This window comes from Genypterus blacodes, unplaced genomic scaffold (genome assembly GCF_046128005.1).
Source record: "Genypterus blacodes isolate CSIRO-AG114 ecotype Tasmania unplaced genomic scaffold, CSIRO-AGI_Gbla_v1 ptg000090l_1, whole genome shotgun sequence".
Classification (NCBI taxonomy): domain Eukaryota; kingdom Metazoa; phylum Chordata; class Actinopteri; order Ophidiiformes; family Ophidiidae; genus Genypterus; species Genypterus blacodes.
The window spans coordinates 2,152,524-2,255,000 of record NW_027466895.1 but is presented as its reverse complement, the minus strand read 5'-3'; the positions used below and the strand labels follow the sequence as shown (position 1 = coordinate 2,255,000).

Below are 102,477 nucleotides of genomic sequence, written 5' to 3'. Positions count from 1 at the left end.
CTCTTTCCAGCTGACCTCAGACTTACATCTCACATGTAAAGCTCCTCTTCGTGTTCCCCAGAAGAGGTGCCCTTCTTTTTGAAGAAGAGTTATGCGCCTTGATCGTGAGTGTGCGGCATGCTAATATTCCAGTAAGTGAGGGAAAATGGGAGCTTCAGCAGACAGAACAGAGGATAGGAGACACAGTCAAAGCATGAAAAACAGAGAGACACACAGAGAGATGTGGAGGTATAAGAGGAGACCGCTGTTATAAAGCTGGAATCACAAGAGGCACAATTCCACCCAGACATCTCATCTCCACCTCAGCACTGATCTGAGAAAAACGGGGCCTGAATATTAGATTCTGTCAACAAATCATAACTTAGTGTTGATGAACACAAATCCAATATCTGTCAGCTTTAAATACAAAATCTGGACCTCTTTTTCAAATAATCCTATCAAAAAGTGAAGTGCGCGTGTGATATATTGGTAATTGACAGCAGGAATCTGACAGCAGTGCAGGACACATTAAGCCTACAGTGGTCTCTCTCTCTCTCTCTCTCTCTCTCTCTCTCTCTCTCTCTCTCTCGAGCACTACAGAGGATTAAGAAGAAGAAAGACTTTTCTTTTACACTATTTTATCACAGTTTGAAATATTTAGCATATTGTCATCAGTCCACTTATGTTTCACTGTGATGCTGTGTTTCTCTCCACTCAAAATGATTTTCACAAACAGTTCTTGAAATCCATTTTCCTGTGAGCCTTCAGAAGGCACGCAGACCTTCTCTTGGTTTCCATGTAACACTACCGCACAGGAAGTGATGTGTGAGGAGGCCATGGCGAGGTCCAGGTGAGAGGTGCACACTGCTGTCTAAGTAGGTTAGACCCCAGGGGCCCCAAAGACACTGCTGCTAGCGGAACAGTCGTGCTCCAAACTACAAAGAATTATGACAGGGTTGCAACATCTGCTGCAGCGAGAAGGAGAGAGACAGTGATGGATGGCCAGGTGTGTGTGTGTGTGCGTGTGTGTGCGTGTATGTGTGTGTAGTATAGACTAGGAAACGGACATGCATACTGACACATCGACAAGAAACACAAGCACACGTAGGAAAGTCACACGCGCTCGCCGTTGTTTACCAGAGCTGATTGTTTAATACCTGTCAACAGCTTTCACATGAATGTTTCCAGTTGAATGAATGATCTCATCAGAAGAGATCAAGATTAATGATGTATTTATCTTCCAATGACAAGAGCTGTACGCTGCACATAAAAGATGTCAACTGCATATCTAATTTGATGAAATGTAATTCAATCCATCGCCAGGGGAGTTAACGCTATAAAACTCGCTACATGAATTATTTAGCTCGTAGACACGAACATGACGTAACCAAGGTGAACACGTATTTTGTGCATATACGTCAAACGCAACACTTTATCCAGCACACATTGTATCAGGAGTGTGTGTGAATCTATGTGTCTACATGCAAGGACAGACACTCAACGCTGCCTTCAGCATTTCACACCTTCAGGTCAATATGAGGTACACACACACACACACACAGTGCTCGGAAACGCTCGTAAGTCACCCACATATTATAGACGGAGCATAAACAGAGCTTTGTCTTTGATTATAGTGTAATCATCTTTATTTATAGCCTTTAATGTCATCACTTTTAATGTCTGTATAATACAGCATGTGTAAAGGATCCCAACGTGTTGCGGCTTGAGCTGCAGATCACAGCGAAGGGCAAGTGCTGACAGTGAAGCTCGGCGGATCACATCACACTGTTCGCTTGGGTTTGCGGTGAGTTAGTGGCTAATGTGTGGGTTTGTGGTTGAGTGTGTGTGTGTGTCGGCAATTTCTTTGTTTGTTTCTTCATCATTAAATCAATGCTAGATGTGTGCCTTTCTATCTTTGTTAGTGTCACATGCCCCTAATGTTTAGGTTTGTTTGTTAGACCTTAGGCTGTTGATTTGGGGCCCTGTGGTGCCGGGGTCTTCCGTCCAGTGGGGATGGGGGACAGGATGGGCTTCATGTTGGATCCAGGGCGCTCAGAGGATGGACTCTTGGTGGTCTTTAGCTGCTCTGTGCCTGGAGGGAGGGCGGGGTCGGGGGTGACGCTGGATGGCTCTGAAATGAAAGGGGGATGTTACTAAGATACAAAAAGGAATTTGACAAATTTGAAGAGTTGTGCACATTTCTTATAACTGTCAATAACCAAACGACACTAGACATGCCCAAAAGGAGATCTGCTTTGCAGTACAAAAACAAAACTACTAAACTTACTGAACTTGCTCAGGGATTTTAGTGACTCAAAAGTTGAAGATGCATACTAGCACCTGTGTTAAATGTCATCCAATCTGCACTGTCCTCTCTGTATAACCTCTCTATAAAACAGAGAAAAAATATCCTAAAATGCTAATAGAAATGTATTTTGACCTTTGAGTGGTTCCAGTGTGTGTCCCTGGACAGAGCTATCAGGCGGCTCCACTAATGCAGAACAGGCCCCCGCCGAGCTGGGCACAGACAGCACAGAGCTGGCACCAGACCCATCTGAGCTGCTTAGGGAAAGATAGGATGAATTGGAAAAGGGATGGAAGGTTGACAGTGGCGGTAAATAAGGATGCTGAAGCCACTAAAGAGACGAGAAGAGAGGAAAATGAACCACCAGAGCTCCAGTGCATCCCAAGAAAAGTGAACTTTACTTGGTTTTGCTATAAAATCCATTTTCATGATAAATGAAATTGGTCTTTTCAACTAATTGACCTGCATTTCGACGTTTATCTTTTTACAAATGGCCTGTGTAGCTGCCCTTGTAACTGTGTTTTAAGTGCCTCAGTATTGGACTCTCTCTCTCATTGTCATGTCGTCTGTTATTTTATCCAAACCATCAACTTTGGTTCTGTCTCTAGACATCAGATGGGATCAGGAAACAGATCTGCTGAATTGTCTTAAGCTGCTAAAGTGGGACAGATAGTGAAACTAGAGAAAAGGGAAGCTTTGTTAAAGGTCTGTAGAAAGATGGCAGCCATAGCACACACACACACACACAAACACACACACACACACACACCAAAGCAAAAATCCAATCTGTGTTACAATATGTCAGGTGGATACACACAAGTAAGGACACATCTCGTATAAGAGGGGCCAACAAGTAGGAAGACGTTTGGAATCCTCAGTCGACATACTGAAGGACTGAGTTATGTAAACTTTACATACGTCGCACATGTATGACTCACTGACAGATCATGTAGATGATCAATGTTTGATGAAACCTTCCTTCTTAGTAAAGACAGCAGGAATGAAAACACAACACGCAGCTTCCCTTGACTGCATCAGCGTCAGAGTGATTAAATTCATATTTGCATCCAACTTGTGTGGTAAACTGGTTTATTGAGCTCAAGCATACACACTGGGCAATCAAAACGCAGCAAAAGCTCTATAAACACAATTTACGAGTCTGTGCACTTGTAACACTGTGTGTGTTTGTTTGTGTTTGCAGTGTGATGTGTGTTTGGATTTGTCCCCAGCTGGCTTGTACTGGTGAAATGAGCTCCATAAATGTGAATGTGCTGTTAAACAAGCACAGGAAGATAAGAACCCTACGACAAAAGCCCTTTGCCTCTCCAGGATTCCCAGCCTGGAATTGTTTTTATTAAAACCTCTGGACTTCTTTTGAATTCTCCTGCCTCATTTTAGCCCCGAATACTGTTTATACTGAGGGTGCCAACCGCATACAGAGTGTATGTTGTGTACTGTTGTGTACTGTTGTGTACAACTGTTGTACAACTTCAAAGTACATGATTAAATCTGTCATTACCACTCGCTGGGAAAAAACGGGGTGGCAAAGATTTTGTATTCTTGGCAGCATTAATGAGATTTGGAGTGTATTTGCATGTGTGTACGTGTTTGTGTGTTAGTGTACATACCTGCTGTCCTCATACACATCTGTCTGGGGCTCCTGGTTCTGAGAGAGTAGTGATGATGTTGCCGTTTGAGCAGAGCTGAGGTACACAAAATATAGGACAAAATTCAATAATTCTTCCTCTCTTGAGATAAATGATGTGGAAAAGCAATTTCACAAGTACATTAACTTACATAAACACACAGACACACACAGTCCTCTCAGGAATACAAACTTATGAGGACGAATATTCTTCCTTGGTCATTCATCTATTCACAAATTTACATTTAATGCAGTGCAACTCCTGCCAAGTATACGCCAGAAAGACCAATAAACTCCCGTTATTAAACACAAATAATCTGGACATCTGCCACTTCACCCGCAAGGTCAAACAATAAACAAAAATAAGCAATCAAAATTCACTTAGGAGAAGAGCTCTGATTAAAGCTATTTGGCCCAGCTCAGTGTGCCCACTTGAAATTAAGGAGTGAAGTGCAATGAAGTGGATACTACTTCTAATGAACCTTTTGAAGAGCTGGCTGTAGGCCCCTGGACTCTTCCCCACGATCGCCTCTCTCACCAGCTGCTCGCGCCTTCTGATGGAGGCTAACTCCTACAGATGGGACAGGCAGAGAGCAGGAGGAGGAGGAGGGGGAGGAGTGGGCAGAGGAAGATAAAATGTCCGTCGGGATTTAAGGGTAGAAGGCAAGAAAGCAAAAAGGGTCAGGGAAGTATTATAGGAGGATGAGGAGGAGAAAGAGAGTTGAGGAAGAAACAACAAAGAATATTTTGAAGATGTCTCGACGGTTTATTCCCAAACTACCGATACGTTTTCACGGGGTGCCATGTAACTCACAGCAGGGCTCTTCTGAGGGCTGAGCTCTGTCTGGATCTTGTTTAAGTAGTTTCTGTAGGAGGGGTCTGAGGGGTCAAGGGTTGTTCCTGAGAGTGATTTAGCACCGGATTCTGACTGAGACAGAGCCGTGTCTGGCTTCTCCTCTAGCAGAGACACAGATACCATATATCACTACAGTAAGGGCACAAATAGAGAAAACACATACTGTAACTCATTACACACCTGCATTGTTTAGGTCTGAAGAGGCTTTGTTGTCCAGATCCCCTTCTCCCTGGTCCTCCAGCAACAGGTAGCCCTTCACTACCTGACTCAGAGACTGGTAGGCTTCTTCAAAGTCATCTAAACACACAAACACACACGCACACACACATCACCACACCCTCCAAATCTAAGGGTAGTGGGTGCCCTTGCATGTAAAATTGGAGGTACACACACAAACACGACCTCACAATAAATATGGCGGTGAACAGAGTCAATCCATGTCCCATCAAGTGTTAATGAATCAAAGATATGGGGATGATGACCTCAGTGTAATGAGGTGCTGCCTAGCAGTGCGTAAAAGTGATGAGTGAGCTCTGTGCCCTCTACGTTCAGCTCATTAAGAAAACAGCTAACATGTCTGAGAGTGTGATATACAGAGACATCTCAAGCTATGTGTCCTCCATACATGAGGTAATTAAAAGAAAAGTGGAGTGTATGGCTTTCAGTTGACTGATTACATCTGCGGCTGAACCAGTGGCTGTGTAGTGTAACCCTGATGCCGGCTAAAATGACAAAATCTGTGAGTACAACAGTCTGAGTGTTTCAATTAAATCCAAATCTCTTTTCTCTTAATAACATCTAGAGATCAAATGGCCTCGTTGGAATACCGCAGGTGATGACATCATCAAAGAAGCCCGGCTGATGCCTGTTGGTGCTCTTGTAGAGCTCTAGACGTGCCACTGCCGTGTCCATTTGGTCCTGGGTGTAGAGGCCGCGGCTTCTCAGGTGACCCATGTACTCTTCGACCTGCATGGGGATGAGGAGGATGTAGCGAGGCTCAAAGTAGCTGTTCTTCAGACTCATCACGCCCTGCAAGGAGAGGAAGAGCACACAAGGGAGTCAAATGTTCTGCATATTTCACTATCTTTATCCATTTCTGTGTGAAGGTACTTTCCATACACACCTCTAACTCCATATGCACACAGCAAGCTAGGCCTTCTCTGGCCACGCCCTCTATAGCGTCCCTGGTCAGTCCGTAGCTGTGGCCTCCATACTGCATGGTCTGGACAAATTTACCCTAAAACGCAATCTCCAGTTATGAGGGGAAGGAATGAGACGACCTTCCAGTGACCCCTCTCTCCTGAACACTTTATTGCCCCAGTACTCATCATGTGCTACATTTGTCTCCTCAAGTGGACATGATATGTGACACAGGTCCACAACCCCAGCATTTACCCACCTGTGAGCTGAACCTTTGACCTACTGGTTAGGGCAGAATCTCTGTGTTACTTCTCACACATGACCCTTGACCTTTTTTATCTACCTTCTTCTTAGGGCTGTTTTGTTACATAGTGTCTTGCCTTAAGCAAATGCCTGGCCAGACCTAATACAACTGGCAATTTTACTAAAACACCTATTAAAAAGGAAAGACCTTCCTATGGGTCTGAATCTCTGAAATGTTTATAAATGGTTACAGACAAAAATTCAAACCCTTGATCGTTGTGATTCTATATTAGCAGACCATAACACAGCACAGCCTCCCTGTGGTAATGACCCAGCAAAACGGTCTAATAGAGACCATTTCTGCTGATTGGGGTTAAATCTTGTCTAAAAATAGCCACAAAAAGATACAAGGGGGTTATGATTACTTAGCTCCAGGAAAATACAACTGAGTGAGCAAGGGAGCGAGATGGAGAGGAGGAGAAGAGAAGAGAAGAGAGGACATGTCTGATGAAAAAGGAGAGGAGGTGAGAAAAGAGTGGATGGACAATCAAAGTAGTTGAAGACATGGATGAATCAAGCAGCGGGGGGAACAGACAGTGAAGTTCATCCACTTCCTTGATAGCAGAAGACAAGAGCGGCATCAAAGCACCGGCTCTGTAAATCACCATAAGACCCTGACCTCCAGATCCATTATCCCGGTCAGACTTACATAACAGACAGCTTCCAATGAGTCAAACTGGGACATAAATGTGTTCCAGACCGCCGTCCTCTTCTGAAGACGTCATTCAATTGATTTAATGCTTTCTGTTATCTTTAAACCATATGTCCACATGGGTTGCATAATGAATGAGTGTTCATTACTACCAAGACACACAAATGAAACTATACCTGATGATATGAAATATACAGCTCCTGGCAGAATTTGACCTAAAAGTGCATTTTGAGGCATGTAAACATGAGTAGGAGTGCCCTGGAAAGTGTGAGCAGAGCCCATTAACTATGGCCTTTCATGGATATCTGTGTGTTAGAATAATAGGAATCACTTTGAAGTTTAGGTTAGGTTTAGAAATCCCCCATAGAGATGAAAAAGCCCAATTTAATCACCAGGCTGTGTGATGTACAAAAAGCTTAAAGACAAACTAACAAACCATTTGAATCATGTTCTGAAAATCTTCCTCGCTGACAAAGTGGTAGTCGGTTTCATCCTCTTCTCCAAAATAGGGCTCTCTGGTGGTGTGACACGTTCTGTGGGAGCATACACAGACACACACACATACACACACACACACACATCTAGTCTTTTCATGTAACACATCTAGCTATATTGTTTATGCGGACAATGTACATGAACTATCTGGACCTGCAACCACTGAAGAGGGGTTGGTAGAGAGGCAATAAGGCAGAAGAAGACCTCTGAGTTCCTGGAATGTTACAGACAGTAAGACCGACCACCAGATATGAGCCAGGACGACGTCATTAGCTCAAGATGTAGGATTAACTTGCATACTGCCTGGTGTGTGTTTCAAAGACATGTGCAGTAATACATAGGCTTTGATGGTTACTTTAGATTGAGTAGATAGATTTAGTCATTACAATTCTTGAAGTAACCCAAGTAGCATTAATTGACGTGATCTTTGCATAGAAAATGTAATACTGACCCGTAGCCAAAGTATTCGCTGAACTCCTGACAGAATCTGTGAGCCAGCTCTCTCTTCCCACAGCCCTGAGGACCAGTCAGCACCAGCATCGGGTAGGGAGAGTCTGCATTGGGCAACGTGCTGCACGGATGGACACACACAATCCAGTTACCAAGTGAGACTTATGTGTAATAAAACATGAAGCTAGAAGCCTACAGACCTCGACAGCCACTCCAACAGTCAATACAAATGGCGGCATTATGGGCAATATGGATGTGCTTTTTTTTCCGAGGAAGCAAAGTGGAGGATGGTGAATTGATTGTAGCTGCAGCAATTTATTTGCTGATGATGGATGTTTTTGGAAAAGTGCTGATGTGAAACACATTTCTGCTTTTATTTCTTTAAGGGGTAGATAATATGAGCAATATAAAAAGACTGCAGATAAAATGTTGCTAATGTTCTTAAACAACATTCTTGTTTAGGATCAATCCGGACAGTCTGATTGTTTCCATTTCACCATTTCACTTCATCTATGTCAATATGCTTGTTTTTCCTTTGATGTGTTATTATGTGTTCTGTTTCTAGCAGGGACAATTTAAGTAAAATCCCAAGAGATACGAGTCTGTATTATAAACATACAACTTCAGTGGAAGAAATGACATTTTACCACTAACCCTGTTTTATGAAATACAGATAACCAAAGCAGGAGAGAACTGAGCAATATCTTTGAACCAACCTTTCATAGAGGACCTGGGGCTGCATTAGATGATACACCAGGTGGGACAAGTAATCCATCGCTGCTACCACATCCATAGGAGGGTCATACTTGTTTACTGCTGCCACCTAGGATTGAAGTTAGTAACCATGCATAAGCAAACCTCACACCCACAGATTTCATAGCATCAAAATAATGTGTTCTCCAGTGAACTGCTCTGGTGTGTATGCATACCTTGTCTTCAGTTGTGACCTTCTCTTGATCGAGCCTCGTCAGGTGTTGAAGAAGGAAGATGATTGACTGTCTGTAATCTGGTTGCTCCTACAAATCAGCATATATGAAATAAACATTAGTTTATGGATAACCCAGAGATGAACCTATGTCTTCCTACTAATATTTCAATATTATCAAACTGAATACAGTACACAAGAGTAGCTGAATCTTCAAATTCAACAAGAAGCAATATGCAGATGAGACACTGTAGAATCCCTAGTGTGTACAGGCTACAGAATGTACGAATGCAGAGGAGATACACACATATGCACACATCCAAACATTGCTCACTAGGAAGTTATCTGCGGTCAGAACGTTCAGTTACCTGCACAGGGTTTCCCTGTAGATTGAGATCTCTCAACAAGGACAGATCATGAATGTGTTTGGCCTCTTGGATTTCAGAAATCTAAAACAACGTAAAAAATAAACTCATGCAAACATCATATATCTAATATCTGAATGCAAAATACTAATCTGTACTATTCTGTGACTAAACAGTAATATAGGTTTTTTATCTATACAAATGACGAGGTTTATCTAGATTAATGTTAACATACAACATACAGGACACTTGCTAACGGTAGTTTCAGATCAGTACCAGGTTGTTCTCCAGATTGATGGAGCCCAGCAGAGGGAGGTTCTGGAGGCCAGACAGACTGGTGATACGGTTTAGTGACAAGTCCAGAAACTGTAGACACTTCAGACCCTCCAACCCTTCAATTTTTTTCAGCTGGTTCCCCCGCTGGACAGAGACAAGATGGAAGACATAACTATATATGAATAAAGATATTGTAAATTATTTGTGCATCCAGACACACACATACACAGCTGACTTTCTAACAAAGTTCTACTTTACATACTGTCAGTTATTCCAACTAATTAACATTTGCTGTGTGCTCTGGTCATTGGTATGGTGTCAACCCTGTTTCCCCTCAGTACTAAACAGATTGGCAGGTCTGCCTCTCTGCTAAATCCTGACAGGTAAACAGTGACAGGTGAACAGCTGGCAGGGTGCTAGCGCTGCACGCTAACCACCTGAAGACCCAGACCAGGGCACTCCTCCCTTGTCGGGGTTCCTCCTCCTCATTCCATTCTACCGACTAAGGTTGCAAATCTAGCCTTTTGGCTGCACCTCGCCCGCTCTCGCCGAGCATGCTGCCTGGCAGAGGGTTGCTGTCGGTGGGGGTGTGTGACCGCAGAAATCCCTTGAAGCTCTGGGTCTGTGCTATGATGGGCTGGGAAAGAGGCTGGCTGACAGGGCCATGCTGTTTAGGGAGGCAGCATGTGAGAGAGAGGGGTCAGGGATTTAATAAGATGGATGCTGAATGGACAAGGTGTGTGTGTGTGTGTGCGCTTAACTACCTCCAGTCTTGCTCAAACAGCAGCAGCTGGTCCCAAAGCAAAGCTACAGACAGCAGAGACAGCCTGAATGATGGCTTGTGACTATGAGGAAACACTGATAAAGGACACGACACCCGTGCACACAAACACACAAGCAGAAATAAAGCAAGAGAGTGAGTAAGCGAAGGAAAGAGAGAGAGGGAAGGCCTGCTGTTGGGCCATATGGTGATTCTGGAACAGGAGGCTGGGGTTTTACTGATTGCAAAAACGCCGCCAAAAAAGAAACATAAACAGCAAGACAGAGAGGAGAGAATAGAGAGAAAAATGCTCCTGAGACAGGTGAAATTGAGCAAGAAAAGACAAGGAACAAGACAGAACAATTCCAAAATAACTCCTACTGCGTGCCTGTGTGTGTGTGTGTGTGTGTGTGCGTGTGTGTGTGTGTGTGGCTGTGTGTCTGTGTGTGTGTGTAGATACCAGACCCAATCCCCTGAAATGGAGTGAAGTATGTCAGTTGCCAAGTAAGAATGGATGCAAATGTGCTGCGAGTGACTGTTTGCAGCCAGACAAAATCACAACTAATGTGAGAAGTTACAGGGAATTCTACAATGTTTATCACATTTTTGGCATACCAGGCAGAGTTTGACGAGGGGCAGATTGTCCAAGCTGCTGACACTGGAGATCTTGTTGTGTGCCAGACTGAGGTGGGTGAGCCTGCAACACTGCTCAAGACCACTGACCTCAGTGAAGCTGTTGTCTGATGACGTGTAAAGGACTTCATAAGAATAATACGCAAAGAAAAAGGATTTAACAAGCTTGAATTCTGGACATGACAAGGAAAAGGAAAGGAACTATGTGTGTGCGTGTGACGTGTGTGCGTGTGTTCGTGTGTGTGTGTGTGTGTGCGTGTGTGTATAGATGAATGTTTCTCAGTAAGGATACAGTCCAGTTCCAGTTTACAAAGCGAAGTATGGGCTGACAAATCCTTCATTTTTGTCATGCAATTGTGGGAGAAATTGACCTCCTGAAAAAGAGCAGCACATTATCATGAAAACACTATTAACAAAAATCCTGAAACCTGCACAATCAAACATAAAAATTACAAGGGAATTCATCAACTCAATGCGTAGAGAAAGGTAAATGTTCATATCGGCTTTCACATCATTCAAGGGCAGCTAATGCCTGGTAAGCATATTCACAGGGACTACAGATGGGTTATGGAAATCCACGGCTATCTTGAGGGAATAGCACTAGAGAGTGAAGCCCAAGCCACCAATCAAATGTTGTCTTATCCTGTCAACTCAAGGTCCTGCACTACCTTTAGGTTCTTAGGTGGCTGGAATCCAAAGAAATCACAGACTTCGTTGTGGGAAGCATCCAGGATGGTGAGCAAGGTCATGTGGCTCACGCAGGACAAATCTACGAGTTAGAAGACGATTAGGAAGCGCAATTCATCAGAGAGTAAAGACGGCAACAGTGCAGTTAAATCATATTCCCATTTGAATTAATCATCCAAATGGAAATAACTTTTTAATTGCACAACACGAGAGCACATGTTGTCGTGTCGTTTTGCAATATGGTTCCAAGCTGAGCTAAACAACAAGCCTGTTAGTGATGTAATGAGATGCTGTCAGAGCGTTACAAACTCATACCTTTGATTTTGTTGTAGGTTAGCTCAAGTTTCTGAAGATAGACATAATTGCATAAAATGGAGACGTCTCTCAGATTGTGACGCTAAAGTAGAAATGAGACTTATTTCAACATGAATGCAATGGAAATCAACCTGACAGGAGGTAAATTAGCAAATAAACATTATACTTATAAGGCCATATATAATGTCATGTGTGTGTCTTACAGGCAGTGACAGGGAGTCGTAGACATACTGGAGTCCAGTGCCATAGCGTCCAAGGTTAGTGAGATGGCTGGACACCACCTCTGCAGTTAGAACACCTTCCTTCTGTTTCCACGCAAGGAAAAGAGTGTCTTTTACAACCGGGTTACAACTTTCCAGGAATAAACATGAACCTATGCAAGTCTACTACTGTACGTGTTGAAGCCATAAGAAACCAGGTCACTACAAGCATGGGATTGTGCTCACAGCCTCCTGCGCCCTAAAGGCGCAGACACACACACACACACACATAGTCATGCAAGTACATTCACACAGATAAAGCAGAGGAAGGAAGCACAGCACTGTCTTTTCTCTTATGGTGTCTAAGCTGCTGGTGCAAATTGCAGATTACTAGCGACAACGGCAATGTGACCTTGTAGTGCTGCTTTACATCCACAGACCTCTTGAACAAGGTTGCCTGCTTTACCTGTTACATAATGGAATAAATATGCTGGTTTATTCAAAATGTGGCATCAATGACTAGACACACAGGGCCAGATTTGCATGACTCCATTTACTGTCCAGGCAGCAAATGAACTGAAAAGCACCTTATGCAAACGCAGGAACCCCAAACTCATTCTACACCGACGCTCAGTTCAAAAGTCAGTCAGTTTGAAATTAAGCCCCCATAGCCATTTTAGGCCATGTTTGATTGAAGTAGCGTTATCCTCAGCAAAGTCACGTGAGTCAATTCTTACCGGACTTTCCTGGACATTCGTTTGCTCGAGTCCATCTGTTGTGCTTTGCATCGCGGCTTCTTGCCGGCGGTGATGCTCGCTTCTTCTTCTCCTTCTTCTTCTGCATAGTTTAAATGGTTTCTCTTTAAATTGGAATAATTTTTCGCTTCATTCATGATGTCATTATGGGAAGGTTGCCAGGGTTTTGATTATTCATGTCAACTGTGACATCATTCATGACGTCATTATGGGGGTGGGGGGGGGGGCAAACTAAACTGAACTAAGCTTGAACTGAAGTATTTATTATAATACAACGGCAATGAAAGGATCCTTTGCAAATGTCAGACCGCTGAATTAGGAAAGAAGAGCACAGCCGCAGTGAGTTGATTTGAACCGTCAGCATTTAAGCCGCTGCTTGCATCTGTCAGGAAAGCAAAGTTCTCCCCCATGAAGCTAGAAATCCTGGCTGATGAAACGAATAAACATCTCACAGAACTGCAATCTAGAGGCGTCATTCCTGCCACAAGATGAGCCCTATGGCAGGAAATAGCATAGTTTTGGGAATATGTTATAGCATTCGACGCAGCATAGCTTTCAGCACCACGGACAGCGCCTGTGACATCCTGGGTGATGCAGCTGCAATTGAGCGCTGGAGGAATGAGCTGGACGACAGGAATTGCAGCGATGAAAAAAGTTTGGTCATTGCAGGCTTGGTTTCGCTTTGTTGTTTGGACCTAAGAACGACGCCAGTTATGCCTACAATCTAGGCCGCAAAGAAATGAACACCGAGCCATTACATTGAATCATAGACGCAGTTATCTTTGTCTCATCACACCAGCACAAACCAGCTTGAGTCACGTAAGTAAATATGGACACCGTTACAGTCTGGAGAAGTCTGTAAACCCTTTAATAAATCTGGCCCATACATTCAGACTGACTGCGTTTACTGAGCATTCCATTCTGTTAAAACTAAACCTATTTATCCTCCTGAGACCCAGCCCATTGACTTGTGTCCTCTGTAGTAGACATTTTGTTCACATGCATCGCTACTCTATCAATCCCTGCTGCATTGTACAGAGGACAGCCTGGGCTTTAAAATGGTCATCAGTTCAACTACAGTGGATGTGCTGTGGAATAATAAAAAAGTCTAAATTGCAAGATGTTTTTTTAAAACCCTAAATAGGTGGGAAATCATACAAAAAAAGGAAATTGGAAGACACTCTTTCTCCTCGGTTCCTAGGAGGATATATACTGAATAGCTTGGTAGAGTGACTGATGTGTAGATAAGATGATATACTATTACCAGCTGAAATGTGCACATCAGAAAAATGCGTTATTTTTACACCCTCGATTCTTTTGTCTCTTTGTTTGATAATTTAATGTACACTTCACATCATATTCATCATTATCTATCATCTTTGAGAGTGTACCTCTAAAATATCATACTTCAGTATTGCTTGTTATCAGATATGAGTGTATGTAACATTGAGTACATATAGATATATTTCAGCAGCAGTATGGTAGTTATTTTTCAAGATAAAGTCTAAAAATGATTGATGAGTCTAAAAATACGACTCATCAAATTCTACATGAAACCACATTCAAACAACAAAGAATTCAAAAAGTTTTTAACACAATAAATAGTAGGAGAAAAGTTAATTTAACTGTCTGTGACGCACAAAGAAAACGTAAGTATGTTAATTTAGCCACTTTTTAAATTTCCGAAATGTGTTTTAGGGTTATGAATTAAACTCAAAATGTGTCCCGTATTGAGACATTAGACTGAACGTTTAGAATTCAAATAAATTGCGTTTTACGTTTATTTTAGTACTAAGTTGTCTCGCTCCTTACCTCCATGTTCCTGCTTTTAGCTCCCGGTAGGTTGAAGCTATGCGAGTATCATTGCAGTCACGGACTCTGGCTGATAACTTGATATTTCTCCATTATTTAATTCTGACGACGTGAAGGTGAAGCAAGTAAGAGCAAAATACAAAATGTGCCTTGAAAGAGGGGGGAAAACAAACCAGAGCAGAGTTTAGCAACGGGTTTGGTTAATTAGCTTTGTGTTGCGTCGTCCTGGTGCCATGGCAACGCCGTGACGAGGTGAATTATGGGAGTTGTGGTTTAGTAGGTGGCTTGCGCAGCCTAGTGGTGTTTTTAACGATGATTGAGGTTCCTAAGGACATGGTATGGCGCTTTGTTTCACCACTTTTCAACTAGTTTTATCTTTAGGCTTCAAAGCAAAACAATAACAGCAACATTTATTAAAAATAGAGTAAAATCCATGGATTTGGGCACGCAAGCATGCAGGCCTTTTGGATGGTATGCTGTCTGTGTTTATGTTTCTAATTCCAGCGTGTAGTTTTATCGTGTCACACTTGACACACACATCCACAACACATCACACACCTGTCAGGCTAAGCACATCCTGACGCCGTGTTGGTTTTGGATCAGTCTTATTGCTATGATATGACCGGAGGCCTCAGTCTAAAAACACAGATAACATCTATATTTATGGTGCATCTACAACTACAACGTCCTAGGCTGTCATGTGCAAGAATCCTTGTCAGCTTCACTTGGAAAATATGACTGTATGTACAAGACAATAACAGAGATGTACGCTGGCGCTGTGATTGTGCAAGAGATGACAAGAGGAAGCTTTGGATTTGGATAGTTTATTCAGATTAGTGTGTGTTCATCTGCAAATTTCCAGTGCTCTGAGCTCATTTATGAGGCATTTTGGAGGATTTATGAGAAGCTTTTCCACAATCAAAGGAATAATTTTGAAGCTTCTTCAACAGAGACTAACTTTTTACAACATCAATAATACACTCATCATACAGAGGGTAAAAAAGACATGTCTACAGCAGAGAAAAAAGAAAATGTAATAAAAAAAGCATTGAGCTTTCATCCATGACTAAAAGGCATCGACAGTGGGCATGGGACTCGTATACACACATGGAGTGTGCCCCGTATTTAGAATGAGAGGCCATATGGAGTTTCATTGATCGCACACTGTTCAAACTTTGACACATAGAGGAGTATCTGTGCATGACGTCTTTGTAGTTACCGTCGTATTAAAGTTCCCCATGTATAACGTTACAAAAGTAGCTCTGAAGTGAACAGCTGAACGAGCAGATTTCAGACTTTACACTAAGTGCACATTTCAGAGTGGTAGGCGAACCCCTCAGCAGCTTCACGGTTGTTTTCCCATCGATCCCAGCCTATGTGTCATTATGATGGATTGCGCCGTGGGCTTCAGGGAGACCAGCGCTCGAGCCTGGTGTATTGACAAGGCTCTCGTCCCCCGCCCCACACCCCCTCTCTCCTCCTCTCGTTAAGTACTTCTTTCCAAAGTTAATGAACTAAAAACATGGAAGGAGTGCTGGGAGAGGAATGATTTGTGACCGGGTCAGATTGGATGACCTCGCATTTACGTTTGGCGCACATGTGAACAGGGACGATGAAGAATGAAGAATTCACAATGGCATCAATTTTGGTTTCTGGAGAATGTATGACTAACAGAATCCTCACTCACGTCTTGCAATATGAGCATATTCATTCCACTGTAGTGTGGCAAACTTTGAAGCATTATATATTCAAAATGGATTCATTAATGAGTGTTTTGTGCAAGTAAGAAGACAGAACTTACCCATAGCCCGCAGCAAAAACTATAGAGAAAATAACAGATGAACAGCCTTATATTTGAGACGTTTCTAAGCAATGACATTCTTTGGGGACCGACCCAAATTGGCAGCAGGCTGGAAGATGTGGCCTCATTCAGACAGTCTAATCTGGCATCTGTTATTGCAGACAGAATCAGTGGGCCCAGGGGGCTGCCAGGAGAGGACAGATAGAGGTGTAATTGAGAGCAGCAGTTTAGATCTAATAGGAAAATGAGATGAGATGGGGACTAAGTTCTGGTGGGTGTCCAAGACAATCGCCTTTTATCTGAAGTTGAAGTCATGGCGAGAGAAGGATCGGCAGGCGTGATGCATTTGTGGGTCTGAAAGTCTGGAAAGTGAAAGACTATCAAAGTTGCTATGTGACAAACACTCAGAGGCAACTTGGCTTGTAACTATGTTTGCGGTTAAGTTGGTTAGAGATGTTCTTATACCACTTTGCCTCCTACTTAGAGTAAATGATGCACACGTTGATATATAATCTACAAGCCCAGAGCTGGAAGAAAGTATATTTGTCTTATCATTGAGCCAAAATGCAAATTATGACATCAGGCAAGAAGAAATACACATCACAAACTCTCCAGCCAACATGATCCATTTGTTTTCTTACTCTAGTTCTCGAATATCTCCTGTCCTGCAGCTCCTCCTCCGTCCTCACCCCATATACATGATTTAATTAACTGTTGTTACCAGTGTTTGTTCCATTTAGAGGAGCTGAAATAAAGAGATGCTAGACAGAGGTGACATAATTTAGAAACACATCTCTGCTGCCTGTGCTGATCTATCATTAAACAGTGGTGATCTTCTTGTCCTTGGTGGCCTGTTTAATGGCAGCCTGCTCACAGATGATCTCCTTCAGCCTCTGAAGGCGAGTGTTTTGGGTGCCCAGGTCGCCCACGCCGGTCTGACTGCGATGGAGCAAGGACAGCGCATTGATGTACTCCAGCTCTGTGTAGCGGACGCCCTGGTCCACTACCAGGTTCAGTAGCTCATCTGCAGTGTTGTACAGCATCTCGTAATATTGCCTGGATGGAGGCATAGGTGGGTAGAAGTGAGAGGGGGAGAGAGAGAGACAGGTTGAATAAAACACAGAGGCAGCAGGTGAGAGAAACAAAGGGAAATTATGTGTGAGTTAACAACACTTAATATCCCACTGCTTTGCATTATAACAGCACATTTGTTACTTGAAATGGGCAACAACAAAAGGAATTGCAAAAGGCAAACTAACTGCTGTGGCTGTCAAGCCTAATTTTCTTGGTAAAGGACTTCAAGGACCTCAACCTGGCACCGTGGAGAGCTGGTGGCAGAGAGAAAACATCCGCCGCCTACAAACTACGGGACACTTTAAATGAAACACTGCTGACGGAGCCAGAAAAGAGGAAAATGCTGCATGCAGAATGAAACTAGGAGCGGATGCCACAAAGCTCCTAACATACTGTACATGCTAATAAAGACAGAGGACGCAGTGAGAGTGAGAGAGCACCGGTGAATCCTGCACACTGACTGCTGACATTACATGTAAAGGTCACACACAGCAGACAGATGTGAGATTTGTGAGCCTGTGTGTGTGTTTATTGTTTAATGAAATGTTGAATGTGAGCAGGAGATGCATGAATCCTAAACTGGCAGGATTATGCTATACGTAAATGCACATATGGACTCTAGCAGGGAGGAAAACTGTCATGCAAACACTTTACACACAACCTGCTGGAGTTTAGAGTCCTAAAACCAAAAATACCAGGGAGTGGAGCATATTATTTTTCTTTACACAGGGGCTTAACGGGTCAAATACTCTGGAGTGTATGTGTCTTGTGTATTCCCGCACAAAGGCAGATTACACCACCTGCCCCTGGCTACAGGAGAGATCCCATCAGACCCACTGAATGTGACACATCCATACTGTAACTGTAGACAGATGAGAGTAAGCCGGCCACAGGTAGGGGGGCGCACACACACAAATATGCAGGCACGTACATGCGGCATGATGGGATGTGTTTTACAACTCCACAGATGTTCGTGTGTGGACATGCAGGCATGAAAAATAAAAGTTAAAGAGGAAGAAGCTGATGAAACTGATATTATTGCCTTTTTTCTTAAGTCTCAAGTTAAAACTGACTGAGGTGAGGACGTGTTTATAGGCGAAAGTTCTTAACAGATAGAAAGCAACTTCCTTTTTCTAACTGTGACTGGTCAAGGGCAGATGTCAGTCCCTCCACACTTCCTGCAGCTTTGTGAGTGATAAGAGATAAGCTGTGACATTATTACGACTGAAGAATGGCTTCAGAGCGGAGGAGCTGCTAAAGAAAGAACTCTTGGATCTCAGAGGCAGCTTCTTCCTCTTTATGAAAGAGCCGGAGCAGAATGGGGATTCAAGTAAGCAAGATGAACAAACAGATAAACAACAAATATATTCCTTTCGACTGGAGATGATCAGTTAAGATGCTAACGAGGCATTAACGAGCACTCAGCGGGCTTCTGTCCCGACGTGCTTTATGCGGTATCATTTTCGAGGATTCAACGGCAGAAAATGACTCGGGGAAGAGTAATGGAGGAAGAGAGCGCTGCGACAGGAGGAAGGAGAGTGATGACTCGTCAGACACGAGTGAGGAAGAGAGGTGCACCATATCAGTTTTCATATTTTTTTGTCATACCCGGACAAGTTCACATCCTTGGTCGTGGATGCATTTGCATTCTCTCTAAAACTCCAACCATCTCTCAATTCCTCTCCAAGGTCTTGTTCTGTCTTTCCATCTCAGACATCATTTTGTGGAGAGAAAGAAGCCAATCAATATGGATGAGAGGTCACACCGGTTCACTCTTTCGCTACGGGCAAGAAGACTCATACCTGGTACCTAGCAGGAGTGTGTATCTCTGCACGGTGTGTGTGTTGAACACTTAGCACCTTTACATAACAGCACAATAAAATACCAGCTCGCAAGCATTCTCGTTTGGTTCCCCAGATCGGGGGATTAACTGCAAGCCCCGAGCAAATTCACCTAGTTATGTGATCTAACCGGAGAAATCACACATTAGCAAAACAACACACTCATTGCCTTTAGTGAGGGCGAGAGCATTGAAAAGGAGGCTCCTCTTGCTCTCTGACTCACACACGTATCCACCAGAAAGCAGGAGAAGAGAAGTAAACAAAAGTAGAGAGTGCACCTGAATGTTCCATTAGTGCTTTCTACAGCAGGAAAGTAGCACTCACTCTGATCTGCTCTATGGCTCATCACAAAACCCCCCAAAAAGAGACGGGAAAAATAACTGAAGAGTTCAAATGATCTCAGACTTTGCTGGTGAAATTGAGTAGTCAGTCTGCTGAGTGTTAAGTTCAGTTTGCAATTAAGAGAAACCTTCCGGCAGACTGTTAAGTTATGCACAGAGGGGGAAATGAACAACAAATACGCCTGCTGATGGATGAAATTATGACCGTAGCCACTTTGACAGGCATCAGCTGCTGTTTGTGGAGATTTTTCTCTGGTTTAAAACAAACAATTTATCTGATAAAACACTGAGAGGAGCTGAAAGGGGCGACTCCATCTGCTGATGCAGCAGCCGGCAGGAGGAGATAAAAACAACTCACACATCAGTGCCATAAAGAGTGAATACAGTAGAGAAGCAGAATTCACAGGCATTTACAGGATGTTTAAAGCTGATTCACCAATGCACCATCACTGGTTACTGATCAGGATCCAACCAGATCATCACCATCCATTATTACTATGATGATCCATCAATCTACTGACTATTTTGATTTGGACTTGAGTAATTGATATTTGAATGTGCATATGTTTAGAGTGTATCGAGTTGAAATGAGCTTACTTGAAATAGGAGAACACTTGGAATACTTGAAATAGTTGCTTGCCATTGATGGATGGTGACAGATCCAACAGGACAACTTGTTGGCATTTCATCTGACTGATGCATGTGCATTAGGAGAGGTGAGGACATCTGGCCTATGTTCAATTGAAAGGGGAGGAAGGAAGGGAGGAAGGTTGCTTCAGTGTGCATGTGTGTGTGTGTGTGTGTGTGTGTGTGTGATGTATGCTAGAGCAGTAGGTGTTAAAAACAGCCCAACACTTTCTAACACTTCATTACCCAGGCAGTTGGAAAGCCATTTACCAAACAGGGTAAAGGCTGTTAATAAGATTAGAATCTCAAGGCACCCCACCATCAACAAAGAAGTCACAGTGCCTCACACAAGCACACGCACACACACACGCACACACCCACAGGCACACACCCACACACAGACATCTGTTTCTGTTATAGAGATACGGTTAGTAAAGAAACCATCAGTCTGTTCTTTTACCACAGTACCAAAATGCATCATTGTTTTGATTGCCTCCCCCCCCCCCTTTCTCCCTGACACACACACACAAACACACACACACTTCACTAATTTCCACCTGCTTCCATTGAAACTCCTGACGTCGAGAGCGCTGCTTCAGTAATCAGCTTGTGTGTATGTGCAGAAGTCAATGTGCTGCTGCGGTGTGCTTTCCATTAAATTTTAATTACCCCCCCTCCTCCCTTCCCCTCAATATACAAAGAATATTAAGCAAATTTATGGTGCGTGGGTTGCCAGTATAGGACAGAAAGATACGCATGTCAATGGCACAACAGAAAGCGAGAGAGTGATGGAAGAATTAAAGGAGAGCGGCACCAAAAAGACAAAGGCAGAGGGAAGAAAGACGCGAATCAGCACAATTCATTTCCCCTCATTTCCAGTGTGTACAATATTAAGGCCATTACAGGCTGCTTCTGTCAGCGCATTTGGAACAACACATTAGTTAGCAGTGGAGAGATGAGGGGAGGGAGGAGGAGGAGGGGGAAGGAGGGAAGGAGGCGCGTGGATGATCCTCTCCATCAGCTGGACTGCAGGCTTGTTGCTGCAGTAACAAACTCCGGGAAAGGGCAGTCATCCTCCTCCTCTCCTTCGCCGCACTCTTAGTCTATACGTTGTCACCTTTTTATCTTTCAATCCCTCCCTCCCTCCATTCTGTCTCTCTCTCTCCTCCCACAGCAGAGCATTTGTCTCTCCTCTCGTAATGAGGGAACAGTCTGCAGAGACGCTGAGACTGAGGCTTCATCAGCAAAGACCAGTCTCATCATGCTGCGTCGTGCACACACAGACACACACACACACGCACGGGCTTCATCAGCAAAGACTAGTGTCATTGTGCTGTGAGGTACACATACATAAACACACACACACCAACACACACAGAGAGAGAGAGAGAGAGAGAGAGAGAGAGAGAGAGAGAGAGAGAGAGAGAGAGAGAGAGAGAGAGAGAGAGAGAGAGGCTTCATCAGCAAAGACTAAGTCTCGTCATACTGCATCTTACTAGCACACACACAAAAACACAGATAAAGAAAGACTAGCAGAGGAAAGGGGGAGGCACGGCGGAAGAGAAAATAACAATTCAGCAGCAAGATAGTGCAGGTGGTTGGATGGCTTAAAAAAAGAGGGGCGAGAGAGAGAAATGAAGAGAAAGGGAGGAGGGAGATAAAAAGAGAGAGACAGAAGGTGACAGGACTGGAGAGAGAGAAGCCGAGCGATGTGACAGTGTGCCGGAGCCCAGGCCTAAACACAAACAGTTTTATCTGTTGACACCCACTGCCTCCTGACACAGCCGTCAACTGTACTTATTACCACACACCAGCCTGACACCTACACACACACACACACACACACACACACACACACACACACACACACACACACACACACACACACACACACACACACACACACTGGAGTTTTCTGCACAAACGCACCCAAAATCAAAGACTTGGTTATCTGCTGATGCACATAAACACACACGCGCACACACACATTGGGGTTTAACACGCACACACACTGGGGTTTAAGAGACATGGAGACACTACGGGGAGGAAGCAAACACAACATAAGTACGCAGAAGCACTTGTACAGCACAAACACACACACACACACACACACACACACACACACACACACACACACACACACACACACACACACACACACACAGGTAATTTCCCATAGCAGACAGGTGTGTAGGAGAGGCTGAACTCTAGGGGCATGTCGACGGCGAGCCTGTCAGAGCAGCGTTTAGTAGAGTGGCGTGCTGAGGGGCCTGTGAGTTAGCCAGGGGTGTTACGAGAGCCTCACAACCTGCCTGTACGGGTCACTGGGTAACTCGTAACTTGTCAAAGTGTGCGTGTCTGGAAGAATATACTGTATACCTGAGATATACCTCAGATTTGCAGCAACGCCTTTCTGATCAATAGCCGGACCGCCTTAACAATCCATAATCGTGGAGCACTTGTCATTAAATATAAACTTAACAAGCAGCTGAGGTGGTGTAGCACTGTTGTAATCGTTTGCACGGGTCAAAAAAGTTTTAAAAAATAACTGCAGCTAATCATTAATTGATTCCTCATTAACATCACTGTAGTGAGTAGGGATGGTCCTCTCAGTGGTGAACGCCTCTCGACAGGTGTGCTGCGGTAAAACTGCTTGTTGCTACAGAATGGTAATTCCAGGCTAAATCCACCTGTGTGTGTGTGTGTGTGTGTGTTGAATCACTAAGCGGCCTGCACTTTAATGAAGACACACGCACACGCAAGTTATCTAGCTGCTTAATGATCTAATACGTGAGGCGACCAGTGGAGATAGACCTCGGCTGTGCAACATTTACGTCCAGTGCATTTAATAAACCTATGTGGCTTAATGGGATTAAAGCAGCCAAGCTTACTTGATCTAAACCTGAACACTGAGCCAGTGTACAGACACGCAACCCTGGGAAGGTGTGGAACATCAAAACAACTGGGATTCACTCATCCATCTCAGTGACAACACATTATTTCTGACATCTGTACTTTAAGGTCACTGAATTTGTCGTTGAGTCCAAAAAAGTCGTATCTGCACGCTTTAGATTTGCCCCAGGCAGCACAGATTTATCGGATGTTTTATCATGATTTGTTGGAAAGTATTTGGCTTCCAGTCATTTCAAAAAAAGGCTCGACATTGATTTTATCTCTTGTTGCGTCCAGGAGTAAATCAGCATAGAGAGAGAGAGAGAGCAAGAGCGAGAGAGAGCGAGAGAGAGAGGCAGAGAGACAAAGACAAAGAAAGGAGATCAATGTAGTGACAATGTGGAGGACACAGTCAATGCGTCCCTTCACTCTCCCACACGGTCCAGATGTGTAAACAGAGACATGCCGCTGATTGGACACTGGAGTGACACACCCGGGTCTGTGCTGTCTCTGAGCAGATGGTCTGTGCGCTTCCGCCTTTGTGCGTCGGCATGAGTAATCGTGTGCTTGCTTGTGTGTGTGTGTGTGTGTGTGTGTGTGTGTGTGTGTGTGGTTAGGGTTGACCTTGACCCAAGAGTTCATCTGATTTCAAAACTTCTTACTGAGAATTACAAGAGTATTCGCTCCACACACGCTCACACACGGTGCGACATGCAACACTAATCATTCATTTTTGACACTTATTCCATGGAACAGTGCATTCAGCTTCCAGAAGATGGCACTGTTTCCCCATCCCTCACTGAGAGAGACAGAGCGAGAGAGAGCAAACGTGAGTGTGTGAGAGTGTGTGTTTGTGTGCGTGTGCGTGCGTGTGCGCCATCAGGTCTTCTGCAGTGCTGGCTACAGGGCCTCTCTTTAGTTTGAACTCAAATCAATGGTTATTACTGTGTCCTTGTCCGGGGCCCTCTCCCTTTCTCACTCAAGCTCACAGATGCAGAAAAACAGCTTAAACACACACACACACACACACACACACACACACACACACACACACACACACACACACACACACACACACACACACACACACACACACACACACACACACACACACACACACACACACACACACACAAACAGGGATCGCCTTTCTCAAACACAGGCTCCCTGCTGCTCTTTCTCATCTTCCTCTTATTTGTCTACAGGTGGGAATAACATACAGATTCCTTTCCCCCCCTCATATAATACTGTCAACTACAAGTGTCACCTGCCTTAATCTGATTACAAGTAATGGAATGTGTTACTTCTCTTCTGTGCTTCTCTCTCCTTTAGTCCTTTTCTGGAATAGCATCTGTTCAGTCGTCACTTGGCATTTCTCTCAGCGTCGCATTTCACAACTTAAAGACTGCACAGTATGCTCACACAACTTTAGCAAAGCAAAACAGACTGTCAGACTTCTGCAGAATGATGTATTTTTGAAATTTAAGGAAATCCACATTGAAATGAAATGGATAAAGGTGTTTGTAATACACAATATGTATGCATGTGTGTGGGTTCATTCATGTGCCATGTGTGCAAGTTGTGACGTCTTGGAGCCCGAGGCTGACCAATCAAAAAATCCATGCATGTCTAAACAATGTGCTCTGAAAATTCGCAATCAACATCTCTACGCCGCCCCCACGCTTTTACCAGAGACACTGGTATGGAGGGAGAAGGACTAGCCATTTCTCTGTAATCAAACCTGACAAGGGAGAGAACTAACACACCAATCAATGGTCGCTTTCACCCAATACAGTTCAGGTCAGCTAAGTTATGTTCCAGATTTTCTTTTGGAGGCGTAAATGTACATTGTACGACGAGAAAATGCAATGTTGAATTAGACGGGAGAAGAAGAGCAAGGAGTGTGAAGATGTGTCTCCAGGTTGCGACTGTTAAACATGAATTTTTCTATCACAGAAAATGATCTTTATCGCTCTTCTACAAAGTCATACTGAGGAAAGGAGACGGATCGATCGCTCGCTGACGGCTCAAACTAAAATGTCTCTGCGTGAATGGAGCCTTCAGCCGGCCAAGTTTAATATGTCTTTCTTTCTTTGTACTTTTCTTATCCCATCTTCCTCTTGTTCCATTTCTATCTGTACTTCTGACTTTTTCCATTCCCGACTCTGCTATCATCGTCTCGGGCCGTCTTCTACAAGTCCATCCTGTACCTCCACCCTTCCCCACCCCCTCCCCTGAAAAAGACTTCTTCTTTTCACAGAGTTTTTCAATTTCTCTCCCCTCAAGCCCTCCCTTCTTTTTTCCATCTCTCCCATCGGCCCTTTTCTCTCTCTCCTGTCAAGGACGCACATCTCTGAAAGCTGAAGAAAAAAATCATATGAATATAATGAATCACCCTTTTCATTCCGTCGTCCTCTCTTTGCACCACCCTGCTCTCTACTGCCCTCATGTACACAAAGATATGTACGCACTGATTTCCCCAACGCCTGCCAGAGCTGCCCGGCACCGTGCCACAGCAGGGAGACTCAGAAAATATAAATGTATGAATAAGAAACAAACACCACAGACCTGCACACACAGACACACAGCGTGTTAGACAATCTGCTTGACCATCTGCCTGCTTCTTGGTTAAACAAAAAGGACTTTAAGGGCCTGAGGACAGTGAGTGTGTGCGTGTTTCCTGGGGTCTCGTATATTCATCTGTATAAATGCGTGCGCCTATATCTGACCTGGCAAAATCCAGGTCTGCTTCCCTGGACATGGTGATGTTGGTGAGGTTCTGCTGGAGGACAAAGATGTTCCTGCACATCTTCTTGATGCCGGACTCGCTGATCCTCTTGAAGTACTGGGCTCCGTTGATGAGAATACAGGAGATCAAATGACCCAGACCTGGCCAGAGTAAGCAGGAGCAGAGGTGACGTAATGAGTTGAGTTCTGCATTCAGATGGGTTTTGACTGTTTTGCACCCCCAGGTCTCCATGTCCCCCCAATATCTGACCTTCAAAGATGTACTGGAACTTGTGCTGCTGCAAGGCGGCTCCCATTGCTTCCTCTATGGCCGAAATGTCCTTGTTGAGTTTGACCACCAGCGGGTCGTAGTCCATGCTCTCCACATTGGCCACAATGGCGTAATTGCCCTGCTTAGTCAGGGGGATCAGGTAATGGAAGCAATGCACCCTGGATGGAAATATGGATGGGATACGGCGGGACAGAGGAGACAAGAAATCACAAAATGAGTTGTTGGAAGACGATTTCGAACAGAATGAGTTCTCGGACAAAGATTCATAACCACCTGGCATGAAAGAAGGAGAGCGCAAAACACACTTGAGGTGAATTTTAACCGATCCTGTTACAATGTTTGGCTTCTTTCTGCCCAACTGAAGGCTTACAGCCTGTATTCAGGTCCATAAGCTGGGTCGTTTCTATCACAAACATTAAGGAGTCAATACTCTCATAATTCCACAATCACAGCGCCGTGAGCAGAAAGCCATAAAGATGATATGGGTGAATGTCTTTCTCCCCAAGGTAAAATCATCTCCAGATTTTGAAAGCCTCCATTTCAGCTCCTTCTGTCTCTATTAAAGCCAAAATCATTTCTCCCACTTAGCTACCTCGCTCCTTTAACCCCCCCCCCCCCCAACCCTTTAACCTCCACTCTCTTCTGTTTCTTCCTCCCTCATGGCTTGCTCTCTCTTCTTCTCACGGCTTCATTTAGCTGGTAACGCTATCAGGGGAAATTCGCTAGATGAGGGGGTGGGTGTGGGGGGAGTCAATGGTCTGTAGCTTATAGCCAGACATCAGCCTCGGGGAGGGTTTCCTAGTAAAATCATAAACAATATTGCATAAGCTACACAATATCCTACGGGGAAATAGTGGTACAGGGAGGGATGATGGGAAAGATGGGAGAGAGGAGGGATGATGGAGGTCTATTAGCGGCTGTGGAGGAATAAAGGTGGTGTGGTAAATTAACTAGTACATCAAAATTCAACACATATAAAGGAGACCGTGGTGTGAATTCTAGATTTGGGGTATTCAGAGTAGAACTGTGATGTCTGAGGTCATCGTTGGTCACATGTTCTCAACTTGTGCTAAAACTAGAAGGTGGAACTCTTATTATGCTCAAAGTGAGAGCAGCAAAATAACTTTTGTGCGTGCAAGTGTTCCATCTCCATCTTACCTGACCTCCAGGTGCAGGACCAGGAGACAGCGGTCAGCGATGTCTTGGAAGCCCCTGGACAGGTCAGTCAGGGTCTGGAGGATCTGCTCCCTGCTCCGCTCACTGTCACTGCCTCCCTGGCTGTCTGCCCAGCACGGAGAAGCGCCTGGACGGAAAGACACAGCCAAAAGACGGAGAAGACATTAAAGATGGAAGGTGATCAAACGCATGCTGTGAGAGGCAGGAAGTAATGAGGACCAGAGGTCGAGTGTTTAGGCTGAGACACGGTTCAACTTCACACAACTGCACAACTCCCAGAGTCCTTCGGTGCACTCCTGCACTTTCTTCTCACCACTTCTTGCTGAGACAGCAGGAGCATGTGTCAGTGCGCTGCATTGTAAACCACACAAAAGACCTGTGCCTGTGTGTGTGTGTGTCTGTGTGTGTGTGTGTGTGTGTGTGTGTGCGTGCGTGCGTGAAAGAAAGAGAGCCAAAGAGCAAGAGAGCATGATGAGTGTATATAAATTCGGCCCAGTGTAGATCAATGGCCATAAATTAGCAAGGGGAGGAAAGGGAGAGAAATTGGCCCCGTCACTCATATGTAAGTCTATTTGGTCAATGAGGTGAGTGTGTGTGTGTGTGTGTGTTTGTGTGTGTGTGTGTACGTGAACAGAGGCTGACTGTTGAGCATTAGAGTGCAGGGGTCCACGATCGATGTGCCGCAGTGAAAGCCAGCTCCCCAGTTACTCTTCCTGCCCTTCCGAAGGTCACACATGCATGCACACACGCAAGTTCACCCTCCCAGAACAAACACGCATGCACGAACACACACACACACACACACACACACATACACACACACATACACACACACACACACACAATCTAAACTGAGGCTAGAAAATCTTGTCATCTGTCCTCCATCTCTGTGACCAATTCCTCAGAATGATATCCACCAAAACTGATATAAACGTGGTTATAGGTGAGTTATATATTTTGATTTGAACCCCGTCAGTCCCGAACACTTTGGGCTTTGACCCCATCATATATAACACTGACAGATTTCACACAATAAGGATAACGGGGAGTAATGGTGTTTATTTGTCCGAAACCTCGATGTACATTTCTGACCCTTTGAGTCCCTCTCTCCAAGTGTGTGTTTGGACGCTTTATATGTGCTGGTGAATATGTGCGTCTGTGCCTATTAAACTTGACCCCGCCTCCCCCCCGATAAGCAGCGAGAGCCATTGGCTTAGGCAAACAATGGCTGAGTTGTGTGTCATGGTCTAATCGACAAAGCAAACACACAGGGCTGCTGCTCGTCTGGTGGGCATGTGTGATATGAGGGAGGTTGGGAGATTGGAGATAGTATTTCCTATTAAATGTGTGCGTGCGTGCGTGCGTGCGTGCGTGCGTGCGTGCGTGCGTGCGTGCGTGCGTGCGTGCGTGCGTTTAAGTGTGTGTTTTTACCAGCAGATCACTCAGTGGTTCACTCTTCAATTAGAGCAGAGATCTCTCACACTGTTAAATGGTCATTTTGTGTTGAAATAAAATCTTAATGGACTTGAGGAAAGAGGTTTTTGCTTGAGACCTTTACTCTCTCTCACACCTTCTGCCTGTGTGTGAGAGTGTGTGTGTGTGTGAGAGTGTGTGTGTGTGTGTGTGTGAAGCATTTATCTTGCTGTCTCTGCCCAACGCTCCTCTCCAAGTGCGTGTGTGTGTGTGTGTGTGTGTGTGTGTGTGTGTGTGTGTGTGTGTGTGTGTGTGTGTGTGTGTGTGTGTGCGCGCGCGCGCGTGCGTGCGTGTTTGTGTAAGTGACTTGAAGGCTTCTGTTTCCTCTCATGTGCATTACACTCACTCACTTTGGCAGCAGAAGGAAAAAGGAAAAGGCTCGGCGTGGCACACACTGCTGGGAGTCTCTCCAGGGGGTGTCCGTGAGGCACATACACACCCAAGAAACACACACATAATGGAACACAGACACACACATACACAAATTCCTTATTCCCAGCCTGTGCTGCTTTGATGATGCGAGGGAGGCGTCACAGCAGGGGGGCACCATTAGAGTCGGGGACAGACGTGCAGGGGGAGACGCCTCATTGGTCCTGACTGACAACTTTCTTGTTCTCTCTCCTCTCTTTCTTTTATTTTTTTTCTTATTTCCATCTCTTACACAGGTGCTTTGTGCATTTGATATGCCTGATTAAACGGAAGCATGTGTGTGTGTGTGTTATGTGTAGGCATGTGTGTGTGTGTGTCTGTGCTGTGCTTATCCAATTATTTTCAAATCCCATCTAAGAAAATAGTCTGTTGCTTTCTGCATCTGCAGAAGATGAAGGCGGCAAATATGAAGAGAGACGATTCCACAGACAGACAAACACACACACACACACACAAACACATACAGTGTACATGTACATTTCACGCATGGACCTGCCATTAAAGGCATAACAGACTAAGAAAGGAGAATAACAGGACACTTGATTTCTGTTGCGCCAAATCCATGCGCTAATAAAGATTCAATTAGAATCCTCCATTTCGACAAATAGGAGGTGTGAGAGAGAATATTGTGAAATAAAAGAATGAGATGGTAGATTCTGCAGCCGTGTGATGATGAATAATTCATATTTGACTGACTGGGTGAGAATGAGAGGAGCGTTATTTATTATTTTGCTGCCTCTGGTATGGGATAAACATGCACACACAGGAGGCTGAAAGAGAGAGAGAGAGAGAGAGAGAGAGAGAGAGAGAGAGAGAGAGAGAGAGAGAGAGAGAAAATGGTATAAGGACAATTTGGACATCAATAGAACAGATAGTGTCTGAGACTGCCGCCAAAACACGAAATGAAATCAACCGTAAAAGAACAAAAAACAAAACAAAACACTTGCCAAGTTAAATGGGGTTGTGAAGAAACATGTTGCTAAAGGGGAGAAATTCACTCGCCACAGTCAAGGTTAAAAGTGTTTCCCATAGGGCGTCCAAAGAAGAACGAGTGAAGGTAAAGAAAGAAGCAGAGGCGAGCCCCCCAGGGAGCTGCATCATTATTACACAGAAAGCTTGCAGCACAGCTCAGAGGTGTGTATGTATCTGTGCACCTAATGATGGCTGGACAGGGCATCAGAAGAAAAGCACACACATACATTGCCCATTAAGACTGCCGACTGTTTACAGATCCACATTCAGTACATCAGGGATCAAACGAGACTGCTTGGTGGACACCCGACCAAAATATTATGTGAAAAAATTACAAATACACACACGCACCCACCCACACACAGCAGTCTCCCCAAAAAAACAGCTGTCATGTCTGCAGTGCCCCTCGGCGTTCTCTGTGGTCTCAGGTAAATATTGTCAGACTGGATTAAATGACAAATCCCGTGACCGGATGGGTGACTAGACCTATCAGCGGTCACACACACACACACACACACACACACACACACACACACACACACACACACACACACACACACATACACACACACACACACACACACACACACGCCGCCTGAACTGATTTAAGATTCAGAATCCTGGGGACGACAGCAGAATGACATGTGCATGCATTCATCATGCCATTTTCCATTAATCATCCCAACCTGGCAACAAAGCGGCTGTGTAAACAGACTTTCTTCCTTTACACCTGCGGCGTCATCCAATGACACAGGAAGGTGACCAAACCAAACCAAACCAAACCAAACCCCCCCCCCCCCCCCCCCCCCCCCACACACACACACACACACACAATCTTAGAAACAACACAAAATGTCCTCAATCAGCATGAGGAGAACCGGGAAAACAGAGGAAGAGAAAGAAAGAGAGGAAAAGAAAAGAAAGAAAATGAGATGTTCATACCTGACTGCCTCTGTAATAAAAAATCCAATTTGGAGAGGCATAGACGTGAGGCGGGGGTGGGATGAGCTGGCGGGGGGGGGATGAGATAAGGCGGGGGTCTTTTTTTACCCCCCCACCCATCTTACACACACCCACACACACACATACATAACGACACATACGCAGTCCGTCAGTGAGTTTGGCAAACACTAAATAATGAACAATAAGTAGGCTGTCCCGGCATGATAAGTGGCTGCCCCATCCGTCCCATTAGTGCCACCCGCCAGAATTAATGATAATTATGTCACGTTCCAGCCCGCACTTTTATTGAATTGTTATCTGTCAACAGACGATGGGAGCCAGAAGAAGTCGACGACAACGGCGTCAGAATGACAAAGTTGAGGCTGAGCAAGAATATCTGAGAATAAGGCTTTAATTATTTTACGTCAAAACCAGAAAAAATGGTGACGTGGAAGAGTAAAATTTTGACTTGGAGGCTGTGAAGGCTCAATATACAACAAGAACTCGTACAAAATGAGTTCAACGGCACACTTATACTCCTGATTGCTTTCATATGATGGTGATAAAAACACACAGACTCCACGAAGAATATTATAAAGTTGTAAATCATTCAATCTTTCATTAGGAGAGTAAACGTTGGAATTAAATGCCAATGACAAATAAAAAAAAAGATTAGCATGATGATTACTGATTAACAGGACCTAAACAATAACTATGGGTTGGATGGAAACACAGTCTGATCAGTGATTAATGATTAAAAAAAAGTGAAGACTGAGCACGAACGTATGAATTGCTTTTTAAGTCCTGATTAGAGTCGACATTTAAACGTGAGCCACACACACACACACACACACACACACACACACACACACACACACACACACACACACACACACACACACAGAGGCACAGCCGAGGATAATGAGCGTGTGTGTAAAGTGCTCTTTGACAACTCCAGTGGAGAAGGTAATGAGTGTGTGATAATACACTCAAACAAGAACTTAATGAGGCACAGGTAAGAAGTGCGACGAAAGCCCTGTAAGCCAGCAGATGAGGAAACTTCAAACCAGACTGTGATCTCCACCAAAACCGCACAGACCATGCTTGCATCGGTGTCTTCTGATCAATACACTTAATGACCAGAGAGGAACGGTGTTGTCTCCTGCCTTTGTCTGCTGGAAAACAAACTCTGATGTCACACTGGGTTTGAAACAGGATATCTGTGTATCCTCGAGCTCCTTAAATTCTCTGAGATTTACTCTGATATGTAGAAAAGAGTCGAACCAGAGCGAAGAAACTGTGAATTTGTCTGTCAAATAAGATGTTTGTCGACACTCCTCAGGTAGCTTGTCGGTGTGTGTCTTGTTTGGGTGTGTGTGGTGCATGCATGCACAGCAAGTGTATGAGTGCTTACATCATCAACCGCCGCCCTCTCTGTAAACCCACACACAACTCCCACACACACCTTATAGGCATTTGAACTAGAGGCCATTGTGCTTCCACTTATACTTGCCGTTGACAATGATTAAACCTATTGTTGGTGTCATTATTGCTGATACACATTTCAAAGAAGTGGCCGCTGAGAGCAGAATGTTGGCAGATTTAAGACCTTTGATATTCCAGTGTACCAAAATAAAGCTTCCTGGTACTCACCAGAGGCGTGAGGCAGGCTGGCGAAGAAAGTCTTGAGGCGTCCGGCGAGCCACTCCATGCTCTCATGGAGGTTGGCCAGGGCCTTCAGGTCGCTGACATCACGTAGGATCTCGTTCTGGGGGATGAGCTTGTCGCCCAAGTTCCCTGTCAGCACCTCAGACTCCTTCGCAAAGGCCGCCCTGGTGGATGAGAGGTGGAGAAAACAGAGGGACATCACTCAACCATGATTTTCAACTTAATCGCTGCCACTATAGAACAGCTTCTTATTATAGATGATTAATCTTGGCAGACAAGTTTTGCTGAGTTCAGACGCAACCAAAGCAAACTTGGGGTCGGATAAACAGGAAGAAAGAGACAAACTTATGTGTTTGACTGGCTGGTTTGGAAAGACGGAGAGGAAGCGAGGGACCACAAGCGTATCATCCTCCAGGGTCACCATGACACAGACAAGATCGAGATGCTTCAAACAACAGATGGGGAGTGGGGGCTGGGGACAAACCACCAAATAGACCCCAAACCTAATTCACACATAAACACACGTGCAGCTTATTAATGAGGCTTTATCAAAGCAGCGAGTTGCCCGTCGTGCATGAGCTAATCCCCCTTTCGCAGTGATGAAAACGTGTGTAGCTCTCAAATCAAACAGCCTTATGGCCTGCTTCCCCGCTATCTCTGTGCTCAGTGTGTGTGTGTGTGTGTGTGCATGTGTGTGCATGTGTGTGTATCTGAGAAAAGAAGGTAAGAGAGAGAGGAAAGAGAGAGAGAGGGCTCAACAGATTGACTTTCTGTGGCCACATAACCAATTTATTTATTTACTTTACAATTCCGCTCCGATGAGCTCTGGTGTTCCCTGAAGAGTGCGCACACACAAAAGCAATTTCGATAAGACTTGACCCCCCCTCCCCCCACGCCCCTTCCTTCCCCCCCTGCCTCCATCTTCTGTCCTTATATTTTTCTATTTTGTCTTTACCTCGTTTCTTTGCTTCCTTCAGGTTAGATGGTGTTTAAAGGAGCAATCATGACTTATTTTATAGGTTCACCTTAGTCAACAAGAACAGGCTCAATAATATGGGAGGGAGGGAGGGATTATTTGTGTGATTGCTCAAGCGTGTGTGTGTGTGTGCGGGTTTGTGCATGCACCTCTGCTTGTTTTTGAAGACACATACTGTTTAAACCCCACTAGGATGAGCTTTTATATAAAGTCTGCACCTGTGTGTGTGTGTGCGTGCATACCTGGTGAAGTCCTCCTCATCCTCTCTCTTCTGCCGGGTCTGCCTGGGCTGGGCCATGTTAGCCCAGTTTGGGAGCGACTGGAGCAGACGGCTGATGTCCTCGTCTTTGGACCAGGAGGCGCTGATGGTCAGCTTCTCCTCACACTGGACTATAGCCCTAAAAGACACAAAGACACACCTTGTACAACGCCAAAAGACAGGCATACATGTGTCGTGAGGTAAGAGATCACGTGCGTAAAAGCAAACACGAACACCGACATTCACACAATCGCACACACTGTGCCACTTTAACAGCCTATGTTAGGCTCGGTTTTGTCTCTCGCAGGCCCCAGTAAGGCTGAGGCTGACCTGTGGCCAGATGGACTCACAGCAGTCAACCAGCCTGCTCCTCGTTCCCTCTCTGAACCCTCCACATTCTCCATTCATCTCCTTACCTGGCCAGGTGCTAGGTGCATGGATGGAGGACCTTTCGGTGCATGTATAGGGATTCATGCATATATTAAGACTGTAAGAATGCCAATACACCCCAGATCCTAATAACCCCATATCTCTATTTTTGGTTGGTGCAAATCTTGAGAAGGTTTGATGTGCAAAGTATTGAAATATTGAAAATATGCACTTTTAGGGCATAATTCCAGTATGTAGTATGTAGTACATAGTTCCATGTATGTAATTAAATACTTCTTGCAGTTGTCTTTCATTTTAGTTTTACTAGTTTTCACAGTTTGCAAGGTTACATTAGTCACAAATTGTAGTCGAGACCAAGGTTACGCGTAGGAAAGTCTGGATTGCTTTTAGGCAGTTTCTCATGCAGTTGAGTCAGGCCCTCGTCTCTTTTACCTGTAGCCTGTGTTGCAGATGTCCTTGTACTCCTTCAGCTTGTCACAGACCATCTCTAGGAACTGGTTGGAATAGGCACTGAGGTCTTGCATTAGGTTCATAAGATCCTGAATGGCTTTCTCCACGACGACCGTACTCTGGAAACAGAGAAACAGCAGGTAAGAGAACATTGGTAGGTTGCTTCAGATACACAAATCTGGGGTTTAAAAGTTTGAGAAAGCAGAAACTTGGGCAATAAAGACACTGAACAAACGTGGCCTCTAGATTTTGAGCCACATCAGTGTTGAGATGAAGAGGGTGTCGGCTCTGATCCAGCCTGCTATAGAGCCAGGCCAGTGTAATAGGATGACTCTGCCTTCACCTGTCTATCTGTCTCCTGTGGCTGGACTGATGACTGGTGTTGGAGAGCTTGTCAGGAGTCCTAACACTATATTGCTGGAATGGATGATTCTTTGTGTGTAAGTGAAGCATGAGTGCATGTGTCCAGGTGTGTGAGTGTGTGAGTGTGTGTGTGTGTGTGTGTGTGTGTGTGTGTGTGTGTGTGTGTGTGTGTGTGTGTGTGTGTGTGTGTGTGTGTGTGTGTGTGTGCGTGCGTGCGTGCGTGTGTGTTTGTGCGTGCTTTTGAGCCTCTATTTTGTGTGCACGTTCTAGGAGTGTGTGAGTCACAGTGTGTGCATTTGTCACAGTGCAGCCATCACCAGGAGCCACAGCAGGGCTGTGACAGCAGCCATTACAGATTAGCCATTCCTGCGTGACTAATAGCTGGCCCACGAACAGCAGAGCAGCTTCACATCCCCACACACTCTTACAGACACACTGCAAACTTTTTGAAAACACTCACCTTTGAGCAATTCAAGAGCTATTAAATGATATCGCAGCCCAGTATGTCGCAGTTTGCTTGATCCTGGCACTTACACAATCTATCCTACTCCTTCAATATTTGTCATAACTTGCTATTAGTCTGCTATAGCCTCCACACACTGGGTAGAACTCAGAGGAGAATGATGGATAATGCTCCTTTTTGTTCTGAAACAGACTGCAGGGGGCAGTAGTGACTGTAACTATCACCCCCCCAAAAAAATCCCAAAACTGGAGGCCCCTGGTGGGAGGATATTCATATTGATGAGTCTCTCTCCGTTTCACTTTTGTCCTCACTCATTCTTTCAGAGAATGAATGAGTGAGGGGGGAAACACGCGCGCGCACGCACACACACAGTTGCTCCCCCTGAGGGAAGTAATGATCCATAGCCCTGCCCATGCCCATGGAGTGCTAACCAAGGCCTAGTGTCTGCCAGGGTAGCGCCCTTTACTGTCCATGCCTGACTCCATGCAGCCTGCCAGGGCAGGAAGAAACACACAGAGCCTGCAGGGGGGCCAGTCGTTAGAACAGCTCTGGCAGCAGCTAGCACCGCATCCCATAGAGGGCAAATGCTGTATACAGATTAGAAAAACATGGGCAATTATAATAGCATGGAACTTGTGAGATCCCTGGAGTGACTTTGCTTTTTATATTTAGCCAGAATGGAGGGTCAGAAAAGCAGCGGCACTGAAGCAGCTACTGGAGAACAAGCTGAACGCTCGTCTCCACTTGAGCAAGTTACATGACTGATTTCATCTGACAGCCATATCAATTCAGAACACCAAAACTGTATGCACAATCTAACACTCAATGTCTTAGATTAGATTTAGATACATCAGATTGGATTACATTTATTTCAGATCAGATTGACTGTAACAATCTTTATGGGGAAATTGGGCTATGAACTGTAAAAACTAAGATACTATACAGAAGACTTTTAACCAAACACTACAAGGATTGCATGAATGAAGATGTAAAAGAGGATTTTCACAAACACCACCTCCATGTCATTATCCACAAGAACAGGATTAAATTAAAATCTCAAATAAATCTGGACATTTAAAGTGAAAACTGAAAAGTCAATAGAGCAAAATTAAATCTGACTTCACAAAGTTACTTCAGGACAAAAAACGTTTGTATCTTTGAAACATTTCCTTGAAATAAAAGCAGCATTTTTATTGCACAAGTGATTTAATATAAAAACAATTCTTGCTTCCTGACTGGATGATATACGTATAAAGCAGGTAAGAGCACCTTTGCTAGGCTTGAGGGACAGTGAATGACAGGTTTACCTCACACTACATTGAACCAACATTAAATCAAACTGCTGTGAAACATGAATTTACACCTGCCAAGGAGACTGTGTATTACTCAAGTGAAGCATATTTTGAGATCTGACTTTAGCGTCAATAAAAATTGCAATTCAGTTCAATAAAATGCAGAACAAAATGTTATCTTAAAAATAATATGCCAAGATCAAAAAACCCTGAGCGGTGGCAGAATTATTTGTCTAGGTTAACACAGAGCGTCTCCTGATCCTCTGGCTCAATAGTAGGCCGAGCCAGCAAATGGAGAATAGTAAACAACGGCTCCCCGATCCATTACTCCTGCTCTAACAAATGCTCTTGCACTCAGCTCCCTTGTCTAATTCTGCTCATTTAACACAGCCATTTGTCTTAGGTAGCAGAAATCATTAAAAAGTAATCAAGGGACAGATTGCGAATGGGTGGACTCAGGGAGAGAAAGAGGAAGAGAACGAGTGATAGAGAGAGCACATGTTAGTCCTTCTTGGCCTCCTCCATCTTATTTTCACATTGGAGGAGACAGACACTATGGATGCTTCTCCATCTTGGTCTCTCACTCACACCATTTCTTTCTAATATTTCAAGTCTGAATATCATCATACTCCACTATGATGCAAGAAATAAGCACATTACTCTTGTAATTCTACTATAACTGTATTGCATTACCCATAAAAGTGAGCTTAGTTGCACTTTGCCTCTTTGATATTATCTCACTGTACACAAAAGTGTGGTCATCAAAGAAAATTAGACTTCAGAGCGACTTCCAAATGGCTCTCAGATTTTAGCGGGGCAAACTGCAGTCGTTAAGAGTGAAATGAAGGCCACGGGTATTAATGACAGCGACGATCCTGAGCTGGCACTCAGACTGGCGCCTCAGCAGAAAAGCTGTTAATGTACGGTCATCACCACTAGAAATCCACCCAAAGTGTGTGTGGAAAGTAGTTATTTCCTTTGGCTGAGCAAGTACAAAGGGACAGTCTCAGTGCAGTATGACTGCAGGATGTGATATCTAAGCGCCTCTTAGTTGCCGTACTCATGGCTGCATGGAATATCTACATATATCGTACGAAGTAAAATGGCAATTTGATTAATTGAGTTTTTATGTTGTGAAATTGACAGTCGGTGGTTTTCTAAGCTGCTGAATTGAAGCGGGACTTGAGGGCCTCAGGTTTGACTTGGAAATGGATCATTGGATTTCCCCATTAAGACAGAGAGGGGGTTCCCTTGGTAAGATTGTGCGTGTGTGTCTGTGGGGGAGGGGGAGGGGTCAAAGTGTTTAACCCCATGTTTTCTGCCGTTTCACTCACACCTTGACCCCAAACCACTGACTCGTGTAATGCCTCTGCCACACCACTCAAATCTGTGGCCAGGGGTTGCCAAAACAATACACACGCCCACATCCGCACACCCACGTACACACACAATCACAGACACACTCTGTCTGCCCCTCTCAGGGGTAAAGGGGAGGTGGGCATGAGAGGGACATCAGCCTGACAGATCATTCATCAACGTCAGAGCGGTGGGCACAGTTCGAAGGCTCCCCTGATACACGCCGGATGGCACTGGTGTTTCTGCCTGCTCAACCGCAACACACACTTCTTTGTATGTGAATTAAATCAAGTGCGTTTAAGGGTTAAAACGTAAAGGTAACATACTTTTATCTATTGAAATGAGTGTCAACACAACGCAATTTTCATGTTTACAAGCCCACTTTCATATGGTAGACAAATAACCGAAAGAAATGATGTACACATGGATTAACTACAAAATGATAACGTGTGTGTTCCTTCTGGGTGGACAAAATTGAGTTACAACAACGAGTTCTCCCGTCTCACCTCCGCTCTCGTCGCGTCTGTTGCGAACCTTAATGCAGTGTTGGTCGCTGTTGTAATTGAGAGATGAGAAGCAATATCACACTTGGCTGATTACAGATGGGCTTGCGTTGTACACACTCACACACACACAATTCAAATGCCGAGTGAAACATCAGATCTGCATAGTCTAATCTTCTGAATCGCCCCAGTGTGGAGGTTTGATTCTACATCCAAACACAAATGTCCCACCTACTCATCATCCCGTAATCCTCCAAGGATTTCCACCCTCCTCATTGTGTCATTATCTTCTAATCAACGTGTGTGGGGCTGCAATGTCTTTGCTGACAAACAGAACTATAATAGGAAGCATCGGGTTAGGCCATTGGCGTTGAAATAAAAATGAGGAAACAGCGGTGTGTGAGTAAATCGATGCTGGTGTGAGAGTGACAGATAAAATGGAATGTATTTAAAAGATGACTGTAGGGGGTATATGTTCCTCTCTGTGCTTCATTAGGTTCATATGAAGCCATTGTATTGGCCCACACAGTGCACACACAGTTGTGGCCCCACACACACATACACACAAACACGCTCAAAAGCAAGTGACAATGTGTATGCAGCACTAAGATTGTCCAGTGCAAATTCACAGCATTACTTCGCTTCTATAAGCTCAAGCTGTTATTTTTATCAGGTGCCCACAGCCAAAAACGTCCTCCCTTCAAACCAAAGGGCACGTCTCTGCTACAGATGACATTTCAACTCCCCCTTCAAACACTCACTCATTCCGAAGGCAAAGATTATGTCTAGTTACACACACGGAGGCCTCTGTGGCAGCACTGCACTGCGTGAACCTGAACTACCTGAGGCTGAAACTGCTGAAGTTGTTTTCGTGACTCATTCAGTTGCTTTCTCTTTTTCCACACACACACACACTCAGAGAAAAGAACAGGTATGTCACATTTGTGTGAAAAGAACATCTCCTTGGCTTGGGTAGGTTGGAGGCCCAGGGCAGCTGGGCACGTGCCTAGGGAGGACATGTGTTTGGTGTGAGATAACCAGGCAGAGGTAGGTGGTGGGGAGTTGTTCCACCTTAAGCGGTGAGGAAGACGGCAGGAGGGAAATAAGGCTTTGGACTGAGTTGGGCTGATGAAATAGTCTTAGTAAACAGATTCAGGATTTGAGTCTATTCAGAGGACAAATGCACTGCGATTTCCTCAATGTTATCGTCCCAGGTTAAGACAGGTGAGTATGTGACATACACACAAATGTATATTCTAATGCCAGATGTGCAGGAAACACATTAACACATCTGATGTACTAAACATGGCTCCAAGTACATGGCTCCAATTACAAAGGATTTAATTCAACTGACTAAGGGCTGACCTCTCATAGGGTAAAGTCTTCAAAATGTAATATTAGAATTGAATACATATATTGAGTATACATGTACATTGCAAGGAGGAGATAATATTGTATCAACTATGATACCTGATTTAACTGGCAGGAGATGGAGACAAGACCAGGTGAAGCAATCGAGCAAGTGATGGAAATTCAGAAAAATTCCTTTATTCTGTAACCTTATCCTTATACACCTGCTCCAGACAACTGTGCTTGATTTAAGTTCAGGTGAGGCCAAGATGAGGTCATAAAATCAAATCGCTTTAAAGAACGCTGGGCTGTTTTAGGAATTAAGGGAGTAAAGAGGCGAGTGGAGGGGCTTATTTCAAGTACAGGCCAAACTGCTAGAAGTTACTCGACGAATGCTGATGAAGGCAAATGCTCAGCGCCAGTGTTGTTTGATCTTATGACAGCATGCGATACAGATGACATGGCGTTCTACCTGACAGATTGAGAAAGGTTTGGTATCTCAGGCTCCTACAGGCCACTTAAGCTGGCTATCCTCCTTTCTGAAAGACAGGAAATGTGTCTCCTCACAGTTCTCTCTTACTTAGGGGTGTGCCTCCAGGCTCAATCTCTGGACGGGTTCTTTTTACCTCTTTTACTCCATGCGTCCACTGAATGATCAGGAGACATTTATCTCTGTCTACGGCCATTTACACGATACATGTTCAAGCTCAGTGAACTAAGTAAGTTGCACAACTAGTTTTGGATGAATTTATTTACAACTGGGATTCTTGTCATCTGCATGTGACCAGCGAAATAGAGTCCCGTTGTCCTTGTGTCTGTCCCCGTCTCCAGGTTAAAGGCTATGTAGCATGGTCCTGGTGATGACTGTGGTCTGCGTATGGCTGTGTGGGGTTAGTGTGTGTGTGATTACTCGCACATTACATGCCGTTATGAGAGGCGCGTGTGATCACAAACCATCCAAACACCCCCTTTTCTCTTTCCTCCCACTTGTTTCCCAATCACAGCACACGGCTGATGCAGCTACCAGGTGTATTGTGTTGTGATTGCTGTTGCTGTTGATGGGAGCTGGGTGCTGAGAGCCTCCTTAATAAAGACAACACCCCCCACCCTCCTGATGTGTCTCCTACTGTGTGTGTGTGTGTGTGTGTGTGTGTGTGTGTGTGTGTGTGTGTGTGTGTGTGTGAGAGCACGGTGGAGGTGGTGGTGAGGGCAGCATGGAGCCAATCAACAGGAACCGATCATCCCCCCCCTCCACAAATAAACATTGCCTACACACATCATCATCACAAATAAAAAGGTCAATGTCATTACAGTTACTGGAGGTGGATGTGCAAATATGTGTGTATGTGTGTGTGTGTGTGTGTGTGTGTGTGTGTGTGTATATTTGTCAGTAAATATGTGTATATGTGTGTGTCCCTCACAAAGCTACATGTGAATATGAATTTTAAAAGGTCAATATCATTAGCAGGCCGCTGGCAGCTGAAGAGATATGCAGTACAGCGAGCAGTTCACACTGGATGAAATCAGGCTTCATGTGGCTACAGAGCAAGTTATGTGTGTGTCCAAACACCAATAAACAGACAAATACGCGGACAAAAATGGAAAACAAATGCAGGGACACACACACACACACAAATACAGAAAGACTACAGTAGTTAGTGGCTATTGTTCGGAGACACCGGGAACACGACTGAATGATACTTGAGAAGGAGCCAGTGTTTAATGTAATTATGGCTTTAATGCACTCCTGGTTGATTATGTAAACAAGCAGAATACAAACCATTTAGGCAAAGTCACAACATGCACACGCACCCCTAATGATTCATGCCACAACGCCGCAGTCTTCAGCTCGGAGAAACATGGTACTACATATTTTTGTTTTTGTCGTCTTGTACTTGTGCGGAGCTGCATGCACACACCGGGATGTCCACGTATGTGTATGTTTGTATGTTAGTAAGTGGGTAAAGGGGACATAAGGGGTTGGAGAAAGATTAATGGAGCCAATCTCCAGACCTATCCAGCAGAGTGACCATACCGCTCGCTTTCCTACACTGTTCTTCTATTCTATTCCCCATCTCTCCCTCCTTTACCCCTTTCCCTGGATCTAACTCTAATTAAATGAATCAATCAGTGGCAAAACCCCGGTTGGACAGCATCTCACCGCCGTGGCCAGCAGTGTGTGTGTGTGTGGCTGGTGTATGTGTGTGTGTGTGTGTGTGTGTATGTGTGTGTGTGTGTGTGTGTGTGTGTGTGTGTGTGTGTGTGTGTGTGTGTGTGTGTGTGTGTGTGTGTGAGTGCGCGCTCTTGAAGCGACTTAGGTCTTTGAAATCAACGAAAATAAAAAAAACAAATGCTAAAAATTGGAAGAACTACAGTGGAAGCGAATGAAAGGAAGAATGTAACAAAGGGAAGACAAAGAGAATAGAGATTTATAGCTGGCCTCACTTCTTTTTTTTTGCACAACTGATTGTCTGGAGACTTATCAGTCCGGTCTGTGCTATCACACAGACACATGAATGGACATTAACCTTTTCCTAGTGAACTACACTGCCACACTTGGTCTTATCTTGGAGTAAGTGCACAATATATAGCCACTGTCAGGCTCACTCATATCCTTATTACCACATAGTATACATACAGTATATGATACAGAAATGCAGTGTTTTAACACCCTCGGTGCCTGGTGATAGGCAGATTATTGCCTGTATCAACATCACTTAATAACCTAGCACTAGACTGCATATGTATTGTTTATTATGGGCTGTGGAACCGTCCCTGAGGTGTAATTTTCACCTTGACTCCAATGTAACGTCTCCACAAAGTCATTTTGTCCATCTCTGCTGGGGAGATATCAGTGACAAAGGGTCAAGAAATCCATCTATTAAAAATGTTTGCAATAATATGGGTCCACTCAGAAAGCTAATGCTATGGAAATGCATCCATAAAAATTCCCTTGGTGTTGCAACCAGATAGTGAGACGAGGCTGGAGACGACCCTGGTATCATAAAGCACAGGGTGAGACAGGAATGGACGGTTTATATGTAAATACCTTAAAAGGCCGACAGTGTGTTAAGCCTGTGTGGTGTCCGTGTGCACCAGCTAACATGTGAACTTGTATCTTTGTGTTCCGCTGCAGCATCACCACCTCCATACATTCCACACACACATATACACACTGAACTAATGTCTTTTCAAATGCCTTTCTCCAACTCAAACTACTTCCAAATCAAACTATTTCACACGCCGATGCCTGTTTTGGTGGATTTCAGAGAGCAGATGCGTCTATAAATGTGCTCCCCTACGGTTTCCCGTATGTGGTGTCAGCCAATGTGCGTGTGTGTGTTTAATGTGGTGTAGCAATGCTGAGCTCCCTCTCCCGTCAACCATGCTGGTTCTGATGCCAGTGGTGTGTGTCTCTCTTTGATAACACCTGGCACAGAAAGTCCTACGGCAACTAAAGGGAGCACATACATTTATGCACAGGAACTTGCTCAGACACCTACAAAGACACACTTTAAACTCACAATACGTAGACACACAAACACACACACACACACAAATCAGCATCTGCTCCATTATTGGATTCTCCAGTAACCATTATATAGTGCTGTCATTATAATCTTTAATTATCCTTTACAGTGAAAGAGTTGAATACATTCACCACCTGGCCAATTGGAAACCCATGACACCAAGTGTGCAATAATTGCTCAAAAAGCTACTTAAGCTAATTTTTATATAGTTATAAGTTATCAACAGTCCTTGTGGCGACTGAGTGAACAAGACCACACACTGAGGAAGAGAGCAGCCTGTTCTTACAGCTGCACTGCGGATGAAGGTCATCAAAGTAAACAGTGGGTAGGCTCTCAAATTGGGCACCGAGACCACAAGCGCACACTGGCAGCAAGACACTCGCCAACTTGGATGCAAATACACACACGCGTGAAAAGTAAAGACAACACACACGCGCGACATCCTGACCCCAGCATGTGAACGGCACAGGAAGAATAGAGAACGCCACTTTTATTTAGTCCAATTAAAAAAAGCAAAAAGCTCAAACAAAAGGAGCGTTTTATTGCACTCCCCACTATCAGCAGAAAAGCTCATTAGCCACAGCAGCATAATTAGCAAGATGCTGCACTCCACGTTAAGGAGGGGCCCGTGTCGTAAACAAACCCCGCTGAACTCTGGAAAAAAAACGCCCACAGTCTCTCTCCCTGTAATGAACTGCCACCGCTGCTCCCTCCTTGTGAGAGAACCAGGCACTGACACAAGGAGGGTCTGACAGAAACAAACACGCAGCAAAATGCAACACAAACACACATGCACACACACAGAGCTGAGAAAGTCGAACCTCTATGGCGCAGCCCAGATTCCTGTAAAAGATTCCAGGAATTTTGTGAAAATTTTAAGTTTAGGCGAGACAAACTAACCTCTCAGTGTTCTCTGGGACTTTGCTGTGCATCGCTCTGATTTGCCTAAACGAACCAACCCACAAACAGGCCTTGACGTAAAAGTTTGTGATGAGTGATTAGTTTCTGTGTTAATTAGAAGAATGTTTTGTTAAAAAAGCCGCTGTCTGTTCCTCACCTGTAGCACAGGTCTTTGGACACCAAGGACCTTCATTGTGTCGGCACTGGCCAGGATCTTCAATGGATCTGCTGCCTTGCTCACCGCCTGAATTTCCTTGTTGATCTCTGTTCGCACCTGATGGGTGAGTGACAAAGGTTTAGGTGAAATGGGGAGAAGGTAGGTGAAGCTAAACTAACCCAACCAATGTTTTGTTCAGCTAAATTCACTGTGAGATATCCTCAAATTTATAACACAACTTTCCCCTTGGTAAGACTTGGTTGATATTTGAAAGATAGAAGCTGTAGCTCCCAGGCATGCTGCATCAAACCTCAGCACCAAAGCGCCGTTTAAAGCGTTTTCATGCCACTCTGTCACACAGCAGGGATCCTCCTGTCGTCTCACTCACCTGGTTGAGGAAGAGGTCGTTGATGTAGTAAGTGAGGAAGGTTCGGAGCTGGCACTGTTTGGCCTGGCCCGGCCCCATGTTCATCTCCACCTCCTGGATGAACCTGGGATGAGATGAGCAAACATTAGAAAGGAGCCCACATGCCACGTTTAAATGGAGACTAATTCCCGACTAAATTTGTCGCAGTGTTATCACAGCAGCAATGCGACGCTGGGTTGTGACTGCAAACACTAAAAGCTGGTGTCAGTGGGAGAGATTTGTCATTGGGACTAATTGTGGAAACCTCTTTGTGACTCTTAGGTTCCCCTTGAACAAGGTAGTTAATCTGCACTGCACAGCTGATAGAAGTGAAATACTCTCAGAAGATTGAGCCACACAGAAAGGAGTTCCTGAATGTTCCCAAAAGCTCCTTAATTCCATCTCATGCATAATAAAAAATATTTTTTGTATTTGCAACACCTTGATGATATGGAACTGGATCGGCGTATGATTCCGTGTCCTCATGAAGTTGGTGTGTGGCTGGTCAGATAGGGTCAGACTGTAATATATGGCTTGGTGGAGGCCCCTATACACCTCGTTTGTCAGAGAATCATTGGTCACTCGTCTTGTCTCACACACCACAGGGCAAACCGCGCAAGAGCGAGTGTGTTCTCAAGCGTTCAACACAAATAAATGCACAAATAAATCAAATTCTTCACGAAAGACTTCCCTGACCTACAAGACCTATAATATATGACCTGAAGCGATAAGAGAGGAGAGAGAGGGAAAGAGAGGATTGTGCAAAGAAAGAAAGGAAGCGTTGAGACAAGCTGGGTTTAAACACCTAAGGGGGAAAAGATGCATAAGTTACAAAAACAAATTCACATGGTTATCTGGTGGTCATTCTGTAAAAAGCAGGAGGGACGAATAGAGAAGTAATGTGCAGGAAGCCAAGCGAGGGAGCTGCAGCACTGCAGACAGCGAGGACACGGAGCCTATGCAGCACCTATAGATCAGGAGAGCTGGATGAACGATTAGGTGAGGTTTAGCATGCGTGCACACACACACGAGCTCGCAAAAAGAGTCAGATCGAACTACTCAGCATTTGTATCCATTCAGTCAGCAGGAACAGTGTGTGTGTGTGTGTGTGTGTGTATGTCAGAATGAATGAGAGAGAGACAGAGTGAGCGAGGAGCCTAAACCTGCTGAATCCCTGCTTGATCCCCACACAAACTCCACCACCAGAGGAAGTTTAGGAGATGAAACTCATCTGTGGCCTCGTTAAAAAGTCAAACTGGCAGAGCCACGGGGAGATAAACAACATATCTGTGTAAATATGTAGAGAGCATCACTTAAACGTCTCTCCCTGGAAAAAAACACCATTTCTGCTGACAACTTTATTTCTGAAAAATCGATCTAACGACAGAAGTTGCTGTTTTAAATGTGCGTTGTTTTGTTCAAAGATCTATCTCAGGCTGTCATTATTGTCATTGTTTCAATACAAGTGTCAAGATGATAGATCTTCAACTTAGTGTGTGAGCACAGATGGATTTTTGTAGGCAGGGTGATAACGTTTGAGTAATGTCGCAGGGATGAGGCAGTAAAATGGCTTTGTCTATCCAGACAGCCATCTGGAGCCGAGCCGCAGGACCCTGAACCCACGTGTGGTGAACTCAAGTTTAGCCAAGGTAACTGGGATAAATGAACAGTTGGGATCCAAAACGCTTTGAGAACTTTAAGACCACACATTTACATTTTAAGAGGATGAGCAAACTGATCTGCAAATGAGATTTGTATAGAACTTGTGCACACATCCTGCGAGGGGGGAGAAGCTTCTTCAAAAGCAGTGAAAAGATTTCCACAAAATCTGCCCCAGCTTGTCTGGTATGACAAATACGGAGTAACAGCCTAGGGTGCGGATGATGTATGGATAATAAATGACACTATAACAACTCAACACAGAGGGGCAGGTACACACATAAGCACAAACACATGTCAGCATTAAAAAGCCATCCACTTCTCTCCACTCCAAATTAATCACGTGCCACCCAAAGGCAGCAGCGCGCCGTCTTTGCTTGCAGAAAGCCGTTTCATGGCTCCTAATGGCTGGAAAGGGTTACAGATTGAAGTCTGACAGCTTTACAAGGCAAGACCTAACTTATTACACAGACATATTCGATTACATAAAGCTGCATTACTAATCACTTGAACGCCAAACTAATCCATAAACAGGGAATATGTGCAGTCATTATCATTCACAAGAGGCATTCCATCCATTCAAAACCGCAAGAATTCAGTAATGAGCTCTGTTTCACCTTAAGCAGCCGTTACGCTTGGCCCGAATTTGACATTTACAATGTCGATATCATTGCCAGGTGATCGCACAAAGCACCAGTTGAAAAATATGGCAGCTGGACACAGACGTGGTGTCGGCCAAATGTCTAAAGAAATGTCACAGAGATGCCATAGAAAAAAGGAGACAGGGATGCAGTAGAATCTACGCAGTGTGGACTCACCCCCGTCTGCAAAACTTGAACTAATTACCCTAAATAATCTGCTTATGTGTCCCCTGCACACAGAAACTGTGTCTAACTGGGCAAAAAATGGCAGACAGATGTGAGCATGCTGGCACACCATAAAGGTTAGAATAGCAGGTGACAGTCTGTACAAGGCAAGAAAAAAATAACAAATACAAAATACAGCTAAATATATGTTCAAAGAATAATAATAATGATAAATGTTCATTCAAGGACACTGGAGCTTTGATCGGAACTCCCCGGCCATGGAACAAATCTCTTTAACCACAAAGTCACCTTACTACTGCAAATATGTCCACAAATACTTTAAACAACACAAGGGCGCAACACTTGACACGGTAAATCCATGTCACACACACCTTCACTTATTCATCCTCTCACAATAACTCGTTACAGCTTTCACTCCTCACACAAACACAAAGACAAAAGATATGCAGCATGACATGAAAAAATTCAGAGCAAATGTTCTTTCCTCCCTTGGAACCACCATGGCTGCACCAGTCACACTCCAATCCACTTTCTTAACAGCAAACCCTGATGATTACACTTGACAGCATCTAATTATCAGTCATTAGAAAACAGATGTGAGAGCCCAGGGTCTGGAGCGGGATAATTGGAGATGGCATGCCCTATGTGTAGGTTCTTAGAGGAATAACATTCTGAATGGCAAGGTCTACTTACAGCAACAGAGATTTGGATAATGAGTAGACCTCCTGAATTCTAATAGATGCAGATTATTAATCTAATTTATAAAACAAATTGGAACAGATGTGGACAAATGTTTTATAGCGGCAGTTGTGGATTTGTCTACAACTGGAAACTACACCTCAGGTAACAAATGCTTCTTTAAATGGAAAAGGTTGAGATCCCATCATCGATCTCTATCTGCAGCGCCGCCGCTTTCAATGGTGTAATGATGCTGAAAGAGAAATGGGATAAAGACAAAGATGTAAGAAAGACAGCGGAGAGAGTGAGAGAGTGCTAATATCGATTAGAGACTCAGCATTTTTAAATCTCCCAGAGTTCCCTTCAGGCACAAACCTATTAGCTACGGCGAAGTCTGATTTCACCACTCAGACGGGGACGTGTCACACGGCAAGGACAAGAACCTCTCCAAACCGAGAGAAAGAGGAAGGGAGGGAGAAAAAGAGAGAGAAAGAGTGTGTGTGCGTGTGTGTGCAGCCACATGTCCAAATTTTAATACACCACATCCTGTGAAACTTAAAAGTTCTCATCCATCTGTAATTATTCATACTATATTATAAAACCCAGCGCTGCCCAGTCATCTCAGGAAGATTACAAAGTCATAAAGAATTTTAATGGGTGGGAAAACTTTTGAGTTTTATGACATATTCAACATTAGCTTTCATTCCAAAGAACGAGACAATAAATGCTGTAATGGCCGCGTTTAATTGTTATCCAACTGCAAATCCAATACAGACTCTCTGGGAATATTATACGCTCCAATAAACACCACTTACTCATTTTAAAAGGAGTGTAAAAATTTGAAAAAGTTGTCACGTCACAGCTACATCTTAAAAGCACAAAGCCGCAACATAGAAGTATAGAACAAGAAAAGAGACAGAATTCATATGTTAAGATTCATATACGTCTTCCAGTACCCCTCATTTCTCCTTAATATTAAATCTGTAAAGACTATTGCATAAACATTGAAGTCCCCCCCCGCAACTGCCACCACCACCACTGGATGGCAGTGTGTCAGCTTTCTGTGTTTGCTCAGGCTGTGGGAGCCCATGACGGCAGATACTTTCTGTTACTTGATCACAAATGGTTGAGGGAGACTTAAGATTCTGTTTGGACCTGTGCGTGTGTGCGTGAGTCACAGCGAGAGAGAGAAGGATGGGTATTGTTTTTTTTTACATGATTGAGTGTGTGTGTGCATGTTTTGTAAGTGTGTTCATCAGTGCTAAGCGACAGCAGCGCAAACAATGTGGCCTGGTGAAATGCATATGGTCTTCCCACACACCGCCTACGTCTTTGCAAGAATCCCTTCTGTTTGTGTCCAGCTTTTGCCCCTGTTGCACCGTCGCATATGCTGAAGGGGCGTGTGTGTGCCTGCGCGTGTGTGTGTGTGTGCGCAAGCTGTGTGGGTGGCCGAGGGGGGGGGATGTATTTAAAAGCACACCAGTAACAGGGCAAACAAAGACTGTGCTCGGAAGTGACAAAGAGGCCACTGCAGAAATTATGATATGCATTATAGTGGGGGGAACGAGGGGGGAGTAGTCAGCGTGCTTACAGCAGCAGGTACAAATTGGCGTCATCAGGACCTCTCCCAGGGTGCACAAGGGGTAATAAGGAGCATTAAACAGAGGTCCACCACCCCAGCAGCAGAGACACTTTGTATAGACGCCACAGTGGATAACAGAGGAGGGACAGTCACCTTGAGATAAGCCGGGGCCCTTATTTGTTCACTGTTATTTTCTGCTTAACCCCACCACACACAAAGCATTTCTATGGAAACACGTGAAATGATGAGCAAGAGGGGCTTCCAGGCGGGATTTAACAGCTCCTGATTTACACAGACGTGAGACCAAAGCCCTCCATTTGGCAACAATGACATAACAAAAAGCTACTCCTAAAATTGCTAGATGTCTACATGTAGCATCCACAGCAACACCCGATGGGCCTCTAGATTTGATTTGAGAATCAGATTAGTCCATTTCAATGATTGTGTTTCATTAACACTGTGTATTCCAAGCATCACAAAACAGTCCAGCACATATGACTCTCCATTAGCGATTATCCTTGTGACACAGTGGAAAGCAGGTATTTATTTCTATATGTGCTCCATATGTTCCCTCAGTGTGTGTGGATAACTGCATGTATATCTCTGCGTGTGCACCTATTTCTGTCATTGGGTGCGTGCATGTGCGTGTGTGTGCTGGCCTGTCGCAGTGTGGTGCAGACCAATTAAAAGCGGGGAGATTGATGACCGGGGGCTCCGAGTAGCAGCGGTGGCGGTGGCGGTAGCAGACAGCTGCTTCCTGCAGACAACAGGAAATGAGATGGCCTTGTTTAGCTGACGCTCTCTACACCAATGCCACAGAGCCGCTAAGATAGATCACCGCCGTACTGCCGTGGCTGGCCTACTACTCCATCTTCCTACACTCTGCTCTCCACCCTCTGTCTCTTTATCTCCTCTCTAATTCCAACTAATACCGTCTATTCCCATTCGCCTTTTCTCTGAGACTAATGTAGCTGTGGGATGCTCAGGCAATATGGTGCAGATACTAAGTAAAGGTGAGCACAGAAAGGTACATATGAGCCCGGGGATATTAACAATGCTGAAGTGCACCGTGGCTTATTGATGTTTCTTGCAGATGTGAAGCTCTATTTTTGTTTCTGTCAGTTTGGCGGCATTTAGTTGTGTGCAAGTCGACACAACCGTTGAGGTGGAGCAGCGTGAGAATCCTGCAGTCAGCTTCACAATTTAGGGGCACTAATGGCTGAGGCACTGTTTCAATATGAGAGTCAGTTTCAGCTTTGGGCTTGGATCAAGCGTGTGCTGTTAGGATTGTATGAGTGCCGTTTCATTGGATCAGATCATCTGGAGCAAATCTGCAATCCAATCAGAAGGAGTTTTCCCGGGAAGGGGCGTATCCGTGCCCTGAAACATTACGGCATCGGAGGTCGCTCTGTTATTTTGTTTTCTTTCGCTCCTCCAGCAAACATGGCTGATCAGATCGAATTCACGGTCAGAAGAGGGTCAAGCAACGATCAAATAAGAGCTTTGGGACGCCGGGTCTGTCTGCTGCCCATTTAAAATGATAGACAAAGAGTTGTTTGTGTTTTAGGTGCATCTGTTATTGGAACTGCATTCCTATTCACACAGGTAGACACACTTTCTATCTCTGAAGGTCTATCATCAAAGTAACCATTATGAGTAAATCTGGAGAAAAAAGATGCTGCATTAACTGTGATTCTAGGCACCATTACTACCTTGTAAAGGGTCTGGAACATTACAGAGGAAAGTTAATGTTACACAGAATGAGGCTGAGACCTGGTGATCGATGCTGCACAAAGCAAATAAAACAGACTTATTCTTATCGAAGCATCAGTCATGGTTTCCCATAAAAGCCTGTTTTCAGTAAGGTAGAAACACAAGGTGACCCTCCGTGGGAAACTTAATTCACTTGGCATTACTCTTCCCCTTTCTCAGTCACTTCTCCGTCTCAGCAAAAAGTGAAAGGGCCTCAGGTCAAAGGATGAAGAGAGAAGTGAGGCTTTGGACCTAATTAAAGTTGTATCTACACCATGATTTAACAGCCTTCCCACTAAGCCGCAGAGTAGAAAAACAAGAAAATACACGTCAGCGCTCGGCTCTGGCAGTTTATCAAGCTTGTCTGGGGCAGTAGAACTTTGATTTACATCCTCAGTTTTGAGTGTAAGTCAGTGGAGAAGAAACTTTGAGAGAGGAGGGATATAAGAAATACACAAAATACACGCAGGAGACAAAACGACAGAACAATGACCAACTCTGTTTACCACCTTAGTCACCAGATGCACACAAATACAGAATGTTCTTGTATTCCAAGCGTTTCTTGGTGTTGAGGCATTGAACGCAAGTATTTTATACTTAGTATTTTATAAAACAGTGAAAATCAGGTTTTGCACTTGCTGTGTTAAAATCAAATCAGAATAACTGAACAAAAGAAGTAAGGGACCATGAATACACCATAAAAACATTACTTTAAGATTTCATTTTAAAATGTGTTATCTGTACACACAAATTAGCTCTCCTCTTAGATTCTGAACACTGACGGTCCAGGAAGTGACTAAGCAAGACTGAAGTGGGCAATTGTTCCTTTGAGACTTTAGTGCGAAGGCACTTTTCAATTCGCCTGAAACTACTGAGAAAAACACTTAACCTCTACACAAAAAGGACTGCGGCAAAGATGACATGAGAAGTCTATTCTGCCCCAAAGGGCCAGTGGATGGAAAGTGGCTCTGAAGAAAGCTGGCATGTCGAGGTCAAAAGGCTTGTTGTGAGGAAATGGCAATGGTTTTGATATTTTCTCTATTTTTCCCTCAAAGATAGCATGGCCAGAGGTGAACGACTGGAGCTCTTCTGGGTTATAAAAACACTTTTGCACTAACAGAACAAACTCAAAAAAAACATATGAGTTTCATCTTGTTTTCTCATTTTCTCATACAGCAGCAACTTTGAGGAAAAGGCATCTGCAATGGCGTGTGTGTGTGTGTGTTGGCTTTTCTTTGTTTCTCTCAGCAAACACTTATGACACAGTGTGGTGGATTTGTGTTCCTTCTCAGACAGTTCTCCCAAACATGTCACTCGATGTGCCGCTTCACCTCACGTTCCCTGCTGATTACAAACACCTCATATTCATCACATCCGTTTCCCAACTTATTTCTCGTTTTCTTACCCTCCTCAATGCCCCCCCTTCCCTTCATTTTGTCTCCCACCTCTTGCCTCTAATTCCCTCAATTCTCTCTATTTTTACCACTCCATTGCGGTTATCTCAGTGTTGCTGCTTTTCAATTCAGCACTCGTGCTATCCCTTCACTTCCGCCCCTCTTCCCTTTCTCCCTCTCAGCCTTCCATTACATTTAGACCTTTATGTTAGCACAGGACTTTTCCATCCTGTGGCGTCCAGGTAGTAAATTGAAATGGTTCTGGGGGCTCCATTGAAGCCTGATTGAATTCAAAGGGAGAAAGTGCCATAAAGAGAAGACGTCTGGAATACACGGAAGGGCTCCCCGAGCAATGACAGTGTGGACCGAGAGAGGAGGGCAAAGGTAGTGGGAAGGGGTGGGAAGAAGGGAGGGAACAAAAAGGGCAAGGCGGGAAGAGACGGAGAAGGAGGGAGAATGATTGAAAATGGATAAAACTCTTCAGCGTCGTGAAAACCAAACTCTTACCCATCACACACACAGGTAGACAAGAGGGACGTACAAGAACCCTCCTACACACACACACACATTCACGTACCCTTGATAGTGACACCTAGCAGGAATGCCTCAATCACAGAGCACGCGGCCTGGAGGGAGGAAGGTGACAGGTCTCATATTGGAGACGGCCAACAATGCAATTCCAGCACGTCAGCTCTAGGGCAGGGTGTCTGTCATGGCTACAGCTCTGATAATACTCCCACACATCACATTACACTGCGGGAATGGCCACCTCTGACCATGCAGGACACACACCAAAAGAAGGTGAATATACAGAACACACACACACACACAAACATCTGCACACATGCACACACAGGCCTTTCTGTATACATTACTGCCAAGGGAAATATGATGTTAGGGGTTAAATTATTCATTGATCCTTTCACAGCCTGTCCAAACCTGCATGTTGTGGTGTCATGTCTAGGTGGGCGCACGTGTGTGTGTGTGAGTGTGTGTCCACTTGAAAGGGCTCTCAGGGGAGAGAGACAACCTTGAGCCGGCACCGACCTTTAACTCTGCGCGGCTCACTTAAAAATTGACAGGTGAGCGGAGGTGTAGGTGTGAATCTGTGTGTGCAGCGCCTTCACGTACGCGGCCATATGGGTGCAGAGGAGAGGAGAGAGGAGAAGAGCGAACAGGTCTGAATGTATAGCAATTCCTGGAATATGTCTCTTTTTCATGTTTTTCTTATGTGGACTGAGTCAAGCGGTAATTGAGACAGCTGAAGAAGAAAGACAAAGGAACAAAGGGGGTAGAGATGGAGAAACAAGGACGGAGGGTGAGACGACGAGAGATGATTAGGCACGAGGAGAATCATCAGCACACAGCCTCCAGTGAGGAAGGGAATATATATAAATAGAGAGAGAGAGACAGGAGACACGTACTGGGCTATGAACACTTCAGCATCAGACACTGTTAACATACAGGATTACTAGGTAACAACGTCGTGCCATTAGTACTGCTGCACCATCTTGTCCCTTGAGCTCTCCTGCATGAGTTCACTACTTTAACAGTGACATGTGTACACCTAAAACACAGCTATGCATTTTTTCTTTACTCTGCTTTGGATTACAGTCAGTTCCTGTTTTAACGCAGCCTTTTGCTCGGCTCCGTCCTGGAATGCTCTCATTACCTCAGCGCCGGTGCCAGTGCAGCCTGTGTGATATCCAATACTTCTGTTTCCCATCACTTCAATCTCATTTCCACTTGACACCTGACATTTGCATAATGGCCTAGATCCATCTCCTATCGTGTGCAATACAGGATGAAGGCGAGATGGGTGTAATGTGCGTATGTATCTCTGTGCCTGTGTGTGTTGCCTGCAATTGTTTGATTGCGATGAGTACAAATGGGGTTCTACATTGTGTGTGTGTGCGTGTGCGTGTGTGTGTTGCAGGCAGGGGTTAAATGACTTCCTTCTTAATCTAGCTCATTAAATGTGCAGGGAGCTCAGAGTGAAACACATTGGCTGATCCAGGACAATTTGCGGAAATGCAGGCAGAACATATAAATGTGCATGCTAATCAGGGATGCCACGACCCCAATCAGTGGGAGACATAGTAAGGTGTCAGGGAAAGATACAAATTATTCTCTTGTCTTTTTATAACCAAAGCACTGTGACATATTGGTGGAGTCAACGAGACTGGAGAGAGTCCAGATGAAGGGAGAGAGACTCATATTGGAGGAAGAATCTCGCCATCAGAATGTATGAATGTGTCACAAACGCTGTGCCTGGGCTATCTATCATCAGATCTTCATGTAGTGCCACCACCTAAGAAAAGGAAGAAATAATGTAATCCTCCCCCACATCGCTCCTAGCCAGAAAGCGAGCAAGCTGGAGGAGAGTGAAACGTTGTACTTAGCAAATTACATTTGAAACCAGAGGGGAATAAATACTACAGATAAAGACTGACTCTAATGTGCTCAAATCCATTAGAAATCTCATATTCACACATAGCAGAAATCACATTACAAGACACCCCTAATGTCATTTCATAGGGTTTTTCCACCAGCATTTGCTGCCAGGGTGAGACACTAACATCAAACATAATGGATTTTCACCTTTTCCCCCCTCCCTCCCTCCATCCCTCCGCTTGTTCTCATAGTCTATTCCTTTCTCTACGGGCTGAAATCCCCTTATAATCCTCATTGGCAAGACTGTGAGCTCTTATTCAGGTAGATGTAATGAATGCAGCCAAGTTTAGAGATGGGACCATTCGCCACAGAGCGGTTGGATGGTGAAAGCACCACATTGCTGTCATTCATTAACTTTTCGGGATTGCTTGGCAGTTCAGTGTTGTTCTATTTTACCACAATGGCGCCTCTATTACTCCCTTTCCTGTGCTACACTTATTCTAGATTATTCCTGGTTATTTTTCTGCCAAGACAGAATCGGACAGCCTTTTACTCTTTTACCGAGCTGTGAGCATATGCTGAAAAGTTTACCTGGGAAAGTCTCAAAATGTCAGTTAGGGTCATTTATAAATAAAAACTGTTGAATTTGAGGAGGAGAGGAGACGCCCAATCAGTCAGCCAGATTGACTTTTCCACTGGTTGCACACTCAATGGGCATACCATGACTCCAACATGACTGGTTGGATATCAAAACAGTCCTGATAGAGCAGGAAGGGCAAAATAGGAGAAATATCCTCCTCCTCCTCCTCCTCCTCCTGTCTCCTCTGAGTTTTTCTTTTGTTCATCTCAATGAATTACTCTACTTTTTTGAAAATGTTATATAGGGAAAACAGAGCCAAATTTTGTTTCTTGACATTTTTTTGTCTAGGAAGCTACATCTGAAAGAAAATGTCTCGAAGCCAAACTAAGGCCAAGGTATTGTCAGGGGGTTATTGTGGAATTAACTCTGACGGCACAATCAGGACACCGACCCACAGTGGAGGTGTCTTGTATCGCCTTAAAGGAGTTCATTCCACCACAATCAAAGCAAAATACACAAAGTAGAGGTACAGTTTCGACACACAACGCAAAGCCAAAACACAACCAATGACCTAAACATTTACAGCTGCATTTCCTAACAAACACCATCATTCCCCTATTGCAGCTACTAACTCTGGCTTCTACTTCACCGCTATTCAATTGGAAGCTGCATTAGGTTGCGACCATCTCTGAGAATAATTAACCATGCATAGAAATATAGACAAGTTTACGTAACCACCAATTAGGAGATCACAAAATCCTTTTAGAGGGAGTTGGAGAGGTTTAATGACATGTTAATTTGTTGTTGAGGTCCCTAATAAGAAACTTTAAAAACAACCTTCCTGTGCACCTTCCCTCATCTGCCTAGAGGTGTGTGTGTGTGTGTGTGTGTGTGTGTGTGTGTGTGTGTGTGTGTGTGTGTGTGTGTGTGTGTGTGTGTGTGTGTGTGTGTGTGTGTGTGTGTGTGTGTGTGTGTGTGTGTGTGTGTGTGTGTGTGTGTGTGTGTGTGTGTGTGCGCGCGTGCGTGTGTGCGCGTGCGTGTGTGCGCGTGCATATGAGCACATATGCCTGCATATCTACTGCATCTAGACATTGTCAAATCAACCAACCTTGTTACGACACACACACACACAAACACACACATACATGCGTGCAAGGCTACTTCAGATGCCTCGCGCCCCAGACAGGGTGAGCAGATCAATCAATTACATCTCTGCTCCAGCAATCAAACAAGGTTATTATCAGGCAGCAGCCCAGCGACCTGGAAAGGCCCGGCCAATCAAAGGCGGCTGTGATGTGGGGGCCGGCGCTCGCTGGTGTGACAGTAACGCAGAGTGGCAGCTCACGTCGTCTCGGGATGGAGGGATGCAGGGAGGGATGAGAGGAGGGGAGGAAGAGGACAGGGGCTGAATTCAAAGGCGGAAAAACAGAAAAGGAGTGAGTGGGAGCAAGAACAAGAGAGCGCTGTGTGTGCGCGCGTGTGTGTATGTGGGTCTCCAGCGCCAGCTTCACCTTGACAACGCACTTCGAAGGACAGGAGAAGAACAGACACGTCTTCATTTTAACAGAATTGGACATTCCTTGGATTTAAAGTTTTCAGTGGGCAGACTTTATTAATCCATTGTGTTTTTTATTCACTTTCTCTCTGGCTGATTATATCCCTCAGAGATGTACCAAATAAAAAGCAAAGTGAGGGATGTGACAGGAAGGAACACACGGTCAAAACATCTTTTCATTGTGCTTCAGTAATTCTCCACTTGGCAGCGGCTCTCTCTGGCATTCACTCAGGGAGCATTAAGGACAATCTGTCTCCCACTTCTGTCCTTTCATAGCAACAGGCCTGCACCATAATAGTCTTAATTAAATTATTGTAAAAAATAGAGACAATCATTTCATTAAATTATTGTTTGGTGTACAGGACAAACAAATCTCATGAAATCTCATGGGAATACACCCTAATTCCATTCAAAAACAGCCAATCAGAAATAATCATGCATTGCAGGGGAGAGCATGACTGTGTGAACATCTGTGTGACGCTGACCTGGTCACCTGGAAAAGCTTCAAAGGCCTTTATGTGTGTGTGTGTGTGTGTGTGTGTGTGTGTGTGTGTGTGTGTGTGTGTGTGTGTGTGTGTGTGTGTGTGTGTGTGTACACATTGGCACAATATCTGCTCTAATCTTACTGGGCCAGAATTCCCAGTGTCCACTATTTTTCCACAAAACAGGCCAGACACCTCCTGGACCTTCAAAGCCGACATCATAAGAAGTCCACTGCTGAGCTTTCAGACAAAGTAGAACCCCTTAAGCTCTGAGAGGCTACGGTACGCTTGGTGTGGGTCTGCTGGTCCAGTTGCCCTGGGAACCGAGTCCGATTCCATTATGGGATGGATAAACACAATCAACGAGTTTATCCCCCACAATGATGGATCTAATCTCCGGCACAATATCTGGTGTGCGCACGTGTGTGTGTGTGTGCGCGTGCCTGTGTGTGTGTGTGTGTGTGTGTGTGTGTGTGTGTGTGTGTGTGTGTGTGTGTGTGTGTGTGTGTGTGTGTGTGTGTGTGTGTGTGTGTGTGCATGAATGTGCTGGGAAGACATAAGAGGACTGATACATTTGCACCTTACTAGAAAGCAGCTGTAGTTGCACAGTCGTTAAAAGAAACAGTATAATTCAAAGCTCAGCGTGTGTCTGTGTGTGTGTATGTGTATGTGTGTGAGTGTGTCTGTGTCTGTGTTGTCCTATAGGGAGGGCATCAGAGAGATAAAAGAATAATGAAATGGCAGCGCAGCAGCTACTGACAGGAGCGGCTGATAGATTCATTGCAACATCCTACAGCTTTCTTTCCTCTGCTAACTTCCTGTCTTTGGTTATTTTGATCCCCTCCTGTTCACCCTCAGAGTATTGTTGTACACAGGTTTGTTTAGGTTGTTGGATCCCCGCCCCTTTGTCAACCTGTGGCGTGTACAAATACATGAGCACTTTAAATTCATAAAATGCCATGGAATTCCTTTGTGTTTTCCCTCTTTCTCTCCTCCCTTCAGTCTATAGCTTCTCTCTTCCCTTTGTTTTTCTTTCATCGACTCCTATTTGCTCTCCCTCCCTCTGTTGTTAGATTTCTCCTGCTCCTTCCTCTTCCTCTGACCTTTCCAATGTAAAAAATCCTCCTTCGCACCCGATCTATAATTCCCCAACTATGCTCCCCGCTTTAATGGGTGAGGGACGAAACAACCGGGCGGGCGAGGGAGGGAGGGAGGGAGGGAGGGAGGGTGTTGTTTACCAAGGAAAATCCCGGCGAATGAGAGAGAAAAGATTAGTAAAGAGCGAGTGAGATGGTTGGTGGGGAGGGGTATGTGTGTGCATGCATGAGTGAGACGAGACAAGACGTCCGTGCTGCATTCTAATACTGCAGATAGCACTCTGAGCTAGATAGGAGAAGGTTCTGTCTGCCTGAGTGGAGGATTGGGGTTTAACACACAAATATTTGTCGTCTTACTCTAGTTTGCAGATTCGGGAAACATTCCCATTGCTGCTCTGCTGCTAGAATGACTCAAGAACTAATCTGAATGAATCTCTGATCCAATATATCTTCTCGCTGTGGCGCATTCAAAACGATTTCTAATCCTGTATTTCAGTTTTTAGCCTCTCGCTGGGACCGATTATTGACTGTGCTTCCCAATGACCTGCCACGTGGATCAACATCATAAAGGCTTGTGTGTAATTGCTGGACTACTATGGCTCATAAAGACTGAAGTAATTGGTGCAACTTGTCACGCTGCAGGAAGAGAGAAGAGAAGAGAAGAGAAGAGAAGAGAAGAGAAGAGAAGAGAAGAGAAGAGAAGAGTGGCAGACAGACGAGTGCAGCCCGACTCCACCGGGCAGAGCGTTAATCAACTGCCTGCTCATCAACAGTTAACAGTAAAACACTTGAGACGTCTGGGCTATCATAACCAAACTGACTGCTTTTACGACGCGCCTAATCACGCCGTCATCTAACCTATAAAACTATTTAGGCTATATTCCTTTAGTGTCAAATAAGAATCCATTTCCAATCGGCTCAAACTTTATTATGGTTTAATAAATCACTGCAATGACTGTGTGTGTGAGCAATGACTCCCGGCTTTTAATCACTGGTTTTAGTATTTAAGACACATTTATCACTTCAAATGAGCTCACACACTTAGAATATTCTGTTTTCTAAAAAATGACAATATCTGCAACAGCATGCAGCACTCTCACGTACTTCAAGCAGTACTTGACATCTGAATCACTAGTGTGTGTGTGTGTGTGTGTGTGTGTGTGTGTGTGTGTGTGTGTGTGTGTGTGTGTGTGTGTGTGTGTAATTTAAAAAAGTAAACATGTATTTTTCCTGGAAGTGTACTATGTGAGTTTGACAGGGTGACTAAGCTACATCATTGCAGATAAAATAACCTCAAATGGATTTTGAAACAGTGGTGTTCACCTCTAGTTCTTGCTCTGTCCTTCTGTCATTCCGTCTCTACTCTGTCCTGTCTGTTGGACTGTGTGTGTGGCGAAACAGGAGGGGAGTTAATGAGAGCGTGAAATTAGTGCCGAGTCATGGCGTGTGCCGATTTCACCACAGGCAACGGCGACAGGAGGCAGGATCTGTCTGTCCTCTACCTGTCATCTAGCTTTCCGTCCCCTCCTCGCACTTTTCAGCGCGCGTTCCATTGTCCTTCCCACTCTGCCTCCCTCAAGCACTTCCTGTCAATCTCCCACCTTCCAACTCTTTTCGCGCCTGCTGTCCCACTTGAGTGTAAATGTGTGTGTGTGTGTGTGTGTGTGTATGTTTATGTGTATGTGTGTGTGTGTGTGTGTGTGTGTCTGTGTCTAGTGGAGGATCTGACTAATCACTTGCAATCAGCTGCAAAGATGAAAATTATTGTAAAAAGGATAGACGCGGGTAATTCTAAATGAATTTGGCATCAGCACAAGTAGGCGCAGCTTGATCAAGAGTCAGAAGAAGAGCTTTCTATTAAGAGCTCATATTTCATGTTGAGAGGGAAATACAGGAGGAATAGGTGAGGAAGAATAAGTTAAATTGTATAATAATACTTCTGGTGTGTTGCGTTGAAATACTGCCTTGAATGTGGGAGGGAGGGGTGTCACTGGAAGTGTGAATGATGACATGTCATTTCAAGTAATGGCTCTAATTAAAGAGGCATTGCACCAAGACATAGTCACACACACACAGCCCATCGTCATCCTGTGGTAATGCATGGGGCAGGGTAGGGAGAGGGAGGGAGGGAGAGAGAGAGGAGAGAGACAGAGATTAGGACCCGCTCATGCTTCTCAAAATGCCAACCTTGACTGGGGCAAGGGGTGTAAATACCACCCAAATGTCAGCAAGACACCCCACAAGTCAAAGTTAATTGGCTGCTTCTTGCACAAACACTCCTCTATGTCCACCCAAGTGTGCGTGCGTGCGTGCGTGCGTGCGTGCGTGCGTGCGTGCGTGCGTGCGTGCGTGCGTGCGTGCGTGCGTAAGGACACGGACGGACGCAGCTGATTGCGCAGCTTTACTGGTGAGGGCACAACCTTTCTCATTTACTCCCTAACTAGAAGCCTCAACACTCCTTAGCCTGAAATATCAAAGATGATGACACTTTTACCGTTTCAGCCATCATGTCTTCATTCTGTCTAAACCGCCTTGCCAGAGTTATTGGCAAAATGTAATGCAATGTTGTAACAGCACCACCATCAGTCCCCCACGTTTGATTACAATATACAAATTCATTCATAAGATGTAGCGCATTTGTAGAATGAGCCAAGCATTTGTCAGCCAATTACAGCAAATAGTAAGATTCCAAACATTCCACAAGTTAGATGTTGTGAATATTGACCAAAAACTCTTGCCTGTACGGGTCCATACAAATCCAAGGAATCAATGGGAAAAAAACATTTTGAGTTCATGTCTTACGGTTACAAAGTTACAGGCCAAAACATTGCAGTGGTAATAACAGCGCCGCCTAACTTTAATGGGTTCTTCCCTGGATCACGTCCAACTTGCCCGCCGAGTTTCATACAGATCGGTTTGTAACTTCTTGAGTAATCATGCTGATAAACAGACGGACACTGAAAACCTCACCTCCTTAGTAGAGGTAATAAAAAAAATATAAAGGTGCAGACGCAGATGAGTTAAAAGCACGTGTGAAGGGAGGACACACACACACACACACACACACACACACACACACACAAACACACACACACGCACACGCCTGCACAAAAAACCTGCAATCAAACATAAAGACCCTGCTGCCTCTCGTACACCCACACAGCCACACTCAAACGCACCACTGATTTCCCGTACTGCAACCCCCCCAACTGCTTTTGTCATTAAAGCTGCCATGAGTGTTGCATGGCTGGCTGCAGGAGGTGCGGTGATCCATCAGCGGCGTGCCGGAGCCTTGCCATTACAAAACCATCTGCAAGCAACAGCGCTTCACTGGCACTACAAAGTCAGGCTAGGACTGGGTGGTGAGAAAGAGAGAGAGAGAGAGAGGGAGGGAGGACGAGAGAGGAAGAAATCGGGGAGCCTGTGTGTGTGTGTGTGTGTGTGTGTGTGTGTGTGTGTGTGTGTGTGTGTGTGTGTGTGTGTGTGTGTGTGTGTGTGTGTGTGTGTGCCCTGTGTGTGAGGCAGTTTGGTGTGATTGATACAAACCATTACAAACAACACGGGAGAGGTAGGGCAGCAAGCTAGCCACCGTTTTATTTTTGGTCATTTGTTCAGACAAAAGCCACAGCCAGGACCAGAGTGAGCAGGGGGGGGGGTGTCAGCGTGTGTGTGTGTGTGTGTGTGTGTGTGTGTGTGTGTGTGTGTGTGTGTGTGTGTGTGTGTGTGTGTGTGTGTGTGTGTGTGTGAGAGAGACAGAGAGATTCCAGGCCAAAGCAACTGTGCTCAATAATGGGACATGAACACACAGTCGGCCACCTGCAAAGTAAGCAACCACACAAGCACGCCAACACAAAACTCATGTACACTCTCCCCAACACACACGCACACGCCCATACACACATTGAAGTCCATTTAGCCAGATGTATCAAGCAATCTGCTTTCAAAGAGCATCAACTTGGGTGACCAAAAGGCGACATGACATCTGACCACACAGCTTAGCTTAATAGAGATGTGATGAAGAGTAAGAAGAGATCTGATGCTCTGCACAGCTTTACCCTTTAACCTTTCAGATTTTACAATGCCAGATATAAAGGTACGATTTTAGTACAAAGTTATAGATAGTGTTTTCGTATTGTTTTGAAAGACAATTTGAAAATGCATCCTGCCTGATGTCATGATGTTAAAATTGTCGACATGTATGCCAAGCATGAGGTAGGAGGTGACATGCCCCTTTAATGGATCCTAGATGGTCATGTATCACTGCATAAGGGCCAGTGATATTAAATTGGCTTATATTAGATTTACACGGCTCCACAGGGACTCCGATGCCATATAGGAAAGCACCAGTCACAAAACATTACAGCGGGAGAAGAGTCTTCGTCTAGTACTTACATACAGTACAATGCAAGCGCACCAGTCAATGCCTGCATGAACAAAACCTTCTGAGCTGAAGCGACGTCGCATCATGTTTGATTTACGACAACCTACTAAACATTAAAACGGATAAAATCAATGGATGGTCAGTAAGAGGTTGTGTAATCTCATTAGTTAACGTTTTACTGGTATTGACTCATGTCCGGGGCCTCTGTATGTTCTGAGCGACAGAAGTACAACACCAGACGGCCCCTTTCACAGACTGTATGCATTTCCTCAAAACTGCCGCAGCAAGTTGGCCTTAATGGCTCCGGGAAAAGGCAATGACACCCGGCCATGGCGTGATGACCGCACACCTAAACAGTGGATTGACAGGATTCACAAGGTGAGACTTGCTGAGACGTTTTAGCCAAGCTGAACATCGGGAGAGACAACAAATCGTTGGATAATTGGGAGAAATTCAGCTCCTGCAAACTCTGGATTAATGTCTGGAGGCTTGGCTTAACATGCGGAAGAGCTTTTACATATCTGATTCAGTTGTCTTATCTTGTGATTCCGCTCACTCCGCTTTTCAAATTTGTGTTTTTCAGCAGTTACACACAGTAATTGAGGCCAAATTGTCGAGACGGGGGGGGGGGGAAAGAGGGAAAAACATTTTTATCATGCCAACAAGCCCTCGCTGTTACATTAAATCTAAAAAAAATCTACTTTCAAATGCATTTATCTCCTCAAGCAAGACTCCACTCCCACGAAATGGAAAACAAATTTACAGACTGCTTGATTTATCTTGTTTTGCTCATCTTTGTTCTTTATTTATGGATGCTATTTTTGATCTTATCGCAGAGCCATCAAGGAAGACACAAAAAGAAGAGTTGAACTCCTATTTACAGTTATTTACTCACTTGGCTTGTATTTGCTCTAGCTGAACTGTGTGTATTGTTGTACCTGAGGAGTGGCTGGAAGATCACTGTGATGTTCCTCGCTCCAGGCTTACACAAGAACTTCATCTCTCCTCCCTCGATCAGGTTGTCATCTGCACCACCTAGAACACAGGAAATCAAATGTATGGAAATGAGTATACATGGGTTGATTCTATGGTTAACACAAGTTCACGTTCACGTCTATACTGTGGAGATCAAATGTCACTGAATCTCAATGAGTGCTGCTCTGACGCCGACCTCTGACCTGTGCAATAAAACAAGAAGTCAATGCGGTGCGACATTATTACAAATGATAAAATCATCCTAAAAACAACCATCTATTTATAGGCGTGATCCTTTAGATAAACACGTCACTCCATCAGCTCGCCTCATCACGACACAGGCCCAAAACGCCTCCCACGCTCCGGCGCTCATCCAAGCCCCTGTGCCGCTGCGTGGGTGAACCCGGCAGCTAACAGGGTTAATCAGAAAATCATTGCCATGTAACATGCGCAGGACAAGAGCGGGGGAGTGAGCGACGCAGCGAGGGGAGGGGAGACAAAGAACACTGAAGCTCATTACCTCCACTCATCCTGAAGTAATCCATATAATTGATGGAGAAGAAATTGCGGCTAGTTGTCAATACAGCAAACTGCACAGCAAAAGGGGAGGTGGTTGTTTCTGTGTGTGTGTGTGTGTGTGTGTGTGTGTGTGTGTGTGTGTGTGTGTGTGTGTGTGTGTGTGTGTGTGTGTGCTTTACTGTACATGTATGTATGCTGATGAATAAGAACAATGGATCTTCCACAGAAAGACCAGACCAGTAGATAACGCTATAAATAAGGATAGCACTATAAACACAAACACTGCAGCAAGGACTCACACGAGAAGATCCACAAACTTTAGAATACGTAAACAGTGTGTGTGTGTGTGTGTGTGTGTGTGTGTGTGTTTGAACGATTCCTGGGCCCTTGCCTGTTTCATTCCCATGTCCAATAACGCCGTGCAAAGCCTGTGTGAGATACAGAGATACAGTAACACAAAGACACCATGCCAGGGTGTGAAAGACAGCGCCGGCTCACCTGCACGCCCTGCCCCGCCGCGCATTCTCATGCATATCAACACCATTGTCCCCCCGTGCCTGCCTCCATAATGCATTTCTAATAGAACAAGTTTCATGTCAAAGTAGGGCGGGACAACACGCTCTGGATTTTCATTAAAATGGCAAAGGGACGTTCCTGTGGAAAACTTTCAAATCAGCGGCTTCTGACTGAGATCTGTACGCCTGCATTCAGCCTATAAACCGGAGATGGAGGTGAGGCCAATTCACTCAAACTCCCTTTATCCCTCCATCCATTTATCCTTCCTTTAGTGCCAATTCAATTAAGACTCAATTACAGGCTCCTAAACAAAGCTACCGCCAACGCACTCCTACTCAGCCTCCCTCCTGGCACTCTCTCTCTCTCCGTTCATCTTCCTCTGTGTCATTCTCTCCCTCCAAACTTTTGTCTTTGTTACCAACGAGGGACCACCCAGGTTCCTGTGAAAGACACCAACAGGTCAGACTCTGGGGAAGACGGCATTACTTGAGCAGTGTCAAACCTGTAAACACGCAAAACACGCACATATTTCAAAAAGGACTGTGTGTGTGTGTGTGTGTGTGTGTGTGTGTGTGTGTGTGTGTGTGTGTGTGTGTGTGTATTCCCAATGACAGTGACCAATTCAATTTCATGCTCCAAACATCTGCATCAGTGTCAAACAAAGAGGCGAGGAAGAGACCTCATTGATCCGTGGGGTCTGCGACCAGCTGCCAACCGGGGCATGGCACTGATTAATATTAACTATGGCAGTATTAATATGCATGGGAGTTGTCTGGACGTGACAGGGTGGCTCCGCTTTCAGGTCAGGATGCAACCAAGTTAGTGCCAGCTCTCAACAAAAATGAATTTGATTTGTGAGCATTTGTGTGTACTTGTGTATGTGCTGTGTGCACGCGTGTCTGAGTGTACAGATGTCCCTTGGCGTCCGGTCTCATCTAGGATTAGTTGGCGTGAGGGGCGACAGAGGTGCGTTGCCCGGTGGGACAGAAGCTGATGGCTGCAGGGGAAAGAGTGACACATTCTAATGTGGCCAAATCTGCCTGAAATCCCCCCCAGAGGGCCGCTGCTCCTTCTGCAGCGTGTGCAAGAAATTACACAGACACACATACACACCCTTGCCTTGAACACATATGGTTCATGCACGTACGCACACTGAAACACAGAGCTTAGAACAAACAGATCGACCAACCACCAACCACCCACACATGTACTGTACGCACGCACACACAGACTCGCACAGCAGTGACAACATCCAGGCCCCCCTGTGGTGCTTTAGCATGCACACCCAGCCCACATGTAATCAAGTCAGGCAGTGACTTAGTGAAATTGCATTAGCTACACTTTCCTGGGTTTGATGAGAAACGGGTTTGATCCTATGATGAATTCTAGCCCTGCCCAGATTTAAGCAGGAAGAGAGAGCGGACGTGTGATGCCTTCTTTAACACACTGCCTGCGTCTCCCAGGGCCAGTGTGTGAATGTGTGTGAATGCGTGTGCCTGCGTGTCAGAGCGGGAGCCAGCAGAGAAAAATCCAGACGAAAGAGCAAAGGATCAGGCATAATCCGTAATTTACAAGTGGTGTGCATCTGTTGTTGTGCCTGAACAAAAGGACGGCAGTAAACACAGACTTCTGCTCAAACCTTTATAAGTCCATGCTTGAAGGTGTGAATATGTATATGTGCTGATATATATATATATATATATTCAGAAAACCCCAATACGTTTAAACAATGTACAAGAATGAATATGAAATTGACATTTTACACAATTTTCATGTTGTTGCTCTTATATCTGAAGTTGTAATCTCTCTTTCCGAGTTGTGTGTGTGTAATGGAAAAGGCCGACACACCTCAAGGATCCTGTATGAGACTGGCAGAGAAGCAGCAGGTGTCCTGAGTAATAGACCCACAATCCTCTCACTTACACATGCAGACTCACAAAACTGACAGTACCATACAAAACAGTCACGCTGAGTCGAGCAGACCTGTAGATTGAATTACAAGCACGCTCATAAGAATCATCTGGCTGAAATTTAAAAGTATAACCCAGGATCATTTGAGAGGCACAGACTTTGGTGATCCTTTAAGTCCGTGGCTCAGAGTGTTTTTACATAAGCTCCTGCAGAGACAGCAGCCAGGCAGCGTAGAACTGCAGAGCATCAGCACCGTTTCCTGATTTAAATCTGTACTTCACATTTCACGCCAAGTTGTGCACACATAGAGCAACATACAGGCTGGAATAATCCAATTTTCACCCTCAGTGATTTAAATTTACAACAATAATGATATCACGCCACGAAAATGAGTCTGAGAATGATCGATTCAGGTAAATATCCTCTGTGTAGTCAGATGAATTTAACCCTGTGTGTGCGTATGTTAACATAGTGTAAAAATGGGAACCAGCAGCAGGAGGAGCAGCAGCAGCCATCTACATACACACGCAGAAGAAACCTGCAGATCTAATAAGATCAGGGTCCATCTCAATAATGTATGAATCTCTGGTCAGTCCGAGGCAACCCATTCCACTCAGACTCCCTTCATGTCTGATTGAGTCTTAATGAGAGCTTTCTATTATTAAAGTTAATTTGAGGGTGGTATGGTATCTGCTGCTCCACCAACCCTGATACCAAATTCACCCCTCAGCCAAGTATAACTGCCATAAATAAATGATAGTATAAATAAATTCAGGTGTAAATTGAGTTGGATTAATTATTAAAAGTGTCACTGCAGCACGCAATGTGCCTCCATGGTCTTGGTTTTAATGAATGCACATCTGTCAGTGGTGAGATGAGAACAATACACTGCAGTGCCAGACTGGATATTAATTACGCAGAATGTGTCTTTGGAGACATGACAGAGTGTCATCCAAAACAAGGGACGTTTATGATAAACTTTGGACAGCTGGAAATGTACACTGTTTGTCTTTCAAAGTTTATCAATGTGAACTTATACTACATCTGATTTTTTATTATCACTGTCATACCGAAAAAAATAAAATCTGGCCTCACACACACACACACACACACACACACACCTTTTTTTTGTCATTTCACAAACTCACAGAATGAATGTTAAATAGCTCGAGCTGATAACATCTGATGGTGATAATTGTCATCGGAGCTGCAGAAATAGACAGTATTCTTTCTATCAAATAAATGTAATATTTGATTCAGTAGAACATCATTTCAATTGTGAATCAATCATATGAGACAAAGACGATGAATGGAGTCAATTTAATCCGGAATGAATATAAATTTGAAATTAATTGAATTGAAAGACTGATGAAATATCATCATGATATTAAATAGCGTTGAAGAAGGTTTCATTAATTTAAACCAATACCCTGATCAATAACTTGAACCAGAAGGCAAATATAGGATATATAAATGCAGTTGATTAACAATGATGGTAAGTCAATACTGGGATGAAGGTCGCCGGAGGCTCACACATATCAAAACTGAAATGAATGTCTCCACATTAATCTTAAAAGCAGAATACCAATGTCAGTCTGAGTTTGACCTATAACCTGATATATGCTGCCCTCAACCAGTTAACTGCTTTTCACCCAATTCTTCCTGCAAAAGATTAAAAATGTCAAACAGTGATTGAAAACGGTGTACAATACCGAAGAATCGGCACTGGGACGACTAGTGTGATGCATCCAGTTTTAATATCAGCTACAGATATTTCTAACAATTCAAAACATGAATGATTATGAGGTGATTATCTTGTTGCAATAAGTAAAATACATTCTCTCATCCTGAATTTGTTCCATTCTAAAGAAATCCAGTCTTACCGAGTACACTCCAGTTACTGAGGGTATAAAATCATTCTTGCTGTCATAGTCTCTTGAATCTGTCGCCCATGACGAGGAATTACACAAGAAGTGATTGAGTGCACATATGTTTAAGCGCGCGCGTGTGTGTGTAGGGAGAAGTAATGGGCCTGAAAACCAAGTGTCATCACACTCCTGATTGGACCCAGCAGGGAATCAAACAACAGACATTGTTCACCCTATTCTTTACTGGATGAACCTGTTGCACTGCAGGACAGCAGGAGTGGCGTGGCGTGTGCGTGTGTGAGTCTGTGTGTTTATCCGTCTGTCGACCAGCTTGGTGCTGATATCAAGGACTCTCTCTCTCTCTCTGTGTCTGTCTCTCTCTCGTCCCACATGCCCTTCTCTTCCACTGTTTCCTTCCCCTCTTCCTCACTCCCTCCATCATTTCTTCATCCCTCAATCTTCTCCAATCAGCAGGTCTGAGATTAAAAGTAAACACAGAGGTGACAGTCAAAGCCGCCAATAATGGCAAACACCCAAGCTGATTTGGAAAATACGCCGCCAGCTGTCTCTGTCTCCTCTGTCTCTTTGTGATTAAATGTCTGCACTGTGTCAACTACGCTGGCACAACCTTCTCTTTTCTTGGTCCCTTTGTCTTCTTTCACCAACGGTATATTTTCCCACGTTTGTTTCCCTCGCAGCATATAATGACTGCTCCAATGACAACTCCAATTTTGGTGTTTGTATTTGAGGACTGTGCTTGTATTCAGAAATCCATAGAAACCCCATTATATAAATTCAAAAATGCATCATGCGTCACAAACAAAAAGCTGCTTCTCTGTGTGTCTTTTGGTGCGCCCGTCCCTAGATCGATCCGTGTAAACGTTGCAGGCTCACGTTTGAACCATCATTTATGATGTCTGGCAGTGTTTGGCCACAATGGCTGAAGTGGGTACAATATGAAACGTCACCGATTCTGTGCATCTCTGCCTCTTTTCAGTGTCGTCTCTACTATTAAAGCTCCTAACCATCAGTCTCTCAGCCAAAGCCTTGATTTGGTTCACTACAGTAAAACCTTGGTGTTACTGTGAGAGGACAAAGTGAATTCCCCTTTCAGCACCGGAGCTAATGCAATCTCTGGGTCCTACTGCAGATGAAAACACAACAATATGCCTCAGCGTTCCCCAGAAGTGAGGGAGAATATGTCTCATTTCCCTTTAAACATCCCCATCAACCTTGCTACAAAAATCTATGTAAAGGCAAAATGAACATACACACATAACACATACAGCAGCAACTTTGAGGAAAAGGCATCTGCAATGGCGTGTGTGTGTGTGTGTGTGTGTGTGTGTGTGTGTGTGTGTGTGTGTGTGTGTTTTGCAGAGCATGCAGAAGTGCTCCATATTCACATTGGTGTTTACCAGGACTGCAGCCTTTTCACAGTAATAGCCTGTCAGGTAACAGAGGTACCTTGCGTTTTATCTACAAACCCAGTTATGTTGTTGCTGCAGCAAATTAATTCAAAGTCAGAGTGAGAACGTGTCGCTTTGCAGACGTGGCCATTTCACTAACATTCCACCGAGCCACAAAACTCATGTAAGGAGTCAATTACAAAGTGCCATACATGTCATATGACATCATTTAACACATATTATGATATGTTACATATACACATTCCTGTCTGTTAAGTGTGGCAGCTATCATTCAGCATTATGTGTCTTTCCTGGACCACACAGTATCAGGGACAGCACACATCAGGCCATTCTGTATAGAAAAAAATTGATAATCCACCCTCTCTTTGTCTTCCATTTGCTTTAGAATAAGTAAATACACTCTTAAGTACTCTAAAAGTGGGATTGTGTCCCAGAGGAAAAAATGCAAAATGTGAGTAAATATAATAAATTCTTGCCTATCAATTTCAATCTTCTACATCAGAGATGGAGAAATGCAATTACAGCTTAGAAAAAGGAAATTTGCACTATGGAGAATGGCAAATTATTTTCATTTTACAGCACATCAGATCTAATTTGGGGTTTAATAGCTTGAGAGTTTAAAAATCAGTTAAAGCAAGAGCCCCACTCTCTCATCTCAGCACCTTGGGGACAATAAGGGCTTACAAGTTTGATTTCATTTTGCTCTTAAAACATTGGAACTATACATAATTTATGTCTTTAGCATAGAAACCCCTAGACTGCTATGCAGATACATGCTGGGTCCATTTATTAATTTCACTTTCTGATTGTTCCATCCATTACACTCTCATCTACAAACAGCAAGAAGCTACTTAAAAGTAAATGACATGAGCACAGAACATGAAATCCTCACAAAGCAAGAGAGAAAGAAAGAAGCAAGAAGATAGAGAGAAGACAGAGAAGTGACAGTTGGTGACACTAATCAACCAGAAGTCAGCGTCTACCTTAGACATTGCAAAGACATTATCCCATAATAATTATTGACTTTTCTCGTGACAAAGTTCAATTCCATGAGGCTGCCGTTGAGAATATGACAAATCATAATCGTGAGGTCAGCAGGAGTATTGATTACCTTCTAACACACACATAGGCGTACACGTATAGGAACACGTAGCTATCAGCATCTGCCAGCCCAGATCTCCCACCCAGCACCACCTCCACCCCTGTGTCTCCTGCTAGACATTTTTCCATTTGCACCTCTTCTCTCTCCCTTACGGACGGTGCTGTGTAAATCAACTTGACAGGGAACACCACTTCTGGTCGCCCCCAGCAGTCACTCACTCTCTCCTCCCCTCTTCCTGTTACTCTCTGCTCTCCCCGGGGAACGCAGCGCTATTATACATAAACAAGAAACCCCCTAATTCGACATTGTTCTGTACCTCAGAGTATTAGACATTAGGGGGTGTGGAGGAAGCTGCTGTGACGAGATGGAGTGTGCGACTCAGCCAGGCTGTCTTGTTGTTTGACAGGCACCCCGTGAACAAATCCAGTTTAAATATCAAAAGGAAAAGGAGGAAAGTGTGAAATAGATTTGGAGCAGAGTTTATTATGAACACGTCTTACGCATGTGGCGGGAGGTCAGAGGTGGGTAGAGTGGGGAAAGGATAGCTGTGTATTTGTTTACACGCATATCCGTGATCTGTTTATATTGCCATCACATGGGGGGAGCTGTCACTTCAAACACACCCCGGGGCAAGGTAATATCTCACTCAATACAATGAAACCACCAACACACAAAAGAAGAATCCAAATCAAAAAACCTCTGTAAATGAATTACTTGCCATGGTGCAAGACTGCAGGTAGTTATTGAGATATATTCACACTTCACCTCCCAGATGACACCAGGGCCACTCCAGAGTCCTCCTCAACACTTAGACGGGCGATAGAGAGGCAGTAAAGAAGCAGAGGATGTAAAAGTCTAATCGTTGAGGCGGACCAGGAGGAGAAAAAGAAGCTGTGACACGTCCACGGTATAGCTGGAAAAGTATTTTCATTATTCCTTCATGGGGACTGTAACTGAACCTGGATAAGGTTCTGAGGTTTGCAAAGGACATCAAATGGACAAAAACACATCAACGTACACACTCATATATGGATATACCTTGAAACAAAACACACAACTGTAGATGTGGTGTGCAACTGAGCACTTGCACCTGCGGGGACACACACACACACACACACACACACACACACACACACACACACACACACACACACACACACACACACACACACACACACACACACACACACACACACACACACACACACACACACACACACACACACACACACACACACACACACACACACACACAATCAGTGGTGTCTACCCAGATGCGGCTACATATGGAGCTGTAATGAAGTCTTTAGATGACGCGTTGGATTAATTGAAGCGTACGCGACGTGCTCCGGCAGAGAAGGCGAGCAATTAAGCCCCCTAAGCTTCCAGCGTGTTTGCATGTGCGCGCCCGTCCCCAGTTTAAGTCTGTGTGTGTGAGGGTGAGTGTGTGTGTGTGTGCGTAATGATATATGGCAGTTCCGCAAAACACTCTGGAGACGTACATTACAGATATTACAGATTAATTTCAAATCCATTAGAGATACGCGAGCGTGGCGAAATTACAAAGTCATTACACACGTTTTAAAACAAATGGTACTACTCTGCAATTCTTAATCACAGAAAACCGGGACACAGATACACACTAAAAGATATATGAGATATATGGAGCTTTGGGAGCGCCTTGATCACATATATTACCCACAAAGATACAAATGCAACATGTGGGCTTTGTGGTTCTTCCACTGATTCTAATCCATTTTGCAAAGCTGGATTTAGATTTAGTTTATTTTTCAAAGCGGCGTCATGAGCGTCTGACTTAATTACTCTGTTGACTCAGGGGCAGACGGCGGAGAGGAAAGAGTGAAGCCAAGTCCAGGCAGAAAGAGTGAGAGAGAGACGCACATGACTGAACTTTAAGTGTTGAGTAATCCTGTCGCTTCGAGACCTCATCAACTCAATCTCTCATTCCTAACCCCTCTTTCCTCCCGTTCTCTCCCAGCTAAGTTTAATTTAAACAGAGGGAGAGAAAGAGTCGCTTTCTACACCATCTCAATACATACTTTTTCTAATTTCTCCCTTCAGAAATCCCTTAATGGCTTCTTCGCTGGACCCTGATGAAAACAATGGCTTTTAACCTTCCTCTCCCTCCCTCCCCATCCATCGTTCCCCCCCTCCCTCCATCACAGTCGACTTATTTCACTTTCTAAATGATTTCTTACTCCTTCAATCTCTTTGCAGTCATTCAGTGGCCCCGGCCGAGGCTTGTGGCCGGCGCTGGCGCATTGTGACAGGCAAAATGAAAGCCCAGAGAAATCTCATCTTCTTATGAACGCTCCGAGGCATTCAGCCACTCTAAAAAAAAATATATTTATATAAAGATTTCCCTCTCTTTTCTTTCTGAGGCGCCAACAGATGGAGGAGAAAGAAGAAAAAAAAACAGCAAGGTGTTACTTGAAGACCATTTGGGGTTTTCCTATATCCAGACTTATTCAATGCTGTTCTTTTACCAGTAAGGGAGACTGGAGGCGGTGCATTTGCATACACTTGCCGGCTATCTATGAATATGTGACTGACATTTCCTGTCCTAAAATAAAGAAATATAGCTCGGAGGGCGTCAGAACATTCCAAATGTTTCCAGTTAAGTCGGTGACTCTCCTGGCTGTTTTTGAAACTCAGCACGAGGACGAAAACATTTCATTTTTTATGCAACGTTACTTGCTTTCAATAAAGTTCAGACGCCGGCTGTCATAATTGGTCTCCGTGGATTAGCCTTGCGTTGTTTGCCTCGCTACGCCTCCTACTTTTTCTATTCTGTGAAAAGTCAAGAAGGAGGCCTGGTGTGGGGAAAAAAAGGAACGCCGGCAGACAAACAGCGCTGTCAGGCACTGCTGATTGAAACCTCAAGGTCACGGAGAAGAAGAAGTAGAGAGAGAAAGAGAGGAGGGAGGGAGAGAGAGAGAGAGCTAGCAGCGGTACAACAGTTTAGAATCTCTGGGGTCTGTCAGTGTAGCTCACTTGCAGTGCTACCGTGTGTCTGTGTGTGTGTGTGTGTGTGTGTGTGTGTGTGTGTGTGTGTGTGTGTGTGTGTGTGTGTGTGTGTGTGTGTGTGTGTGTGACTACAGAGGCACACAGTGCAGCAGGAATACATCAGCCATCTGCAGAGGTTTTCAAGGCCTCTCTCTCCCTGTGGCGAATTGTGCAAAGTCACCCACCTTTCTTCCTCTCATCCCTCTCTCTTTCTCTCGTCGCACATCTCATCTGCCTCTCTCTGCCCTGTAACTGCCCTCTCCAATGTCCACGCTGCCGTTCCATTATGGTACCTTATGCACCCCATCCAACATTCCCATCTCTCCGAATTCCAACAACACTGCTCACCTGGATCCCTCCTCCCTCCTGCCTCCATCTTATTTCAACCTTTAACTCTCTCTGTATAGCCTCCATCGCTCTTTTGAAACCAACCATCATCTCCCCCCCCCCCCCCCCCCCACACGCCTCCTCACCTTGTAACTCCCCACTCTTGCTGTAGAGCTCTCGCCTCTGTTCTCTCAAGTAGGCGCTCATGCTGATGGCATGAGAAGATGATTCAAATCTGGAAAACAAACCGAAAATTCAGCGGCACAGTGAGCGTATAGTACATGATGGAAGAATACAGCAAAAAATACAAAGGGCAGCGGCCTAGTCGTGAAACAGCAGGGCTGAGCCTGATTGTTGTTAAACAGAATAATGTCAAGGTGAAATTTAGACATTTAAAAGGTGAATTCCTTAATTTGTCCTCTGAGAAACTTCTTACATTTGCACTAATGCCAGATAAACCACACAGGGTGGATCCTTACTTAAAGAGGGACTGCTTGGCACGCTGTGGTTTCTTCTTAGCAAAGAAGGCGGCAAACTCGCTGCCAGTGCTGGCGTAGGAGAGCTGAGCCGAGGGCTCCGTGGCACTGCGGCTGTTCTTCACATCCAAATAGTCCATGAGCAGAACCTGGAAAAACACACGGCACCACACAAGGTCAACAGCTGGCAGCAGAGACAGAGTGTGAGAACCGTGTCGCTGATGTTTTGATGGAGGACTATCCTTCAACCACAGCTTTGTCTTTATGGTTCCCAGTATGAGGCAAGAGCTTTCTGTTCAATAAATGATGAATAAGATGACTGAAAATAACAACTTCAATATTGATTAATCATGGCAGTGACACAATACTGTGGTATTATCAAAACACAATCCTAACCAGCTATAATTTAACTCTTCAATCTTGTCAATATCATTACAACTTGTAGCTTTATTCATAAATTCTATGTTCATTCTTATCTAAAATCCCATTTAATTTAAAATTGCACATTGTGCTGATCAAGTTTTACTCTGCCTGCTTGGATGTTTGAGTTCTAATATTAAGAATTTCCTCAATAATACACCAGCACAGCATCCACTGTGAGAGCCCAAAAGGCAACAAGGATCAATTATAAAAACCCATTGATCATTCCAGACACAATGAGATAAATCAAGATGAGCTGATGTTCCATCACAGCAGAAAGTTTTGTAGCTGTGATGACTAGTGGCATTTTATTGCTTTATGAGTTATACAGAAAAATGTTGAAAAACTCAACAAAACCACGGCTTTGAGAGGAAAACAGGCCGTTGCAGTGACTGGCTGCGTTTGATGGCAACCATAAAAATTCCTGTACTCCATTTCCTCGGTCTGTCTTCATGATGCATGGAGGAATCCATCAACGTCTTATCATGCTTCATAAAAATCTTATCAACTTCTAACAATAGCTGAGGACGAGCACATTCAGACTGCGGACAGACAGCGAAAGTTAACTTCCTATCCTTTATCATCAGATCTGCACATTCTCTCTGTTCTCTCTGCTTTCTCTTTGCCTCATTTTTCAAAATCGCCCCGCGCTTCATCTCTCATCTCATCGCAATTCTATTTTTTCACCCTGTTTCGGCCCATCGTCCTCCTTCCTCTCTCCCGCTCTCCCTCATTGCTCTCTCTGTGCGAATACATATGTTCTAAAATAGCCTCCCATACCTAATAGCTTCATAATTTAGCAGGGCCATTTAGCCTGTGTGTGTCTAATTCTGAGACACAGTGTGGGTCAGCCCAGAGTGGGACAGGAGTAATGACTGAGCAGATGGAGATCCATCCTGACCGTAATGATGTAATTAACGCTGCGGAGAGTATCCCCGTCATGCATGGGAAAGCCTCTGCAAGCTTGTGTTAACATTAACTAAAGTGCACACAGACACACATGCATGTCCCTGTAAGGAATGAACGTTTGACGCTGACAAATAAGTGCAGTGTGGATAAGTTATTTGTGATCATTGATAACTGCAGGTTTAAAATGGAACCAAAGTATCTAAATGCAATGCAAACTCAAGGGTTATGGCATTTGGTCAAAAATGTTGTAAATATCCAAGTTAAAACACACACACAATCTTCGACCATTCACAAAATTACTGACACACACACACACACACACACACACACCACTCCAGGCCATATCACACATACTCGCTCCAACTGGCAACACCAGGGCCTCCACTTGCCACTAGCCTCATGCTGCAGCTAATCCTATCAGTGTATTAATTACTAATGATGACCTGATGGAGCGAAAACCCCCACTTGCTTGCAAGCCAACGCCCCCGCACACTTAATGAAATGCCAGCGCTAGGCTGATGAAGGGGCTCCGACCCTACTTAAATTGCATTAGCCCAGAGACAGAGTGAACTTTGGAGGCAATTAACTAGACTGCTAGGACAGAGAACGAGTGGAGGGAGAGAGGGATGGGAGGCAGGAAGACAGATAGAGTTAGGAGGAGAGGGGAGAGGGAAAGATAAAGGTTGAACGAGTTGTGGGGGGAAGAAAGAGCAAAGGATTACAGTCAGAGGCAGAAATCTGGACCGGGTGTCAAAGGGGGGGAGGAGCAAGTGGGAGAGAAAGGGACAGAAGGAAAAGATCAATTAAAAGTATGTTAAATAACATTTGTTGCTGACTTATCACCTCTAAGTGGAATTAAAATGGATGGTGATTAACCCATCTGCCAGTGTTGGCAAGTGAATGAGCCTTTTCAGAGGCATAGCATCTCTCCAATCAGCAGCCAGCTGTGTTACAGGAGTGAATAAGTCCTTTTTTATTGCCATCACCTCCAGCTAATTATTCCTTTATCTGCTTCATATTACAAAACGGCCTCCATAACAAGTTAGTCCGCGGCAAAGTCAAAACAGTATTTAACTGTGTGCCTTAACGAAAGATAGCTCAAGCTTACTGTGTAAACTGATGAAAAGTAAGAATAACAGTCAATGACACAGTAAGAGTTATTCAAGCTGATTATTTCACTTGTTTGTTTGAAAGTCCAAGTTTATATCAACAGACAGCCAAAAAGTATTTATGTGCCAATTAACAGCAATTTCTCGCTCTCTCTCTCTACGCTTGATTTCGGTAGAATTCAAGTCACGATTAAATGTACTAATAACACACTAATACTCCCCACACCACACAGTGGCCGTGAAGCTACAGCTTCAGTAGTTTAATTCAGCTTTTGGCAATGTTGTCAACATTAATGGCCACCATTAAACTTTAAAAGGCGACGATAGTGGCTTCTGTACCGTGTCACTAAGCAGTAAAACAGCGGTGTAGTCATTTTTACACATTGAGGGGAGGCGATTACATCCAAAACGTAGAGCTGTAACCGTACTTTTAACGGACGCGATCTCATAGCAGTGATGCTCTCTTATTACAAACTGTATCACAATCTAGGATGTGTGTTGACCTAGAAGAGGCTAATGCAGAGAAAGTCGTGATTAAGCGGTTTCTCCTCCCACTTTCCCATCAGGTCAAGCAAATGGAATCCTAGTAAAATTGCCATTGCTCCAGCTACAATCATTTTTGACAAGTACCTTTTTTCTGGTCCGCTAGATCTTATTACTGTCACCTCTGTGTGTGTCTCACTCAAAAGTGTACCATACCAGTTCTTCTCGTTTACGCTCGTGTGAGTGACAGAGAGGCGGAAACAGGCTGAGCTGCAGAAGACAGCAAATGAAAGCATGAAATGGGAACAGCAGCAACAAAGAATCAAGAAATTACAGTGGTACCAGACAAAAAAGGGCAGAAAATGTTGTGTTTACAGAGCGATGGGGGGGAAAAGAGGCATGGGGAGGAGGAGGAATAGAGCTACATGAAGACAAAAGGAAAAATGGGTAATTAGAAGGCGACTGAGCAGGAAAGGCAGAGAAAGAGAGAAGTCAAAGCAGAGAGTGAGGGTGCTTCAGTCACGGGCAGATTAGGAATGATGAACAGCACCATTATCATAGCCCCCCCCCCCCCCCGCACAAATAAGGGCTGCCCCCAGTCGCTTAACATCACAGTAGCGTGCCACAGCCAAGATCAAATTCTGCCGGTCTGCAGCGTCTACACTCGTCCAGGCAAACACAAGTGTATGTATGACGTCCATCACAGAGCCTCAGCTTTTACAGACCTCTGCTGTGAATAATAAACTGATGGTTTGGCACACTGAGGACCAGTATGAGTCAATTGCAATGATGTCTTCCGTGTTCATTTCCTGTTTCAAAATGCAGATTTTATTTATTTTATTTGCTTCCATGGATTCAACAGATCGTTCTTCGGGGGGCTGTCACAGTGAGATTCATTGGTGAACGCATGTCAAAATCATCTAAACCAACCACTTTCTAACACATTTCTACAAACTAGTTACTTACAAGCATCATGGCAATTCCCTCCTAGAATCCAGATGTGTGTATCTCTTGCCTGCCTCATTCTAATCTTAATCTATTAGACCAGCCCAGACCTGAGCAATAGTGTCTGATACCAGATGAGAACAAATCGCTTCCATAATCTCTTCTTCATGATGGAAAATCCGTCTTGGAATCATTCTTAATACGCTCTTCAGTGTAGGTGGATCTTCCTCCGCCCCACAAATTTAAAACTTCAGCTCTGCCACCAATGTCAATGTCAAATCAATGAACAAGTGGATGGAAAAAATGGCAGAATGAAAGAAATGGGAAAAAAAGTTGCTTCGCACCAGATATTAAGATCGATCTCATCTACTGAAGTGCTTGCGTGTAGCTTTGTCATCTCCACTATAACCTTCACTCTCACGCCCTGCCTCCATTTCTTCCAAAGCAAAATGTTCTGCTACTTTTTATGTGCTGGAGAAGGAGTAATTAACTTCCACTCTGTACATTAGCATTAGCAAATTAACAAATTCTTGACCTGAAAGGTTTATATGTAAGCACTTGTTGGATCAACTGAAGACGGAACGAAATATCACTTATTTTTTCTCTTTTGTTTCCTTGAATCCTTCATTTCTTATTAAGTATTTCTTAAAAGCAGCTGAGAGCACACTCTGTTCCCCACTCAAGGCTTTATTGAAGTCAGTCCCTCTCAGACTAAATCTCTTGGCTGCTGTCTTGTCACAAAACATATTGACTGATTGTCTTGGCTTCTAGTTTGAAGTTAAAGCCCAAAGTGTCCTTGGCCATCAGAGAGAGGGTTCTGTGTGCACCCTATATTGATTGTGTTCCAGAAAACTTCAATAACCTTCATAAGTTCTGACAAAGCTTCAGCCACAAGTACTCCCTCAACACTGAACTGCAGCTAAACAGTGGGGGTTGCCACCTGGTGGGCTCCACATCTATCTAGTCAATCATTTGAAGGCTATCTTGTTGACAGTAGGAAAGAAGATGTGACTGCATGTTCACAAAAACAAAACATTTTGTCTCTTGCTGTGTCCTTCCTTTGTCCCCAAGTTGTGAATGGTTGAATACTAGAAACAAACAGTTTGTTTTTCTTGTTATAAAACTGAAGAGAGAAGAGTGTATTTGGCCACTGTCATTTCAGAATAACTTTGCTTTTTATTTTGATGTGATGTCATGTCATTTGCGTGAAATCATATTCACTACTTCAATTGGAAATTCAAATATCAACACTGAAGTGTGTCACTGTGAGTGTGATAGCTGCCATCCAGCCGAAAAATCTGCATTAATTTCCAAACATACTACTGGAAGTGGGGGGAGGTGAAACTGCGAGAGATGAGACGTTCAAACAGCACGGAGATGCTTGATTTAACAGTGCTCCAGTGATATGTAAATATGACAGCGTATTGGAGGGCGGAATAAATGTGACATGTTGATTAAAACGTTGGGCGAGAACAACGTAGCCATGTCTGTGCTTCATATCTAATTAAAAGAGATCATTGTCTTCCGGCTGCTCTCTGGCAGCTTCATTCGCCTCGTTTTCGCTCTGTTGATGAGCCAAGAGAAGGCATCGCCTCTTGAAGCCACTCCTATACTTATATATTTTTGGCTCAAACATAACACGCTCCTTTGTCTTGGCTAATCTATGGCAGTGAAATGATTCGTTTATGAGGGAGACTTGGACTGAGCTATCTCATCTGAATGTGAAAAGAGATAGAAGCAGCGGGGATATGATCAGGAGCAGAAAAGGCGGGAAGGAGGGGTGGGGGGTGGGGGAGACATTGGAGAGAAAGAGAGAGAGAGGACTTTTATATGAAATGCCACACAGCATATCCCAAAGTCTGGACGAGTGCCTAAACTAAATCTTAAATCTCATCAAAGATTTTCCACATCAAATAACGTCCAAAACTTTCGCTCCATTTTTCATCCCTTATGAAAGTAGAAAATGTTGATATGCATAACTTCAAGTTCTACTGTGGAATTTTCTATGATCCAGAAATAAATTATTTCAGAAAGCATACAGTCAGCATCTATCCGGATTTTTCAATGCTCACTCAAAGTTCCTTCTCTGCAGAATAAAGAATAAAGGAAGACACTCATTAAAAGTGTGATCTGCACTCTGGTCACACACTCGGGGCAGATAATGGACATGGCAAGCAGTCACCCAGCCACAAATCCTTGCAGAATGCGCAAATGGCGAGCTAATTAACTAACTTGCACGCCTCAGACTCAACAGCTGACAAGGTCACAGGGTGATGAAAGTTTGTAACCAGAGAAACGCCGGGCTAAATATAGATTTAATAACACATTACTGCTAGGTGGTCTTAATGATAATGTATGGAGGGTCTTACGAACTAGGATCATTGATGAAATATATTCCAGAATGTACCATAATTATATTAACTTAAAGGGATATTTCAAGATGATTTTTCACCGCATGTTGTTTTAACATTGAGAGAGATTTCCCTGACTGTGCGATGGTGCTGTATTTTTCAAAGACTTTTACCCTTACAGAGAATCCAATCACAAAGCACCTTAGAGAGCTCATTCAAGTTCAGGAAAATGAAGGAGGATAGGAGGATAAAAAGATTCCAAACATGGCACCCTTCAAATTCAGTCATGGTGTGAAAAATCAATAGCACACAAACTCAACCCAAAAGCCATGCTTTAAAGTGTAAAGTGGCATTAAAACTCTCCATAACACCACTGATTGGCTGACTAGTAGTTTGTGGTTTAAATCAATACATCCACACTGAAATAAACAAGAGAGGAACATCTCCAACATTTCCAAACAGGGATTAGAGCCGCAACATGAATCCTGACTTTTAAGAGCGTGTTTAGCTTCTCCCCCCTGCATTGCCAACACTGACCCCAGCTGCACACTGATGTATAGCGTTTCTCAGTCGAGGCCTTGTAACTGGGCCGCACCCTGTGTTTCTGTCGGGTCGCTCATCTGTCTGCTGGCGTGTCATGTGGAAAGGTCAACCTGGTTTCTGCACCTCTCATAGCGAGGGGGGGCGGGATAACACTCATCGAGAGGGTTTCTGCACATGTCAGAGATGGGAAATGCGATGAGTAGGAGGGCACAAGACAGAGGGGGGATTCAAATGACTTAACTCGAAGGGCAAAACAAACAAAGTCGAAAGACAGACTTCCTCGTCAGCAACAACAAAGCAGACTGAAATATTAACAAACTGCAAAAGTCTCCATGGCAAAAAAATAAAACCACTACCAATCCACGGTTCTTGGCACTTTCCAAAAGCTATCCAGGGGCTCCTTGCCCTTTGCCCAAACTGTATTAACCAAATGCCAAACTGTTTCAATCCCTGTGGTGAGAAGCTCCTCTGTTACGCACCAATTACAGAAGTCAAACTTTTAAATTGCCTGTTTTACATTCAACACAGAACTACTGGTTGAAAAAGTGCATTACACAGCAAATCTTAGGTTAAGAAATTCCCAGTTAGATTTGTTTGTAGAAAACTAGTAGTTCATGTTTAAAAAAAAAAGGACGAAAAACAATCAGCAGAAGAGTGTGATGTGTGATTAGGGACTAACATTTGAGTCTAATCATATTCTGACCGAGGCTGTGTAGGTTCCTGTCCCTTTGTGGGTCTTAAGACGTGAGATAAGAACAGGCTCAGTTTCCAATAAAACTCAACGGAGGCACTGTGGGAGTGGTATGAATTTAATTTCTCTCATTGCTGATATGTGACTCTCCAAGACAGAGCGGGCTAAACGAAGGGGGTGAGAGGGTGTGTGGGAGTTAGAGGAGAAAAAGGAAGAAAGATAATGAGATTAAGAAGGAAATTACAAGAGGCAAGATGGGTATGCAGAAGGTATTGGTAGAAGGAGAGGCTGTATTACGGAGAGACCGCGGGTGATGCCGCGGTGGGAAGGAGGAAGGGAAATGGAAACGCAGAGTGGAGGAGAGGGGAAAGACGAGAGAACAAGCAAGAGATGAGAAAGATGGAGAGAGGGAGGGAGGGCTGGATGGACAAGGGCCTTCATATTGATACAATCGGGCAGGAAATAATAACACCAGTGAGTGAATAAGAAAACCTCATTTCACATAATGAGTATTCTAATCAAGAGATTACATTATCTCACATCGCAGCGACAGGGGAGCGAGGAGCCCCTGGCAACTGGGTATTGCCAGTGGTGGCTTGCTGGGGAACGGCTTAATGCTTTCTACTGCTGCCCTGGTACAGGCAAAGCTATTAGAGCGCATGCCGACACACGATCACAAACGCACTTAAACACTCCCTCACCCACCTTGACGAATTTGTGCATGCCAGGTGGAAGAGAACACAAGCGGATACACACACGTTGGGTAATATTTCCAAATTTCATGTTCATTTCTGGTATCAGACAGGCTTGTGTTTTGTAAATGTGATTGTTCTGACTGAAATGAGCAGAGCAGGATTGCCAACGGTGGCTTAGAGTGGCTCTAACTAGATAGATAGATAGATAGATAGATAGATAGATAGATAGATAGATAGATAGATAGATAGATAGATAGATAGATAGATAGATAGATTCAGGTTATTTCTCATGTACATTATATTATATGCATTCATAAACATCAGCTATTCCTGGTGAAACTCATCATTTAGAAAGACAATTTGGATCAAAAGTGTTGCCATACACACACGCAATGATGTCATAGATTAGACTTATTCTCAGAAAAACGCATCAGGTACAAAGTTGTATCCAAGGGTATCATCACACATCGGGGAACTGACACACACACACACACACACACACACACACACACACACACACACACACACACACACACACACACACACACACACACACACACACACACACACACACACACACACACACACACACACACACACACACACACACACACACACACACACACACACACAAATTGCTTCAAGAGCGGCAACTGCCACAGACTTTCCTCAGGGATCTACCATAGGTCAGCTCAACAGCTGCTCATCCCCTCAGCCAATCAAACGGAAGGCAGGGAGCAAGTAGCGAGCATAAATACATGCCAATTTAAGAACCTAAAATTAATCCAAGCAATCAAGCCCCCCCTGTCTTTTCCTCTCGCTACTTCTTGAAGACAGATTGAATGCCATCCATCACATCACTGCCACTTTCCTCCGTTGATTAATTTACTGTATGAGAAGGTGAATTAAGAAAAGTGCTGGGTGGAAAATGAATCAAGGATGAACACATCTCCATGGCAGCACATGAGGAACAAAAGGGATGGGTTTGTTGCTGAGGGAACACTAAACAAACAAAACCAGAGTTCATTAAGAGGGCTTCTGCTTCAAGACCTGTGGAAGGTGAAGTGCTACCACATTCATTTGCAGACACAAAAAGACAACAAAAAAGCTATCTCACCAGTAATAATATACAGGTTTTGCTCACGAAGGGATTAATCAAATGATTTAATCTGTATAAATCTGATTGAAGACTTTGTGTAACCATGTTCATATAGAAAAGGCTGTTAAATGTTTACAGACATGAATGGCTATAATGTGACATTCCCTCTCTCTCTGATACCCATATCTGACCTGCAGCACGGCCTGGATCTTGGCGGAGACGTCGGCCTGCTCGTACAGCTTGATGCCCTCTTCCTGGGCTCCCCCCGGGCATTGCACTGCGATCTGCTGCAGTTGGGCCAGCACCACACTGTGCGCCTGGGCCACTGCCTTGAATTTGTCGAACAAAAGCTCCAGCAGTTCCAGCAGCAGCCTGCAGAGGGAGGCAGAGAGAGCAGAAAGGCAAAGAGTGAGGTGATGGGTGAGGAGGGTGGGGAGACATGATGACATGAGGGATGTTCTTCAATAAAATGTTACTTTGATTGTGGTCTCACTGGTTCTCTCTATTTCCTTGTGTTAGTAATTAAATATTGGAGCTGAGAGAAAGTCAAAACAAGTCCCATTATACGTTAAATCACTTACTCAAACTCAGTCTAGTTCAGCTCTGAAGTGTTAAAACAGATTTAGAAAAAAAGGCATCTTGTGGTTTGAGGTGAAACCAACCTGTTCCATGTCATAGCACTGACCCTGGGTATTGGCTATTGGAAAAAGTAGCCGACCACCAAACCTGGACTGCGCTGAACAGATATATCTATTAGTCCTAAATGGCCCTGGCTGAAGAAGAGAGAGCACATCCAAAAGCAAAGTGACCTTCCACTTGGTCTGAGTACTACATTCTGGACGATAAAACTCACAGCTGCCTCGTCTATGTTAATGCTTTCCTACAGACCTCGCTATACTGGCTTTCTAAGCAAGGACAAAGCTTTCAAAGCTAAAGAGGGAACACAGGTTAGATTAGCCACGACTGAACAAGCGCTGGTGCACATGTACTGGTGAGTGTGCACTTCATTTTAGTAGGAGGCATGAACGTTAATATCAGAACATTCAAGCTGTTTGTCTAACATGGTCTTAAGTACTCTCTTCTGGCATTTAAATCAATGCATCAATATGTTCTGTGTGGCTGACCTTGGGTGGTTGTGATATACAATTTTTTAACATATTTTACTGTAAATGAACAAATCAAATTCTTAACATGCTGCAAAACCTTTGTATGTGCGGCTCAAACTTAAGGGTGAAATCTGGCACAAAAGGTTAAGGTTGCAGTTGCCTGAAATAATATATAATCTCCTTTACTGTATTCCCAAAGCTGCACCTCATTGATCTATACAAATTACCGCCCAGTTTAAGAATGGAAAAAAAAGAAAGCATGTTAAAGCTGTTGGAACATTGCCAATGGTTCTTGGCAAGGTGGGATAATAGAGAGGTGAGATGGATGTTTCACTAAAGGGCATTTTGGTCGGCTGTCTGTCACTACACTGGCAATAGCAGAGTAAATGTTATTAATGGAGAGGAAAGGGGGTACAAATCACGATGAGCCATAACTCAGGATGTTCATGACACAGAGAGAGAAACACAGAGAGAGGGAGAGGGAGAGGGACAGAGGCAGAGAGACAGAGACAGAGAGACAGAGACAGAGAGACAGAGACAGAAAGACAGAAAGAGAGAGAAAAAGAAAATCTAAAATGCCATACTGCTGCTTTGATGGAGACTGAGTGAATCCTCTTACATAGAAGAGACCTAACAAGTTAACGTCAAACCTTCAGGCACAGACAAAAACGCACACATCATGTCAATGTGTGTGTCCGCTGTGCACATGTACGAAGCACACACACGAAATTTAGAGCTCTGACCTTATCACCTTTCCATCCCCCAGCCCCCTGCTAAGTGTAGACAAGCTAGTGCTCCTCATTATCTCCCATCACAAACCATCTCCTCTGCTCTTTGAGGCCTCACTCCTCATTTCCCCTCAGGATCGAAGCTGACACACATCTGGCTGACGAACGGTCAGCAGAGACAATCGCACTTGGACATATAGTCCCCTGACCCCACAGTGAGGGTGTGGGCGTGTGTGTGTCTTAGTGTGCGTCATGGCAAATCAGGTGATTCTGAGCAGAATGCTGGCGACTGGAAACAGTGTTTCAAATAGTTAATACTGTATCATTTACTGTGTTTAGTGATGAAAATAATAAATCAGGATCTACAGGGTGTTTAAAGAAGATGTGTCTTCAAGGTTAAAAGTAAAACCATATTAACACAGGAATCTGTATTCCTAAATGAAAGGGCAGACAGAAACTAAAAAGAGCAATCAATTTTATGTGAAAACTTGCCTTTCCCTTTAATACACTTTGGTCATTCAAGCATTTGTTCACTTTGAACCAACTCTATTTCCCAAGGATGCAGATTAGAACATTCTTTATGACAAAACCATAGACTAAACAAACAAAGGACTGTTTTTCTAATTTAAAATGAAAAAGGGGAACTATGAGTTCCACAAGTCTGATCCGATGTCATTTAAATTGAACTACTCATACCCAGCAGTGGTGCATGCCAATACGTTAGGGGAGTGGAGTGGAGTATCGCTCTTAGTCAAAGACGTAGTAGAGCATGACTGAGAAAATCTGCCTCCATGAGCAGCCCATACATTGTACTATATGCTGTAAGCACTTAAGTGTTGTCTGCCATAAGATATAGTGGGTAATAGGAAGGACCATTGTTTCCTACAAGTGGTATATTGGCTAGGAGTTTCCATAGCAACAAGCCTCGACTTAAAATTAAAGTGAGCATAGGCAGTACTGGAAGTGTATGCGTGCACACACACACAAACATCTGAGCGCAACACCAAATGCAATTCTGTATGCTTTGACACTAATGCAGAGTTACGGGGCTCACACACATATACAGGGAAACTTAAAACAATCTGTAAGGACCGCAGCTGGGAATGAGCTACACGCCGGCCTATTCCACCAGGGTCAGAGGAGATGCAGCAGGTACGTAAGCGGGGAGGGCAGACGAGACCTGAGAGAACATTCCTGACAGAAAACAAGACGTTGCTCTTAAATGGTTCGGGATCAGTGGACTGAGACCTGTGCTTCCTGTCCCTGTGTGCGTGTGTGTGTTGTGTGTACGAGGTGTGTCTGTAGGAGCGGACGTGACTGCTTTTAAAATGTAACAGTCCTCCACTGCAGGTGTTTGTGTGTGTGCTTAACAATGACTAGTCTCGGTTTAAAGCGGCAGAGAATCTGTTTTCATGGTCTGAGGCCAGCGTGTCAGTGTGTTTTTGCAATCTCCACCTATACTGTGTTTCATACCTGGTTGACTGTCTGACTGTGGACACCTTGGGACTGCATTCAAAACACGGTTGTCTTCCATCGTCAAGACATATTCAGCGAAGGCCAACACAGATGACTAATCCCAGCCAGCCATCCATTTTGTAGGATGATGGAGGCAAACAAAGCCCTGGGAAGCCTGAGCTCGTGGAGAGAACATGCAAACCCAGAGTCTGCTGAGTCGAGCTCACACCCGAGCCTTCAGACAAACATAGTTTCACTGTGCTGCCCGACTCCCTGCCTGATTCCCCTTAATAAGCAGCCATGTTAAGCCAGGGAGGGCAGACAAATCAATCAAGGAATGTAACCAAAAATACAAAACTGATTATTAACTCCTACCAGAGACAATGGTGTGTTTATTATTAAATTTTAAAAAAGGAGATGAAAGATGAGGAGATGATCTCAGTTTGAATAGTGAATATGCTTAGAGTTACGAATGATACTGGGAGAAATGGCTGTGACTGATTCTAATTGGAATAATTTAAGGGGAAAATAAGCAAGTGGGCTGCTCTGATAAAAGGACTTGTGATGAGATTGCAAGTGACAGCCTTATTAATGCGTTTCTTTTTATAGTGGTAACATCAGCAATCAGATGGTATGGCACTGATAATTTCTGAAACATGATCCTGGCTATTTATTATTTTCCGGACAGCCTTTCATCTATTCTTCCCCGAAAATTGCTGGAAATTCTTTGTTCGTGTCATTATGATAATGCTCTCCCTTCAAATCTGCCTTTCTATTATTCTCCAACACGCTCCATTACTTCATCGCTCTGTGGCGTTGTTCTTCCCTCATCCTCCCCACCTCCTGACTGTACCTGGACTGGCTTTCCTGTGCCAGGTTTTCCCCTCTCTGGTAAGCGTGGTCTGCAATCTGAGTGGTGGACCTCTTGACGATCTGTTTCAGCTCAGGTTCCAGCCGCTCCATTATGGCTTTAATGGCTTCTGGTATCTTCTTCAACTTGGCTAGAGCCTAGAGAGAGACGTTCCATTTAACACCAGGGTGAAATATCAACATAAAGGGTGGATGCAGCATCGCCGGGGTATTGGCGGTAAAGATGTCTGGAGAGTGTTTACACACCTTGATAAGAATGCCCATGAATTCTGCACTGTTCTCCTCTGGATCCACCTCAGGAAGGTCTGTTTGGTTCGAATCCCTCATATCCTGCTGCAGCTCACGCACTAAGGAATACATACACATAGGTTTATATAAATCTGTATGTGCAAGCACACACATAAATGACAATAAGATGCACATTACATTAAAACCATGGTCAAATCAACAATAGCCTTGTTTTACCCCTTTTATATAGCACGTTCAAACAAATAAATCACAGCTTTAACCACATTAGATTTTTCTGCGCTGAACACACACCTGCAGCTACTTTGCCCCCCCCCCCCCACCCCCGCAGGCTCTCATCATCAGACTTAGCTACATCAGCGGCTAAATTGAGAGTGGCAGCGTCGAGTGATGCTCTAATTTCCATCAGATGGGGCCTCCCAATTCCCCATCAAAGCACGTTAAGAGAGTTAATGTTTATGGCAAGTTAATGGACTTTGGGTGTATTTCCCCACCCCGCCCCCATTCCGGCTGTAGTTTGCGTAATAATTGTGACAATTACTTGCTACAAATGAGGTGCACTAATGCTATTAGACAAAATGGCAAGCTTGGCTATTGATTGAAGCAGGCTGGTGTGTCGTGACCACAGTTGCTAACATGGAGGTGTATAGGCACTTACCACTCAGCAGTAGCTAATTAGTAGTGTTTTGTTTGCATAAAGCAGGGGAAATTGTGGTTTAGCGTTTACTTTGGGCCCACAGGGAGAATAAAAAGGATACTTAATCTGTGTATGTGTGAATTTGTGTGCCTGTGTGTTGAGCAACGGCTGACAAATCCACCAAATACAGGCAGACCACTGCACAGCGGAAAATAAATAAAAAAGTGTCCTTGTTGAACTCAAAACAAAATGGTGAGTCGTTAACTTACAAAGCCAAGAGTGGGTGGTGAAAAAGTGCCAAGTTTAATATAAAAACTCAGAAACACCATGGGAACACCGCGTTATTGCAGGATTAACTTTTTTCATTATCTCCTTGTTTGTGCTCCTCTGCGCTCTGCCTGGAAGGAAAGCTGTGCTGACTTGACGCCCCTACAACCAAGAGAGAATTCTTGAATACAGTTACCGTCTGCATTAGCGCCGCCTGTTCAGCCGTGGTAACAGTTTGAACATAATGAATGCTGCTCCGCTTACGCGCCGATAAAGGTGCAGGGTGAGTAATAGTACGGATAGGGGGGGACAAGATGATTACAATGTTAGTGAGGGAAACGTATATTATGATCCCATCTTAATCAGATTATGACGTTGACTGGAAAGGAGTGTATATGTGGAGATTACTGAGTGTGTGCGTGTGTAAGTGCAGCCCAGCATCAGCAATGTGTTGAGTCGTTTGTACAGTGAGCGTGTGAGTGAGTTTTACCATCAGCAGTTTGTGTGTGTGTGTGTGTGTGTGTGTGTGTGTGTGTGTGTGTGTGTGTGTGTGTGTGTGTGAAGGATTGGCAGTACAGATCCATAATGACATGCAAATGGATGTAATGGCAGCAGCTAGGGTGATGCTAATGACTTCATTATCACTATGAACATCAGCACGGTGAAAATAAGATTGCAAATCAAAATCCACATACTTTGTGTTATCCAAAGAGACCAACAACCAAAATCTGTTTTTCTGCCTGCAAACTCCACAGTAAACCATATTAAATTCCCCACAACTGACAAATTCTTCCCTTTATTGTCACCTCCCTCCGCTTTGCATCTCACACCAATTATTTCCTGCATCTTTCCCCTCTTGTCTTATCACTAATCATGCGCTGTGAGGACCTCACCGCTGCCGGTGCCAGGGGTGCTGAACTGGGAAGAATCCAAGAGCTTGCGCGGAGTGGACAGACTGCTCACATCCAACATAGGCATTGGGGACGTGTCTTTGGCTGTGGAACTGCCGAGAGAAGTCAAAATCAGGGGACACGCCGTTGGTAATGAGAATAAAACAACACAGTCGATTAATTATTACATTAAATCACCTGGAGGAGTGCTGCAGTAGTTACATCTAGACTTGCAAAACTCTAGTATGCACTCACAGAAATGTAAACACAACACTGCCTGTCTGTGACAAAACCAAGCTGATGTTACGACATAAAAAATAAACCTTGCGTCTCTGCGTGTGACTGGTCCTGCTTCCCAATGAGCCATTTATCAAGCCTTAGGATGGAGCTGGGTACAATCCAGGCCCTTTGAGTTGTGTGATATAAACAGTTTGTGCCTGCTAAGTGAGTGGGGTGTATGGAGGCTGGCTTGTTGTTAGAGGCGACCCAATACAGAGAGGCCAGGACCTGTCACATGCTGACCCTTAGTAATAAATCACTGTACCTCACCAACACCAACACACCGCCACCATAATTACTGCACCACCCACACACGCACACAGGCACAAGCTGAATGATTTACATGAAACACAATAGCAACAACACAATACTTTGGAAGGCGTTGTGGTGTATTATGTTTAATAAGTAATATGGCTGCATTGGGAGGCTAAGGAACTGGCTTGTTTTTCCAAGCCCTTTGGGTCACACAGGGAAAGTGTAACTTATTATCCTAGTGGCTGTAGAACCTTCATTATCATTTAAAACAAACACTGGTGTCACACAGAAACACGCCGTCTTGTTCATTTAAAGCCTCTGGCAACCCACACTGTCTCCCAAGACTGGAAAAGCACCGTTTGTACCCAAGAGCCCACACCAATGACAATGTATATGTATAGGATGATCACTCTGCATGCATCCTAATTACACTATAAGCAGCTAATGTTGTGAGCATCTTTACAATAAATGATGTGGGATGTTTTCTGTCCAGAGCGTGGCAATGACAAGTTGAGCAACAAATAAGGCAAGGTGTAATTGTTTGTGTCAGTAATTTGTTTTGCTTTCCATACTGCAAATGGTGGGCCATTAGATGGCCATGCAAAGAAACTTATAATGAAGGCACATAGAAACAACTTTTCAAAGTGTAAAGCTCTTTGAAGGTTACTTTTCTGCGTACTGTAAAGTAGGAAACAATAACTATATTTGGCTACTCAGATGAAACAAACTGGCGCATTTTCTTCAAACATTCCTTTTCTTTTGTCAAACACCCTCATACCATATCTTTGTCTGTAACCATGTACTTTGATGTGGTATAATACGGATGAGAGCATACTACAATTACAGCTATTTAAATTGCGTCAAACTGATTCAAATGAATTCAATATATGTGGTGTGAAATAGCTACGGCTTCTACTGAAGCTAACTGGGATCAAAATAAATTACATGATATGAAATGAATATTGCAAAATGGGTATGAATTCTAAGTATCATTGGAAGTGTTTTCACAGTGGCTTCTTAGCTTCTCTCATAAAATCACACACACACTGCCCTCACTGTCACTTACATTGGGAGGCGATTCTTGTCCTTGTTCTTGTGTCCCAGGCGACTTGTGGACTTAATGTAGAGGTGTCGGTGCAGCTCATCAATGAGCACCAGGTGGATGTTGAGCTTCCTGCTGTGGAGCTCCAGGCGGAGGTCTCCAAGCCCCTCCACTTGCAGCAAGGGGCCCTCCAAGGACTCCACAGCCGACACCTGCACAGGGAGACAAACAAACACGGTTGTCCTTCGCTGTGGCTCACAAGTTAAATAGAGCTTGCCAACACTGGCCAGCTCCGCATTCAATGGACCTTGACAATCACAAGAATTCATATTACAAATTTTAACCAATAAACCACAACTATTTTTATCCAAGTTTGTTGACAAACACAGGAACACAAATCCAGCTTTTGCAGTGTTTCCAGCACCTCAAGCTGTCATTTTCAAGAAGATGCACTTTCAGGGGGACAGTGCACAAGAGAGCCACATCTCTTATTTGTTGTCTCTCAATCACTGTTGACCTCAACGGGTTGGTCTGAATAATTCCACTCACAGTAATGCAGTGTCCAAGAACCCATTTCCGTAATAAGCTATATTATCGAAACTGCTTGTTAGAACTGATGTATTTTTTTTGCAGTATCCAAAGGGATTCATCATTTTACATTTTCTGACATGAAGGGCGAGAGGCAAAACTATTCTGTTTAGTATGGGTCCTTCAAATTCCTGCAAGTGCACAAATGCTGGAGTGGACCTGAATCTGCTCGTATTAAACAAGAAAAATACTCTCCAGGAATTTAATTCAAACAACCATCCAACAACCTCCAGTACATGTCAGGCTCCCGCTTTTGACGAAAACAACATCCACTCCAAAATGATTAATTAGTTCATAGATCTAGATTTGTAGAGTAAACCCTGGTGAGACTGCATGGCTTGTCAGTAATTGTTGTCCGTTTATATTTGATGACAGAAATAACCACCTGAATGGTAGCAAAGCTGAAATTCTATTTAATGTCCGTGTGAGTCACGCTCCTCTCCCTCCCTCCCTCTCTCTCTCCATCTCTTATCTCAGCTTTCATTAGTAGCAGCGGTTGTGGCGTGTTTGCAAATAATACATCTTTATGCCACTAAATGAATGTGCCTCCTGGTGTGTATCTGTGTCTTTTTTTTGCGATCACTAATGGCCAGATGATAGCACTGCAGAGAGTGCGAGCATGGCCGGGGCAGACCTGAAGGGAACGGGTTGGGTAGCTGGGCAGGGGGGCATGGGTCAAGTGTGTGTTGATGCAAATGAGAGCCACATTAGTGACGAGATGAGTTAATGTGCTGCACAATGAACCTCTCTGGCTTAATAGAATAACTAGCCTGCAAGGCTTTGTGAGTGCTGTGTGTGTGTTAGAATGACACACAAACGACACAAATGCCAGGACGGGTCTGTGTATGATTATATTTGTGTGATTGTATGACTGTAAATAATTTAACGACTATGTGCAAGTGTGTATAAGAGGATATCTCATTAGCATGGGGCTGGGATGACAGAGGAAGACTGGTTAACATCATTAGGGGGTCCAGCCTGTCAAGGTAATGAGGGATATAAAGCCCCAGTGAATGTACTTGGGCGACAGAGAGATGGCAGAGGAATGGAGAGGGGACAAAGCAAAAGAGAGAAGAGGAGAAAGAAGAAAGAAAGTACCCTGAGGATGAGAGGGAAGAAACAAGGGAGTGTATAAAAACCAGGGCCACATTAATCTGACAGATGAGTGCGGTAATGAGTGACAGCATGATGGGAGTAAACACATGAGACAATGGCACAGGCATTATGGTGTTAGGAGAGAAAGAGAGAGAGACACAGACGGACGGACGGACGGACGGACGGACGGACAGACAGACAGACAGACAGACAGACAGACAGACAGACAGACAGACAGACAGACAGACAGACAGACAGACAGACAGACAGACAGACAGACATAAACTCTACCTCCCAAAAATATGCTCGTGAGAAAACTGTAAAAATGTCCTTGCAAATCTCAAATCCTGCCCGTCAGTCATATTTTCCTTAACAAATCACTCTCATTTGAGTTCTATTTACTCTTCTGAACAATTCACCTCAGAACTAATTTAATAAACTAACAAGACTGGTCACTTAAGAGGCCAAAATATATTGAAACAACTAAATTGGCACCAGAAAAAGCAATAAATAATTGTACATCAATATAAAACGTTTTGGATTCAATTACAAAACCAACAAAACAATGATAAATGGAAATAAACAAGAATGTGATGCTGCGTGCTTTAATAAGAATGACCACTCTGCTACTTAAGCCTGAGGAAAGACTTTGCCTTGACTGTCGGAAAGTCAGCAAAATAAAAAGGCGTAACAAATTGATCTGCCAGCATTTATTTACAGAAGAGCATATAAAATAGCCTGTTAAGTGTACGAAATTGCTCTCTTCTGAACAACTGAAGCATATCTGAAGTTTGCAAAACGCAGCCAGAGCGTCCAACCGACTTTGAACTTTCCACAACCTTGAAAAGCTCACCGTGCTGAGTGCAGGTTAAGTGAAGTCCCACTTCTCTCCACCCCCACAAAGAGGACTCTTCATGGTCCTTTGGGTACCCCCACCAACCCTCTCGCTCCCTCCTACCCAGATAACCCCATTCTAGCAAACCAATTATTACCAAAGCCTGAGAGAAGATGTGTGGGAGTGACAGAGGCAAAGAGAGAGAGGGAGGATGAGGAAAGGAAGAGAGAGATCACAGAGCCTGGCAGTTTAGTGCTCAATGCCATTCTCTGGGCCACCTGCTGAGCATACTGCCACATCAAAAAACAAGTATAAACACACACCCACACCAGCATCCTTGCAGCACATAGATGATGTTGGCGTGAAAGAAAAGTGAGCTGCGCCTGCTGAATTGTTAGGCTAGACAGGGATTCTTTAAAGGGATAAGTAGTGAGGGGAAATCAATCTAAGCAGCAATACTTGGGCTGTTCAAGTATTCAACCCATGCATGGAATCACACTCACTGAATCCCTCATATCCATTTATGCATGTCAATACGGTTTCCCACAGCTTCAAAGACCAGAAACAGCGGCTCCCTTTTTCCATTTCTCACTTTCCCCACCTCTTACTTACCATCCAGCAAAATAAACATATTTGAAGAGTCAAGTTCTTTGCATCTTTATCTTAGTGTAGACCTTAAATATAGAGGCACAAGAGCTGGAAGCAGACACAGGTTATGTATAGAGCACACGTAGACCCTCGTATACAGTCTTCCCATTCACTCACCAGCATGTCCGTGGCACGGAGGTAGTGCTTGCTCGCCATGTAGGCCTCCAACCGCTGAGGCACCTGCTTGATGCTCTCGATCTCATCTAGCAGCTGGAGGACGTGCTTGTGCTCAATGCCTTCGATCCACAGCTTCCTCAGCTCGTCCCTTTTGCAGTGAAGAAGCATCTTACATGACAAGAGGTTCTCCTTCACCTATAAAGAGGGAGGTGAGATTGTCAAGAGAGACGTAACACTGAGTCTCTATAACCAGAGCAATAACCAAAAACAAGGAAGGCACAAATTATGGCTTTTACTGCAACTGTTCTGATCAAAGCTGAAGTATTAACCAAGTGCCAGATCTCCCATCTGATAGGCCAAAGCAATGCTGTGCTTTTAACAAACACTACTTTAACAAAAAGTAGTAAAAGTAAAGTAAAAAATGTAAATAGATGCACACTTCAGATTAATCAGACAAAAACAAATCCCCTAATGTTCTACTGTACTACTAATGTTCTTAATGACATCCTGACACCATCTCTCCACCTTTGTGATGAATATGGATTATAAAACACGCACATTTTGTGCAAGTGTATGTGGTAAAAAAGTGACTTATCATGATTGTAGACATAGTATTACTACATTAAAAGTGACCTATGGACACAGGAAAGTCTAAAAACTAAGATAAGGAACCTGTGCAGTTAATATTTTCTGAAATCCATCTACAACACAAATTACATTGTGTCCAAGTTCCATTTCATACAACATGGTGTATATTTCCTATATGTGACTGCCTTCTACCTGTTTGATCTTGTTGCGGGAGCTGGTAATGCGCTCTGTGATGCTCTGGTAGGTCCTAATGGCAGTCGTGAGCTCAGCATAGTGTTGGACAATCAGCTCGTCCAGGTCCCTGTCACGTGTCTCAAAGGCCTCTTCCAGACGACCCTTCTCCGTCTCCCTGTCCTGGACGTCGTCGCTGCTGGACAAAGTCCTGCAAAGAGAGCGCACAGGTGACAGGCTGAAGGAGGGAGAAGCTGCAATGGATTTAAAACAATCAAAACGCAGCTCTCAGGAATGGTAATCAGGTGCTTTTTCAAGTCATTTTCATTCTACTGATTATTCTTCAATTTAGTCCATGGAACATTGGGTGAACTGATTAAACCATTAACTGCAGCTTAAAAACAAAGCATGAATGTTATAATTGCAGAAAGAAGAAGAAACCCTGAATTGGCAAATGGAAATCAGGTTTACAGGTTCAGTGTAACTATAGTTTCAAGAAAATCAGCAGGTATAAATATATTAACTTATAACAAGAGAATAGCTGAAACCTAATCGCAGCCTAACACGCAACAACAGCCACAAATACACCAAAACACATATCTACATTAGCAGATCAAGTTGAGGCAAGGTTATTCAATGTCTCTTTCTAATGAGCATCCAGAGTGGACAATATGTGAATCATTGAATCAGAAACTTCAGACAACGGCTCAGTTTACCATTTGGAAGCCCGACTCTGCACCTTATTATCTGCTAAAAGCTTTTCATCTGTACTTTCTCATTGTGATTCAGCTGATGAATGACACCTGTCAATCCCGTTATCTTCACTGACGTTGGCTACCTCGGGAAATACGATTTATTTCGTCTTCTTTGTTGAGTAATAAACTACCTGCAAGATCAGGACACGTACCACGAACAAGCAAACCCCGTTATAAAGCGCCAAACGTCCTAAACAGCTGATTACATAAACAGAGTTGACAATACAGGAAGAGGTATTAGCATTAGCCTTAGCATTAAGGCTAACTGGCAAGCCATGTCTGGCAGCTAATGCGGCCGCAGTTCAATGCGCTGTGAACGCGTTCCGTCCTCAAATCAATGATTCTATATTTGTTTACCTTATGACAGAGATCAAAAGTCCAGAGGGGTCTTTGTTTTTGCTAACAGCACCCCTGTATCTCCCTGAATCAGCTGCCATCTTTCCAGCTGCTGCACCAAACAGGAAGACACTCGCGCGAGGTTACACCAAGGCATGCTGGGAGTTGTAGTTGTCGGCAACGGAAGCCGAATCTTTTTCTTCTTTCTCTTGAATTTTTTTGGCGGGTTGCAAAAAGTAGGAAGTCGACTTTATATACAACCATTTTTCAATCAATAAAAGAGAGTATTGATTAATTACAATGTTTATATTAAGCAATGTTTTAATCAGAATATCAATGCATGGATTAGCAGGATTCACTCAGTATACAGTTGTAGACAGTAGAAGTTGTAGAAATGTGTTTGCGTTGGTGTACAAGGATGCAAAAGTAGTCTTTTCCTTTGTCATTGAGGTAGTTTAATTCTTATTGCATTATTTTCAATAATTTTTTACATAAATTGATCAATTTATAGTTAAAAGTGGTCTCTCCCGTACAATAAAGTCATAAGGCCTCTAGAGGCAACAAGGTGATAAAAATGTTTCACAGTACACACTTTCTGTTGTGTTTGGTGTCACGGGTTATGATAATGATGTGCCAGCCGATCATAGGTTGATGATGATGATGATGATGATTGAAATTATGATGAGGATGTGATGAAGACTTGTTGATCACTGTGGGTGATTTAAATTACCACACAGATATTGATTTTGCTTGCAGAGGGAGTGGGGAAGATGGTGAATGTGATGATATTCCCATTTAAAATGAGCTACGGCTTTGTGAGAATAGTTGCATATATCCAATCCTCATGAGACTGAAATTAAAATGTTTAGTAGAAGGTAAGGGTGAGAGAGAGAGTGTGTGTGTCAGTGAGTTAATGGCCTCCCTTATTTAGAACATATATTGCAGCATTTGGCAGGGCACTCCTGTGCTGTATCTCTGATAATCTCTGCTGTACCAGAAAGAATGGGAGAGGACATTGATTTTGGAGGGAAGGGGTCGATTCCCAGCAGCCTGGGCCCTGATTGATGTGCTGGTGGGCCGACGAGATAACATTGTGGGTGATCTTTGTGTCCCTTCCAAAAAAAGAAACAATCACTGTGTCATGCAGGAGACACTTTTCTTCTCTCGGAGCCGCCTGGCTCCCCAAGTCCAAGTTTAATTTTGAAGTTCTTATCAGCACATGTGCCATCAGTTCATCTACTGGCCTCCTTTTCTCCAATAACAGGGGACCAAGGTTATTTCTTTCTGCCGGCTGTGTGTTTGGACACTAAATGATTGCTCTGACAGACTGACCTGTCTGTAGATAATATACAAGGGCAATAAGCTATGTGTAGGACATGGCTCTGTAACCTATTAATGTATAGATCTAAATGCAAATTGTACCTCTGGACATTTTAGTGAATATGTATGACTCAAATAATTATATAGAACGTATCTGATGGAGATGATATAGGTTATAATAAGTGGAGCTGTGTTATTAAAGGCATAAATTTCAGTGTTTTCACACAGATATAATTCCATTGTTCGCGTAGTAATTCAAGCTCAAGCTGAATACTCGAGCTCTATATTATTTTCATTTTTCATTTTCAATTAATTTATGAGCCGTTGTCCCTGAGAAACAATAGCTAAAGAATTACAGTGGGTGAAATGCAACAACAAGATAAGAAGGCTGTGTAAATACTATTTGGACTATTTTTCCTCTCTAATTAAATTTCTGGAAAATGTGTTACTAAATGTTATCCCTTAGTGATTGGAGGACTTCATCTTCCCTTGTTTCCATATAAATATGTAAAGGCAAACCTTGTGTCTATTAAAAACCTCTTTCATATCATCTCAAATTGGATTAAACAAAAGAATGTGTCATATATCTGCTTTCGTCATACACTTAATACACTACTGACATTACAATACAACATCTGAAACTCAAATATGATAGATTGTTTTTCATCACATACCCTTTCCATTTAGATTAAGACACTTGATTCAACTGATATCTTTAAAATGAAAATGAGAGACATTTACAGAGGGGAAATCATTTCAGACATCAACGTATCAAGATGGGGAGAAGTGAGAGATTATCAAATGCAGTCATGACACATAATGTTTAGAGAGAGACGTGCAGAGTGTGAAAAGGTATTAAAGGTAACTATGTATACCTCAAACACCTAGATGGCAGTAACATATATGTGGAGAAAACTACTGTTCTCTCCCTCGTTACAGGTACTTAATGATGACATATGTGACTCTGTAAAAGATCTACATATCTCACCACTTCAATACAATCACAAAATGTGCACCCCTGTTATTGCAGGTCCTTCTTGTCAAACCTTTCTTGTTGTCAGCAGTGAACTGACCTCCCCGCCTCAGCTCAACAAAAAGTAACTTCCCATGTTTTGTCATGAGCTAAAATATTTTCAAAACCCTGCTTTCTTTTCCTGCTATTTTCTTTGCCTTATTGCGTTTCAGTGATTGAATGAATAATGCAATGGCAGCAAGATCTTTCCACTACTTAATTTAGTTGCTTATGTTGTTGTAATACGCACGTTTGCACATCTGATAGACATGTTGGTATGCTTCATATGAAAAAAAATATATTTTTCATCAAGGTTTATATCTTATAAAGGCTATAGGGTATTTTTTGATAATATTACAGTATACTGTGCACTACCACAATGAATTCTTTAAAAGACTTATTGATTTATTTTTGCACACCATGGCAAACACCCCACAATGTAGACCAGTTTTTAACTGCAAAACAGAAAAATCAGCAGAAAAATCATCCTTATGAAAAACTATATTATGTTATTGAGAGCGAATAATATATCAAGTTTACAGAATTGCTCTTATGAACTGTCATTCTGTATAATAATCTCCAGATGCTCTCTCCTCAAGGCATATCAGATTTTCAGGTGCACTTTAATGCTCCAAAGGCTGTATGAGTTTCTGAAAATGGATAAGGTATGATAAAGGTAAGCTGAGCTAAACCACTTATGAATGGGGTTTCTCTCTTTTCAGCATCTTTGTCTTTCAGCATTTGTCACATCATCTTGGAGAGTATTAATAATCTCCATATGCCGGAATCTTTCTTTCCCTTAAAATCTCACCAGAAGCATCTAATTCACTGTTCATATATCACCTGTCACCGCCAAGAGATCAACCCGCTTCATTGATGACAAGTGTGTCTTGAGTATTATATTTATTAATCTGCCTTCTGCTTCTACTATCCCATTCTACAACATTGTGAGTCTCAGGATGATGGAGACCAATTCGGGAGAAATGTGCTCGCAATCTGACCTGACAGCTGAATTTGGCCATGTAATGAATCCTTTTCCATCTCTATTTCGTTCCCTTCTCCTTGAAATCAATTCGCAGATCTATTTCCATCTCAGGAGCTGCCTCCACATAGCCTGATTGAAGTTTGGAAACTTATTCTGTCATTCAGCTTTTTTTTTAAAAATCAATTTATGGACATTGTTCTGTTAACCAGGCCATAATGTACCAACCCCAGCTTCTCCTACTCATTTTTCATTTTTACAAAAGGCAAAAAATACTTTCAAAAACATAAAGGACATAAAGACAAGTGTGGTCAGCACATAATTAATTCTTCATGTGGTGGTCACAGTGCAATGAATCAATTGCTAATGTCACGATTCCTGGATTAGTAATGGGATATTAAATGTATCGTCTTGATCAAACAGAACCCAACAGATGTCAGATTCAACAGCACATCAAGTGTCACCTACTAAGGCGAGCTGCACTGTAGACGGACCTGGAGAGGTAAATGGATGCTAAATGAATCAGGAGGGGACGTTGCATACATTTACTGTATGTATAATCCTGTTGTGGGATTATACTACATGGCACTATATGGCTTGATTTGAATGGGGGCTTGGCAAACAAGTTGTCATTGTGTTAAATTTCCCAACAACTCACCAACTGGAACCAGTATGACATGATGCCCAAGCTTAGATGGTGTAAATGCACTTCTGACTAGTGGTGTTTACAGAAAACTACTCGCAATTATGTACGTGGTATGTAGGGACCATATCAAGTCAAGTCAACTTTATTTCTATAGCCCGATATCACATACAATGTCTCAAAGGGCAATACAGGCCCACAACATCAAGAAATTCCCGCCCCTGCCCAAAGCTCTCTTGGGAGACCAATAAAGATCCCCCCTCCATGAACCGCCGGGTGTGCAATAGGATCATTCAGTCAGATTATACAAAAGTACAATAAAGCTTGCAAAGCAGAAAACACTAACAGCCATGAAGTAGAAAATAACATGTAAAACAGAGACAAAGGAGAGAGATGGAGAGGGAGTGAGAGAGGGAGACAGACAGACAGATAGAATGATATAAAGACAATACAATGCAATATTATTTGTGGGAGTCTATCCTGGAGCAGCAGTTCATGCAGGTAGTTCGTGGAGCAAACCACACATTTTTATCTATGTGTCTTTATGGGATTTAAGTCATCATAATAATAATAAGTAATAGTTAATATATTGAGTTTATTAAGAGTAGAGGATGATGCAGAGTACACCGATT

The 102,477-nt window shown here is 43.9% G+C and overlaps 2 protein-coding genes across 2 annotated transcripts; both read right to left on the bottom strand.

Moving 5' to 3' along the window:
- Positions 1-1,940: 1,940 nt before the first annotated feature.
- lrguk (leucine-rich repeats and guanylate kinase domain containing) lies at positions 1,941-12,774 on the bottom strand. The gene is made up of 21 exons (XM_076158893.1): positions 12,724-12,774; positions 12,399-12,452; positions 11,990-12,091; positions 11,787-11,868; positions 11,453-11,553; positions 11,077-11,158; positions 10,767-10,891; positions 9,392-9,535; positions 9,119-9,199; positions 8,755-8,841; positions 8,542-8,648; positions 7,827-7,946; positions 7,317-7,413; positions 5,909-6,022; positions 5,613-5,814; positions 4,966-5,082; positions 4,744-4,886; positions 4,412-4,500; positions 3,913-3,987; positions 2,415-2,541; positions 1,941-2,096 (listed from the first exon to the last, which is right to left on the bottom strand). The coding sequence occupies exons 1-21, from the start codon at positions 12,772-12,774 to the stop codon at positions 1,941-1,943; spliced, it is 2,256 nt and encodes a 751-aa protein (XP_076015008.1).
- Positions 12,775-15,367: 2,593 nt separating this feature from the next.
- Positions 15,368-98,021, bottom strand: exoc4 (exocyst complex component 4). Its single transcript, XM_076158923.1, has 20 exons — positions 97,910-98,021; positions 96,819-97,008; positions 96,039-96,233; positions 92,780-92,967; positions 91,183-91,292; positions 89,386-89,486; positions 89,123-89,277; positions 85,172-85,352; positions 75,739-75,884; positions 75,406-75,494; positions 64,523-64,619; positions 45,186-45,288; positions 44,798-44,914; positions 34,866-35,002; positions 34,027-34,182; positions 32,794-32,972; positions 27,307-27,451; positions 26,128-26,306; positions 25,859-26,018; positions 15,368-17,410 (listed from the first exon to the last, which is right to left on the bottom strand). The coding sequence occupies exons 1-20, from the start codon at positions 97,987-97,989 to the stop codon at positions 17,173-17,175; spliced, it is 2,946 nt and encodes a 981-aa protein (XP_076015038.1). The 5' UTR covers positions 97,990-98,021; the 3' UTR covers positions 15,368-17,172.
- Positions 98,022-102,477: the final 4,456 nt, after the last annotated feature.

Excerpts from the sequence above, each read along its gene's own strand:
- lrguk (XM_076158893.1), bottom strand. The coding sequence starts at position 12,774 with ATGCAAAGCACAACAGATGGACTCGAGCAAACGAATGTCCAGGAAAGT. Across the intron at positions 12,092-12,398 it reads ATGTAAAGCAGCACTACAAG|AAGGAAGGTGTTCTAACTGC; the intron begins GTCACATTGCCG and ends GCGTGGAAACAG. Across the intron at positions 8,649-8,754 it reads AGGTCACAACTGAAGACAAG|GTGGCAGCAGTAAACAAGTA; the intron begins GTATGCATACAC and ends CTTCAATCCTAG.
- exoc4 (XM_076158923.1), bottom strand. The coding sequence starts at position 97,989 with ATGGCAGCTGATTCAGGGAGATACAGGGGTGCTGTTAGCAAAAACAAA. Across the intron at positions 89,487-91,182 it reads CACCCCTGGCACCGGCAGCG|TGCGTGAGCTGCAGCAGGAT; the intron begins GTGAGGTCCTCA and ends TGTATTCCTTAG. Across the intron at positions 45,289-64,522 it reads ATCTTCCAGCCACTCCTCAG|GTTCATCCAGGAGGTGGAGA; the intron begins GTACAACAATAC and ends ATCTCATCCCAG.